The sequence below is a fragment of the Ixodes scapularis genome, unplaced genomic scaffold, assembly GCF_016920785.2.
Source record: "Ixodes scapularis isolate PalLabHiFi unplaced genomic scaffold, ASM1692078v2 PGA_scaffold0__279_contigs__length_252992795, whole genome shotgun sequence".
In the NCBI taxonomy this organism is placed as follows: domain Eukaryota; kingdom Metazoa; phylum Arthropoda; class Arachnida; order Ixodida; family Ixodidae; genus Ixodes; species Ixodes scapularis.
Window position 1 is genome coordinate 83,393,269 of NW_024609835.1, and position 144,179 is coordinate 83,537,447.

The following is a 144,179-nucleotide window of genomic DNA, read 5'->3' on the forward strand; positions in this document are numbered from 1 at the left end:
TGGCGATCAATACCGAAAACACAAATTTTCAGACAATGAAAATCTTTTTTCTTTTTTTTTTAAGTTTCCGTCACCTTTTATGTTACTTTATAGGATGTTTTAAAGTCCTGCGGCATACATAATTGGGGAAGGAGGTACATATATTCCGTGGTGCTTCTTTTCTGAGCCTGCACAGAGCCTTCCGCTGCGTGGTGCAGACGTTAATCGATTATCAGTGGCGTTACATACACCAGTGACTTCACCAGCGCGACGGCGCAACGCTGGTTCAGTGACAATATCTAGCTGTCCCGTTCTTCGTCCCATTTTATTTTATTTTTTTAGACGTAATTAACCTGCTATTGTCCCGCCATCGCCGCACCCGCCATCAGTTTGGGCATGAGATTCAGTAACGGCTCACGTTCATATGCTAAGATTTACCTTGCGATGGACCACAGATGACGCTACGAGCCATACAAGTCAATCCAATTTCTTGCGAGTTTCACCTGACATTTGAGAAAGCGCAGTGTCGGTGTTGTCACTCGAGCGGACGCTGCAACCCATCGTGATGAGAAACGGTCCACAATGATGTCTAGTTCAAAGAATCGAATAAATTTGTCAACAGGCTGCCCATATTAAAATACTATCCAGAAAAAGTAGCGCAATGCTCCGCAATCAACCATGCACACCAACCTAAAGACCGAATGTTCCGCAAAGTTTAGTTTTCATACGAAATATCAGCCATATCACTAATAAAAAAATAATTTTGAAAAATTTTTTTTATTATGATTTTTTATGGTGTGTGAGACATAATGCGGCCAACAACGGCCATTGTGGAAGCGGTGCTCGAGAGCCACTATAGTTAAGACAGAAAGTCTCAATCGGTAATTGACTGCGGCATAGACCTTGCTAACGTTAATTTTTTTTTATTTAAAACAGTATAATGCAACATGTATTTGCGTATTCTGAATTACCCGTTTCCTACGGCTTACTAAGAAAATTGAAAAAAAAGATCGAGGATTAATATATTTTTTTTTAATTTCCGCACAGACATTTTGAATTTTGACTTTTTCGATATTTTGTAAATTTCTGGGCGCAATGCAAAAAAAATTATTTACAAATGTTGAGCGCTCTCTGTTTTGTTTGAAGGTGAAAAAAGCATAAAGTACACTGTACAAAACGTTTCAGCGTAAAACTTTTTATAAGAGGTGTTTAAATAAACCCAAACAAATGCCTAAATATGAAAGAGTTGCGCAAAAGGCCAAATTTGTCATTTTATTTTAATTTGAATAAGAACTTATTTTAATTTAAGCTAACTGTACTAATTTAAGCTAGACAACTAGTCGGCGTACTTTATAAACAAAAGTATTAATGTTGTGAAAAATATTGTTTTATTCCGTGCCCCTCGATGTTGCGTCTACGTGCGATTGGAAAGATTATAGTTCACCTCCTCTCAGACGCAGTTTTTTTTTTCAAGAAAACTAGGTACAAGTAAGCACCATTACTTTCTAAAGAGATAGTTTGCCACCTAATAAAAAAATATAATTGAAAACAAAAAACTATGCATGACACCCCTATGACTACGCTTATCTGGACAAACCCTGTAGATTACGTAAAAATATTCACTCGATTAATTATTTGGTTTAATATGGTGACTAAGAAAACGTTTAAGGTATTGTGCAATTATAAAGATCCAGTGTTGGAATTGACAACGTTATGGGTAATTTTTTTTTCTGGTAACGTGTAAGGGCACAGGCGAGCTGGAGAATATTAAGCAGCATAATAAATCCGAAGTCGCGGAAACACGAAGGGCACACACAACACCCCCTACACCACCGTGTACTACATATAGTCGTTGGAATCGTAAATTGTTATTGGGGAATGTATTCTTAATATATTAAATTATCGCCAATGAAATCACATTTCTGATTATTTCTTATTTTTATTAAAATTAATTATTTAGTGCAATTAATGCAAAGGTGCTGGCGAGCTGGACAGAATAAACGATAATCATCCCTGGAGATGGGGAACAAAAGGGACAAAAGAGAAAAACAAGTCTCCAAACACAGCCGTCAAAGTGCTGAAAATAAAAACAAAAAAACTTCAGAAACCCGCGTTATTTTGTACACGGCGTCATTTAAAAAATAGTGTCGCTTTCATCATGCAAGATCTCCCCCGCTGCTACAAATTACTCACCTTGATTGCTTGCTTTTGTTACATTTCCTGACAACCAAAACTTCCTCCGTATTTTTTTTTTAATTATTATTTCGGTATTTACACGTTTACGTAAAAGCGCTCTCAGCGTCCCGATGTATTATGTTTTGCGACAAGTTTGGTATTTAAAACAGAATTTTTTTTTTTTTTTTTTTTTTTTTTTTGTGACACGTTTGATTTTTTTAGTCGCTAGTTCAGCCTGTACTCACCGTGTCGTTCATGACTCGACAGCACGAGGGTGCCATAGTATTTCTGCCCCAATAGACTTCCCGTTGTATGTTCATAAATTATTTATTATTCCGCGACGCGCTGTGATCGGAAAAGAATGTGCCTTCGAGCATCATATAATTGTAGTACGCTCGGGCGCCCTTCGGTTAAGACGCCTAAAAACACTTTAAACAAAGCCAAAAAAAAAAATAGATAGAGAAGCACGCAGTGGTCTACCGATAGCGGGCGGTAGCGAGCTTGTTTACAAACACACGATAATGAATATTATAAAATCATAATTAACATATACGAGGCAGTCATAGTGAGGGATACTATCGAGCACCCGGACCTGGCCAACACGCTGCATAACGCAGCTCTTCGCCTTCCATTTAATTTGGTATTTTGTTTGTCAGTTGACCGAATTGGCGTTGTTCGTCCGACCTACGTTGCGGAAGCTTCGGACTCGGCGTCCTCCATGAAGGCCCGTTCACACACTTGCAAGCGAGTAGGGCAGGCTGACACGAGACCTGTTTTAAGTCACTTGCGACGGCTTAGGTCCTGCACCGCAGCGGCGCATCCGGTCATAAGCCGTCGCAAGAGGCTTAAAAGCCGCTCTTGTATTAACCTGTCCTTGTAGGTTGCGAGTGTGTGAACTGGCCTTACCTTTTCCATCGATTCCAGTCATCGGGCGGCACCTGGAGTTGGCGTTCAAAACGCCCAGGTGTTCGTTTCTGTTTAGACAGATTTGCTTCGGACAAGTTTTTTTCGGCGGTATGCGGTCTTGACGAACTTTTAAAGATTACTGTTTAGAGCGTTTTATGGATACCGGAGACAAAAACTACAAGAGCCTGACTGCTTGTGAAAAGGGGTTTGAGATTATATATTTTACCCTATACTATTGAGCACAATCAAAAGAAAAACATAAGAGAGCGACAATGTGTTACAAAAGAGTTTAAAACATGGGAACCACTTTTCGCGTCTTCTCTTCTGTTGCAGATGGTTACCTAGTCTGCCAAGCCCCGAGGATCTGGACACAAACATTCAACGGAAACCGAAACGTGCCTTGCTCTTCAAATCTTGGTATTTCACAGCCAAGCCTCATTTGAACTTAGCAACCATGTCTTCAACAACAGAGATCAACAACTCGACCGACGGCTACGTGGGGCATAGCCATCAGGACATCTCTTGGGATGATGCCACCTGGATTATGACCAGTTCCTTCATTATCTTCACCATGCAGTCCGGTGAGAATGGAAAACTTTATGTAAGCTGTCTGCTTGTAAGTAGATTAATTATGATATCGACGTCGTGAAATCCCATGAATATAACAAGTTTATCTTCCATGCGTTTTAAATATACAGGGTGTTTGTGTCTAATTTAAACAGAATATATATATATATATATATATTTTTTTTTTTTTTGTAAAAGGCTTTCAGTATATTTTTTGCGCTATGGTTTTTGTCGGTATTTCAATCCTTTCAGGACTTAAATTTTTCATAATCCAAAAGCCGTTCACCTTGTTGTTGTCATTCATTCTGATATCCAGCAACATCTCATCATTTACTCTATCAACGCCCCTGCTGCAAATAACTAAATCAAATTTTACATAGAATTCGGCACCCCGTGGAAGAATTTCCTGAAAAACAATGTCAGCGTGAAGCAATGTTTTAGAAAATTGCTAAAAGCATATATCATCAATAATCTAGGCTTGTGAGGTATAATAACCTAGCTAGTAATAGTGTGCACGTTAAACTTTTTTATCGCAGAGTTTAATCACTGTGCTGTGTCGGTCGAACCTTCTGGTCGTTCGCACTCGCCTGACATGCTTCCCGATTCGTAATATTCGTTATGAAACTTCCTTTGCCGGAAACACCAAAATTATCAACACCAAAAGTAAGAAAGACATCAGCCTGGAACAAACGTTTTCTCAATCGCCGGAAAATGAAATAATATATTGCACTAATTTTGTCATCTTTTGCGATGAGTGCTGGGCCCTTTGAATGTTGCAGAAGCGATCAACAGCGCAAGACCCATGTGCTTTCCCGGTCACTCTCCACAAACAATAAAACCCCCTCTATAATTATTGCAAAAAAAAATGTAGTGCCAGAAAGATACCAGTTGCTGACATGTACTGCAAAAAAAAAAAAAGCTTCCGTCACGGTTTTTCTCACACCAAAATGATGATGATGGTGTGCCCAGCCAAGCACAAATTTGAACTTGTTTTCTAGGCATCGGCTGGTACCAAATGAGCTTTCAATGGTTTCCGAGTTTATTTTGTTTAGTTTGCCAATCGTTTCCTTTTTTTCCCCCTTTTTTTTTCTTGACCTATCGAGCTTCATTTCGCCAAATTAAAAATAATGTCGAGGGAGTCCGCGTTTTATATATCGTTTTAATTTATCTTCCAAAAGAAAAGAGCGCGCAATAATTGAAAGCAGAGCCTATCCAGGCATGCGCTAGCACCACGTAGCTGATATTTAAACTTCTTTTTTTTTTTTTAACAAAGATAAAAAGGTGGAAGGGTCTTTTACTCTATCGGATGCCAGCATAGCCGCTACTTTCGTTTCATTTGCTTTCAATAGAGAACAGTATTTCGAGCTCTAACAGGCAATAACGACCAAATTTACTTTCCAAACGACTTCAAATAACACCTGCTGGTGGAATGCATATATTTCTATGTTATTATTTTGAGTTATTTCAAAGTTTTCATTGATTAACAGTGCTTGGGATTGGAGTGGTCGGCTTATCACTGCTGGTTCAACAGCGCTTTTAAGAATTACCAGTCAATACACTGAGATGGGAACGACAAAGCGACACACAGAAATAAGCGCAAGCTAACAAGTATTTACTTTTCCTTACATGCTAAAGCGAAGAAAAAAAAAGATAAAATAGGAAGCAGGGGCACAGAAGGGAAAAAACACACACAAAAAAAAATGAACTTTTTTTATCTTCGCCGTCAAAAACGTCTAAACTTGTAGGGAAGGTTATGCGGCTGGTTTACCAAAACGGTGGTCTTTAGTTCATTGTAAAGCTCAGACAGTTAATTTTCGACCACAAATGTAACGAGATACTTAAATCTGTCAGAGTTTTGCGTTACAATCGATACATTGTAAATGTAGTGCAATACTGAGGTACTTATATATATATATATATATATATTTTTTTTTTTGCAAATGTATGTTGAAACGGTGATAGACATGCTCAAAATTATATCTAAGATACTATCGCCATACTGCCCAGTCCTGGGCCAAACAAAGAGATGATTGTTTATTGTATTCCTGGTTTAAGCAGAGACCCCAAATTTCAATAGATGATACAGTGATTGGGTCCCGTAGTTCGAATAAGAAGACCGGAGAAAACACGTCTAGCCATCCGCTGATTACATACTTCTGCCTTCGTGGTTAGATTGATTAGTAATGTGACCAAGTACAAAAAACGCAGTAACATGATATAAAACGACATTATTCGTTATAAGGTTTTTGGTAAGTATAACTATTAGAATAAGCCGTATCGCACTACCGAGTTGGAAAGTGTAAAATTCCATTTCATGACAATTTGCGTTATCCACACTGAAGCATGAAAAAAAATAAAAGAATGCACACCCTTACAAAAGAATTATATCTGGCCAGATCTGAAAATTTCAGATATCGCCACATCAAAAATGGGCCACATATAACCTGATATGGTATATCTGGCAGATATAGCCTCATAATGACAGATATAGCCTGATACCCCTGGCCAAGTATCGAAATCCCAGATCTGGCTAAGTTAGGAAACTCCAGATCCGGCCAGGCATTTCAAAGGGACACAAGCCTGAGATCAGCAATTTATATCTTTTTATTACCTACAATTCTCCCAAGTGCGCCGGCCCGCACTTGAGGAGTTATGGAAACGGTGATCCTTGAGCTTCCTAATAATGGCTAGTTTTGACCAATTCCATAGTTACACAGTTTCGAGTGTAATTCGTAGTCACCCTGAACAAGCCTCCCATACGGCTCAAGTACCTGTAATATCACTTTTAAATTTTCTCGTCAATGGCAGCGTCTATGATACTGCGCATTCTGTCCAAACTTCAAACAGGCTGAGCCGCCGAAATCTTTACCGTATTATCATTCTCGCGATGGTTGTTTTAGCAGGAATTACTTAAAAGCCGAGAAATCCCAACAACCAAAACCGGCATTTAGCTCGGATTCAAGTGAGCTGTTTATGACATTTTTAGCGTTTCTAACTTAATATCAGCGTCTTTGAAGCTGTACGAGAATGATAATAATGTAAGAGATATGTCTGCAGCTCATCCAGGTTGAAGGTTGGACGGAATGCACAGTACTGACATTGGCGGGACATTTTAAAAGTGGTATGGCAGGTATTTGGGTTCTGTATGGCACGTGTTCAGGGTGATTCCGAATTGCACTCAAATCTATGTAACCATAGAATTGCTCGAAAATTTCGATCACTAGGCAGCTGAAGAAACACCGTCCCCGTGATTCCTCGAGTACGGGCCGAGGCGCTTGGGGGATTTAGCAAATTGTCTATTCGGGCGTAATGTTAACACTTTGAAAAAATTAAGTTACATTGAAATCCTCGTGAAAACTAGCACAAATAATCTCAAACTTAAGCTTGTCAAAGCTGAAGTTTGGGATTATTTGTGCTAATATTTAGCTCGCAAACAATGAGTCGTTCAGAGTTTGCTAACAAAGTTTTTTTTTACATTTTTTTACTTTTTAATATATTGAAAACCGGCCGTCAGATAAGTCTGTATATACGCCAGATAAGTCTGTATGTACGCTATATCAGGCTATATATGTGCCAGATAAGTCTGTATATACGCCAGATAAGTCTGTATATACGCCATATCAGGCTGTCTTTACGCCAGATAAGTCTGTATATAGGTCGTATATAATCATATAATGTTTGATATGGCCAGATATGGCACAGATATCAGATTTCCATACGGGCATGATAGCTTGATATGTAAGTATTACTGAATGGATAAACAGAGCAATCAACAGGACGACAGAAATATGTCCGTCGTGTCAGTAACCGCATTTATTTCTAGTAACATATAATTCCATCAACGCGCTCAGCTTCTAAACGTGTTATGCATGATCTCCGAGTGTGTCGAAATCGCAACAAAAGGGGATGGCGTTCACGTCTTGTTATTGAGAAGTGTAAAGGCTGCACTAATTGATTCTTGTAATTAAATAAACTGAAATAAATATATATCTTCTTAAGAAATGCACCGTACAGGCAGTATATGAAGAAAAAAAAACATTGTAGCACAAAAGTCTAGGCTGGAATTTTATTGCCTTCAGTAACCCCAGATGACTTCTACAATAGTAAATGTTGCAGAAAGAACATAAAAATATAAATGTTTGCACTTTGTACACAGTTCTGTAATACGAGTTATTAAATAAATTGCCAGCATTTCATTTCCAGACAATATGTTTGCCTTTCCTTAACTTCGCAACAGGTCAGTTTAAGTCGTGTCCCATATATGAGTTTTGTAATAGGGAGGGATGACCTACACGCTAAAAGATGCATTCGCCTGCAGTACTTCAATCGCCCAAGGAGGGCTAATCACTGCAATCAATGGAGGTAGTTCGGCGACCGGTGAGGCCGGAAAAACGTTTTTACCGAAATGTCGAGGCCTACTGTGGGACACTGAGCACGATGTTTTGCATTATCATGTCATTCTTAGTGTCCTATCGCAAACTTCAATTTTAAGTGGCAAATAGTTTTGTTAGTGCTTATTCTTTATTAACCGAGCTCCGAGCTGCGTAGAATGCAGCTGAGTGGTGCTGCAGTGCTCTACCAAAAAATACAAAGACGTGCGTCTAACTGTGAACAATTTTCTTATTATTTATTGACAACGAAGGCTACATCGCCGGTAGCAATATTGCGTGAAGTGGGATTTAAAAACAGTTAGACGACATAATTGAATATTTACAAAAAATATTATCTCTGAACACTGGTAATATAAGAGAAGCGTTGCCTATAGAAACTGCTGTACAAAAGACGTACAAAAAACATTTTCCATTCAACTTGACTGGAAGACTAAGAAGACCTATTCCTCAAACACACGTCGAACTATATCAAGCAAACTTTTGAAAATGAGTCGAGGGCACATCCTTTGGCAACCTATTTAATACATTAATAGTTCTCTCTCAGAAAAAAAAAACGAAAAAGGGAACACATTAGTGTGAAATGAGTAGGTAGTATTTTGTGTGGGTGGTCCGCCCTTCCTGAGATATGTTGACAGCAATTACTGACAAAGCGTATGGAAATTAAAGGAAGTAGGTAAAGGCTTATTACTACATTTATAAATATATGGTGTTGATTTCTGAGTTGAGATATGTTACAAACCAAGCACTTCTGCAATCCGATGTCCAGTAGCACATAGTGCCGTTCATGCAACGCTTTTCCAAGGAAACCAGATACATCACAACGCTACTAATACGGCAAAGACAGCCCATAGGAACTAGCAGAAAGAAAAGAACATCAATTCTATACTTCCATATTCTCTTGTATCAAAAGACGGCATCTTTCGTCTCGCAAAGTTGTAGATCGGTCCAAATGGCAGACCGCTTTATCGCACTAGTGCAAAGTGTGTATATGGAACTCGAACGTCGGAAACAACGTCCGCAGGAAATCTGCAGAAGCATGTCGCGATAAAAGGCATCAAACGTTTATTCCCAATCATTGCTGAAGAAGAGCACTCAATATTCAACGAAGATGGCGTCGATGTTTTCATTATGTATACGCTCTGTAAACATCGCAATCAATGTCAAACACAAAACAAATTAATATTTGCTTCATCTTCCTAACTGTACATTATGCCATTCCATAGTATATCAACTAATTAAATAAGTCACAGTTTACGCATCACCGTAAGTAGTACCAATTGTGGCTCTGAGGAATTTCGAATTAAATTTTGCATCCAAAGTTACCAGTAAACGCAGCTCGCTTTCTGCAATTCTTAAAAAGTGCTTTAGCCTCTGATACCGAACAAACCCTCAAAGCTAAATTGTGGCATGATCAACACATCCAGTAATTTAAAACTATTTACCTTTTTTAGATTAATCGGTTATTTGATTGAGAGGGATATCCTACCATCGAAAGTTTGTCGAGCTCAATAAGTTCCCAAGTGCGGAAGTATCCGCGTACATTCACCTCATTTTTTTTTTTTTCATATGCATAGCGCATTCAAGCGAGTATTGGCAAGCTCCAAGGAACTACAGATGTCGGGGCGGTCGTACCCAGACGGCGGACGAGTCGGGAATAGATCCTCCAAGATTTCACGTGCGGCTGCTCGCTGACGCTGGTCGATGCGTAAATATAATTTATGCGACTACAAATATGAAGAGGTCAGAGCAGAAGCATAGCACACGTGAAAGAGGTGTTGACGTGAGTTTAAAAAAGTAGCCTGTTGATGGGGGGTTTCAACTTCCGAAGCGGAACACAATTGCAATCTTAACGCAATCGTTTTTTTCTTTGTCTTTTTTTTTTGCTTTTTTTTTTATAAATTTTATGATATGCGAGCATGCCAACCAGAACCATGCGATAACAGTAACTCCAAGGCGGATATAAGCATTCATAAGAAACAATACATAAAAGATCCAACTTATGTGTCGCCCCCGTACCGATCATCATCTAAAAAGTTCGAGAACTGTAAACGAATGGAATAGCTCACACTCCTCGCCAGTTTTGTCTTTTTTTTCTGTTCTGCAGAGGTTCTTGTATGGCTACGCGTCAAAAAAAAAAAAAAAAGCAAATTTGGTGGTTTTATGTGCCAAACCAACGACGGGCTTCTGGCACGCCCCAGCGGAGGACTGAGGTTTAATTAGGACCACCTGGGGATCTTTTGGCGTGCAACCGAAAGCTCGGTTAAACGGCGCCTCCTCCGCAATTAGCCTCCGTCAGAATCCGGGCACCTGGGCGGGGTTCGAACCCACCACATGAGGATCCGTAGGCCAGCGCTCTCGCCTCGGAGTCACCGAGGCTGCTTTTTTTTTTTTTTTATCTTTATTCCGGAGCCAACGAGGCGGCTTATGGCTAAGCGTCAATTTTTTAATTAGGTTGTTAATGCGTTTGCCAATTTGTTGTTTTTATTTTGTTGCAAATTTACTTTTAAGTCATTATTTTCATTTTCGATGTCATTGGAACATTTTCCGAATCGCAGACATATTTCCGATGCATAACTTTATATTTTTTATAGGTTTTTTTATTGTATTCCCCCTACAATGATGCCCTGGTAAGGGCGATGTAGGTATCGGAATAAATAAGGAAATTGCCTTACACTTCGTGTAACTACGGCTGCAGACAGTTTTAAAGCACGGCGTGTCTATAGATGGCCCTTCGCCGTAGAGTTTTCGAATAGTTTTAAAATGCCACCTCTAGACGGCGCTTCGAACGACGGGTGGCGGGCACGAGAGGGAGAGGGGAGTTTCACAAGTGAGTTGATCTAATGCGTGTAGAAACCGAGGGAGTTCAGGAGATGAGAACGCGTGTGGACGCCTGGGCGCCGAGCTCTGGTTGGAATGATAGGAGGATGGACGCAATGCCACCTAGGGGACTCTGTTTCTACTCGCTGTTCAAACGCGTTCGAGCAGTGAGTAGAAAAAGAGGCAGCTAGATTTGCGTCTACCCACTCATCATTCCAACGAGAGCTTGGCGCTTTGGCGTCTCTGTCTCCTCTCTCCCTCATTCTCTTCCCATTATCATTTTATGAATTTATAATGATAATGTTATCTCTTTCTCTATTGTCTAAAAGGAGGAGTGTTCGTGACTTAATTTTTCTGCACAAGGTTGCGAATGGTGCTGCTGATTCGGCTCAACTCCTTGCAAAAGTGAGCTTTCATATTCCATTCCGAGTAACTAGACACTTTGTTTCTTTTGATGTTCGCTCGCTGTGTAACACCTCACCTCTCTCACGGATTCAGTTATTATATAATACCTTCGCTCCACCCCACCTTGATATATCTGCATCAATTTCTATGTACCGTCGCGATTTAAATGATATTATTCTAGCCCCTTAGCATTATGTTTGTCTTGGACGTTTTATTTTTTTAGTAAATGTTTAGAGCCTATCTACTTGCTTGCTCATTTTGCTTGTGTTGGTGCACCAATAAGAAGACCAATGTGGTTGTTTTGGGCACCCCAAAATAAAGATTATTAAAGATTATAACGTTGACGGAAAGTCACGTAACGTCCCGGTGTCACGTGATTTTATGACGTCACTTCACGTCAAAGACCAGTCATTTAAATTATTATGACGTCACGTGATGCCCCAGAATCAGGTCACCCCATGAGGCGATGTGACTTTACAGTCATGTGACATCACAGAGTCCCATAACCGCATGACGTCACGAGGCGTCACGCACACAGCGTGTGCCCGGCTCATTCCAAACACATTTTGTGTTGCGAATAAACAAAAAACATGTTGTTTATACTGCGGGGATTTACTCGAGGAGATAAGCGACTTACGAGATCACACATGTTAAAATGTTAAGTTCCGTTACTACAAGAAGAAGGCAACCTAATACTGCGCAAATAAGATGAAAAAGAATTGAATGTTGCACAACGAAAAGATAAGGCCCCTCGTTCCAAAGTTGACCCTTCGGAATTTTCAACAAGTACGTTTATATTCATCGAAATTTACGTGGTAGGCATGGCTTGAAATAAAATATTCAAATGAAGTACAAGCGTCAAACCCTGATGATCTCTCTTGAGTGCCAGAAATAGCTTCTTTCGACGCACTGTTCGAAGTACGTCCCTACTTTCGTCGACTGGAATTGTTCCCATGTCCAAATCGATTTCCGCCAAGCAAAATGCTTAGGATAGAATAGCTTGGAATTAGGTTCGCTGTTATTAATATAACGAATAATATTAAGTAACAAAATTGTGTACAGTCAGGCCGTGCCTTTATTTCATAAACATAAATTCAACAAAATGGTGTTGAAATGTGCACCAAATTTAACTACTTCTGAAGAGCAAAGTCTGCTAAAAAGCCTAACTTCTATAGGGAGTATTCACTGGACGCCATATTTGTGGGTGCTGTTTAGAGCGCATGCTCAGAACGAGCTCACAGCAATAGGCTGCTAAGACCGGCACTCTTGATGGTGCGGAATGCACGTTGCAAAAGAACTGTGGAAGCTCGCCGTCAGCACGCGCTCAGCATTTGCGCACACAGATATGGACGCCAGTGAATACTCCCTCTACATACGGTGGTCGAATAAGCATCTCTCTGAGCTATGTGTTGTACTTTATTGCGAAGGAAACTTTGGGGCTCCACACGTATATAATCTGTTCCATTCTAACACCCTGTTGGGCCAAAGTAAACAACATTGACAAGTGTTTACTGCTGCTATTAGCCAAGACGCTCGTGTGTACAGGGTGTCACAAAAGAAAATTTACACGGTCTTTTTTGCCCCATAAATAAACTAGGCATCGCCGAACGCTCATTCTCCGCCCAAAGGTAGCGCTGGAGGTCACAGCCAGATGCCAAAGTTTCAGCACGATCCGATAACTTAACCAAAAGTTATAACTGATTTTCTGAAAATTTCGATGGGAAAATGGCGGCCGACGGAGTTTTCGAACACATGGAGCTCTATGGCACCAGAAACCGAAAACAGGCAAAAGTGGGCTCCATTTTCTCATTGAAATTTTCAGAAAATAACTTATAGCTTTTAATTAAGTTATTGGATCGGGCTGAAACTTTGGCATCTGGTTTTGACCTCTAGCTCTACCTTTGTGCGGAGAATGAGCGTTCGGCGATGCCTATCTTATTTTTGCGGTAAAAAAGACCGTGTAAATTTTTTTTTGTGACACCCTTTATATCTGTTTTATTGAACTGACCAGCTCCTGTGCGTCCGATTTGTTTAAATTATATTCTATCTTCGATAATCCTTCTTACTTCTCGCAATAAACCATGGAAGCCCAGCTTTCCCTGGCAAGTAAGCTCCGCTTCACGGTGGTGCAGCGGATTTTTAAACCGACAGGGCTTTTCATTCTTTTTTTGTATCGGTTTTGAAATGCGCAGAAAAGCTCACCGCACAACCATCAGATGTGGAAAAAGGCTGACCAGTTTTTTTAAAAGACTCGGAGAAAAGTTCATCTTGAATAAAACTGTTATGCACGGCGGTGGTCGTGATTTTCGAGCAGTAAGGCAACCAATGCAACGGTTGATTCCCATGCATGCTGCACACATATGAAAACAGGGCGCTTTGGGACAGCCTTCTTTCCCGTTTTATGACGACGATTTTCGCGTGTCAGTAGCTATTTTAAATCCTGACATTGCCGGGATGAAAAAAAAATATCAACTTTCGTTATTTGTCGATTTGGAGAACTTAAAAGTGGAAACGTACCTTATGAAATAAATGTCGAAATAGGAATATTCGGCACAGCCTACGCAGTGACATGAAAGTTAATTCATTATACAGTGTAGTCGAACGAAAAGAAAAATACTCTTTTTTTCCACCATTAAAGTAAACAACGCGTTAAAGAAAGCTCTTCCACCTAAATATAGCGCTAGAGGGAGGAATTAGATGCCAGAGATTTAGAACATAAATCTTTCTCTGATTAAAAAAAAAAGGTATAACTGATTTTAAAATATTTCTTAAAGGAGAAATGGGACCCCTTTTCTGGCAGCTGACGCCATAACTGTCGACGCATTCGCAGGCTCCGCTGGTCGCCATTCACTCATTGAAACTTTTCGAAAATTTGGCCGGAAACTGGGCTTTCCGTGATACATTCTTTACTTTTGCGGTGACAAAAGCACGATTTCCTTTTATCCTCAGACATCTGGTTATCAAATACCTCAACGTCCACCTAACAGCAAACTTATCATGGAACCTTTATATTAAACATGAACCCGCAAAGCATCCAGACCACTTGGTTTTCCTAAACGCTCTTTATTTCACGCTAACAAAGAAACTAAACTCCTCGCCTATACTACCATCGTCAGGACGCAGTTGGAATACGCATACATCATATGGCACCCTCATCAGCTCTACTGAACCAACCATATTGAGGCACTTCAAGATAAAGGAAGCCGCAAGATTTATAACCAACGACTTCTCCCGTACTTCCAGTGTGTCTAACGTAAAACGTAGCCTCAACCTAACCCAACTGCACTGCAGAAGATGTACAGCTCGCATGTCATGTTTCCACAAGCTCCATCATGAATCATCTCCCTTTAGGACATCATTCATTCAGACTGCTCATCGTATTTTGTCTCGCGTAGCTCATCACTTTAAAGTATCGCCCATCTTTGCCCGCGCTAACTTGTTGAAGAATTCCCCTCTGGTACTTGACATCTCCGAATGAAACAGCCTGCCCAGAGAAATCGCGTTAATCACTTCACCTGATATCTTCATTAGTTCTTCAAGTAATTTATATCAACTGATATAGTGCTGCTTGTGTTATGTTTTCATCCAGTGTTCCTGTTATTTTGTTTATTGCTTGTTTAACATTGTTTATGCCAACTATAAAGTTTTTTTTTTTCACTTAACTTAATTGTATCAAACTTTGTATCATCGCTCCCCCCCCCCTCCCCCCTCCCCCCCCCCCCCCCCATGTAATGCCCGTCAAGGCCCTTTAGGGTAAATAAATAAATAAATAGCGATTCGCCACGTATGCTCCAGTCTATTACACTGTTTTTTTTATGCTATATTTTAATACAACTCATATTATCTGCGAAATATCCCTAAACATTATCTGCCATTGAAGTGCAGAATAATTGTATGCATAGACTCAAGTGTCCAGTGACTTTAGCATACACTGCATCCAGACGTACAGTAGATGCAGTATAAACGGAAAGGTGAGTATGTTGAGTTAATTTATTTTAGTTGAGGTAACGACCGCTTTACACATTTTTAGGTGATATTTTTTTTTTTTAATTGGTTAAAAGGTTGTTGAGCTTTTCTCCCCTTCCGTCACTACCACGGTGAGGTTTCCTCCAGTGAGCTCTCCACTGGTGAGCTGTTCTTCGCCGGCCGGTAGTTTTCATTAAAATTTCCCCCAAACCCTCCTCCCCCCCCCCCTCCCCCTTCACTTTCGCCCAAAAACAACTTCAAAGCGACTTTTATCTTCAATGTCGTATTTATCCATTTCGCGGCTAACTATAGCTTGAAAATTGACCATGTGACGGCGTCACGCCAAATGGACTCAGTAAATACCGCGGGGAAAGTGAACTCACGTGACCTGGCGTCATGTGATAAAGTAGTCGTGTCAGGTACTACCAAACATCACGTGATGTCATCTCAGGCGAAGTCATCCTATCCGCCACATTTGTCGCAAAAATTTTGCATGACGTCGGTCACGTCACGGGATGTCAAATTCCAATTTTGATTAATTACCCGAGACTGGGGCGAGAAACCTGTAAACATCAACCTTGGAAAAGCAAGAAAAATTGACAGAAAAAAAGCAGTCAAACTCAGCTAAAGATGTATTCAGTAAACCTCTCCTATATACATCCTACGCCCAAGATCGCTACCCTTTGCACACAACAGGTCGATCCACCCTTTGCACCCTTTGTACCCTTTTCACTCGTCCCCTTGCACACAAAAGGTGAATCCATTCACTGAGTTAAAACTCGAACCTTGCAAGGAACCCAGAACACTTCGTTCCTGACGCCTATCCCTCCTTTTCAGAACAAAGGCAGTTTTCACAGGTCTAACTTGCATTCCCTATACACCAACTCAACTCTGTTACGTCAAACCTCGGTGGTGGTGCTTCCGGCGCACTTCCGTTAGGGGTGTGTGGGCGGAAGTCGCCATGCGGGACTAGCGTTCTTGTGTCGTTTTGCAGGAACCTGTCTTCTCGTCAAAACGCCGCCGCTGGAGCCGTAACAATGGAGACAGGAAAGGTGTGAACATCAGTTGTCATGTGTTTCCTGCCTTCCCGGTTCGACCGAGTACGTGGATAGGTGCTCTGAAAAGGAAAAATCAGACACCGTCGGATTACAACTGCATGTGCTGGAAGCACTTTGGATTGAATTCACGATACTTGTGGTCGATCGTCAGATTTATTTGTTTTGTTCCAACACGAACACGGGAAAACCGTCAAATTGTATGGACCATCCGGACAACTTGAACGTGAAGTGGTCCAGTTCACGTTCCAACGGCCGTCTTATCATTCAAACTGTCGTCTGCCCTTTCAAGTTAGTTCAAGCTGTCGTCGCTTTCTTCATACTCGTTCAAACGACAATGGACAGCAGACCAAACTTTGCGTAAAAAGTGAAGAGCTCAAAATACTTTCATGTTTGAAGGTTAGTTGGGGTAAGTAGGCTCGGTGTAAACAGTAGATGCAAGGATATGTTGATCAATGTTACCAGTGGCCATCACCGACTTTTTAAGCCTGATTCACCTGGTGTGATTCTACTTGCGATTTTTAGTATCGATATCGAGCACCGCAGCCACCGTTCACGCTTTGGCAACCCGAGCGACGTCGCGACTGAAAAGAGCGAATGGGGTCTCATTTTGTCAAAAAAGCTTTGGCGTGCATTCTGCGTCGTTCACGTGGAATGGATCGCTGCACGTCGCATTATCTAAGCGAAGTTTTGCGATGTAACGAGCCTCGTTAATTTTTCTCAGACCAGTAAAGTAGCAAGACATTGCTAGGAAGACATGCAATCAATAATTCTAACGCAATAAAGAGTACGGGATTCGCACTGACGCCGACAACATGTTATTTCAGTGGTTAGATCATGCGGAACGCGGCGCTCCTTACCATCACGCATGCACGACGCCGGTGGCGTGCAGCTAAGAGCGCTCCGGTTTCTTTGTCAAGGCTGTATAAACATAGAGAGCAAACCAATTTTTGTAAGCATGAGTTGGTGAATAGATGCAAACGAAGACAACCGGGACGCCATCCGCGAAACAGATGCATCATTGGCCTTCGCTTCAACTCTTCCCCAGAGAAAAAAAAAAACAATTGTAGGAAGGGTTTAGAAGTATTACTGAGCTGCAAAAACGCTTGCCTTATACTATTGCCTATTGTTTCTATTCTAAATGTTTCTCGTACCACTCTTTTCATGTCATGGCGTTTTTCGTACACGGCTTCAGTTCCTGCCCACTATATTGTACAAATAGAACATTTCTGGGCATGCTTCGCCATTTCAGAGTTGGGAGCTTTGCTTTTGACGTTTCGCCTATGCCCGGTTAATGTGTCATTTAGACATCTGGAAGTTTGGCCCGCGTATTTGAACTTGCAGGCCAAAGGGATCTCATACACTACCCCAATTTCAGAAGAAAATTACTTCTCTTTGTGCGCATTTAGGCACCGTTTCCTCTCCTCAAGTAATGGGGTGAGGTTCCCCAAAATGAAGTCAGTGCTCAACACAACGTCCACGGTTGATGTTTGCAGGTTTCTCGCCCCAGTCTCAGGTAATTCATTAGAACGTTTAATAATCACCAGCTCGCCTATACCCTCACTGTAATTCTATAATGTCAGCTTCTCTAATAAATTTAGCGGGAAAATTGACGTCATTGACCTCCTTTAAAATAGATAAGTGTCTGCGGCACTTCGATTACGCTTTAACAGCGTGTGGAGACCTGAGCACAACCACGCCTTCTGCGCCACCCCTTTCCCTTGACTCAAAATGTAGCATGGGAGGTTATCTGACTGGTCATGGGCTTGATGTGGCGCGCCTGGTAATGGTAACTTATCCAATGTCTAAAAAAAAATAAAGGAATGATAATATAATCTTTATTTTTGAGGAATTTCATGGTTACTCAACAAAAACAAACCTTAAAAACATACTATTACTACAAAAGAAAATAATACGATATATTGCTGACGTTTTCTACACCAGACCACACAGAACCTTCATTTTTTTAAGATATCAAATAACTACGGTTGAACGCATGTATGAACATCGTTTACTTTCTTCCATTCGTTTCTCATCCGCATACACATTGATTTGTTATTCACTATTTCTGAGCTTGCAATGTATAGCAGTGGTGTCAACATACGCGCCAGAGAAGCACGGGTCATCCCTTGTTCCCGCACGAACTACAATTTACAAACTTTACATTTTAATGTATTACTCATTTTAAATAAATGCCTCAGAAACAACATACACATATATGCGATTAGCAAACGAGACTTCTGCTCCTATATCGTCGTTGTTTCCTAACTTAGTAATAACATTTTAACAAAGTTTTCTTTTTATCTACATTTTTGTTTTATTAAATGTTAAGCTAGTAGAGTGTTACACCACCAAGCTGCTGCCAAGGTAATAAGGGTCCCAGACCCAGTCAAGCTGTCCTAACAGCTTTTCGACTGGGACTCCTACCAGTGCTTCTTGAAAATAAAGCTTTGATTTAATTTGATACCAAGTTCAAGCTGAATGCTTAAATTGCCGATGCACAGGAAAGCTAGTGAAGGATTTGGGGTAGCAGCTTTTAGCGTAACACCGATGGATTGGTGTCTTGTTTGGTTCACGTGTTAGACCCATATGTTTCCTGCCAGAGTTTACGTATACCCTTCAAGAGTGCACTTACCCCCCCCCCCCCCCCCCCCCTGCCGTGTTATTCGCTCTCTTTACCGTACCCCAGGCAGCGAGTACGGGGGCCGCGTATACTCCGTCGATTGGCACAGCCTCGTACACGCGACACTCAGGCTGTTAACGACTGGCCGCAAAACAAACTCCTACGGGAGTATTTGCGTGCCGCGATTCGATGTATAGGCATCGGTTTCTTCGAATAGCGACGAGGGCGTGATAATGGCGGCGTGCTCCGAGAAACTCTCATTTCCGGATGCTCTGACTGAAATTTGACGCAATGAAGTAATGTCCCGGATGTGACTTGAGAGCTGATGTTTTATTTTTAGGGAGCCATTAAACGATTTTCTGACTTTTTCCTGTTTAGCTTTCCTCCTCAACTCATAAATCGCGCATTGTACCAAACAGTTCAAGAAGACGGAAAGGAGGGGCTCCCCACTTGCTTGGACCCTCGTTTCTGTACCCGGAGACGGCCATTTACATCTTGGAAGGCTAGCCCGTCACTCAATATTCGGACAAAAGTTGCTTTCCCCCCCCCCCCCCCCCCCCCCCCCCCCGCGCACCCCGAGGCTGATAGTGCTGTGGACGCTACGTACTCGTTGGGCGACCTACACTTTTACCACATGATCACGCTCTCTCGCGCATACCCACGCGCAGAGAACTAGGTCAGGTGATGAAAGGGAGGCGGCTGATTGGTGCGGCAAGCTTGTAGCTTTCCCCGCAATGTCAGCTTAGGAGTGAGGGGAATAAGTGAGGTCCTGTGTCGGTGTGACGTCCTTTTGGACCCGGTGAACCGCTTTGGGGACCGCGGATGTATCACAGTGAAAAGGCAGAGAGCTTACGAAGGGACGGAGATACGAAATAGTCAATTATTTTCAAATTTTCGTACCGAAAGTCAGGCTTTTTACTTTCTTCCTTTCTTCTTTTGCCCCATTGAACGATGTGCTATTAGTAAAATCCCTAATGGAAATTTATTAACCCCAGCCCAACATTCGTTTAATAAAATCTGAATTCCACAAAACACGCGAAATAGCATGCAACGGGATACTACAAACACCAAAACGTCACTCATGCAGCAATATCTCGAACGGATGTCCGTATTTTTCAAAAAAAGGAGGCGCATTTGACAGAAATGTTTACATCATGTTTCTCCGAGAAAGAGAGGGAACGGTCTCGCGTCTTGTCCTCCTCGCCGCCTTGAGGGAGCGAGGCAAAGATAGGAGGAAACGAGATATCTCAACGGTCGCGCGCCTCGACGGCCTGGTTCTATCTCAACCTCTTTTTCCAAAAAACACGGCCGTCCATTCGAGGTAACAAATTACGAGTAGCGACATCTCTCGCATTTTTTAATTAAAACTTTAATTCACCATTCTTTAAGTACCAAACAAACGAAGGGCACCTGGCACGCCCCAGCGAAGGACTGAGGATTAACTTGGATCACCTGGGGATTTTGTAACGTGCTACCGAAAGTTCGGTTACATGGCGCCTTCTCCGCATTAAGACTCCGTCCAATTGCGGGCACCACGGCCAGGATTCGAACCCGCCACATGAGGATCGGTAGGCCGGCACTCTCGCCTCAGAGCCACCGAGGCGGCTATTTACCATCCCTTTAAAGCATCCCCTTGTCGGACGTTTGAGCGGCGAAGTTGTTTCTCGAAATTTCGCAGTCCGGTCGACGCATGGACAATGTTACGAATTCATGAATCCAATGTACAAAATAGTAGATTGTGACTCAAAACCAGAGCATGTTGTTCCATAAAATTCTTCAAGCCACACGTGCGAGCGGAAAACTGTCCAAATTTTTTTTTTTAAATACTACTGCTAATTTTTCTTTTTTTTGTTTTGTGCAACGACCGTGGGTTTTTGTAACATTGCGTACAACAGCCGTGCACAGATATATTTCCAGTAGCTGTTTTTGGTGTGGTGAACGTGCACCTTCAAAACGTAGGCGGCCATTCAAGGCTGAAATTTTTTCAGGGAAGAATTAGTAAAGGGGGAGCCGAATGCTCTTCACCTGTTCAGTCAGACGTGTCCACTATTTAGCCCCGTATTCACCGCCAACTTCTCCGCACATTAGATTGTGACCTCGTGGCGGTAACCCTCGTGCGCCTCGTGAGGGTACTCCTCATGACCCTCATGAGAGTAACTCACGTAACCCTCGTGAGGATAACCTTCTTAACCCTCACGAGGGTAACCCTCGTGACGTCACACGTTACGTCACGTGTTACCTCATTATGGAAAACGTCCCATAATGCGTCGCGCAATTACGCCGACGGTGGTGCCGATGCCGATGGCGTCGCCGCTCAAGCCGGAAACGGGTGCCTAAGAGCTGCGCTCTAAAATAGGAGCGGCTTGAACTTTCAACAACACGAAAAACAATATGCTACAATTTAATAAAGATTGATTGCAAACTGTACTGGTTTCTTTTTACAGCGCAGCTCTTATACCCTTTTTACACGGGCACACTAAACTGCAGCTACGCTAAGCCACAGTTGGCGCACAATACTGGCGGACAACATTCTGCGGCTATGCAGTCAAAGCTATGGGCGAACGTGCACTTGAGCATCTGGAGCACCCATCGAAGCAGTGCACGCGCGCTCTTCACTTCTTCTGAAATAGCTGTCCGAGAGCGTAGTGCGGCAACTGTGGTGCCACGTAACAGCAGTTAAAGCTGAAATAACCACGGTTAAGGGTGCCCGTGTAACAGGGGTATTAGGCGCCCACTTCCGGCTTGAACGGCGTCTCCGTCGCCGTCACCGTCGGCGTCGCCGTCACCGTCGGCGTCGCCGTCGGCGTCGCCGTCGGCGTCGCCGTCGGCGTACCAGCGCGCATTGTATTATGGGTCGTTTTCCCACTAAATATAGCGAGGAAATTTTCCCGATAAATTTAGCAGAAAATTTTACCTCTCAATTTAGCAAAAACTTTCCCCGTTAAAATTAACAAAAATATTTCCCCGGTGACAAAAAAAAAATTCCCCGCTATATTTAACGGGGAACAGTTTGCTAAATTTAGCGGGTAATTTAGCGAAAAATTCCCGCTGAATGGGAGGGGAGCAGAAGAGGAGGAAGAGGGGGGGTCGAGGGTGTACTCACTATACTTTTCCCTACGTACTCTCCCCTCTTCCTCCTCAAGAGATGCGCTTTAACTCGGCACTTCAAAGAATTGGGAACGTTTTTCTTCTTTTTTTTTTATGTTCATCGAACGAAACACGTTGAAGCAAGATTTTCTGCTCAAAACGAACATTCCGTCTTAGAGTTCCCTTTATGTTTGATTGTTGGTTTCATATAAAAAAATATAGTGAGGTCGAACGCCCTACCCAATTAAGTTAAATGCGTTTAAATACATCGTAGATGTGTTATGCATGTATAAATGTCTGTCATCAGCTCCTTCTGTCTCTAACCAAAAACGCTTACACGGGGGAAAAAGAACGAGTGCACCGGCCGTTCTTATCCGCGAAGGGGCAGCTATTCCTGTATGACCTCGACGGTGGATACTACGGGCGGAACTAGCGGATTAAAGTGTCACGCAATAAAACAGGCGATATGTGTGCACAGGTGGAGGTGAAACAGATTAGTCGGCACGTTTATGCTCTCGACGCCCCATGGCCACTTCTAACATGTTGTGCAGCGTTGACCTCGTTAGAATATTACGATCGCGCGTCATCGCGTCCGTCTCCTTCATCCCGTCTTCCATGAGCGCCGCAGTAGGGGCGGCATGTTTTATTTACCAACTCCTGCGTACAGTATAGCAAGATTGCGTTGCCTACGCGCAGAACACAATCAAGTTTACCTTCAAAATATGTTTGTTGAACGTTCAAACTGTAGAGCCAGTATCGGCACTCCATTCCCGTATTTTCTAGCGGGGTCCGCCATTTAGGTGCTTAGTGCCGAGCGGGCACAAATGGGAGCTCGTTGCGATTCGAAAATGCGACATCCTGAACATTCGCTAAGGTGTTAGAAAGCTCGGATAATATCGTTTTTCTCTGTCGCGGACTCTTTTAACGCTTCTTAAAGGCGAAAAATTGCTTCCTGTGATTTTAGAAAAAGATTCAATCAACTGGCAGCGATAGTTTCAGCACCAAAATGGCTGACGTGTTGTTACTTTGAAGCACTGCGTATTTAGTGACTTTAGTTATTAATAATAATAATAAAATTAACAATAACACTAATAAGAATAAGAATTATAGTAATAGTTAAAATAAATATAAGGATGATGATGACAATAATAAAATAATTGTAATAATAATGATAGCTTTACTTACCGTATTGAAAAAAAAACCTCTACGAACATCTTATGGGTCTTCACTAGCCGCACAGCAGATAAGGAGAAAAAAAGAAGAAAAAAAAAAAAGAAAATGCACACGAAGCTATTAAACCAAATGCTACACTAAACACGTACACACACACAAAGACACAAATACACACACAAAAAAAATCTCTGGAATAATCGATAGCATTATCAAATCGTTACTTTGATAAAAAAAAAATGCCCTAATTTCCCAAATGTTGCAAGATTATATATCAAAATGAAAGCGCATAAAAGGGTTCAATTCAAAATATGCCCCATGTCGCGTTCAGAATTATACATCCATAGACATCTCATTGTTACCAACAAACCGGAGCGCGTCTAGCGGCAGCCCACCGCCGCCGCGCATGCGCGATGGAGTGTGGGCAAGGAGCGCCGCATTCCGCGTCAGCAAACCACTGGAATGTCACGTTGTTGGCGTCGGTGTGAGTCCCTTTCCTAAACGGTAAATAAATTATGCAATAGGGAGTGATATGCGAGGAGGATGAAATGGGAAACAAGAGTTTGTAATGCCGTCACTAAAGAAAAAAAAAAACGAAAAAAAAACGATTGAAGTCGCATTTAACCCGTTATATCTGCTCGTTGCGAGCTAGAAGTTCGTTGCTCCGACGTGGTTCAACGTTATCCCGTTGCGCTCCTAAGTTGCATTACCGAACGAAATCTTCAGCATGAGAGGCCTCAAGTCCAACTCGGAAAATCGACGCGTCCTCGCGACCCGTTGAGAATATAACAAGGTTTTTTTTTATTTAAAAGTTATTCGCGATTTTCAGAAGTTTTCGATTATGAAAGGGCAATCAATGGAGCCAGCGAATGAATGGCAAACATCGCTGTTGTCCATCCTCGTCCTTTATGTTCTTCCCTTATTTATATTTTATCCCTACCAGCACGCTCGCTTCATTCCAAGCATTACTAGGAACGCGCCCCGTTTTCACATGAAAAGTTTCTGAGAATCGTTCATAACTTTTTAATCGGATAACGACCAGTTCTGAGACTGGCATGTGCTCTGGACCGCTAGCTCCATATCTGAGTTGAGGCTAAAAGTTCGGCCATTGTATTTTTGTTTTGTTTTTTCGCGCTGAGGAAACACGTTTTTTTTTTATTCTCCCAAACACCGTGCATATTTCTTTAAATAAAATACAATCTTTCAGACGAAATGACACAGTCTCTCGAATAATGTAGACCAACCGGTCATTTTACAAAGTAAAAAGCGTTGCTCTCTTGTTCGATGATAATATTCAATACACTGCAGAAAGTTGAATGTCCGATATTATGCGAAGCGAAGTAACACTACTGAAAAGAAAAGTGTATCCCTTTCTTCTAACCACCTATTTTTTGTTCTTTGTTGCGCGGGCATGGCAGCCGGATTTGTGAGGCTCCAGCATCATACTTGGCAAAAGTTTACTCCAATCAGCCTGACCGTCAAACGTAATAAAGTCAAAATTATGGTCATATCAGTTTCTAGTTTATTTCCTTGCCATATAGATTTAAACTTCAAATGGAAGCGCGTTAAGTTTTATTCTCGGCGTTTTGCATTATTGGAATGTCGCAAAGGCCCCTTCGATTTTAAATTTCGTGCCAATATGATTGCCGACACAAAACGGCCGCACGCCGCCACCGAAGCCGCCGCCGCCGGCCAAAAACAACCCCACGCCGCCGCCGATAAATATCCTGAGCTGCGCCGCCGACGCCGAGGCCGCCAACGCCGACCGAAAATGACCGCCAGGCCGCCGCCGGTCCAGCAGCGACCGGCGCAAGTGGTGGTGGTGGTGAATACGTTGATTAAAAGGAAAAAATATATATCTCCGGAGACTCGAAGTTTTCATGACGCGGTGGCCTTAAGGCTTGGCATGGTCTCCTAGGTTAAATGTGTTAGATGGAGTTTCCTAGGCCTCCCTCAGAAATATACTCTAAGAGAGATCTGAGGATCCTGGTCTTGCGTGAAGTGACGCCCGCTGGGTGCGTCCAGTCCGGCAGTTTTGAAGGTCTTTCATCATTCGCCATCTTACTGAAGATGAGTGTTCTGAGGGTGGAGAGGGCCTCACATTACCAGAATATGTATTTAAGTCTGAGAATGGATTCCTCGGCTTGACACCGCTGGCATCTGGGGTCGGGAGGGACAGCGTAGGGTTGTTGTTTCTTTAAGTCTTGCCAGGTCTATTTGGTATCTGAACCTCGGTGTAACTGCTCCTCCTGCGCGTATGCGGCGGAGGATCACTGATTCTTTTCTCTTGAATCCTTCCCTAGGGAGAGGATGTTGTTCTGGGGTCCATGATCTTGCCAGAAGATGTTCTCGTGTGTTCTGGGCTAACCTGAGTTCCTCCCTTGGATCGTATGGGGGAAGCTCACTGTCTTGTTGCTGTGGTGTTGAGCCTGCCGTAGAGGACTGAGACAACAGGGACGGTTGCGTGAGATTCCTCATCGCCTGCTGTGCAACCTCATGGGCTAGCTCGTTGCCCGAAATGCCTTCGTGCAAGGGAGTCCACCTGACATTAATTTGAATTTTCTTGGATCTGTATAGCGAGATCGCGAAGGCGAAGATAGCGTCAATGGTGGGACTAGAAGAGGACCTGTATTTCTTGAGTTCTCTTATGGTGTCTTGCGAGTCGGTATAGACGATTAGCTGTTGTTCGTCTTGTAGATGGGGTACTGCATGCCCCTCGGATGGCTTGCAACACCTCCTCCCGTTCGGCGAAGCCCGGCGTGTGGTGGCCTCGAGGATAGCCACTCTTCCACGTCAGGGTGTAATACCACTTGACATCGCGAATAAACGGTCCGCGACTCGATTTTGGAACGGCCCGGATGACCACCTGGATATGCGCGTAAAGACCATATGGGAAATGTAGAGCGCCATCTAGTAGCGCCCCGAGAAGTACGTCCGCAATCTCGGAAGCGGAGAAAAAAACGAAACCAGTGACCCGACCGGCAAAGACCCCATGTAAACAAGCGATCGCGCTTCATGCGAGATACGCGATGCCAACGCGTTGCTGCGTTTCACTGCGAATGCAGCGATAAAACTTCGATTTGTGTGTGACGTGAACGCAAACGTAAGCAGGGCTCGTAATTTTTTCTTATTTTTATTTGTTACTTGAGACGGAGCTTTTGACGAAAACAATCGGCGATCACGCGGTGTGAAGCCATTTACAACTATTGAACTGGGCCCTAATCTTTTCACGAAGTTCTGCCAAATTTGTTTGTGAACTTTTTTTTTAGGCACGCTGTGGTGTCGGCTTGCGTTTTCCTTGATACGCAAGCAGCTGAATGCATGCGGACGAGACCAAGGCTGTTAAGCGAGGCAAAAAGCAGTTTTAATAACTTACGACATCAACCATAATTGAAGATGCGTATGGTTCACAGTAAACAACAAAGGCTGAAAGCACCACAGAAACCTGATTTTAGTCATATATTAAAACAAAAATATCATCACTTTGGAAAGCCAGAATACAATCTCATTGCTTTGCAGTGGTTTCTTACACATGATCTTGTAAATGTAAAATGTTCTTGAATATTAAAGCGCTGTCATCTAGAGTAGAAAACACACCAGAGACGGACGACGTGTCCGTTTGCTCAACACTCACAGAGACGGAATTGTGCTGTCTTTCTTGTAGAACGCTTCGTTCGACGAACATGGCGTTCGACTTAGGTTCATCGGAGTGGCTAAAACTTTGATGTCGGCGGCGGCGAAAACTTACATTCCGGACGTCGAGTGGAGCAACACGGGCAGCGCTAACTTCATATCACAATCTCCTTTTTTTTTTTTTTTTGACGCAGCTGAGGTAAATATTTTGTTTAAGAGGAATTAACCTTGAGTCCCATCGCTAAACGGTAGGACTCCATGCGTTTTCGCACCGAAAATATAATTGAGAATGTCCTCAGAGATGAAAGGCATGACGGCCTAGTCCTCTGTCCTCGATCTGTGATCAGAACTCAGAAATCGCACTTGGGGGCAGAGGGTCCATGCCCTGGAAATGCTGAGAAACCGAAACTCAAGATACTTCATACTACCAATATGGTCGCGTGCATCGTGCTGCCAGACCACCAAGCAGTTTTCGATATCGTCTATTGGCTTCGTCTTGGGCTACGGCGAAAAGAAAACGTAGCAGCAAGGGCGGAAAATAGCGGACGATTTGTTTTGATCCTGGAGAAAGTGCTCGAAGAGACGATAATATCAACCGCCTTCAAAGTTTTTCTTTGAGAGTGTCGACGCGGTGTTTTCTGAGGTGGCTCCACCAGCTCCTTTTGCTCACCTTTCTTTTCGGCTGTATATTGAGATCAAATTTACTTACTCCTTTCAGTTAAACATCCAAAATTTGTTTTTATTAATGAGTGCGATCGTTGTAAGTCTAGTCCAGGTGCCCTAAACGCATATGTTGCACGCATCGTAATTTGCACCAATTACGTATTTTAGAAATTGCTTTTACACGGTGTAGCGGTACAGCGCAGGGGGCGTTCTCGACAGTGATGTATGTAACTTACGTTCGCTTTGAAGCAAATATGAATAAAAAACCAGAGAGAGAACGTCCAAACCGCTATAGGGTGATTTCAGATAAGATCGACCAAAGGATGGCTAGTCGACATTTTCAAATCAACTGATGTTTTTATATGTTATTGTCTAGTGTCTGGTATGAACGAATCCAAACTTAGTTTTGACTAGAAAAAATACTTGGGGACAGGAAAAATCGTAATGCATGAGGTGGTGGACAGTTGCATTAACGCGCACTGATGGAGGGGGCCCGTTTGAAAGTGAATAACTAAAGCGATAACATTAGGAGAACTCTAATACGTTTTAGGCGCAAACTATGGGTATAGCTTGCTTGTAATATAAAGTAATCATATTTATTTAAAATTTATTTATTTTTCTAAAAATTGACAAACATGCCTGCTCGAACGACAAATGGCAAACTTTGGAGGCCTGTATCTCATGAAATAATTTAATCATTATGATATAATTTGCAGACATTATTCTACTAATATATAGCTAACATTTAAAAAATAACTAAGGTATCTGTGTGATACAATAGTTAGGATATATTTAGTCAAACATGGAAAAAAAATCAAACGAAAAAAATTCCGATGCGAATAAAAACAAAACAACACCCTCGATTTTTTTTAAATTTAGGTAACCTGTTATACTCTATTTCGGCATTCATTCCCATTAAAAACATGTTGCATCATTTTATTGAGAAAGAAGATACAACTCCTCAAATTAGGGTCCTTTTTCAAAGCCTACACTTAGCAGTGTTTTATACAAGAACTGACTCTGAGTTCCAGTTTCATGAAACCAACACACATCTTTTATATATTTTTATTCAGATGAGGCCAATGATAACTAAAGAAATCGTTCACACACTTAAATTAAGGAGAAACTACTGTGTACAAAGAGGTATCATATTACGGACTAGTGATCCGAGAAAAGATCATGCAGCCATCGGCCACTAGGAACTTTGTTTACTTTATTCTCCTGCGACACTATATGCTATTCCCTCTTCCGCTCTACCTTTATCTCTCTCTCTCTCATATATATCCCTGATATATATCCAGAACAAAAACATGTTCAAGCATTCCCTTTCTGCGTGGTAGTGTTCTGTGGCTAGCAAAAATCATTTCCTCGCTAAGCTCACGATTATGGCAAAATAGTTGCCGGAAACCGCAGACGACACTCGTCGCTAGTTCTGGCAAAACGGCCGATACAATCTTTTTTTCGCATTTCCCCGCTCGCTGTCAAGGACAAGGGGGTTCGCTTCAACCAGCAAAAAAAAAGGCCGCCGACGCCTGTTTACTGAGCAGTCATGCCTGTCGCCATCTCACTCGCTGGCGTCACGGGCGATAATATCAGGCACAAAGGGGCACACCAACCGGCAGCATTATCCCCGAATACTCGAGCCTCGCGTAAATACATAGAGTGTAAACGCTGTCGCCATGTTATGGTAGTAAGACCGCCCCCCCCCCCCTCCCCCAACGGGGGACTGCAGTACGCGACGGCGTACTAACACAACGGCGACGATATCGACATCGCGGGCTCCGAATTTTCCCATAGTTCTACTCCACGGGCATTTCTCGAAACGCTTGATATTGTGTACGCCCGCCTGGAAGGATTTCAGGCGCGTAGTTAAGATAAGGCGGTTCTCCGCGGCAAAAGAAAGCAATTTCACAAAAAGCTTAAAAGCGGCGGCGACGCGTGCGCGGTGAACGCTTGTAGTTTTGGTGTAGACAGGGTGTGTGTGTGCTCGTTGTTGACACCAGCCGGCGATAAGGCACTGCAGGCGGTAGCTCAGTACAGCAAGGGCTAATCCGAGTGACCATCAACGTAACCCCACCGCCAACCCCTCGCGAACCGGTCGCCGACATGGCTCAGGCTGTGTCATGAACCACGTGGTAGAAGCTCGGGTGCTTTCATATGAGCGCGTGGAGGGACGACAGTGCGATTCCGGAAAGTCTTTTTCGAAGGCCGCTGACCACAATTTTTTGTCTGGAGACTTTCCCTCTTTCTTCCTTTGACGTGGATCAAGCTTTGCCGACAGCCTCAGTTGTGACCTCTCTTTTCAAATGTACGTTTGCAGTGAGTGAGCTCCTCAGCCTCGGACTTGTCACTTGTGCACCCAGTAGTTCTTTCACTTGGCAATTATATGCCATCAGTTGGGGTTTAATTTCTCTTATTTATGTATACATTATGAAGACGTCCTGGAGCTCCGAACGAGTGTTTTGTGCAGATTACTTTTGGAAGCACAAAAAGACTATATTAAAGCAGCGGAATTTTCGAAGTGTTGGCGAGTTGGACCTAAACTCGTTGAAGCAAATTCTTCCGCCTGACTGTTCCACCAAAGTGAGTGCGACGGACTACCTGTGCTACCATTGCTTCATGCACATCACTAAGGAGATCTCGATGCGAAGCTCAGAGCAGTGCCCTGACATATTTGTGCCAGCTGAAGAAGCAATTGAAGATCTAAATCGCAGCATACTACCTACAGATGTGTCGCCGCTGAGACAACCAAGCGTCGTAAGAAGTCGGGACAGGCCTGCCTATGTCAAGAGAAAGCAGACAGAACTGGAGCAGGTTGCTGTCAAGAATATACGCTCAAGGCTACGTATTGCGTACGACAGGGACGCACCACCGGGGTCGTCCGAACCAACATGCTCCACATGCACTGAGTGGGTGGACAACTTTCGGCAGGCCATTGAAACCGCCACCTCTCTCCGGGAACGTTGTCAACTGCTTACACTCCTGCCGTCAATACTGACGAAGAATGAGGTTCAAAAGATGATTCCACAGGCCTCAATGTACCTCATCAGTAAATCCCGAAAACACAAGGAAAAGCATGGCGTGTGGTATGAGCCGGATCCTTACACGAGGTGCAAGGTGAGCCCTGAGAACCTGTCTGCTGCCCTAGAGTACTTCACGAAAGACGAGCTACAATGTTCGCGCCAAAGTCCCAACCAGAAGGACGTCATCTCTGTCATGCTCAACGGAGAGAAAACGTTCGTGCCAAAGCGCTTCATGACACGCAAATTGTGTACGCCCGCCTGAAATCCTTCCAGGCGGGCGTACACAATATCAAGCGTTTCGAGAAATGCCCGTGGAGTAGAACTATGGGAAAATTCGGAGCCCGCGATGTCGATATCGTCGCCGTTGTGTTAGTACGCCGTCGCGTACTGCAGTCCCCCGTTGGGGGAGGGGGGGGGGCGGTCTTACTACGATAACATGGCGACAGCGTTTACACTCTATGTATTTACGCGAGGCTCGAGTATTTGGGGATAATGCCGCCGGTTGGTGTGCCCCTTTGTGCCTGATATTATCGCCCGTGACGCCAGCGAGTGAGATGGCGACAGGCATGACAGTTCAGTAAACAGGCGTCGGCGGCCATGTTTTGCTGGTTGAAGCAATTTCTGTCGGAGGGAGATGGGGTAGGGTTGTTGACATTAAAACTCCGAGGCCTTCACTGCTTTTCAAGCGTTATCCTCTCATTGCACGCACTCCGAAAAGAAAAACTTTTATTAAATCTATTGCGTTCAAACATTTTCAGCCTATCCTCCCAAGCCAAGGAGTTCCCTCCAAAGCGGAGGACGAAGATGCGGAGATCTTCCTGTTTATGCTCGCACTCTAATAATAGCAACCGGTATACCTTCCCGGGGAAGGCGCACGGTCTCTATGTGGTGCGCTGTTTATTTCTGCAATGAAAACACCAAATCGCAATAACCACTCATAAATGGCTGCACCTAATTCTTTGTCATTTTGAACCTTTGCCAACACAGCCAACAGAACAAACGAGATTTGACGGCTGTCGGCGCAAAAATCAGGCGACGAGCAGATGGCGAAGAGATCACATGACTTACTCGATTTGATCTTACGTTACCCACCGATCGAGGGGGGTAGCGTTAGCGATTCGCAGTAAAAAACTCGCTTTTGGAATGAGAGTTCTGACGTCATCGAGTAAGCGCCAGTAAGTTTTTAAACGCCACGGAACGGCCCCTTTACTCCGAATTCGGGCCGAGTAAATTTTGAAACACAGCCCTCTAATCCCAGGCAAGCGTCGACGGCGGCGACGGTGCTCACGTATTTTGATGTGGTGCCGATAGATGGAGCAACAACGACACGAGAGGATGCTGCGAAGCAGCGCCTAGCTTGGCGGTGACTCGACCAACCATTTCCGTACGATATGTGCCAACCGGACCCTTATGGCACGTTTAAATGCAAGGTGGCACGGAGCACGGGGAAAGAAACCTTGGCACATTGATAGTTTAGACCCATGTTGTAAAATAAAAAAAAAAAAAAACTATCTCCAAACTCCGGTTTAAAAACATGTTTTGTGTAAGTCTTGTCAAATTGTGAGGCGTTGAAGAAAATCAGCCTTAAGCGTTAAGTCTTTATTTCGAACTCTTTTTTTTCGCGTTCAGCTCATTGAAAAGGATGGAGGAAGCGCTTCAGCACGCGCCTCGTACCCCCCACAAAAAAAAAAAAAAAAATTGAATAAAAACGAGCGCGCCGACAGCTAACGTCGTCACAGCCCCCACAAGGCGAGCGGTGCAAGTCTGGGGAAAATTCCGTCCTCGCCGTGACGTCACCCCGGTTCGCCGTAAGGGGGCGCCACGCGAACTTCTCGGGGCTAATAGGGTCACCCAATTAAGTCACCAGGCTTGATCTAACATAGACCGTACCAATCGACGCCTGCACGTTGCAGTCTAAACTTCTAGTCAAAGGTGTATTTCACAGGTTTGTTTTTTTCTTGTAAAATTAGAAAGCTCAGCTCTCTTTCTGTAAAAATACGGCCAAGAAACTTGCCGGGGCGTACGCCCGGCGGCGACGCAGACGACCAAGTCCAGTGTTCGGCGTTCGTATTGATAGATGGCGCTACCTCCTTATCTCGACGGCTCGAGGCCACCATGGTTTATTAATAGCGAGTTCGTTTTACACGCACTGGCACCGCGGTAGTTTTGTCCCACAATGCAACGCACTCACCGAGTGCTGCACGGAAAACCGGTCTGAAACGAACTTGCCGAGTGGAGCGTGATGCTTTCGCCATCTATGTTATGTTAGGTGCACTATCTACTGCCGATTTCGAAACAAGCGTCCGGCCAGGCGGGAGAAAGCGACCGGCGGCACTTTACGTTTACGATGGCAAGTAACGTGAACAAATTGAGGGTCGTGGAGATTTTTACGCAGGGCAAGAGTTTCCGGCATGAACTGACTGCGGAGGAGCTCGAAGAGGTCACGAAAGGTAAGCAATCTTTCTGTTCTTATAGTACTTACGGTTCGAAAATATATCCGAGTGCAAAATATCAATCGATTCGTACCTCAGACGTGACACCCCAAAACTACGGCTTACAGCTATTTTATCCGTAGGAATCTGAAGCAATACGTTTCCGGATAAATTCTAGCATAACTGCTGTAACATACGCAAAGGTACCTACCTCCAAAGCTCGAGTGACTCCGTTCTCCGTTGTAGCCGTACACCCGAAACTGATGATAGATCGTTCCCGCTAACGATACACCGCATTGCAGATCCAAGCAAGCTTGCATCACTGGCAACAGCGCTGTGTGCTCGTCGCAAAAGTGCGGGAAATGACGGTAATTTGCACATATTAAATTATATAGTGCACGGCCCCCAGGAGTACCGATATTTCATAGTCTCTGCTCGACCATTAATTGGAAATAATGTTTCACTTTCAGAAAATGTAGCAATCTGCAACCTCCCAACTAAAGGCTGCAGAAGGTGGTGCTGGGAACTCAACAGGTAACTTCCCACTCTTGCAGCAGTACTTGACATAGTACATTGGGTGATCCAGATGTCGAGCCGAGAACTAAATGAATTGCAAAAAAAATTTGTAAGCCACGACAGTGTTACTGCATAAGTTCATATAAGTAATAAATTTATTTTGTTAATTTAAAAAAAATATACCTGCTTCAATCAAAAGTTACAAGGGAAAACAAAAAATACCTAATTTTATGTTCATTCTAATGAAACCAAAAAAGTGTCGTGGTCCATGTGCATGTTTGATTTAACAATAAAGTCCAGGGGAAAGAAGTTCTCACATGGGGGGTTATCATTCAGTTTTTGTCTATCAGACGTGGCAGTGGTCCGTAGGAATGTTATGAAGGTTTTCTTGTTTTTATTCGTAACTGTTGACTAGGGCAAGTTTAACCTTCTATATTTTTAATAATTAAATGCACCACCTAGCCAAAATGGTGTGGTAACTTGGTGTTATCGTTAACAAATCAGGTTTTGTTGTGATTTACGCAAGTCTTAGCCCGACATCTGGACCATCCAGTTATGTGAAATGTATGGCCTTTTCATGAATAAATATGCTTTCACGTTTCAGTAACGGAGTGGGGAGAGGGCGAGACACGGCTGCTGCTGGACCAGTACAAACAGTACTTGCCGCATGTGGGCCCCATGAAACGTTTTGCAAGGAAGAAGAACATGTGGGCACAGATATCAAGCAACATACACACCCAGCTAGGGTATGTAAAGACAGAGCTGCAATGGGAAAATCGGTACAAAACTCTTCTCAAAAGGCGTGGTGGAGCAGTGTAGCACAACAACACATCTGGTTCTGACCCTGTGCCTGTTCCATTCAAAGATGAACTTGCTCAGATCAGGAGTATAGATGACAGCATTTCACCTGAGGTTCTGAGAGGTGTTGGTAGGGTTGAGCAAAAGCCCATTGCCACCCCTGGTCCCTCATGTGCACAGAATTTGCAAGGCAGTGGGCTCCCCCCTGTTAAGAAGCGTCGAGAGAGCTCGCCTCTGGCAGAGGTGCTATGGCGCATCCACGAGGAGAAAGAGAAGCAGCGACAGCAAAGACACAAGGAGAAGATGGACATCCTCATGGCTCTTTTGCACGGTTCGCTGCAGCAAGTCGCTGCTACTGACTCCGATGATTGTTAAATTTGTTTTGGTCTTCAACGTAACCTCAATCTATGTAAGCAGAAGTATATATATAATCTCGAGCAAACATTAAAAAAAACATTTGTCATTTCGTGTTTGTTGAATAAAATTGTATTTGCAACATTCTGTATTTCTATAAAAATGTGTCCTGCATGCATATGGACTACAGCAATATATTCAAGGTGGTGAACACAATCACATTTAGGGGCACCTTTGGAGATGGCGGACCAAGTTGGCTCTCTTGCGTTCTCCGAGCTTCCTCAGAAGAGCTTCACTTTGCTCTTCGTCGTCTTCATCATCACCATCCTCTCTCTTCCTCGTCTTGTCGTTATCTTTCTCGGTAAGAAAATCATCGTCTCCGTTCAAGATACATAAATTGTGAAGGACACAACATGCCAGCATAAACTTTGTTGCTTTCTTTACCCTCCAGAACTCGAGGAGCAACAGCTGTCTGAGCCTCGCCTTCATCACGCCAAAGGCATTCCCGATCTTCACCCTTGTTTGGCTAAGCTTGAAGTTGAAATCTCTTTGAGCTTGAGTCATCTTCCCATAGTCCCTGAAGGGTGCAATAAGGTGCACCCTGACAGGGTAGGCCGCATCACCTAGAATGTGATATTTGCCGGTACAGCAGATCTCGGGCAGCTCATCGTTGATGAAGGATAACTTTTAAACCTTTGCGTCATGTGTTTTTCCGGGAGGTCCACAGAAAACATTGAGGAAATTTTTGTCTGCGTCGCAGATTGCTTGCAGGGTGAAGGCTGCCTTGTCATGCCTGTTCACATACGTTGAACGTATTTTGTGGACAGGGCACCTGGTTTCGACGTAGGATCCGTCGATGCACCCAATAACATTGGGGAATACAGAGATCTTTATTTGAGAGAAGACTATAAAAATGTTGCCTGTTCCAAACAACACAAGATTTTCATGCTGCTAGCCAGTCCTTGCTCGTGAATATGGACGAAATTTACAGCGACCGGTCTCTCGTCCATGCACTTCTGTCCTGTTAATATACAAACCCGTAGTCCCGATTATGGACAGTTATTCTGGAGACGAATTGGGTAAATACCTGCAGTTTCGTCTTAATATTAAAGACACCGGTCCTCAAGAAAAAGAAAAAAAAAGGTTTCGTGATTGGCACAGGCCTGAGTGTGTCTGGATTTTACTATTGTCTGTTATTTTGTGCTAGACTACTTGTATTCAAAGGATTCACAAACAGAAAAAAAAAAGAGTTAACTGCAGATGGCACTGCGCCTACCCGAAATTTCTGTGGTGCAGGGAACTCGTCAAGCTGTCCATGCAGCTTTTTTTCCCAGCCCCCGCCATTGTCAAAAAAAAGGTAAATAAACATTGAATTGAATTGAATTAAAAATTCACCTATGCTATTCTTGACACTCGAAGCAGCTTGTTCAGTTGAATAGCGCCTACTACTAAGGCTCAAGTAGTCTAATGATTCGGACCTAGATTCATGTAGTATGTGGGGCTTGCTCCCTGTTAAACTAGTTTTACGTTTTTCAATGTATTCGAAGTTGCAGTGAATCAACTTGAAAAACAAGGAGACATAAAAGAAACTTTCCGTTTCAAATTTCTCTGCACAGGCTGCCTTTTCCTCACTAGTGTTCGGAAACTGGATCACTTGGAGGCTAATTTCATCGAGTAAACTCGCCACGCGCTCTATGGCATAGTGCAGCGTGCTCTTGGCCATGTTGAACCTGGTCGACACATCCCGCAAGCAAGACTTGTTTCCGGCAAACCTGAAAAAATAAAGGTTATGGCACCTACTCGGGAAAACAAAATTCAGAATGTTCAGTTTTAGCATATATTAGCCCCGTATGGCTCCAATTTGCTCCAATCTTAAAACAACGTTAGAGAGTAACTTACCACAGGAATGCCAAAATATGTTCCTCTGCCGTCTTTTGCTTGCGTCCACCATGGTTTTGGCTCTTTGGGCAGTGTACAGATTTCTCGTAGTCTGCTATGAGCTTGTAGCAGACTGCTCTGTGCACCCGGAAATTCCTTCGAAACTGTGGGGTGATTAAAAAAGTCGTCACTGTAATATCACTTTGTTAATCGACAATCCATACACGTCTATTGGTGGAGGTGCAAATGTATGTTTACAATCTATGATGACCATATAGTCATCGAGCTTTGTGTATATTTACATAGAAGCATTATAGCGCTTAGGGTTTATTAGCATGGAACAAATAAATATATTTCCTACATTCACCACATTCGCTGCAGCCGCCGCAACCTGACCCCCACGTACCCCACCACCACCCCGATTTGCCCCACCATGGCAACATGCTGTCGACGCGCACGACGGAAAACCACACTTTATTTATTTTTTTCAATCAGCCAATAATATTTTGGAGTTCTGACATCATGGCAACCCCTGTGCAAGAAGCAGACGAACTTGCGCTCCACATTTCTTTCAGCCAAAAGTAATTAATTAAAATTACAAATTACCAAGAGAAGCAATTATAGTATAATAATTCAATTACTGTAATTGAATTACTACTCAAGCATGGCTGTCGGGCAAATAATATTGAAGTCAGCCAAGTATTCTCTAATGCAAAAAATCGCAAACAGACTCCTGCGTCTTCAGCTTGCGCTACCCCAATTCCGAATTTCAAAACGAGTCTCTTGACATGCTCCTGATCTGTATTACATGATTACATCTTGTGAATATTGCGATCACTTTTCTTCGCAAGCGCAGGCTCAAACGAGCGCGAACATTCACATACCTCCTCATCGTCGTAGTTGTGGACGACGTCGTTGATGAAATTAACAGCTTTTGGCCGTGTCACCCTTCTACGGCCCGTGAGCACCTCAAGGGGTTCTTCGTCTTCGCTGTCAGAAGAGCTGGAGTCGAGCAGATCGGCTACCAGTGCTAGATGCTGCAAAGAAATCATCCCGCTCTGCTCGGCCACTGATCTCTTGTTCGGCACTTACGATTTCGGTTTCTCCCGGGCGACGTCAACGACGCACCGATGCACGCCGGGATTGCATTCTAGCGCACGCCCGATTTTCTCGGTGCAAGGGAGTGCGGCACTCCGTGCGTGCGGGCGCTGAAACGAACTCAGAAAGTGCTGCCACCCGTTGAGTGCTGGTCGAAACGAACTCGTTTTCGGCCGCGAGTAGGCACGCGTAGGCACGCGTGCAGTGAAACGAACTCGCTATAAAATGAACATAATCTTTTTTTAAATGCATCTTTGGTTATAAAAAAAATGCGGACAATAAAAGCAAAACAAAACGCGGTTGCACAACGACGGTGCTTTTGCGGCCAACGGAATTTGTCTGCGTGTTGTCTGCTTTCTTTCGCTGGTCGGCTACACCTTCGGACGCTGCTCCTGACGTCATCTATCAATATGAACGCCAAACACACCCCGCTTCTAGACTTGGTCGTCCGCGTCGCCGCCCACCGTAGACCTTGGCAAGTTTCTAGGCCCCATTTTTTACAGAAAGAGAGCTACGCTTTGTAATTTTACAAGAAAAAAAATAAAGACGTTAACGACACCCTGTAACGCCGAGCTAGAGCGCAGCTCTTGAGGAGGAGGAGGGAAGGGTACTGAGGGAAGGGTATACCCTTCCTCCCTCCTCCCCACCTCCTCATCCTCCCTGGACTCCGCCTCCCCTTTTCCCTCCTGTTCCTCCTCCTCCTCCTCCTCGTCGTCGTCCTCCCCCTCCTCCTTCAAGCTCATCTCCACCTCCTCCCCCTCCCCTCCATTTCTTCCCCGCGCGTTGCATCCTGGGAAATGTCCCATAATGCGCCGTGCGGTTACACCGACGCTGACGCTGTTCAAGCCGGAAACGGGCGCCTAAGAGCTGCGCTCTAAAACCGACCTGTGATATACACCTTTGACGAAAAGCTTAGGTTACTGCGTGCAGGCGTGAATTTTTACGGTTCATTTTAGATCAAGCCTGGTGAATTGAGTCACCCAATAGTTTAACGCAAAATATTGATTGTCGTCGATTTTTATGAAGTTTCACCATGCACTGAATATCCGCCCCTGAGTACGTGTACCGAATACCTAACCAAAATATTAAATTCCTTTCGAGAAAATTAAATTTTAATTTTACGCGCTCACCTCCGAATCACTTGCTGCCGCTCTACTGGCCCCAACGAGCAGGGGCGCTCATGACGTAAAATATAGTATCTTGTAAGCGTTGCATCCGAGGAAAAAATGGTCCTGAAGTGGCAACAAATGACGTCACAGAAGTACGAGTGTCATGCAGCTGGATGTTGCGATCCTGGCGGTTGGTCGTAGAAATGATTGCGAAAGCACAAGCTTGCAGTTGCGAACGCGAGTGCCGCTGTCGTCAGGACTTCCCAACTTCGGGCTTCCTAAGCTTCCGTGGACTGTCCAACTGATAAGCGACCGGCAGCAGGACAGGCGTCTGTCACATCCACTACCGCTGCTGGGACACCGCCAAGATCGGGGCCAATGAGAGCATGACACCTCTATGACGTCATCGGGCGGAAATCGAGGGACCACTTTCTTGGACGCGGTAAACACACTAGTCGGCGACACGTTCAAGGTGCCATGGTGAATGAGCGGATGTGGGTTCGGGGCTTGTGTCTGGTTTAGGCTATTTTCGGCATGCGTGGGAGCGTGGAGGGATTGGTGATGTGTTGTGGAGTGCAATAACACTCCGAAGGAATGCGGCAATGTGACATCTCATCGGTTTCCGAGCGGGAAGTTTCTGCTCCGTTCTAGCAAACAAAACCTATGCGCCGAAAGACTGACGGAGAGGAGGAGACGTGCGCGCCCGGCAATGGCAAAGCACCGAGCTCTAGTTAAAAGGATTAGCGGGTAAACCTAAAGCTAGCTGCCTTTGTCTTTACTGCACTCACCAAACGCGTTAGAACGCGGAACGCCGGAGTACGGCGTCCGGCTCTCGCACTCGAACGCGTTTCACGAGTGCATTGGAGACAAAGGTGGCTAGCCTTAGGTCTACCCCCAATCATTCCAACCAAAGCTCGGCGTTCTGACGTGCCCGCGAGCTCTCGCCTCCTCGCTTCTGATGCGGCATCTGGATCCACATGTCGGCGGATTGCGAATGCAGTCACCACTGGTGTCCCCTCAGAGCAAATGCCAGTAGATCAAATGCGAACGGCGAATCGTCTGACATTTCATGCTGAAAATCTTGATACATCTGCTGGTCGTTGAATTCACTAGGCCAAGCTTAATGAATCGTAGTGCATTATTTCCCCCGGACGATCGCGATGGCCTCCTGACTGCTTCTGACGCTGAGCAAAAGTGGCTCAAGCCGCCCATGTGCAGATGTTGGTTGATATAGGGTGTTTCAAACAGCGGCCATGCTTTTTAAATCGACCAGAAACAGCGGTTTCTTAAGCTATCGCGCTACGATATTGCGCAGCGTTGCCCTCAGGTGGTGCATTTTTTGCTATAAAATTTGTAAAGAGCGAAATTACCCGAGGAAAAAGTAAAACAAAAAAAAGAAAATGGCTTAACTCATATGGAAACGCAGCGAAGCCACAGGTCTTCAAACAATAGGGCGCCCTACTGTTTCAAGACCGGTAGCTTCGCTGCGTTTCCATAAGGTTTAGGTATTTTTCTTTTTTTCTTCTTTTTTTTCTTTTTCCTCAACTAAATTTGCTCTTTGCAAATTTTATAGAAAAATGCACCACCTGTGGGCAACGCTGCACACAGTCGTACGCGATAGGTTAAGATACCTATTTTTACGGTCGATTTAAAGAGCCTGGCAGCTCTTTGAGACATCCTGTACATCTGACGTCACAAAAAGATGGCGGATCAGTAAAGTTGCAAGTTTGATTCGGTTTCGGGATTATCGTAATTTTACCATTAAAATTTATTTAAAAAGTTTCGTGGAACTTTTATTACTGCTCTAAGCTCAAATTCTTGTGCTCTTTCAGAAAATATCGTAAGTTGAAAACTTTCGAATAGACGATATAAGAGCTTGTAATTTTTAAAGGGACAATGAAATAATAACAGTTTAAATTGTCCAGATGGGCACACATTATTAGCAATCTTTCACGAAAAATAAATTTCAATATTACGTAGATTGACTACATTTAGGGGGGGGGGGGGGGGGGTAGCACTGGTCTAGGCCTCGCTCGGTGCCTAACTAGCTAAGCACCTTTTCTCGGCTTTCATCTATTGGAGGTATGATTGACGTGTAAAATGTTCATTGTAAAATTGTTTTTATGTGCTGTAATAGTTTTTTATCGGCAATATATTTTTTTTTTATGTTTGAGAAACAAATAACATAAATAGTCATCATTTTTTTTTTTTTTTTTTTTAATATCTTGAGATTGCCTTTCCGCTTCAGTTTCAAACGATAACAAACATGGCTTCCGGCGTTTGCGGCGTGCTGAAGGAGGATAGCACGTCGAGTTCGTTTATTTTTATGAGTGCAAGTTGTTCTGCGTTCACAGAGGTGTTTAGAGTAAGATCTTTTTAACTGACCTAGTTTGCAGCAAACTGTCACAAATAAGCGCATTCGGAAGCGCTGTGTGGGTTCTTGGGTTCATAGGGCCTTAGCCAAGCGTCCCACTTCAAATATGTGCTTGATCTGGCTTGAATTGTTTCTTTGCGCGTGTTGATGTTGAATAAATATGTTGGTTCCCGTAAAAGCAGCCCCGCTGCTTTGTGAATTTGGCAACCGTCGTGACTGCAACCATGGTTTCAATACCGAGAAAGTGCCTACACAAGTAAGAATCTCCGAGTGATTTGGCTGGAGACAATGGGGCGTTGGACTAGCATCAAGCTTGTCCAGATTTGTTCCCGCCATTTTGCATCGAAAGGAAAGTAGCTCTAAAGATTCGCAGTCGACCTGGCCGGCCAATGCGAATATTTTAGGTCACGTTATAATTGTGCGTCATGCGAAAAATATACGCACCTTGTACGTGAATGTCATGCGAGAAAAAAATAACAAGAAACGAAAAGCTGGAAGGATTGCATGTTTTTTTGTTGATTTTGTTTATTCCTCTCGGTCGTTTTTTACTGCATATTGACAGAGGCTGACAGACGCTTGTATTGATTGATTCATAGCTCGTTCATGATGGAACGCTGGGATGCCGCTTTCATGATAGCGTTTTGCGAGCCTTGCAGAAGTTTTTAAACGGAGGCGGTATAGCAGGCAGACGAAGGCGAAAACGGACGCCGACGCGCAGCTTTCATGTCGGCGTCTTACGGGCATTGTGGTGGAATGGCAGACAATGCCGGAAGCTGCTCTGCGCGTGCTCGCACGGCTAGCAGATGCTGCCAGACGCCAGACTTCGCGAAACGCAGACACTAGGCTTGGGAACGTGTTCGATCGAGCAGCCAAGCCAAGGTAATGGGCGAGGCTGCTAATTTGTGGGCGGGCCGTACAGCACGCCGTGACCTCCAACTAAAGGGTAAGGGTGACTAACGGCGCATATATGGCACAAAAAAAAAATTGTGGAAAAACACATAGGTCTCCCCGCCTATGCCTTTCAAAAAGATACATGCTTTGTTTTCATTTCAGTGCCCTTTTAAGCCGTTTTCAGCTGTATGGGCCAGGCGGCTCGAATATGTACTCGTGCAGATGCGCCCACGATACCTTCGCCAGATTTGAGATTTCTTTGAGGAAGAATTAAAGGAGCTACGCAACAATTTTTGTACTCTGCGCAAATACCGCTTAAAACGGATCCCTAACGTTAATGACCTATGAAACACGCGTTCGTTTTTCACCCCACGCAATAGAAGTCCCAGAAAAAAATTAAAGAAAAACGAGCAGCGTTCACCCCCTCAACTCGCAGCCAGAACAAGCGGCCACGTGATCTGGAGCCGATTATATGCCGCCAGTGTTGATCATAGCCACGCGCTGGGGTTGGCAAAGCGCAGGACACGCGCTGAGTTCCAGACATTGTTATGGCTCGGCTGTTGTCGTCGTTGCAGCGATTGGACACGGGTCACAACCCGAATGCTTCTCGAGCTAGCAATTGTCACGAGCCCAAGTCGAGTGCCCACGCAATGCTCGGGTCCAATCTATGAACCGCATTCAAATATCGTCACTTGGGTGTACTGCGATCCCCGAGTTACGTCATCAAATTTTGCAAAGGAGAGATTGAATGAAAATGATCGCTTTTGTCCTTGAAATTACACCGCAACAAAGGAGTTTCTTGGCCAATGGCGTTGCGTGTGAGTATCCTTGAGTCCCAGGTGTGCCAGTAAGCTCGTGTAGAGAGAAAAACATTCCAATTGAATATCGTTGCACAGCTGCTTTAAGCATAAACCACATGGAAGCGATTTGGCTAGCGCACACCAGCTCGGAGCACGTGGAGCGAAAGCTCGTGCTGCAGAACCGAGGACGCTGGGTTCAATCCCCACCCCTGCCTGTTTCGATCTGGATGAGCATCGTACCGGCATGTGGTCGCGTATCACTACTGCGTGATGCACGTTAAAGACCCCAGGCTAGCGGTTGTACTGAAGAGGCTAAATTTCACATCTACAGCTGGGAGACGTATCGCCCGTTTAAGCAGACCAAGTTCTAGGCTTTATAAGTATATACACAACCTATTTTTTGTGACCGTAGATGATAACAAGGGATCAGGACCTCATTATCTAATAACGCCAAGAAAGGCTGATTTACGCGGGTTGCCCCCTCTTTTTATTTATACTTATCACGGCCAATTGCCGCCGTTTAAGAGAGAATTTTTGGTTAACATTCATGGACGGATTTTTTTCCGGATCCTAGCACATAACAGCTTCGCCGTAAAAAAGTTAAAATAATGGCCCTTTAAAGGGACACTGACACCCCAAAAAAGATTTGTCTTATTTTTTTGCCAGGCGATTCATTATGGTGTCAGAAGACTGCTCAATTAATATTTTTCTAGAGGATCACGTATATTTTAAATAAAGTGAAAAAAAATGCACATGCTCGCAACCGATACCGAAACTGAATTAGGGAGGAAATAGAAATATAGAGGAGGAGAGAGTTGGCGGAAGCCACGTGGCTGTGTAGCTTTTTTTTTTTTTTTTTTTTTTTTTGTCTTCAATAAACAATTTTGCGGATTTTTAGCAAAAAAAATAAATGGGTATCAGATTTTGTTCTTATTTTTAATATTAAGTGTGTGCCTTCGATGATCTATGACTTTGATTATATCTGGTGGTTCTGTCTATACCTTGCACGTGCACGTGTTAACGGAGAAGAGAGTGAGCTCGACTCAAACCGGCCATTTCTCGATCGGCTGTTTTCGGGCGGAAATAAAATGGATTTCGATCCGCAAATTGCTTCGTTTTTTAGGATTTCAGCTTTTGATTATGTAAGGGTCTGGTTCAGATAGCACTGAAAAACGCAAGAGTTCTATATATACACGAGTGAAAATAAACAAACGCCACCTCCTTCATCGCCTTATTCAATCGCAATGTGCGCATCACCCCCGCAGGGTTTGGGCTGCTCGAATCCGGCTGCGTGACCCGCAAGAACGAAGTCAACATCATGGTGAAGAACGCGGTGGACGTTGTATTCGGTGGCCTTGGCTACTGGATGTTCGGCTACGGCTTCAGCTTCGGCCAGGACCGGGGCACCAACGGGTTCATCGCCTTCGGCAAGTTCTTCCTCGACAGTGACGAAGAAGAGATGGGAGTCGTTTTCGCCACGTACATCTTCCAGTTGTCATTCGCCACCACGGCTACCACCATCGTGTCCGGGGCCATGGCGGAAAGATGCAACTTCGTCGCCTACTGCATCTTCTCTTTCTTCAACACGGTGGTGTTCTGTTTGCCGGCCGGCTGGGTCTGGGGCAAACACGGTTTCCTCAATAGACTGCTCGTAGTGGACATCGCCGGGTGTGCGCCAGTGCACCTAGTGGGCGGTGCATCGTCCCTCATAGCGGCCCTCATGCTCAAGCCTCGTCAGGGCCGCTACGACAGGGGCACGGACCCTCCACCCATGGGCTCGCCGACAAACGCGCTTGTTGGAATGTTTATGCTTTGGTAAGTAAATGTCCCAGCTGAGGACTGCGGGTCGCCTTAGTCAAAGGGCATAAGGCTAATATCATTAAAACTTCTCCTGTCAGCCACCTGAATGAAAGCCCCAGGATAGCTTCATTAATTTCGTAGATACAAGTACACCGTTATAATTTCGAAAACTTTGCTAAACGTTACACTTATAATCCATACACAAAAGTAAAACACGTGTTTGTGCAAACAGACAGAAAGAAATAACTTTATTGTGCACAGGCAAATATTAAAGTAGAAGTTCATAGAACAACGGAACCCATAATTTAAAAAAAACGAGATGAGAATAATTAAGAAAACGGACAAGCACACACACCGTCAAAATTTGAGACTGTGTGTGCTTGTCGGTTTATCTATCTGTTCCTAGTTTCGTTTCTTTCTTTAATTATTATTACAAAACCCATTCACCAGCTTGCCGGCATTTTTTTTTTCACTTCCATGTTTAACTTAGAGACGTTTGTTTTTCCTGGCTGCTTGATATGCTAACTGAATAGTTCTTGGTCTCTTGTGGAGCACCACCTCAGCAAGGTGGCGCTTTTATTGATTGTGAAGTTGGAGGGTAAATGCCAGTTCCAAGACAGCACTCTTCCTATGTCGGCGTACATGCTTACCTGCAAGACTGTACTGATGAACGAATACGTTCAACTATACAATAAAAATACAAGAGATGTCTGAAAAGCAGTGAGCAGACCTGGAAATACGTTGTCTCGTTAGAATGAAACTTCGCCTGTGTGCACAACTCTCTTGCAGAAACTACGTGCTGCCATTACCAAGAAACGTCCCGGAAAACTTAAATGTGGCCTGATTTTCCTCAAAGTCAATGCACCCTGTCATACTGCCTGCCCCCCCCCCCCCCCTTGTAGAATATTGATAAGTGTAATTTTGAAGTGTCACCCCACTCACCCAACACATTGTATTTGTCAGCGTCAGATTTTCATTTGTTCCCTGCACCCAAATCACAACTGTAATGATAGCAACGACGCTGTCATAGACGGTGTTTCCAGTCAAGAAAAATATATACAAGAGGTAGTAAGCAATGAGAGGGGAGGCCGATGCCGGGAAGTTTGACCACTCTTTCTGTCCTTAGCAGGTCACTTAGGAAAAGGGGTAGAAAGAAAACCCAATAAAATAATAGGAAAAAGAGAGGAGAGGAAAGTTTAAAATAGCCATATGAGTTGATCGTTTCTGCGCCCTCAACGCAGATGTTGTCACCATCGCTCGGTAGCTGTTCAAGGCTCTGTTACAGTGATGAAGTAAATAGGACTCTTTTAAGAAATTATAAACTTTCACGAAGGGTCTAGCGGCTTCATCTGCAAACCTTGATGTGGGCGAGGACAAAAAAAAAAAAGAGGAAGGCGGGGGGACAAGGGAGTGCGTTATATGGTTGCAGGAATAGAGCACCTTCACCTCTAGCCCACCGAAGGGTGTTTAGACCGCTGAACTTCAACAGAACTATGTAAGATGGTTCAGATCCTTAAGCGCCCCACAGGTTGGACAGTTTACGTCCGTGGTTGGGGAGAAACGTAGTAATTGTGCGTCGAAGGGAGGGCACGAGCCCGGGATATCTTTACCTCTCTTCCGGATAGGGTCAAGAAACGGCCAACATATTTTGAACCTGTGCAAAACAGTGGATGGGTGTAATCTAATGCAAAACAACGTATTCAGACGTAGTTTGGAATCTGTGAAAAAGTGATATGTTTGGAGGAATGGGTATGAATGGTTTCGTAGCCAAAGCAAGCGAGTGAGGATATCGTCGTCTATTGCTGGGGGTATAGTAATCTGATCTTGTGAATTCTCGAAACAATGATTATGGTACGTTACAGTGGTTTGCTGCTGGAGCCAAGGAAAGCTGTCTCCGAGTATAGCTGCCATATTCACATGACCTGGTTGGCACGGCCAGTACTCAGTACTGTCTGGACACGTAGCGTTTCCTTTAGTGCGGTGGGGCGGAAACAGTGCAAAGGCCTCGTGTTCGCATGGTTTTGTTCAGACCTGCCCAAATAAAATCGGCGAATAAGCTCGAGATCCCAATTCTGCATGTCACTCGCCAATACTTTAAAGACCGTTGGTCTGAAGGCCATTGAAATAGCCGTGAAACAGAGGTTCAGAAAAGCCACGACACAAAGCACACTTAAAATTAAATTTTAAAAAAGCCATTACTCGTAAAAAGATAGGATCCTGCATTAAAGCGAAATTAAGTTCCGGGCTCTGAAGAGTTACTCGTGCGTGTTGAAGGAGCTTTGGTTTCCGGAAGGCCTAGCGATAATGTGTCTTCGATCCTTTCACTACACAGGTGGGGTTGGCTCGGTTTCAACTGTGGCAGTACCTTTGGAGTTTCCGGACACAAATGGAAGTACGCCGCAAGGTAAGTGAATAGGGCCGTAAAGGCAGTATGTTGATTAGGCCTCACGAACGCAAAACAGGGTCACGAGGTAAAAAAAAAAGTCTAGAATCGGTGGCACGCAATCTGAGAATCGGGCGTCATGCCACCACCGAACTGTTGAAAAGGAAGTTGTGCGTTGAAAATATCGCGCCCACTATTTATTCCTTTCCCAGTTTGTAAGAAAGTGTCAAGCCTTTCCCCGTGGTACAAGCGCCTGCTTGTCGCGCGTCTGAATACCGATGCGGTTATTGATCGCGAAAAACATCGATCACGTCTTTTTCTGTTTTTAGCCGCAAACACAAGGAGCTGCGCCAGCCCCTGACAGAAGAGAAAGGTCTTTTTGGAACAATAGGGGGCGGCGTGAATAAATCAGTTCTGGGCGTTCGGTATTCTGAGCGAACAAGCTTTCGTATCGGTTGGCGTGTTTGGTCAGGCTGATCGAAAAGATCGTTCAATGATGGCATATGAAGTTGCTCAGAAAAATAAGGGGGTTACGGTACTGTTACAGTTTTTATTGTGAATGAGTTTAACTGGGCCGATATTCGGGCGGTGCTAACCGGAGGTTGCGCCGGGTGGGGAGGTTCGTTGTTTATTGTCTGTACCTGTTGTGAAAGCGACATATTATTTTTTTTATTTTTTTTTTCTAGGAGGTTACGAAAAGCTGCGGGCACCAATGTCAAACGATGTTTCGTCTACAAAGCAGTCGCTTCGCGACGAGAACGACCTTGGGAACGATAGAAAGGACTGGCGCGTTGTTACAGTCTTTGGAGAAAGTGTGATGAAAGCTACACATTGAGAAAGGAACAGAATTTTATCTGAGATTGTAGAAGAGTAGAATTTTAGAAAGTATGTATATTAAAGCTCAACTCAGCACCTCTTTTTTAATTTGTAGTGCAAGTATTTTTTTGCGACTCAGGTTGCAAACTAAATTGTAATGATAGAGGCAGTCTAAAATACCCAAGAGGCATGGAGGCCTCCATAGAAATTACACGAATGTTTTTCTTTTAGACTTTACAGAATCTTCTTCTAAGCCGTGAAGCTACATTTATGCGGTTTCTTCAGAGGAGTTATGCGTCCAGGGGAGGCAATATGGGGAGTAAATCGTCACGAAAAGTCGACTAACTACAATCTGTTATTTAAATTTTAATTGCATGAAAATAAGTATAATGTTTCGACTAAAATTACTGGGCGTCATCGAAAACTACTGTCAGTGAATTTAAGAAACACTTCGATGCCGTGGGAAGCCGCGGTAGTGCGCTCATGTTCCCACTCGTGCAACAAACGCAATGCGGGCAGCCCGAAAACGGGGAGGATATGAGGGACGGAGAAATCGCACGGGCGCGGATTCGCACCCTCAGCATTGTTAAAAGTTTTTAATCAGACATTTTAGTTAATTAGTCTATCTTTCGTGACAATTAGCCCCCTTTTATATGTCCCTCTGGCCATATAACTCACCTCCTCAGACTGCATTATTGTAGCTTTCACTTTTTTTTTAGACAGTCAGTAACGCCTATAGAAAGAAAATAAACAATCACCGTTTATTTGTTTTTAATTCGAAGACGTTTCGCGCAAAAAGGACCGATAGTTATATAAGTGCCGTCTTCACCAAATGTTTATAGGTCTCAAGGTCATTAGATGAAGAGATAACCGCCACGACATGTTTTCTAAGAAGCCAAAACTGATTTAATAACTTTTAATTAACAATTCATTGAGTTTTTCTGCCATCGCAGCTTTAGAGGCCTCACCGCCCGATTTTGAGTAAAACCTTCTAGTTGTACGTTTCTACTGAAGCATTTTCATGAAGCTGGTCGAGAAGTTTTAAAACAAGCAATGGATCTATGTTAACTCAGTGAACTCAATGACAACAGTTTTGTCTCCGGTAGCTTAAGTATGCTAAAGCCATTTAGCGTTAAAGTTGTACTCCCCAAATTTTTTGAGCTACCTCAACTAACTATGTTTTTTGACACCCCGGTCTTTACCCTTTTTGGTATGCTATTTAGTATCGCGAAATTCATAATAGTTATTGTGAAATCGGCAAATGAAAATGATGCAAAAACCAACAATCAAATATACCCACATTTTTCAGTGACGTGATGTCAATGGCCGGCGAGCAAGCAGTCTAAAAAATGAAAGCCGTTTACAATTCCCTGTAACGCTGGATTAGAGCGCAGCTCTTGAGGAGGAAGATGGAAGCGTACTGAGGGATAGGTGACTCCTTGAGGTCACGTGACTTCAGGGGGTCACGTGACCTCAGGGGGTCACGTGACCTCAGGGGCTCACGTGACCTCAGGGGCTCACGTGACCTTTGGGGGTCACGTGACCTCGGGGTTCACGTGACCTGAAGGGGTCACGACCTTAGGGGGTTCATGTGACTTCAGGGGTCACGTGACTTCTGGGGGTCACGTGACCTGGGTGGGTCACGTGACCCCATTAGGTCACGTGACCCCCAGAAGTCACGTGACTTCAGGGGGTCACGTGACCTCAGGGGGTCACGTGACTTCTGGGGGTCACGTGACCTCGGGGGGTCACGTGACCTAGGGGTGCCACGTGACCTGGGTGGGTCACGTGACCTCGGAGGGTCACGTGACCTCGCGGTTACGCCGACGCCGCTCAAGCCGGAAACGGGCCCCTAAGAGCTGCGCTCTAAAAATAAAATATGCCAATCATTTGTTCCGCGCTGGAGCGCGGGTACTGTAGCGAGCTTCCAAATAATTTATTTGACACCACGAACTGCTTCGAAACACTTGGGAATAAATCTTAGAGTCCAAAGAGTGCATCTGCTTTCCACTGACTTCACTTTTTCGTTGTTGCCAGTTGGAATTTTCAGTTTGAAAAACACGGTGAGAACCAAAAACTGTAAATTCAATAACTTCGCGAAAAAAACTATTTTATCTAATATTTGGCATACTATTCAGCGATGTTTGTTGGTTAGTCTAGCAAAATTTCAAGCAAATCGGAAACAATGAAAAAACCTCTGGAGTACCCCTTTAAATATACAATGAATTTTTCAGAGACCTCACTTTGGCTATGATCACTGCATAACACTAATTACTACACTATAATCGCATTACACCAAAAGAGCTCTATGTTTTTACTGACTTGGTGGGCACGCTTACAGTGTGCAGGAAAATCAGCAGCCCCTGCAAGAGTGCAAAAGCCATCAAAAAGGTGCCCCCGCCTCCCCCAACTTTCTATGCAAGGTACAAAAGTCCGCCTGTCCTGGGCAACCGCCCACCCGCTCACCCAGGAATACCTGGGTGAGCGGGTGGGCACGCCCACTCTGCAGCTCGGGCGCTAAATGCCACACGCCGCGAGATGCAGAAGCAGCCCAGCTACCTTCATGATCATGACTACGCATCGTCCCCACCCGAAGATGGCGACTATGACCCCGACGAAGCTAAACAACAGATCAAACTTCCGTCTCGTAACGCACTGGAGGAGCATCTACCCATTTCCGACCCCCTGCCGCTCGGCGAACGAGGATGGTATTGACTCTTAAGGCCCGTTAGAACCAGTACCGCCTGCACGCCGAACAGAAGAGCAGCCCGGGAAAGGGCACGCACACAACCGACACGTTTCTAGTGCAAGGACACTTAACACGCGGGCGACCTAGTTCACCCGTTAGGGTGAACTAGGTCGCCCTAATGGGTGAACGTTAGGTCGCCCTAACGGGTGTGTTGCCTCAAGGCCTTCCTGCAAAGGCCTTGAGGCAACACAAAATAAGTACCTAGAGGACTGGATGGCATCCATTGAGAACGGGGTCTTCCCACAGGCCCTCCAGGAGAGTAATACTAAACACTGCGCACGCTTCTCGATTATATTCACAAAGTTGCCATAGGTGCCACATACAATCCCCTTCCCCCCATAACGCGAGTTCCAGGCCTTAATGCCACTGACACAAATGCTTTACACTACTGCATCCAGTACGGAAGGAGAGTCAGTATAATTCGTTTTTATTACTATGCGTTTTGGAACAAACAGGAGTATCTATTTTTCGCAAAGCACATAAAGAGATGCTGAACCAAAATCTGAATTCTGCAAAACACGGTGGCAGAAGCCTGCAACGGGACGCTACAAACATCAAAACATCACTCATACAGCGATATCTCAAACGGATGATCGTATTTTTCTAAATACAAAGAAAAAAGGAGGCGCATTTGACAGATATGTTGACGTCGTTTCTCTAAGAAGAGTCGAAAAGGAGAGGACACGGCCTCGCGTCTTCTCCGCCTCGCCGCCCTGAGGTGGCGAAGCGAAAAGAGGAGGAAACAAGATATGTTGACGTCACGCGTCTCGTCGGCCTTGTTTAACCTCGACCTCTTTTTCAGAAATAATACCGTCCATTCGAGATATTGTCTTACGAGTGGTGTTGTAGGGCTTGTAGCGTCCAGGCCTACGGCTCCTGCATTGTTTTCTGAAATCCAAATTTCGGTTCACCATCCCTTTAGGAGCTAGTGAGTGTGATGTACACGAGGGTTACAAATGACGAAATATAGGTAATATTTGAGCACGAAAATTCAAGTACACCTGCGTTGGGACACGGAGCACTTCCGTCATGAAATCCAGGCGCAGATAGTTTTTTTCTCTTTTTTAAGTGATAGCATTATATGTGATTAACAATGGCGGGCGTATCCAGGGAAAGAGCTTATAAGGCTTCACCCCCCCCCCCCTCCCCCGGAGTCCAGCCGACCCCATACAACTCAAGTGAATTTCGACCCCCACCCCCTCCCTCCCCCCATCCCCCCCCCCCCCCCCCCCCCCACTACCTTTGTAAAGATTCCTGGCTACGCTGCTGGTGTGTGGTTCTTCGTTGCTCTTCTTGCCCAAAAAGAGTCATTGTCTCTTAGCGGATACAGTAGATGCACGGGCTTTGTTCGAGGCTGAGTGCAGTGGTTGTCATACATACCATAGTATTAATATTTAGCACAATGCATATACTTATAGAACTATATGTTTTTTTTCATTCACCCAGATTTCAAATAAGTCGTACATAATTCGTAAAGTTGCACCTTTGTTGCGGCAAAATTTTGATAGCCACTGATTTGCCTCAAAATTGGTTCGACCCATTAATAGATACATCTCAAGTAGTAACCCAAAATGACAAGTCACAACATATTTCTTTGTCGCAAAGTTATTTCACCTTAGCATGTGGTGCTCATCGGTGTTATTTTTCTAGCCGAGAGGCTGTACTGACAAGACCAAAAACATGACAACATCTGTTGTAATTTGTGTCAGGTGTGGGCAGCTTATTTCCCGACGAGTTACAAGTTTGGTGGTGTAAAAAATGACCGCAAGTTTGGTGGTGAATGATATTGATTGGGGCGAAGCTCTGATGGTGCTCATGATACTGATTTTATTGTTCATAGGTAGTGCTGATGGTGCTGATTTTCTTTTTATTGCTCATAGGCAGTGCTGAGTTCCGGGTTGCGTTTCGTCTTCATTATTACTGCTTTATGGTCAGTGAAATGCAGAGCCAGTGGTTCTTCTAGCGGATCAGCTTGGATCCGCTAGAAGCCGTGGGAACGCATCTCCACCGCTTAAGTCAACGGCCCATGTCAGAAAGAGAATGTGTGGTATGAAACGTAGTTAAATACGCATTTGAGCATTTGACCGCAGCGCCCTCTTGTCTATAAACGTTGAGCCAAGACATGCAAAGTTTAACGCGGTTATATGTGCATTTGACCGCAGCGCCCTCTTCTGTATAGACGTTGAGCGGCTACATGCAACGTTTCATTCATGACACACACCCCAGCTCTTGAGTTACTACCTCATCTCAGAGCCCCCTACTCGTCCCGCAGTCGTGGCCGAGTGGTTAAATGGGCCCTGCAATGACTTTTTTACTCATTTTTAATTTCACCGAACCTGAGCGCACTGAACGTGGTCACTTAGTGAAACTTTTATTTTCTCGAAATTCCCTTTATTTTAAAAGTTATAGGCAAATTAATACTACAAAAAACAAACAAAAAATAACCTCCCTCATGACGTCCTTGGTTGCTTGAGAGTGGCCGTGAACTAGAGGAGAAGTAGTGAGCTCATCGAGCGCTCACGGCTGCCGCGCTCCAAGTTGACGGCGCAAGAGGGCGCCATTGAAGCGTGTTCTGGATAGGCTGTATGCAGCGGGCAGCCAGAGCGGCTCTCATTGCATTTGTTGCGCGATTAAACACTAATTCGGCATGACACTTCATTGGCCACAAACGACAGCAAACACGGGGTAAAGATCAGTTCAGAACGGGAGCCACTTCGCGCTGCCATGCCGCCAAAGGTCCAAATCGCCATCCAAGCCCGCGCCGAGAGCCTTGGGAACGCTCGGAACCGGTCGGATCCTCGAGCCGGTACACGGCCGCAACGCCGCCGCGTACATCCGGGACCTTTCCGTGTCGGCGCCTGATCCCACTATTCCTTTCTAGTATGCCCCGCTCTTTCCACCGCTTGGTGGCGGGTATGTCGACGGGTCATTTCTTGTTTCTGTACTTGATGAACTGCATTCGTTTCTTTTTTGATCTAAAATACTGAAGAAAAACTACTTTTATAAATAATTGAAACGGTTCACGCCACTTATATTTTGCATTTCGACTAAAAAGAAGCTTTTAGCGGCTCTGACTAGTAGTAAACCCAGGACCAAAGACGTCACATTTTGCGCGCTTTCGTTACCGCGGGTCGCCCTCGTCGGTGGAGGAGGTTTCCGCGTCGTCCGGTTAAATTATGACTTGGTGATATTTAGTTACTTTCTCCGTGCCCGCTGGCTTGCCCGAACCCCAAGAGACGTGGAAACCGCAAAAAAAGGTGGACGCATAAATATGATTGCAGGGCCCCTTTAAGGCGATGGACTAGAAATCGATTGGGTCTCCCCGCACAGGTTCCAATCCTGTCGACGGCGCAAACATTTTTTTTTTTTTTGTTTTTATGGGAGCACGGACGGACGGACGGAAGGACGGACAAGGCTAGACCCTAAGGAGCTTCGCCCTAAAATAAATACGGAGGAAGCTCACGCCAGAAAAGCGAGACGAAATTCGCGAAATATTTTGCTTCTAGACTAACTGCACGACTTGCGATAGTTATACAACATGCGACGTCACCCCACTCGAGAGCAAAGGAAAAATTGAGATGTTGATATGAACCTCCCATCCAACGTTACTAGATACTACATTTCAGCTTAAGTCCAGACGCTGCCGACGCTACCAGCTAATGAGAGCAATCAAGCAGCGTCACTGAGCGCAATCACTAAGCCTTTTCTGTTTATGATTCTTACAGCAATGATATAAGACGTACGTAAACATGACGAAAACCATGATGGTGCGCTTTTGACGCTGTCTGACTGGTCCCATCAGCTCGTAGCGTCGGCTGCGTCTGGACTTAAAGTGAAACGAACTATAGGGGGCGTTTACTGGACGCCATATTTGAGGGCGATGTATAAAGCGCATGCTCAGAACGAGTTCACATGATAGCCTGCTAAGACCGGCAATCTTGATGGTGTGTACGTGCAAAGGAACTGCGGAAGGTCGCCGTCAGCACGCGCTCAGCAGCCGCTCACACAGCTGTGGCCGCCAGTGAATTCCCTCTGTCGATAAAACTCGATTGACAAGCTTCCTAGAACACCTGACGCCTTTTCGTGGCGCGCGCGATCGGTGGCGCTCCATATGGCAGGCTTGCTATACAGTGCACTTGCTACACTGTCAGCCCGCCATATGGAAAGGCAGGGTACAACCGGTGGAAAACTGGATGCGCATTACCCGCTATTGTAAGTGATTCTATGGTGGTTTCAACAGTAAAAATAAAGTTTTGCGCAAACGTTGTCGCACAAGGAGCATCGATCGGAAATGGCCCTTTTTTGTTGCCTGTGGAGGCGTTGACGCTGGTGGCGCTAGGAAAGTTATCCTCCCCAACGCTACAATACTCCGTTTCACCTTAAAGGGTAACTGCAAAAGAAAAAAAAAAGTGTTTTTTTTTTTTTTAAACAGTTTAGTTCGGACAAGCATGTCACCGAAAAAAAATAATTTTTTTTTTAGCAATATTTACGTTACAGGACGTAGTTTAGTCGGAGTCAGAACATCTCTACATTTGAAACTCCCGCTCCTTCGACCGCCGCAGAGGAGAACTACGCCCCGCCCCTCACTCTTGGGTTTGCTCTTTTTTGTTGACTTGGCTGCTGAGTTGAACGACGCAGCGTCTCAACTTCCGGTAAGATCTGGCAACAACGCACGGTAAACAAAAAAAAAATGGGTTGTGCGTGTGTTTATACAGCGTAGAACTTGGTCTGCCTTACAGGGGCGACGAGACTCCCTGCTGTAGATGAGAAATTTAGCCAGTGCGGTACAGCCGCTAGCCTGGGGTCTTTAACGTGCATCACGCAGTAGTAATACACGACCGCACGGCGGTACGATGCTCATCCAGATCGAAACGGGCAGGGGTGGGGCTCGAACCCATGATCCCTGGGTTCTGCAGCGCGAGCTTTCGCTCCAAGTGCTCCGAGCTGGTGTGCGCTAGACCACAAGGCCACCGATCCCCCATCGCACGCTAAACATGTTTTGGTTTGTCGGTACACGAGAAGCTGCGAGGTTTGCGAGCACATAGCGAAGACGTGGCCGGAGAAGTGCCCTTCTGATGTTCCCGGAAGACGCAAAGTATCATTCGTAATCGTCGTGTGTGCTTTTAAAGCGAAGGGAGTCACAGGGTACACGAGTGTGCAGCCACAAGCCAACGTTCACGACAGCGCTGCAATGACTTCGGCGATCTCGTTCTATTTGGTGCAACACGGCGATGCGACAAAGAACTGAAATGTTCGTGGTGTGTGTGGTGCAGTGCTTGGAAGTAGACACCTAACACGGATCGCAAATTTGCTGTTGTGGGGTTGACGTTAAACGGGTTCAGTCCCGTCGTCGTCAGCTGATACAGTCAAACTGGTCCAGGAGGACGCGGCGAGCGTTTTTAACAGTAAATCTTCCTTCGTTCCCTTTCAAAATGTGGAAGATTGTCGACGCATACCGTGAGTAAAAAGCTGCGGCCGTTTCCAACAAAATTACGTTGTTTTAATTGAACAATGAACTGCGAAGTGTTGCCCTAAATCTGCCGTTTTTATGCTTCGTGTTCGACTGCGTTTCCACAGCGACGTGTTGCGCTCATCGTGCGGTGTGAATAAATGTGGGAAAGATTTCCTACCTGCCCAATGATGCATGAACTGAGACATGTTTTACGTAGTAAACATGGTGCTTTTATTTATTTATTGTTGTTATTTTGGGAAGAGGCGTTGTGCATTTATTACGGTACAATCACTTGAAAGTTCAAAAATTAGGGAGGGCGAGCAAGCATTCCGAACTTTGTCTCCTTGCCTCTCTGGCATGCACCTAGTTTCAAGTTTCAGTAGACATACCTACTAGCAGGTACAAACTGCTCTAAAGCAGGTAAAAGACTGGGAAATTGGGGCGGTGCGGACTTCGTGTTTCGCGCTTTTCGCAAGGTGACTGGGGAAGTGTTTTTGCAAGGTATGCGGAATATGCAACCGATCTTGTTATGCCCATCGTTTGCGTCTCTCCAGCAAAACGAATACGATAATCTACAAAGCCGCGGTCATAAACCGAGGTTTACGATAACAGTACATATTCATTCAAACAATTTACGTAAGATGGTTCGAAAGCCGAGAAAAAAAATCTGTCGGCTAACGCAGAATTCGAACGTCCGAGGGCTTCTGCGGACAACTATTACGTAATCACCTGGCTGTGCCAGGTTTTTTACGTAACAGCGGTGTCTGGTCGTGGACGTTCGATGCACCCGGGGCACCCGGTGTGAGTCTGGACGGCCTCCGGAGCGATATGACAAGAACGTAACTGGACACATTTGTCGCTACGCGAACGCTCGATTGCCTCCAACCAAGTAGCATTCCTTTCGAGGCGACATGGCTGCTGGAAGGCTCGCTGTCAGAATCACTCGTCTGACAACTCCGAAAAGTCAGCATTTGCAAGCGCAAAAAAAAAAAAAGAACAGAAAAAACAAAACACGCTAAACAAGCAAAAAGGAAAACGAAAGAACCGCGCTATGAAAGCCAAAACTCCACATCACTTCCTATCACTAACACCTGCGACAGCTGCTAAACACACACTACTTCACTTCAAAAAGTCTCACTCAAGCACCTGGGTCAGCACGAAACACTGATCACTTCGGCGAAACGATTAGTCGAGGTAGGCGAGACAGGCGGGAGCAGAGACTTCGGCGGCCATGAAAGAATGGCGAAGCTTTTGTTTGTTATGGTATGAATCTAAACGGATGTGCCCGTCTTGTAAACCTTTTGTAAAGAATAATAACTCTCATCACATGGGTTATTATTTAAACGTAAAAAAATATGCCGCTCAAAAGGAAACTGCAACATATAACAAAGGTTTAACATCAAAGATCTAAGCTGTCAATCAAACTCTTAGCCAATGAGAAGTATAGCTGCCGATTCGGATTCAACGTCACGGAATCCCAACTTCGTGGCGCGTGATTTAAAACGGGCGTAATTGCCGCAAACTAAAATCAGTCTCACGCAATAAATATTGCTGTAAAAAATGTTTTTTCTCGCGGAAAGTTTGTTTTTTGACGTGCTTGTCCCAATTAGGCTGTTTAGAAAAAAAACATATTTTTCTTTGCAGTTAGGTACTGCAAAGAAAAATATGTTTTTTTTTTTTTTACTTAAAGGGTTTAAGTACTACAGCCAAAGCTAAAAGCGCGAGCTCATAGCGTTGGCAGCCGACCTTAATGCACAAAAGCTGGTGGCGCTGGAATGTGCCCTAGACACGGTGTAAGATATCTTACACCGTGGCCCCACTCTTAGCAAGTCCCGTGTATTTGGCGAATATTTGGGGTGAAAAACACGCTATTTACACAAATTACCATAAATTTACACGATGAGTAACGGATAATTCGTTCAGAAATCATGCGAGGTTGTAAAAAACGTGTTTTGGTTCGGTCATACACGCATAACCGTGTAGCCGACCTCGATAACACGCATCGCCCCCGGCGACGACCGCGGCCTTGCCGGCTATCGAAGCACCGGAATGCTTGGGGACACACTTAGAAAGGACCGTCGAGACAAATGCCGCGGAAAGAAACATGTCTCGGAGACAGATATGCACCAAAAGCAATTGTGCCATGTCGCAGGACGTTGGCGAAACCCGCGCTTACCGTGCTCGCCGCCATCTTCTGGTCGATGGCAATGCGGCTTGCTTCATGTCGCCCATGTTTGTATTTAGTTTAGGGGTCCTGATAACAGTTTCTTAGACACCACAAATAAAGTTATGGGTCTAATTATTCGTTCCAAACAGTTAAAATGGATATAAAAAGCGTGTCCTCGATGTGAACACGTGACATTGCAGTTGGTTTCGTTTTTGCTTCAACCTTCAACTGCAAGCGATCTGGCGATCTGGCGATCTGGCCAAGGCGCAAGCGCAACGCCGATGTACGCTGGAAGCAAGCGCCGGTTCGCTTTCGTTGTTTTTGTTTGACCGGAGAAAATCTGGCAAGTACGCATGGCGCCGCTATTGTTTTGGTTTGACGGGACGCGAGAAGCTTCGCATAGAGCTTCGGAGTTTGCGAGCACATAGTGAAGACGTGACCGGAGAAGTGCCCCTGTGATGTTCCTGGAAGACGGAAAGTAGCATTCGTAATCGTCGTGTGTGCTTTGAAAGCGGAGGGAGTCACAGGGTCCACGAGTTCGCAACCACAAGCCAAGGTTCACGACATAGCGGCGTTGACTTCGGCGATCTCGTTCTGTTTGGTGCAACCCGGCGATGCGAAAAAGAGCAGAAACATTCATCGTGTGTGGTGCGGTGCTTTGTATTCCGGGTCTGTTTGAACCACGCTTTTAACACGGAGCGCAAATTGTTTGTTGCGAGGTGGAGGTTCAACGGGTACAGTCCCGTCGTCGTCAGCAGATCCGGTCCAGCTGGTCCGGGAGGACGCAGCGAGCGTTTTTAAAAGTAAATCTTCCCTCGTTCCGTTTCAAACTGTGGAAGTATCCCGACACATACCGTGAGTAAGAAGCAGCGGGCGTTTTCAACAAAATTACGTTGTTTTAATTGAATAATGAACTCCGGATTGTCGTCTTAAATCTGCCGTTTTTTATGCTTCGTGTTGGACTGCGTTTGCATAGTGACGCACACCGCTCGAGTATGGTTCGGTCCTGCAACGAGTTTGTTGCGGCAATCATGCGGCGTGAATAAATAAGGGCAAGGTTTCCTACCTGCCCACAGATGCATGTACTGAGACCATTTTTTTATGTTGTGAACGTGGTGCTCTTTCTTTATTTTGGAAGACGCGTTGGTGCATTTATTATGGTGCAATCACTTGATAGTTGAGAAATTAGAGAGCGAGCAAGCTTTCTCAACTTTGTCTCTTTCTTTCTGGCACTGCCCTGTTTCAGTTTCAGTAGGCATATCTACTAGCAGGTACAAACTGCTCTAAAGCAGGTAAAAAACAGGAAGCTTAGGACGGTGCGGACTCCGTGTTTCGCGCTTTTCGCAAGGTGACAGGGTAAATGCTTTTGTGAGATATGCGGAATATGCAAGCGATTTCGTTATGCCCGTCGTTTGCGTCTCTCCAGCAAAACGAATAAGATGATCTACTAGAAAGGCGCAATCACAAGCCAAGATTTAAGATAGCAGTCGTTTGCTTCGGTGATCCGTGTAGCTGTATTTTACCCTGCTCTCTGCAACACCGTGTCATGACGAAGAGCTGGAATGGTCACGGTTTGTGCTGGCCTCCCGGTTGACAGAAACCCGCGTCGCCCGCATCGGCACCGAGTGCGCTTGGGCTGTTGATGCTCCAGCCTTTCATCCGCGGCTTGTCGCCAGCTCATCCTGCTGCTCAACGGTGAGGAAGCGGCGAGAGTAACCTCGGAAGTGAATGTAAATCCTGGTTCATTCAGTTATCCGGTGTCAAAGTGTGGAAGATGTCCAACGTGTACTGAGGGCGGGAACTACGAGCGTTTTGCCTTGCTTTTATAACCGAAACCAGACCAACGAGATAACTGCCTTGCGTACTCTAAAATGACGGAAGCAATAAGTTTCAACAGGTCGAGTACGTCACCGGGGATGTAGGCGAGATGGTGCACACTGTTTAAACGCTTGCAGTATCCACGAGTGGTACCAGGAAAGCGACGTCAACAGAGAAGGAGCTCGCGATTCAGCATAATGCACTGCTACGGCCGGGCCCGTGTATCTTCAAAGTTCGGGGTGGTGGCAGTATAAAAAAAAGACGCATCAGCGCCCCACACCAGTGTTCACGAATAACACCGGTCACAAACTCCCAAGCCCCACCGCTCTTCTCGACACCGACACGACATACGACAACAAACTGCATCAAAACGCCCCAAAAGTGAAGGCGTCTGCTCCCGTACTGCAACTGCTGCAACTAGCGGAAGTGAAGTGTTGGGCGGATGTCCGGATGTCCTTCACAAAAATATATAAAAAATGCTTTGCGCAAGGATCATTTTCATTTATTATTGTATACGTAATGACAAAATCCCAATAATTTGTTTTTCTATCTGATTCATGCTAGTCGGACTGCTCATATCACTGGTCAAACAAGAAAATAACAAAAATTTGAACTTTTTCATGACCGGTTTAAGATTTATTGTTAACATATCATTATTTATTGCAACGGACTAACATTATAGATTTTGCCTCCATACTTTTTAAATGCAAACAGTTCTAACACACGGCTGTCCATTGCGCCGTGTTTTGTGTATTCTTCTATAAATCTGTAATGGTCAGTGACCAAGGAGCTCACCCGCACATGTCAAGCTTATATGCGCCGCGGGGAGAAATGGATATCGAGTAGGAAGTGTCGGGCGTAGTGTCGGTCGTTGTGTTTGTGTACATGTCGCTGCTGTGTAGTTGTGTGCTGTGTTGCCTGCGTTGTATGTAGGGTTGCTGTGTAGTCGTGGTCGTTCGCAGAGTTAACAGACTCGTCTTTTTTTTTAAATACAGGCTGCTAGAAATCTCGATAGGTGGCGCAAGTTACCGCCCGATTCTAAATAGTTTGCTCAAGTTATTTATCCATGCGAGTTCGGCATTCGTTTTTTTTTTTTTTTTTTTTTTTTTCTAGCGGTTTGTTGAAGCTACCGACGCCGCCGACCGCCGACAACGCACGTACTACGTACCTTTGGAAGTAGCTACGTCCGCCGCTTGGAGACTTTACTGTGTATAAAAGACATCGAACGAGAACTAACGCGCCCTGTGTGCTTTCAATTCGCCTGAAAGGCGCGCGGCTCGCTGGGCTCGTCTCTCGCCTGTTCTCGGCCGCTGGCCGCCATGTTTCATAAGGAACACGCTCGAAACGGTTTTGCGGAAGGCAGACACGGTGTAGCGTGTTAAGTTTACACAGCAACTCATGTGTAGACGAAAAACACAGATGGCCTCGTGTAAAACGAACACGTTTCGACGTGTCCGCTATGGGACAACGGTTTACACGTCTGGGCGTGTTATTTTTGCTAACAGTGCAGAGCAAGGAGTACGCACTTCTAGCTTTTCCTGCGGTACATCATAAGGCGATGCACATCACAAGCTTCCAAGAACGCTTGTGGCCGTCTCGCGGCGTGTGCGCTCGGTGACGCTTGCTACTCTATCAGCCCACCCAATAGACAGAAGTGGCGGAACGTGTGTAACGTGCACATTACCTGCGGTGGAAAGAGATTATATCGTTGGTCTTATTTTAAACATATAGTTTACGCAAACGTCGGCCCAAGCAGAGCGTCTTTAGAAAAATGTCTTTCTTTGTTGCCCGTAGAGGCGTTGACGCTGGTGGTGCCAAGAACGCTCGTAACGTGAAGCCCCGCTATGTTTTAAAAGTAGCGCAAGGTGCGTCGATCCGCAAGGCACGTGCAATGTGCAGCCCTTGGGCAGATCATGGCGGCACAGCGCAGCAGTGAGCTAGATTTCAGACGCAATGTTCTTCCCAGAAGTGGCGCGCGGCACTTGTCTCGAGCATTTCTACAACAATGAATAGCGTCATTTTCCCCAGGATATTGGGCAGGAGATCGAACTATAGGGAGCGCTTTGTCGAGCTCGTTGTCCACACAGCGCGGTGTTTACTAACACAGCAAAACAAAGAAATTGAACTTCGCCTAGCACGGTCTGGGCACGAGCGCTTCGCTTTGACCAGTGCTTTGGACGCACGAGGAGCGGCCTTCGAATCGTCATCTTCGATTTCTCTGATCAACAACAAACAATAAAATTAGGTTTGTTGTCCACACATCTGCAGCATGCCGCTAGTGGCGTGACCTTCCGATCTCCTTCCCATATTTTATAGACCTTTCCAATGTTTACAAAATCACAGTCCAACACGTGCGTGCTCGTCCATAGGCTCGTCGCTTCGGTAATTGAGCAAAGCACGCGCCATACGCACGAAGGCTCAAAATGGCACCTGCCACGCGCTCTTTTTTGGACAGGTCTATGAACGCTATACACTATTAGCTACTCACATGCAGGCTAAAGTCACAGAATGTTCCCAGAGTACCGAATTTCATTCAGTACGCTTACCAGAAGTCAAACCCCAATATAATTCAGTTCTGATCGGCAGGTGAAACCCGTGGCGGAAGTTATCAGTTTCCCATTTTGGAGATAGGACCAAAATAACAAAAAAAAAAAAAAACGCGTATTAAACGTTTTTGGGTTACCACGGCTACGGCGGGTACGCTCCAGTGGGAGCTCTGGACATTATTGAGTTAGGAACAAACGGAAGGTCCGCTGATTTTCTCTAGATTGCCGGCTTGATTGCTCGCTGCGGTTGCGCTGATGCTTCGTTTCAAACTCTACGGCGACGTCGCTGAGCTTCAGGCTCTACTTCGATGTGTTTCAAAGCGAGAGAGAGAGAGAGATGAGACAGCAAGGAGCAAGTCCCGCACCACTCAAAACAGAGCAAAAAACCTTGAAGTAGGAAAAAAAAAAACAGTGTCACCGCAGGCCAGAAACGTAGGTTGAAGAGCTCGTACGAGAACTAACGCTACACTGTACGCACTTCGCTTCGACCGCGCAGGGAAGCGCCATGTTGGGTATAGGAAAGCTCTAGTTAGGGTGGGCACAACTGCTAGATTGGCGATCACGAGATATGAACGCCATGTAATTGCTAAATTTTGCTGGAAGTCTACGGGGCAAAGGGTCGTTTTAATTCCTAATTCAGGTCTGAAGAGTCAATTAATGTGCTTAGATAATTTACGCGAAGTATAAATGATTACATTTCTATTGCCACCAATTTTGTTCCGACAAGTTAAGTACCTGTTTAACGCGAAAATTGGTAAATTCCGCCATCTTAGACGTTGCTGCTTATCTGGCAACCCTGCTTTCTCCTCTCGACGTTTGCGATTTCCGGAGCGAGAAGGAAGCGAGAAAGCCTACGGGACAACAGAGTGGGCGTCTGCTCTCGTGCAGGCAACATTGGTGCATATCCTTTCCCAATCCTCTCCCTCGGGCGCGGCCATTACATTACAAACGCTCTTCAGCATTTTAGTTGCGTCCACCCTAATTAGAGCCTCCTTAGATGGGGATCGCAACTGATGCACCGCAACTCGGTTCTGAATCGAAGCTTAGGGAGTTTCGGTTCACTAAGAGGGTATTCAGTGACTCAGGTGCAGGCAACAGAGAAGAACCGATTTCGAACGCCATAAGACCTTTTGACAAATTACCGAAGCATCAAGAAGAATCCTTGGAACGTCAGTTCACGCGCTGCTCTTTTCGCGTTATCTGTATATACCTTTGCAAAAAGGGCACCTGGGCGGTTGCGTTTTTATTGTTCGTGCGTATGGCACGTGTTTTGCTCGCCTTCCGAAGCGACGAGCATGCGCGTGCTGGGGTGAGGAGATCGCACGCTCTGCTGAGGATTTGTAAACATTAAGTGATGTATAAAATATTCCATGTAAAAAGAAGAAACTACAGAGACACTTAAATACGCTAACATGTCGGAATGCGAACGCGGTCGCCTACGTAGCGTATTCCTCCAAACGCGCGCCGCGCTGAACCGGGCCGGGCGACCGGTGCGGATGCTGTGTGGGCGGGCTCTGCAGCCGGACGCTCTGCAGAGCCCGGCCACTTTCTGCCTCTTACCGGCGGCCGGGCCACTGCGCCATGGTAGTGGGGTGGAGTTCCTCAGAACTATGCCACGACAGCCAATGGAAGTCTATCCATCAATTCGCTTCTACAGAATACGGGCTTCGCTCCATCGGACAGGGGAATTTAGGCGCCGTTTGGAGCAGCTTCAAATGCTGATAACGCCGGTTCGCTCCATGGGTCAGTTAATGCTTTCGCATTAATAACCAAAATAAGGCGCTGCTGGTCACGCTTGCCCAGCGCGATTTGTTTGGGGTTTTTGCTTTCGAGCAGTTATACTGCTGCAGAATACAGAACTTGCAGAGCGCTCCTTGGTGCTTGGGTAATTTCTAAAAGGTATACTGATAGATCTAAGAACGTTGATCCACTTGTAGCTGCTCCCATGCAGGAAAATAAGAAAAATCGTTTCTGAACGGCGTTTTTCCGTGGAACTTGTCAGCTGATGGATCTAAAATATGAACTCCATGGAGCGAATATGCGACGAATAACTGATGAACTTCGTCAAACGACACGCACCCGCTTCTTGCGCGATGCAGCAGTTACTGTTATAGCTTCCTCTATGCTCACAAAGCCTGGCAGTTCGACAACAGAGGCATAGACTGCCCGGGCACCGTTTTTGAGCGCGAGGATCTCGTAGGAGAGAGCATTTCTCTTTGCAGCGGCGGGGACCCGAAACATGGTTTTCAAACCCGACGAGAATAAAGCGGTAACGCGAGGAACACGAGGTGCACGAGAGGACATTCCATCGCTCGGGAGAAGCGTGTTTCGGCCTCTCGCCCCAGTGGGGCGCCCGTTACATGGCTCTCCTTTCATCCGTTGTCTGCCGCTCTACCTTTTCACTTTCGGCGGCCGCGTCTCATGGCGATCTGCCACGCTTTGTCAGTGTAGAGGAGGCTATGCCACTGTGCTGATGTTACGCGCAGAGCAATACGCCGGGCGAAATTCGTCGATTTTTGGCAGTATACTCGCCCCATGCTGCCCAGTCTTCAATGGGGACTGTGGCGATTCTTTAAGCCTCACCAACAAACTTTATTTTCGCAATCACCGGTTTTTACCCTTTCCGGTATGTTATTTAGGATCGCGAAATTCATACTAGTTATTGTCATAGGCATCTGAAAATAATGCCGAAACGAGCATTCAAATCTGCCTTTGCTTTCCAGCACCGTGACGTCAGGGGAAGGCAGGCTTGCAGATCGAGCGGACAGTCTAGAAGTGGAATATGCGGAGCATTTTCTGGGTGCTTTTGCGTGGGTGCTAAAGCAAACTTTCAAAACATACATTTTACATCACAAAACTGCTTGTAATCAATTGGGAACGAACTACAGAGTCGGAAAAGTTAACCTCTGCCTTCAGCTGACGTCAACTTTTTTATTGTAGCTCGCAGAGACTTTCCCTTTGAAAAACACAGTGGGGACCAAAATTGCGAATTCAATAACTTCGGAAAAAAATCCTTTTGGCCCAATATTTGAATTATTATTTCTGTATAATTTGTTTGTTAAAACATTTTTATGTATGCAAATTGGAACTATGAAGATAACGCCAGAGTACCCCTTTTAAGAACGTTGCATCCACCGCGCTCTGGCTGCGCGTGCGATAAAGTATAATGTCGAATGCAGAAAGCTCACGAGTCAGGCTATATACTCCGTTTACGTTTAAAGGGATACTGATTTGAAACTTGAAGTATACAGAAATCATCGAAAAATAAGTCGAATGAGATCATTTATACCTGAAATTGATAATCGCATGGTGGTATTTTAAGCGGATGGCTTTATTTTTTTGTTCTATAAGACGGGATTTCGGCGAGCGCTTCAAAATCAGCCGTCAAAGAGCGCGATGCATCTCGGGAGATCCGGTAGATCCGGCTCAGCCTTGACGTCACCATGCCCTCCAGGGTCAAGCGTACCGTAGTTGCAAGCTTTGCCATTTGGAGGCATCAACGCGTTACAATCTCGCTTAGTCAAAGTACCCGAGGGCATATCGGGGATCCGGCGGAGTGGCTGAGATGGCGGAACTTTTTTTAATCTACAGCTTGTTCATGGGGCACTATCATAGGGAGATGACTTCAGCGTTTACATACACAAATAGAGAATACCCATCAATGATTTGCTACACCAGCGAGGGACGCGAAATAAGCTACAAAAACATTCAATAACATTGCATCATCGAAACACGATACTCACAAAAACAAAAATCATGGTTTATCACTGTATTTTTGTCGTATACAAACGCATGAAAACTAAATACATAAGCCACTTAGAAAATCATCATAGCACGCTTTCATGAAAATACTGTTTCAGAGCACCTTCAAGGTTTTCAACGGCGTCCGGAAGTCTATTCAATTTATTAATTGTACGGGAAAAGAAGAATTATTTAAAAACGTATGTACAGCATATTATTCCGCGTGTCATTTTGGAGTGGTCTTGTCATATATATATGATTCGACGAATTTTTCGATAGTTTCGATAAATTTTTACCGATACCAACTCGTTCGTGTGATATTTGATCTAGAAACGAACACCTCGATAATCTTCGACGTAAATTAAGAGAGTCTTTTGAGATGTTCTTTTTTATTATAGCAACTCTGGCACAAAAATGATAAGAGTTAGTGACAAGCGAGCAGCTCGATTCTGAATGGAGTTCACTAAATTAGTGTTTTAGTGTCAGGATCCCATGCCACTGCAGCATACTCTAAAATAGAACACACATTAGACATTTATAGAAGTGATTTAACGTCCCTAGGAGCGTCTCTAAAATTTCTTCAGATAAATTAAGGAACAATTGGATTTTATAGTTACCATTTTAACATTCGACCTTAGGTTAGATCACGGTGTAAGATACACTCTTTAGGTGAGGACACGGCGGGGCTGAACGCGCGACGCGAGGAATCAAATAGTGTTCGTTCGTCGGGCATCCGAAAGGTTGCATTATTCCACGGCCACCGTGCCCGTAGAGTGCCTCAATGTTGCTGGCTCCCGCCGTACCAGAGTGGAGACAACTCTGTCGTCTGCTAGCGGAGTCGCCATATTGCCGCCTTCTTCGCCCGCCGAGTCTATGTGGAAGAGGGCTTATGCAGCCGTTTGTGAGCTCTCTACGCAGCTAGTGAGCATTCTCACCTGTGAAATAGCGTGTGACCACTTCAAGACACGTAACGTCACGCGTTTAGTCAGATATGCGTTTGATTTCCCATTTAAAATTACGATTTAGTCCGCATACAACGCAAATGTGCTCGCGAAAGTTCCAACGGCTGCTGCTGGCATTCTGGCCCAGTTCTTACAGATGGTCGATCTATGAAAGTACATTTGATACCGACTATATGCGCTATCATCTGCTGCAATACCTACCCGTGTTTGGCCTTGCATTGAATGAGGAAAATGAAAGCGATCAACGAGCGAGGTGCTGATATGAACATATACGTTCTGCTTTCTATCGCTTCTTATTCGACTATATTGTTATCGTGATAAGTTCTGGATTAGCATTCAGAGCTCCTGAAATAAGAGCTACTTAATAAGAGACATCCCATGAGGACCTGTTGAGGTTTTTGTGTTTGGTTTTTAATCGGAAGGAGCCAAATTTAGAAACCGAAACTAAGCTAATATCGCTGGAATTCTGAGTATACTTGGACGCGCTGTGCTTCCAAAAGCTATGAAAGTGAAATGGGCCATTTGATGCAAGAAAAACCACTGAATAGGCGGCCGCTGTGCAGGGTTGAGAGGTAATTTGACAAGTAAACATTTCTGTTTTTTTCCATGGCTCATTTAGAATTTAAAAGTTTCTCACTTGTTGGTGCAGGTGTTCTAAAAACCTTACAACTTACCTTTTCAAAACAAAAAAAAAAATTGCTTGCCTATTTTGTATGCACGCTGGTGCCCTGTAGGCACCAGCGCACACAAAAGTGCACGCACAAATCCAGAGAGATTTAAGTTTTTCTCCTATATTCCCCTAAACGGCCGCAGTAGGGTGTCTATAAATTTTGTTTGCTGGCCTGTATTCTCAAAAGACCTTCCGCAGACAGAAATCAGAATATTTTATTTGTTACTATTACATTTTTGCTCATCTGTTTCCTTAAAATGCACTGATGCAGACGTAAATCAATAGATGTACGTTCAGTTTACAAATATCTTTAGGTAAGTAACATGTTATATTAGACAAGTTTATAGCCTTGAGCACTAAAATAAGAAACAGCATTACAATTAAGATACACGCTCCCCTGTTTTCAAATAGAAAGTAATTCTCAACACAGAGTATCAGCACCTGCAACAGGGTTGTATTGAAGAACATTTTACAACATGCAAAAGTCTTACAAAGTAAGTTTAAAGTGGAGAGGATGGAGATCGTTATGGTGGTGCACTCAGTACAGGATTCATTACAACACGTGTTTACTCGACATTTTGAAGGCAGTAATTAAAATTTAGAGTATTGTTTAGACATGGGTCAGATTTAAGGATGAAGACCCGACACTAAGGAAATGGAAATAAAAAAAGGCAGAGAACGTAGAAATCTCAAACATGAGGATTTATTTGACACAGCAGCTTGATATATACAAAAAAAAAACAAAAAAAAAAAACAGGACTCACAGATGCCTGTAGAGGAAACCCCAGAAATAAAACACACTAAATCCAAAAGAATCAATTACACACAACCAAACACAGATTTCATGAAGTGATAACACAGCTAAACGAACCAACTTACCAAAATAAGTAATAGTAAAAAAAAAAAAAATATCTGGGATTGTACAACAATACAATACAAAAAAAAACAGGACACATAGATGCCTGGATAGGAATCCACAAATATAGAATCCACATAAAATATAAAAAAATAATCAAACACACATTTCCACAAGAATGGTGGCAACATACATTAACAAACCAACTTACTGAAACATGCAGTTGTGCAGAAAAATCTGTGACTGCACAACACAGATGTACAAAAAAAACAGGACTTGTAGGTGCGTGCCTGGATAGGAAAACAAAGATGTAGAACACACACACAAAATTCAAAAGGATCAATCTCACACAACCAAACAGATACATCCCACAAAAAAAAAAAAAATGACAACCTATCTAAATAAACCAACTTACAGGAACACGACCTGAAATACCACTTTCTAGCAATTAACTGTGCGGCAAAAGACCCGGCGATTTCAAGGAAACAAAGTTGGTACTCACGCCGCACACAGACGACGAACGGCTCGGCTCCCAGTCGTCCCGCTTTATTTGTACGAGCCGCAGACGACTCCGTTCGGCGTTTGTTGGGACGCCGTACAGCTTCCACCCATTCCTCGAGTGATTCGAACACTGCGGCACGCAGCAACCCGGCATTTGCAAAAGAACAAGCCAGTTCAGCGATCCCACATGTGCACCGGCGGCCGATCGGGGAGGCAAAATGGCGGCGGCGGCCGGGAGCGAGAGGGGGAAAACAAGAAAAAGCGGCACTTGCCCTCCCAAAGGATGTCCCCACTCTAGCAAGGCGCAGCCGGCAAGCAACATTGAGGCACTCTACGTGCCCGCGGCTGACAGTGCCGCCGGCGGCCAAACGGCGAAACTCTATGAGAGCGAAAAAAATTATCTCGTTGCCATGACACCCCGGTACGCCGTGGTCTTTCTGCGCGTGCGACAACCTCACTGGAGCTCTGCGCGTGTGGAGCATGAGGCGGCACGAGCCGTCTTTGCCATGCCCACGGGTCGACGAGTCATCTGCCGGCGCCGCTTGGAACCATATTGAGAGAGAGAAAGAGAGAGAGTTAAAAGCGAACTTTATCTGCACTGCGCGAGGAGCGCGCTGTCCTCACCTGAAGAGTATTACCTTACACCGTGGGTTAGATGAAGAGATAACACCCAAATGTTTCACATCAGTGATCAGAGCAATCTGTTCAGCATCTAAATAAAAGTTCATATGCATGTAGGCTGCTTCCTTCTAAAGCGAATACAATTGCACTTAGCAGCTTAAAGTGTCCTGGGTATTTGCAGTCCTATATAAAACACAGTCGTCTGCGTATAACCTGATACCCGTGCCACACGGGCAACTCGAATGCCATTTACAACGAATGACATTTGTGTGATCAACAAATCGGCTCGCGATCGGTCGCACGTGGAACGCCCCACGCTCGGTGTGTCGCGCGCTGATTGGCCAATCGTTCAAATGTCATTCGTTGTAAATGGCATTCGAGTTGCCCGTGTGACATAAGCATAAGATTATAAGCGATGTCAGAGCCTATTAGCGGCGTGTGCGAACTACACGGGGCACTTATCTAGCTATCATCATCATTGTTTTTGACGTCACGGGTAGGACTGACTGGAAGAAACCGCGCAGGTCTTGGATCCCTCGCCTCGTCAGGTCGCTTCATGCGTTGTTTGGGTGACGCGCGGCAAAGCCTGTTTCACGCGTCGTGCTTACTTTGTGAAGTGATATTTGTATTAGGACATTTTACCGTAGCTTAAAACCGTGGCTTGCATAGTTGTGAGAACAAACACATTTGGCGTTGAGGTGTCGAAGAGCTCAGATTGTTCGCTACCCGGTACAAAAACCTGAATGAAAATATAGAATATCCAGCGCTTTACCCCACTAGAACATCTACCATTGTGAACAGGGTGTATTTTTTATTGTGATTCAGACAAACTAAAACTGAAAAAGGAACACTTCATCAAATTAAAAATAGGAGAACGAAATTTGATAACCTCTCGCGTGTGTAGTAAACGCTTCAGTGAAGGCGACTCCGTGTATCTTGTTGGTCCCAACGTGTTTTGTGAGAGCTGGCCTCTTGTTAGTTCCGAGTTCATGCCTTTGTAAATTTTGTAAACCGGTGAAATAGTATTTTCTCAAAATAACTGGCAGGAAGGGGTAGCTGAATTCCGGAGCCGTTTCAACTAAATGCCTCCTCGTTCACCCGGTCGACGCGAAAGTGCGAGGTTCACTCGCGATAAAGGTCTTTTAAATCCAAAAAGTCGGTGACACTTTTCAGCGTCCCGAAAAACGAGGTATTCACCTGCTATGAATCATTTCTGCTGGTATGTTCAATATTGCGGAGCCAAATGCGGATAATGCGTGATGCCCCTTTCAGTGAGTGACCTTCATTTTGTAAGCATTCTTAGTAAAAAATAGATTGAACAAATTAATCAATCGGCTGAATTTGCTGGGCCATGTCCGACAATTTAAGAATTTAAGAAAATGTCTGATTTTCTTTCGAAGAGAAGTCGCGATTTGGCAAACTTTGCCACTTTTTTTTTATGCGGGAGGAGTTACGCATCAGTTGCTGAAGAAGATTTGCTCGTTAGCAAATGTCGAGTCATACTTGGATGGAAGCGGCGGTATCGGAGAGTTCAATGTAGCTAAAACAAATGTGCGACATTTTGCAGCGCCACTGTGCGCGCCGCACAGCTAAGGAAACAGTACGTCATTTACTCCGATGAATGCAAAACTTTTTTCTATAGTAGCCTCCACAGATCCGAAAAAAAAAAAGAAGAATTAGAGAGGCTGTGAATAGCCCTGACGCACGCCGCGCAAGGTGTAATGTGAAGCTCCAGGTTTGTTTTTGACCATTTTGAAGATTTTTTTTTTAATATAAAAAGTAACTTTGAGGCGTTGTTATTCATCAGAACGATCGCTAACAAAAACGTCACACATGTTTCTTTATTAAATGAACCGTTTTTATTCGGCATATATGAGAACTCACATAGCCACTCCATGCCCTGACATAGCGCGTCGTCTGCTCGCAACCTACTAACGCCGTCACAGGAAGGCACCCGAGAGGTGGCGTCACCAAAACATCTCGTCACCAATATCACTGATGTAGATTAAAAACAAAAGAGAACCTAAAACCAATCCCTGCGGAACTCCGAACGTTACTGAAGTAAAATGGGATTCAGAACCATTAATGACAACATTTTGTGAGCGACATGTCAGATCATCCCGTACCCACCCGAACCCACCCATTTTACTTTCAACTTAATTACTTTCCCTATTGTTCCTAACCTGGTTCATCTCTACCCTGATTCAAGTACCGACGAAAGAGGTGACATCTCTGATTCAGCAATCACTTAATCTCGTTAGTAAACCATGGTTTGCAGCGTCTTCTTCTGCCCGACACAATCTTCAATCGTATATGGCAGTCACTAAGTGTTAGCAGCTTGCTTTTAAATAGATGCCAAAGGTCGTCAACACTAGACGATGTACTCATGGCTAGAATTTCACCAAAGTAGTCCAAAATGTTTGTATAATCAAGTCGTAATTACCTCTCTCAAAAGAGTACGTTCCTTAACCACCACCGTCGCCAGCGAGCAGAGGACCTACTTCAAACAAGGGTGCAGGGCCCCAACGAAAGCGTGACCAGCTTTGTTGAGGATGTCCTGCGGCTAAGTGCCCGAGCCGATCCGGAGGCCGAAGAGGAAAAGAAACTTCGAGTCCTCATGCGTGGCGTCAAGGCAAAAATTTTCGGAGGCCTGGTCCGCAACCCCCCGACGACCGTCGATGCTTTTGTGAGTGAAGCCACCAACATCGAGCGCGCACTGACGGCCCGAGCAAGCCACTACCACCGAATCGCCGGCGCGCCTGCTGCTCCAACTGTCGCTGCTTCCCTTCTGGACCTGAATACCAGCCGTGCCGACAGCCTTCGAGAAATTGTTCGTGAAGTCGTCCGGAAAGAACTCCGCAAGATACTTCCCGCTGCGGATCGCCCGTCCTCAATGTTGCTCGCCGAGGTCGTCCGGGAGGAAGTTCACAGAGCCTTCCAACCTGAGGTTCCGATCAACACGATGACGCCAGAGGAGCCGACTTTGAGCTACGCCGCCATGGCCCGACGACAGCCGCAAGCTAACCGCCAGGCCACGGCGCCATCCCGAGGAGACCCTTCGATGCCACAGTATCCTCGACGCCAGAAAGGACAAGTCAAGGACGTCCGCCCGGAGCAACCCTCGTCGAGGAAGACCAACGTGTGGCGAACGGCCGACCGACGCCCGCTCTGCAACCACGGCGGGGAGGCCGACCATGTGTACCGCCGATGCCCATACTGACGACTCGGGCTGCGCAAATTCCACCCAAACGACCCGCGCATCCCGTAATGGTGAACGCCCTCGGGAGATCGACGAGTACCTACGACGACCTCAGTCACCCGAGCCTGCGTCCCGCCGAGAGTTCCGATCGCCGTCGCCACGACGTCCAGCTTCACCGATGCACCGACCCCGACGTGAAAGCTTGTCACCCCTCGCTCCTCGCCGGGGAAACTAGGCACGGCAACCCCTGGGGTTGGAGTTGCTAGAGACAACCGACGCCAAGATCCTCCACAAACGTCGGAGGGCCCCCACTCGAACGCTACCAGACACCAAAACGACGCTCCTGCAGCGGTGTCCAATAACCTAAACGTCGTCATCGACGGCCACGACGCATCAGCACTCGTGGACACCGGAGCAGACTACTCAGTCTTGAGTGGGAGGCTCTCCCGCCGCCTTTGAAAAGTCACGACGCCGTGCGATGGACCTCAAATACGAGCCGCCCGAGGGCACCTCATCACGCCGGTTGGGAGATGCACTGCTCGCGTCGAGATCCACGGTGAGACGTGCCCTGTCAAGTTCGTCAATCTGCAAGACTGTTCGAGGGACGTTATCCTCGGAATGAACTTTCTCTGCGTATATGGCGCCGTCATCGACCTCGGAGAAAACCGGCTGACGCTACGAAAACCTGCTCCACCACCGAGGAACCCAAAGCGACGTCATCCGCAGTACGAGTCCTCGCAAACCACGTGAACCTACCACCGCGGTCAAGTGTTTTCGTACCCGTCGGGGTTGATGAGACTTTCTGCGGCGACGTTTTGCTCGAAGGAAGCCTCCAGTTGCTTCTAGGAAGAGGGATCGGCATCGCAAGAGGCGTCGCGAAGCTCCAAGACGGACACACTGTCGCACTCGTAACAAATTTCCGAGAGGAGGCCCAGCACCTTACGAAAGGCACCGCCGTGGGTCACGCCGAGGAACTCCCGGCCTCGGCTGCAATCGCCGGAATATCAGAAGACCTCTCTTCGTGGCCACCCAAGACAACGCCGCCTTCGCAGTTTGACACCGACCCAACCCTGCCTACCCAACAACGACGACAGTTCGGTGACCTTCTCGCCGAGTTCAATGAGTGCTTCTCCACGTCGTCAAAGGTGAGCCAAACGACCGTTGCGAAACATTGAATTGTCACTGAAGACAACGCGCTTCCTGTTCATCGGTCGCCGTACCGTGTTTCTGTGAAAGAGAGAGGTCATCCAGAAGCAGGTCCAAGAAATGCTCGATGACGACATTGTCCAGCCCTCAAGCAGCCCGTGGGCTTCACCGGTAGTCCTTGTGAAAAAGTAAGACGGGACTCCGGTTCTGCGTCGACTATCGCTGACTGAACGCTGTAACAAAAAAGGACGTCTACCCGCTGCCACGCGTCGACGACACCCTGAACCGGCTGCGCCACGCCCGATGCTTTTCGTCGATGGACCTGGAGAGTAGGTACTGACAGATCGAGGTCGACGAACGAGATCGTAAAAAGACTGCCTTCGTCACGCCGGACGGGCTGTACGAATTTAAAGTGATGCCGCTCGGACTATTGACAGCACCGGCGACGTTCCAGCGCGTAATGGACACCGTTCTTTCCGCCTTGAAATGGCAAAGTTGTCTCGTCTACTTCGACGACGTCGTGGTATTCGCCAGCGACTTTGACGAGTACCTTAGACGTTTGCAAGCCGTTCTACGGGCTATCCAGAATGCCGGGCTGACACTGAAGCCGTCAAAATGTCGGTTCGCTTACGGTGAGCTCAAATTCCTGGGCCATGTCGTGAGTGCTCAAGGCGTAGGCCCTGCTCCTGCAAAGACATCCGCTGTTGTTGAATTCCCGAAGCCATCAGACAAGAAAGGCGTCAGAAGATTTCTTAGGCTGTGTGCTTACTACAGACGTTTCGTTCGCGATTTTGCCAAGATTTCTGCACCGCTCACGCGTCTGACGAAGGACTACGTGAACTTCCAGTGGGGGGAGGAGCAAGAACAAGCGTTCAACGAACTGAAGGAAAGACTTCAGTCGCCCCCTAACCTCAGACACTTCGATCCATCAGCAGAAACGGAAGTTCACACAGACGCCAGTAACGCCGGGCTAGGTGCGGTGCTCGTCCAAAGACAAGACGGAGCAGAGAGGGTGATCGCTTACGCAAGCCGGGCACTGTCCAAGGCAGAAAAAAATTACTCGACAACCGACAAGGAATGTCTCGCTGTCGTCTTGGCGTTAACCAAGTTCCGCCCGTACCTGTACGGGATCCCGTTCCGCGTTGTCACCGACCACCACGCTCTCTTTTGGCTCGCCAACCTCAAGGACCCGTCAGGACGCCTCGCTCGCTGGAGCCTTCGACTGTAAGAGTTCGACGTGACCATTGTGCACAAGTCTGGCCGCAAGCATAATGACGCCGATTGTTTGTCTGGGGCCCCAGTCGAATCTCCTCCCGACAGCACCGACGACGATGATGACGCCCGTTTTCTCTGAGCAATTACAGATACCGACATGTGAACACTTCAACGCGACGACCCCGAACTTCGCGCAGTGATCGACCACCTCGAAGGTCAAGGAAGCTCAGTTCCGCGAGTCATGGCCCGAGCCTTGGCAAGCTTCGTTCTGCGGCGAGGCGTGCTCTTCAAGAAGAACTTCGGAACGATCAACCCTGTCTGGCTGCTGGTTGTTCCGGCCAGCCTGCGAGACGAAATATTTCAAGCATGCCATGACGACCCTACGGCTGGACACCTTGGCTACAGCAGGACGCTCGTTCGGATTCGTGACAAGTACTACTGGCCGAGACTCCCGAAAACAGTCCACCTGTACACACGGTCGTGCCATAAGTGCCAACGACGTAAGAAACCTCCGACGATGCCAGCAGGACTCCTGCAGCCGATACCTGCACCGACTACGCCCTTCCAGCAGGTCGGAAGGGATTTACTTGGGCCGTTCCCAACATCGACGCAAGGAAATCGCTAAATTATCGTCGCGACCGATTATCTTACACGATACGCCGAGACGAAAGCCCTGCCATAGGGAACCGCGGTAGAAGTCGCCAAGTCTTTTGTCGGGTCTATTCTCCTTCGACACAGCGCACCTGAAGTGCTGATCACAGATCGCGGGTCATCCTTCATGGCTCAGCTGACTCAAAAAGTTCTTCGGCTCAGTCATACCAGCCATCGACGAACGACCGCTTATCATCCGCAGACCAACGGGCTGACGGAGCGGCTCAACAAGACGATCGCCGACATGATCTCCATGTACGTCGACGTAGAGTACAAAACATGAGACGGGGTGTTGCCGTGCGTCACGTTTGCGTACAACACAGTGGTGCAAGAAACCACGGGAATGACACCGTTCCAACTGGTACACGGCCGGACTACAGCCGGACGGTTGCCACAATGCTCGACGCCATGCTGCCTCACGTGCCGGCCGACGATGGCAACGACGATGCTCAACTGATCTCGCAACGCGCGGAAGAAGCTCGCCAACTGGCAAGAATCAAAATTCATAACCACCAACGAGCCGACGCACGCCGCTATAATGTTCGTCGCCGGGACGTCCACTTCCAACCCGGAGACCGGGTGTGAGTGTGGACACCAATCCGCCGCCGTGGTCTCAGCGAGAAACTACTGAAGCGCTACTTTGAACCCTACAAAGTGCTTTGTCGACTGGGGGATCTGAACTACGAGGTGATGCCCGACGGAGCACGGACTTCATCACGCCGCCCTTCACGACCAGAAGTCGTCCACGTCGTGCGCATGAAGCCGTACTACGCTCGATAGGACTGTGGACCTTATATGTTCCAAATGACTCTTTAGTTTATCGTTATTTCTGTTTGCTAGTATTGTTTTGTGCTGCATCGGGGCGATGCACTTTTTAAAGGGAGTAATGCCGCGCGCGCGGCCTAACAGTTATCGCGCCTGCCTCCCACGCGAAAAGCCAGGGTTCGATTCCTAAAGGCGACGTGTATTTTGTTTATTCCTGCAATTTCGTGTTCTGGAAAATTCGCAAATCCTTTTGCTTGTTGGAGGTTCGAATGTTCTACGCGTCGAACTTTCTACGCCGATTATTCCAGAAGCCCACGCGTGTACAGAAGGGGTTGCAAGTGGTGAGCCAAAGTCAGTCTCGCCCCAGCGCTCGATCCTGCGGTTTCGCCGACACCGACGACCGCGACGCTCTCCTGATTTCTTCTGTTTTCTTTTCCTTTTATTAATTTGGGCACAAGTTCGCCTATTAAACGTTTAGTTTACTTCAGTTTTCGTCGCCTCATCACTTGTCATTCGTGACAATATAAGAATGCCAGTTTGCTTTCCTGACCGTTCCCAAAACATTTCTAGTCTTTCTTCACGTGTCGTGCAAATGAGCGACACATTTTTTTTATGATTATGATCTCACACGCCTCCTGTACTAAGATGCCTGTCAGGTGGCTAAGCTCGCAGTGGCACTCACCTCCGACACTATTTTTTTTTTTTGGTTAGGCACGAGCATGGTTCGGAATCACCCGATTCGAAGGGAACAGCTACAACATTAGGTACACGTAGCAGAGCGCGTTGGATGGAGTACAGTTTACACGGAAAAGAATAAAACGGAAAGAATAAAAATGAAAGAACTGTGTGTCTGTCCCTCGTATATTTTCTGTTTTTATTTTTATTCTGTCCTTGTGAACTGAGCTACAATATCATTATCATCATCAACTCGCGCTGGGCGCTCGGCCATCTCGGCGCGGCCGGCCGCTCATGACTCAGCGCTAATTTTGTCTAATTTAACATAATCCTTCATTTTAGTTTTTGGTTTATGGTCTAGCATGCTATTGACCCCGTAAGTGTGACGTCATGGGTCCAAACAAACCGTTGCTAGGGTCGTTGTTATGGACAAATACATGTGGCTAGGTTTCACTACGAAAGCCCGACCGTTCAAAAATCAGGAGTAGGATTTAAACTTCTAAATCTCACAGATATAGAAACCTTGAATGTCATATATGTTTCGACAGAAGTGTGCCGGTAATCGCTTGTTTCTGAAATATTTACGACTGCAACTTCCGGTTCTCAAGATGCCTGCAGCAGACGACGAATGCAAGAAGTACGCCGTCTGCCACACGCCCGCCGGCCAAGCCGGCGCCGTCGTTTGAATCGTGTGAATAAAGACGATATTCTGATATAGCATTTCTTTGAAATATAATGAGTTTCAGACACTTATAAGAATTCATATTGGGGTGCGATGCAAAATATGGTTTATCGAAAGTCTGGCGTCGATCGAGATGATCGCCTGCTAAAAGGTCGCATTGCACTTGTGAAAAAAGCACTTCAGACGATCGGTTGAGATCCCAAATTTTGTTCGCGGACTCGCGCTATGGGAGAGTGCTTAGTACCTGGTTGTAACCATCGTGTGGAGAAATATTTTCGGAAGACCCCAAAACGGGAAAGAAATGGGTAAAAAACATAAGGTGAGTACATGTAGCACCGGCAGACAGTTGCCTTGATGTAAAAGAAGGGCCAAACCAACCGAGAGCACGTAAAACTCATATTCTGTTCGGTCATAATGTCCTAAAATATGGCCGCTATATTTATGTATCATTACTATAATATTGATAAAGTAGTTGCATGCAAGTAGTAGTCAGAGTAAAATCCAGCTCAAACTTGCAGTAGTCTTACACTGCTATGGTAAAACAGCATTGAGAAGTATGCCTGTGTCTATGCACTATCCGGTTATTTTGTTTATGCTTATTAGCGCCGAGATGTTTCGGTGGCGACCTCTATGGTTTCCCTCCGTGACGTCACGACTGGGATTTGCCTCGCCGTGACGTCACCAGTTGTTATTCTGGCTACTTACCATCGGGTGCAACGACGAGTTTGATGGTGTGTTTAAAAAGCACAGTAGAAGCTAGGAGCCATCGCAATCCGTAAAGGTGTATCCACACGACGGACCAAATTGCTCTTTTGGTCCGCGGGCCGCGCATCATGTGATCTTACGTCACCGGTTTTTGAGGTCCGCCGGCGGTCCGCGGCCCGCGCTTGTGAGAAATGCCAAGCGACTTCTCTCGCCCGGACCTTGGCGGCGGACCGCGGCGTTTTTAGTATAATTGAAGCGCTAAGTCTGGCAACAAGCTGACTTTTGTTGTTTGGATTGAAATCCAAATCCAAAGTCGTTTTCTTTTGGCTCCAACTGTGGAAGACGAAGAAGACGAATCTTTTGTTGTGCGACGATGCAACTTTTTACTTCATCGCGCTCATGGAGCAATTCCCCGCTCCGTGGGACAGTAGTCGCGACGACTACCCAAATGATCATCTAAAGATGTCCCCATGCCTTTTTCAGTTCACTTAAGTCGTCCTCGTCCTCAATATTCAACGCCAGGGCCACCGCGGCCAAACGTCTCTTTCGTTCAACCTCCATCTTGGCTCCTAACAAATAGCCTCAAAGCAGCTCGCTGCATGCGTTTGGCGGAGCTGTGAGGTCGAGGGTTAGACCGGCCCGTTCGCTCTGTCGTCTGCTCTTTTGGTCCGCCGTGTGGATGCTCATTGCAGCCGGGCGGCCCGCGGGCCGTGCATCACGTGATCAATCGGTCCGCGGCCCGGTCCGTCGTGTGGATACACCTTAAAGGGAAGATGGGGCACTTCTACATTTGAGAAAAAACGCTTGAATTGCGTTCATTCGGCATTTAGAATAACACATATCAAAATTATATTTCAATGCGACGCGTCGGAGAGCCACAAGAGCAATTTCAAAATAGGGCTGAAGCCCCGCCCCCCTAGCCTTGGGCAGCCAAAAGAGCCGTCGATGACGTCACGGACAGCGACAGTCTTTCGCGTTTTTCTCGCGTTTAACAATACTTACGCAGCAAATGGTTTGGGTGTTCGGGTTCACGGGGTAAAAATACACTAGAATTCACTTCTAACTCATTTTTTCCAAGAAGCTCCGTAGCTTCCCTTTAACTAACACCGTCAAAGTTGACAATCTGACAGTGCGCATATGCCCATGGTTTGGCCAATCGTGGAAAGCTGACCACAGCGACGCTTTTGGCCGCGCACATCGCTAATATATCTACCTTTGGTGATGTTTTTTCATTGTGCTCTTCATATGTTCTCCTGTTCGGACTAGCTTTTTAATTTAGTATTTAGTACAAGCCTCAAGAATAATAATAACAAATGACTTACCTCGACGGCGTACGATTTGTTTCTCATGCTGGCCTGCACTATACGCTGGTAATGCGCTTCAGGTCGTCGTCGTAACTGATCTGCTTGACGTGGTTTGATTTTGCGGCATTTTCGCTCCTCTGAACTAAGCTGGGCTCTTCACAGAAAAAAACAAAAATATTGCGGACCAGCAAATCTACCGTGTCGTCTGCTACCAAAGCAAAGCGGAGTGTAATACTTCAGAAATGGCTTGCATCGTTGCAATATGACACTGACACGACAAGAACATCTTCATAAGTAGATATCAAGAAGTTAGGTTTCTTACAAAAAAAATTATTTACTTACTTGTCAGCAAAAATCAAGTCTCATGCGGGGTCTCCATGCATTAATCCATAGCAGCGCCCCTAGCAACGCTTTGTTTGTACCCAGACGCCATGTTGTGACGTAGTCCCTTACGGCTCAATTGTAGAAAGGTACCAAGTTATTTTCCATGATCTTAGTCCATAATACCGAAAGAAGACGAAGAAAAAAATGTAAATATACCAAAGAGCTGATAGTCAGCGTTGCGTAAGTGTGTCTTTCTCTTGTGTGCGTGACTTGAGTAACTTTTGCGGGTGCGCTGTTCCTCCTGTACAGTACAACGTCATTCATAGCCTTTGCGGTGCAAAGGAAAACCGATGCAACCGGCTCTTTTTGCGCTGTTGATGCAAGGGATAACACTGCTCTATTCGATTTGAACCACTATTCGCACACCCCTGCTGGTATCACAATAGCCGGCGTGAAATTTCTCGCGCTGTCGCGGCCGCGATAGTGTCAGTTGGCGGCGCCCTTCGCGGTCGTTTTGGCGAAGGGGACGAGAAAAAAGGGAGATGGCACGGCAGGACACCCGCCGCTCTTATGACAGGCAGCTTAGTACAGGAGGCGTTGATGATCCCTATACTCGCATTTCATTTTCCTCTTCTTTGCAAAAAATTTACCGACAGTTTGGTGGCACGCGCTCCGGCGGCATCCGAGCGTTTACGTCACCAGCATTCATTCTATTTAGGTTTAGCGCAAAGCCCAAGCAGATCTCAGTCGCTGGAGGACCCGTCGCTGCCGTTATATTACCGTTTTGACCCAACGCCGCCGTTCCATTAAGTTGTACTTCCGAGCGGCGACAACCATAGCCGCAGCACACGATCGATACAACTAGCACCGTCATCACTGATTCGATGGCCGACCCCGCTTCCCAAGTGGACAACCCCAAGGAAACCGAGGACATCGGCGACCTCGCTTCATCCGCCAAGGACGAGAAGGGAGACGCGGTCGTCGGTCAAGATTCCACTGCCGCGATGCAGCACATGGAGGGCCTGTTGCAGAAGCGCGCTGCGAAACTCCTGAAAACCATGTCTGCGGGCAAGAACACGACCGCACGCGCCACGGAAGAGTCCAAGGAGTCCGACTGTCCCTCGGAACTGAAAGGTACTAAGGCCACTGCGGCGACGGTGGACACCGCCGGCGAGAGCGAGCAGTCGCTACACGACGCCTCGACCGAGGGCGACCTGGACGAAGGTAGCTCTGACTACTCTGAGGAACTCTCGGAGTCAGAGGACAGCGACGCGGAGGAAGCCGAAAGCCAAGAATCGAACGCGTGAGCGAAACGCCTTTCGTTTGGGACTCAGAGCGGCAGATGTGTTGACTATCGGACGAGGTCAAAATAATAAAGGTTATGGGTTCTTCGTGAGGATGTGTGGTGCTTTCTACGTTTATGGCGCATGGTTTCGGTGAGCGACTGTCGCATAATGACCACAAACTGTGGTTAGGAAAAATTTATATTCATATGAATCCGTAGAGTTAAAAATAAATATTCGAAGCTGACTTCCCCGAGGAACGAGATACCCCAGCCAGCTTAATTAAAATTCGGTAAATATTCGCAACTTTCACGACCTATACACCATTCTAACATTTACAAGTCCTCAGCCCAGTGGCGATGTCCTCAGCCAAGCACGCGCATGCATGTTCGTCGCTTCGCAAGGCGAGAAAATCACGCTCCATACGCACAAGCACTCAAAATTAAACCTGCCAGGAGCCCTTTTTTGAAGAGGTCTATTGGCGACGTGTGCGATCGAAAGCGTCGCTTCGGCCTGCTACGATTAGCTGAATGCTGACTATGACGTCAGCAAAGGATTTCTCATCGACGGAAATAAGAGGAATGTGAGAACTTGAATTTTGACGGTGTTGGCAGTGCTGCTTTGAGAACGCAATGATTTCAAGCTTCCGCCGTGCTAATTACAAACACCATCGAACTTGTTCTTCGCAAGGTAATGACGTCATGAGAGGGAACTAGAGAAGGCCGCCACCAAAACATCTCGCTGCGAGCGATATCTCACAAACATCTGCAGTGAAGACAAAGGAATGGGCAAGAGCGCGTTGCTAAAGAAAGGGCTTCTTATGCACGAGTCCTCCAACAAACAAAAGCATACTGCTAAGTTAGGCTCATGCGAGTATGCCTTTGTCTTTACTCCAGACATTTCTTGGATGGAGTAGAGTGTACAACGCTGTCAAAGCTGCTGGCGTGAGCATGGGGTTCGAACTCGAAAAATCATTTGCACGCGTCCTCACCCAAACGAAACCATAGATGAAGCCACGCGCTCGCGCCAGTAACTTTGACAACGTTGTATGCTAAGTACGAAACGTAGTACAGGGTGCTTGCACGAGACTATGATGCAACGCTACTACCGCTTCGTAAATCTCACGAGAGCACGCCGGAATTCATGTTGGAGGTCGTCGTCGCTGTTATGCTTTGTTTTGTGTGCTTTGGGGCCGTGTTCTCAGTGTAGTTTGTCCGCCCACTCGAGGTTTAAAATGGTCAGTTGAGCTGTAATTAATTGTTCCATCCGTAAATTTTTGGAACAAAACAAGGCTGCGGCCAGCGCTATTGGTTTTTTTCTAGAATTCCAGCAAATATTAGGAACCAGGACATGGCAACGCTTGAGCAATCGGTTTGGCGGCGTCATGAATGGCTCTGACGGATAAGCCGGCATTTTCGACCATCCAGTTAAAGACGGGAGCAGAACACCGCAAATCCTGGGTGCTGACATCTCCGGTCCCAAGAGAAAGAACGAGATAGAAAGCGACAAAAGAGGGCAACAAGAAAGCAGTAATACCCAATTCCCACCGGCAGCGTAAAGATACCTTTGACACAGGTACCTGTAGTAAAGGGAGCTGGAGGTCGTAATCACACGGCGCATAAAGGTCCCTTTCGTTGAGGGAGGTCCTGTGTTAAACGGAGCTCGCCAAGCTCCCTTTACAGCTGCAGGTAGTATCCTCGGACCCAGGAACTCAAAATAAAAATCAGCGTTATAAAAATATATCTCGTTTAATGCATTATAACAAATTGAATATATATAAGCAGCAAATATTGAAATGATTGGGAACACATAATACATAAACGAGGAACGCATACTCCAGCTAGCAGGTAGCAGCGGCGGCACGTGGAAAACTATGTCTGCTATGAACCCGAACGCGATGGACCATTGCGAGCTCTTTTTCGGGGTTGTACACGAGTCGTCCGACTCTCCCGCCCGTAACCTTTTATCCTCGTCGTCGTCCGTCCCTTTCGATGGCGTGACTGACGTAACCATGAGACTCCGACGTGGTTCGTTTCTGCCGGGCACTATTTTTGTAATTTGGTGAGACCTTCGCGGAAAAATGGAGCTGCTAAACAGAAAAAGGTCGCCCTCCTCGCAATGGAAACTCGTAAACGCAGATGGATCAGACGTTTCAAAGCAAGACTCATTTAGTTGAATAACAGGCTGAAGTTGAGCTAGTTGGTACTAGTTGCCCCGACCTTCTCTTCACTCATGAACTACCCGTGGGCAAGTATATTAAGTTCCTGGACCTCGCACTTGATGTATGCTGGAGGTATGAACCTCGTTCCAGTAAAGGTTTTCTTCCGTTTGCATCCTGCCATTCGAAAACCGTAAAACGGAGTGTTGCCAACACGGCACTCGTGACAGCGCTGCGCAAGTCATGCAACCATCAAGCTGACGCCAGCTTTCAGAAGCAGATGGCCCGGCTTCGTGACTCCGGGTACCCAGGTGTCCTCCTTGGAGCCGTATGTGAGGCAATTTGCAGAAAATTTTCAAGAGTATCACCCAGTACCGAGCGAGACAGACAGACTTCACGATCGAACTTCGCGGTAGTCCCCTACATCCACGGTGTCACCCACCGGCTCAAAAAGATCGCTGCACGACAAAACGTCAGGGTGGTGTGCTCGGCACCGAACAGAGGGAGCTCTATGTGCCGCCAAGTAAATCGGGCCACGAACCGCCAGCCAACCTGCAATACTGCACACAGGAATAAGTACACAATGTGCCAGACCGGCGTGGTGTACAAGATTCCTATAGGTCTGTTCACACGATGCATCTTTTAGGCGCGCAACAGTTTCGCGACATTCAAGTTTCGCGAAATATGCTCGTTCACACGTACCGCTTCACGTGCAACAACGATGACGTTTAGACTCGCGAAAATAGTTTGGGTGTTGACCATAAAGTGGCGCTTCAGTTGAAAGCCAACATCATCACCATCACCATTAGCCATTCAGCGTCGTGTTCTCCATCTCCCGCCACATTCTAAGAGTCAAAACGCAGGCGAGCTGGTAAACAATCGTAATTAAGAAATAAAACCTTAAGACAAGGAAACAAAAAGGGACATACACGCCACCGTCTTAAAACCAGCACAGCATATACAGCTGTCATTTACTTCCATTTGCTTAATTTACTCTTAAATTGTCATTTACTAGTTGTTGAATTGTCATTTACTGTCATTTACTTCATTTACTGTTGAATATGTATAATTTGGATGGAGGTTGACAAAGAAGAAGACTGTTGTGGAAGTAAATGAGAGCTGCACGCTGTGTTGGTTATGAGACGGTGCTGTGTACGTCCCTTTTTGTTTCCTTGTTTCAATGTTTTATTTCTTAATTATGACTAAAAATAGACTCGAATTATCATCATCACCAATTACGTCTTCGTCCATCGCTGGATTTTTTTCCGATATGCTACTCACTTTTCCTTCAGTGGTGCGTGACGTGCTTGCGGAAGTGCCGGCAGTATCCATCGTTCGTGGTTTCGGTTTTTTTTCGGATTTGGCTCGGCTACAACACCGGCAGTGAAGTGGTCTTCTCAAACAGCTCGCTCCCCCCTCAAAGGCCACGTGAGAGCGTTTCTGAGCGGCCATTTTCGGCGTCCTCAAAGTGATTGACAGGACTCGGCAAAGTTTCAGCAAAAGTTCGCTCCACAAGCGACGTGTGCGCGCAACTTTTTTTTAGATGCGCGCGTCCTTTTCGGACTCGTTCAGACGGCGCAATCATTTCGCGAAACTACGTTTCGCGACACTAGATGCACGAAAAAAATGCATCGTGTGAACGGGCCTTATGTCATGTGGGAGCTGCTACATTGGGCAGACGGGACGCTGCGTTAACGACAGAGTCAGGGAGCACGCGGCATCGGTGCAAGGCACAGGAGCTGGGCACCTTGCTGCCCATTGCCGCACGTGCGGGTGCAGGCCACGGTTTAGTAGCGTCTCCATTATTAACAGACACAGGAATGCTTTTGCGCGCGAGATCCTCGAGGCCCTGGCTATTGAGCAAACCAGCGACGACTGCGTGAGCATGCCCTCCATCACGGTCAGCAAGAAAGAAAGGCAGTTTTTGCAGTGTGGCACGGCGGCGTGAAAGGGACTAGGAGGGATATGTTTCGGCGGTGGTCTGTGGGTTGCACCAAAATTAATAATTAATAATTTAATGTAATTAATTAGTTTCAATTTTAATTTAATTTAATTTAATTTAATCAGCATTTTGATTTAGTAGTGTACTGTAAAGATTTGGGGTCATTCATTGGCATTACTTTAGGAGTGAATCTGTGGGTCACAGTGATGAAGAAGAAATATAAAGTCTTAGTTGATAGTCAGCGGTGTGTATGTCTCTGTCTCTCCCTGTCTGTGTTTGTCCCTCTCGTTCTAGCTGACCATTTACATAAATCATTTAGGTGCGCCGTTAGGCTTAGAGAAAAAAGATAAAGTGCCGCAAAAGCAAACACATATAATGATTAGGTTTTAAATGTGATCTTTCACACACAATAATCAAAAACTGCGCGTCAAACCGATTTCGAGGAATGATTGTTTTCCACGTGCTCCTCTCGCGGTTTAGCAGGAATGCAATCAACATCAGCTTAAAGTGGGTTGTTTATTTATCGTGTGATCAAGGGTGCTATGTTGCGCTTTTTGCACTCCCAGGAGACTTGGAAGAGGGAAGTGACGTCAACGACACAGCAAATGCAGATTGGATGTTGACAGAAGAAAACGAAATGAACACCCAATCTGCGTTTACTGTGTCGTCGACGTCACTTCCCTCTCCCTAGTCTCCTGGGAGTGCAAAAAGCGCAACATAGCCCCCCAAGAACGCCGTTTACTACCGGTACCTTCAGCTAGGAGACTTCAGCTAAAGGTATCTTTACGCTGCCGTGTGAATTGGGTAAGTCGTGTTCGTTTTGCCGCGACAAGTTGAAGTTGCTCGAGCGCTTGTCAACTTTATTTAATTTTGTCAATGCGCAATTCCAGTGATTTGCTGCAAAGTAAGAAAGACAATAACAAGGTACAGACCTTACAGTTGATGTCTTGCTGCTTCTTTGAGCATATTAAGGGGTCGCCAGCGATATGGACTCATCGGGACCGCCAACTGCGGCCGCCGATGTCTGCGTCTATGCCTCGCCGTTCAGAAGCGGCCAAATACATGGGACCTTTCGCTCGAGATTATTACATTAACCCTATGATCCGGTAAGAAAAGCTTCGTACCCCAACTAAGGGTTTGTGAACTGCACTTCGCATCACGTGAGAAACCCCTTTGCTGTTTACTAGGACAAGATAATATTCTGAAGTGTAGTTACAAAAAGACAGCTCTATGACTCAACGATGCCGCAATAATACGCTAAATGCCTGCTGAATGACATGGCGCCAAGGCACTGATAGCGGAAGGCAATGTTGGTTTCGATTTTGAATCTAAGCAGAAGTGACGTTAGGTGCAAGATAACTATTTACCTCCTTGAGGCCTATACACCAGCCAACGTGTACTAGATAAGCTCGGTTGTAGAACCCCAGTCTAGCGGAAGGAGGTAACCCACTCACTTACTTCAGTCTGCCTCCCGTCGTTTGAAACACCATCTAGACTTTTTTTAAATAACTGCGTGTTCCTAGAGTACGGTGGAAGGCCATCTAGACGCTGTGCATTGAAACGTACGTATTCCATAGAAAACACTGTAGCTACCATAGCCGCCGTCCGGCGCATCGAACGACGGGAGCGTCTATGAGCCGTTCCGTAATTGAGCTAATCTAATAACGGTGACACCAGCTCATGTTTACAAACAAACCGGAGCGCCCCTAGCGGCACCTTACCGGCGCCGCGCATGCGCCATGGAGTGTGGGCAAGAAGCGCCCCGTCTCGCGCCAACGAGCCATTGGAATGTCACGTTGTCGGCGTCAGTGTGAGAACCCGTGATTTTTTTCGCGTTGGACTTGTTGACTCTACGACCTCTTAGCAACGTCTTACATCTTTTGTGGCCTCAGCAAAATTAACAATGCTCGTTACAACACAAAACTTCGCGTAAATAATGTGACATGCGGCGATTCGTTCGCGTGAACGCCGCATAATGGACCCTAAAACCATAACGAGATTCTGCTCGATATTTTGATTCGCGACGTCGTTCGGGCCGTAAAGGCGTGGACGGTAGCTGCGATGCTCGACGTCGCTACTGAAAATCGCAAGCAGAATCGGACCAAGTCAATCAGGCATAACAAGTCGGTGATGGTCAGTGGTATACAAGGATCAACATATCCTCGCATCAACTGTTTGCACCGAGCCTACTTACCATAAACAACCTTCCAGCTTAAAATTCTTTTGAGGCCTGCGCCTCTTATTGCAATCACTGGGTCAACGTTTGGCCTACGGGCCGCTGTTCTTTAAATGAGCAGACGACACGTCGAACCATCAGGCGGCCGTTTAAGCTTGAAGACATACTGAATGTAGTCCGCGGGTGGTGCGGACTAATTGGCGTTCTTTTCGCGTTCATGTTGGAACAAAACAAATAAATTTGACGACCATAGGTAGTCATAAATTCAACACAAAGTTCTTCTGCACAAGTAATCGTGGTCAGACGGCGTCTGGTTTTTCCTTTTCACGTCACCTATTTACGTTCTCGGACGAACCGCGAACAGCAGGAAACACATGAAAACTGATCTCCAAACCTTTCACGACTATTTTGGTAAAGTCCCAGTTGTGGCGTTTTGACGACAAGGCAGGTTTTTCTTACGTTTCCTTCAAAACAACAAAGGGATGCACGTCATGCACGGGGACTTCCACCCACAGTGAGATCCACGAAATTACGTGACCGCGGAAACAGCTATTTACAGTACAACAAACGTTGAGGTTTCAGAGTGTTTATTCTGCGTTCTTCTCGAAGCAGAGAATGCGGGACTACTGCCTAAAAGAATACAGATGTCAGAGAAGGAGACTTTGGCGGGACATCCACTTAGAGTTTCAGGCTGAGGTTGGCACGACAGTGTTCGACCCTTTTTAAAAGCAAACGCTAAAAATGAAGATGATTCACTATGTGCCATGACGCCATGACCATGAAAGCTCTGCTAGCTGTGCCTCTCCGAGACACCTCGGTATCCTCACACAACTCCTTAATAGCGAGTTTCAGCAGACCGTGTTTCCCCCTCCGCTAAGCACCTCCGCTATCCGGAACTCTACAGCCAATGCCATCGGCGCGCAGGCGCAGTGGCGGTTTCTTCGTAGCGGAGGAATAGCGGAGGGGGAAACACGGTCTACTAAAACTTCCTAATAAGCGGAAAGACGGCTTACAGATAGGAAGTTTTCGTAGATCATTTTCGCAGTGCCGCAACGCTGTCCTCAACCCGCTATGATACTCGGAACTCTGGAGACAAGGCGATCGGCGCGCAAGCGCAGTAGTGTCTTCTTTGTTGCTGAGGGCTTAACGGAGGGGGAAACGCAGTCTACGAAAACTCCTTAATGTGGAGTTTTTGTAGATTGTTTCTGCTGTCCCGCAACGTTCTCCGAAACCCGCCACAAAATCCGGGAATTTACAGGTAAGGCTAGCGCCGCGCATGAGCAGTGGTGGCGCATTCGTTTCGGAGGGCGTAGCGAAGGCTGGGAAACAATCTACGAAAACTTTTAATAACATGTGACTGTGAGTCACCGTCACACCTTGGTGACATATGTTCGTTCTTGAACATACACCGGGCCGACAAAACTTGACTTAGCGCATAATAAGGAAAGGAAGTATACACACCGAGCAGCTCAACGCCGCAGGCCCTATAAAAAAGAGGAAAAATCTCCACTGGCCCTTCACCTGACAGCAGGGCCGTAACCAGGGGGGGGGGGGGGGATAGGGGGTTCTGACCCCCCCCCCCCCCCCGAAATTTTTTTCTGGGTACGGCCCTGGTCGGTGCACTTGCAGCCAGCCGATTTTAATCTCCACCTCTGCGCACGCGCAGTGGCACCGGTCGTCTACCGGGTACCAAACCGGGACCGGTTCTTCGGTTTGCTATAACTCTCCATTATATGCCACCGATGCACATGATTCATAGGCGAAAATAAGACAAAATGGCCGCCGTTGTTTCCGAAAACCCCCCCTGAAATTTTTTTCTGGGTACGGCCCTGCCTGACAGTGACGTGGGAGTGACGCGCTTGCCGGACCAATCAAACGCCTCCGTTCGTCCCCTGACCCCGCTTCCTACGCGTGTGTATAAACGGAAGCTTAATCAGATGGCTAAAGATATGCATAGAATTGGGCCAATGAGCGCGTAGCTTTCGCCGTACTGTCAGCTTAGGAATGAAAGGAGTATGGTCCTTCCCAAAAAGCAACTCGTGAGCCCATCACAGAATAGCCCGAAGAGCGATCCACGAATCCGAGTCAAACTACGGTTGTCAAGCGATAGCAACAGCCCTTTTGGTGCTTATTTCTTGCCAGTGTGACTAATCCCTGTTGTTTAGGTTTAGTGGGTTATAACTGTAGTATTACGTGGTGTCAGATAAATCCGAAAAACTTCGGAAAACACCAGGCGTTAAAATTTTGGTCAATTCCGATTTATCCGATTTATCCGATAAACTTCGAATTTTCATTTGCCAACGCACCCCCCCTCCCCCCCCCCCCCCCTCAAAAATTTTTTTTTTTTTTTGTAATGTGATATTTGCAGGGTTAATGGTCGTGAGAAAATGCCACCATAATTATCTTCCGATTCTCAGACCGTTTTCTAAAGGGGTCTTGCCGCTTCTCTCGTCAAGGTTGTTTCTGGGCAACAGGTCATTGTACATTCGGGTGACGACAAAAACCGCTTTTTTGGTTTCCAGTTTGGGCCATGCGATTTGTGATTTAGGAAAAGGAGAGGGTATGGTTTTTGTAAGAATGTAACATTGGCAATCTATGGACCATAAATTTTGTATAACGTAGAGAAGAGAGTCTAACAATCTATGGACCATACAGATTGTATAACGTAGTGAAGAGGGGCAGTAGAAACTTCTCTATTACATTTTTAACCACTCCACCTCGCGCGGCCGCGGGCTAGATAGATGGAATAGGTTGGGCCGACTACGAGCTTCCTAGTGACTACCTTCGGGAGTTTATTGATTTTAAGGTATCGACGTTTATCGAAGTAACACTTCTGTCCAACTTTTGTTGTGTGAGAAATTAGTAGGGTGATTCCACGTCAATTCATGCAATGATGGTCCGGGTCATAATTTAGATATTTTTGTTAAAAATATATGTGAAAGCCATGTTTTTGGGAGGAACATTCAGCTAGATATGAACGCCGTAACAATTTTTTTCGCTGAGATATAAAATAGAGAAGCTTGAGGTGTGGAAATTGAGAAGATTTCACAATGCTACTTTGCACAGTCGTCATTTCCTATCGAACCTCTCACGGCACCATAACTTTTTTAATAGGTTTTACAAAGGATATAAAACACATACATAAAAAATTAAAAATATCAATAAAATATTTCTATGCAAACAAAAATATCAAACATGGCATAAAAACGCGTTTTAGAGCATATTCACAATTTTTTTGCAAATAAACCATCTATCATAATACTTCACAAAACATATCAAAATGCTTGTATTTAAATATTCTTTACGAATATATAAAGATAATATGCCCACCCTTAAATATATTTTTGTTATCAACGCGGAAATGCGGCTGATTTCTCAAAATGTGGCAAGATTGGGCGTCGATATTTAAAAAACTCCATCTTTTATTTTCTTTAAACTCCTTTTGGCACTTTGCAGTGACTTGAACTAACCTGTGATGGCAAAAGATTGAGTAACATATGACCTCCAAGCGGGAAAAGCTACGACAAACCTTCACTCGGAGCGAGCCGACGTCTTCGTCAAGGCGGCTTGGCCGCACAGCACCAAACGTTTTGAGCGTTAGTTATGGCATGTATTTTATATTATTAAAATTCTTTTTTTCATCAGGGCTGAGTATTAGTGACGCGAAAATGGTCTTTGAGCTGGAATACCATTAATTAGCTTACAATTCACAGGAACAAAACGGCCCCACTGTGCGAATTCGCTAACTATGCATAGATAAGCTTAAAACTCACAGTTATGCGAATGGCCATGTATACATCCGGCCTCTCGGCATATGATGACTTCCACAGATGAGAAGCCTGGATTCCTCTCACAGGTTTTATAGTGGTCCACTCTGCTTGCTTTACCGCACGAAACTCTCGAACCCGTTCCACAGATAGGTGGAACATGCAGACATTAGTTACTTTTTTACGTAGCACTTCCACAAAGTCTTTATCGGTGGCAATCGTTGAGTTGAGCGAAGATCTCAACTTGGTGAGCGTTGGTTCTTCCACCTACTTCATCACAAGCGCTTTCTCCGTGTCCAGTGGCTGAAAAGATCCATCTTGGGGAAGAGTGCGGCTTCCGAGACAATTCGTGGAATTGGAAGCGATTCTTGAAATGCGCCGCCGCTCCGTCTGATACAAAAATTATTTTAAAAAAGACTGGGAAATGAAAATTAACATACTCTTTAATGGCCTATGTGGCTATACTTCGTTTCAGCTTCGGTCCGAGCGCGGCCGATGTTATGAGCCGAAGGGCCAATCAGACACCGCAAAAAGCGCAGCGTCATGGCGTGCTCTCTGCTCTTGATAGGACTAGCCGGCGGAGGAGCGCGCACAGAGACACGGCGAATACCGGCTGGTCCTATCAACTGCATAGAGTACGTCATGACGATTCGCTTTTTGCGCTGTATGATTGGCCCTTCCGCTCATAACATCGGCCGCGCTCGGACCGAAGTTGAAACGAAGTATAGAAGAGCGTGAGCTGTGTCATGTGTCGTGTACCATCGGTGACAACGGCAAAGCTTTGCGTGCCTTGCGTGGACGTAACCACACTTGTGGAGAGAGACACGAGTTTTTTTTCAATGAAAACTCTGCACTTCGGTTGGAAAGAGTACTGTCCATTTTTCCGCAAAATCGAAGTGGAACATCACTGCCTTGGGTGGTAAGGCGGTTCTTGTGTCATGTATCAGGCTTCGTTCAAGGTCAAGGATGTAAGAATGCCTCATACTCTTTTCACTCTCCTATTGCCGCAGGAAGGCAGAAGTGTCCATAACCTTTTTGACGAGTTCGCCAGCGTCCCATAACGCGAAAAAGATCTCTTCGTCTTCGTTGAGATGAAGCGACTGCAGCGAGATGCTCTGCGTTTTTGGGCACTTTTCGCAACGGCGCAGAAAGCAATCGTTCTGTGGAGCGCAGAAGAGGTAGATGCGCTTGAGGTCGTCTTTAGTAAATGTCTTCTTTGGGGCATTTGTTATTGCCGTTAAAAGCAACTAAAAATTGACGCAATATATGCATGCGCACACCTCGTGCTCGGGATTTTTTTTTTTACCCATTTTGGTCGTAGGGAATAAAATTTGGAGATGCCTAGTTCGGGATGGGGATGGTCCTTCCTAAACAGCTGGTAAGCTTCCTTAATAGAGCGGGTCATAAACCTTTTTACGACTTTGAACATGTCGTTGATCATGGCTTTGACGACGTCCTTTTTGTTGGGGCTTTGAACAGAGCATGCGAAGTCGTCGCGTGTGTAGTACTCAATTGCAACCCTCACGTCTTTGGCATTCGCCTTTTTCCCCATGTAGGGATCAGGGGTTGCCCAAACACCACCTTTGCGCTTCAGTTTTCATGTTTGATCAATCATGTAGGCAGTCGCTTCCGACACCAGACGCAATATTTTTTGCTTCAGGATGATTGGTGGCAGAAGCACGTACAATCGCTTGCGTTCCTGGTGGGAACTACATGCCTTCAGCACTTCGCAAAACGCGTCAAACCACTCTGCGCAGTGCTCACAACTGTCTTCGAGTTCGAGAGTTTCGTGCGGTGAAGCAAGCAAAGTGGACCACCGTAAAACCTGTCAAAGGAATCGAGGAAACTCATCCGTGAAAGTCATCATATGCCGAGAGGCCAGATGTATACATGGCCATTCGCGCAACTGAGAGTTTTAAGCTTATGTATGAAGCATAGGTAGCGAATTCGCAGAGTGGGGCCGTTTTATTCCTGTGAATCGTAAGCTAAAAATGGCATCCCAGCTCAAAGTTCCTTTTCACGTCACTAATACTCACCGCTTATAAAAAAAGAATTTTAATAATATAAAATACATGCCATAACTAACGCTCAAAACGTTTGGTGCTGTGCGGCAAAGCCGCTATGACGAAGACGTCGGCTCGCTCCGAGTGAAGGTTTGTCGTAGCTTTTCCCGCTTGGAGGTCATATGTTACTCAATCTTTTGCCATCACAGGTTAGTTCAAGTCACTGCAAAGTGCCAAGGGGAGTTTAAAGAAAATAAAAGATGGAGTTTTTTAAATATCGACGCCCAATCTTGCCACATTTTGACAAATCAGCCGCATTTCCGCGTTGATAACAAAAATATATTTAAGGGTGGGCATATTATCTTTATATATTCGTAAAGAATATTTAAATACGCGCATTTTGATATGTTTTGTGAAGTATTATAAAAGATGGTTTATTTGCAAAAAAATTGTGAATATGTCTCTAAAACGCGTTTTTGTGCCATGTTTGATATTTTTGTTTGCATTGAAATATTTTATGAATATTTTTAATTGTTTCTGTATGTGTTTTATAACCTTTGTAAAACCTATTAAAAAAAATATGGTGCCGTGAAAGGTTCGATAAGGAAATCACGACTCTGCAAAGTAGCATTGTGAAATCTTCTCAATTTCCACGCCTCAAGCTTCTCTATTTTATATCTCAGCGAAAAAAATTGTTACGGCGTTTATATCTAACTGAACGTTCCTCTCAAGAACATGGCTTTCATATATATTTTTAACAAAAATATCTAAATTATGACCCGGACCATCATTGCATGAACTGACGTGGAATCACCCAGTATTGCCAATGGCAGTGGCGCCAACGCCAAATTCAGCTGAAAAATTTTTAATTGATACAAGCGCGTTTTATTTTTTATTTAGCATACGTTTACATCCGGTTATTATATATTAATTATTTTATTAGAAAACACTGCGAAATTAAACTCAGAATTTTGGAAAATTGAGAATCAAACAAATATTAACTCTAATAAACTCCAATTCTTCGGCGAAAAATAAACTCCGTAAAACACCCTCCGAATTTCACGAAAAATAAACTCCGAAAACACGGAACCCTGGTTATAAATAGCTTAGACGCTCAGCATGCGAGAAGTGCGTAAAAAAATGATAAGAAAATAGGAAGAGAAAACGAAAGAAAGGAGAGAAATCTTCTGCCAGGGTTGCTAAACTCGTCAAACACAAAGTCGGGACCGAAGTTTGCAGAACGTGCTGATTGGACTCTCGTGACGATGGCGTCACGCGGGACGAGATGTCAATCATCCAAACTCTCTCGGTGCTCATATTCCAACAAATGTGAAACACGAAGTTGTTGCAAGCTTCATCAGAGCGCGCGCGAGCAACACCGTGGGGTAAGTCTGCTGAACGGCTGCACTGATGACATCTCGCCCGAGTGTCCCTACATCCCTACGCCTCGTTAGAATCAATGATGCCTAGACTGTACCTAGGCGGGCTGTAATTACTCTGAACTTCCTTGTCGCAAGATCGTTGTTTGTGAAAGTTATTGGTGACGACAAAGTGACGTTTCACAACTTTGGCAAGGAGTTATTTGAGGAAAAAACCTTCGCTTCGGAATCCACGCAAACATTGAACGTTGTGATTTTGTGGAGCCTTGCTCGGTATACGCGGCTTTAGAGCTCATCTTCCGCCACTATCAACAACGCCACCGGGTTCATACACAGGCGGTGTGTATAGAGACGTCGGTAATATCTTAGAGATAAAAGGGCGACCGGGGATGAGGCGAAAGAAAGCCAAGGAAAGGGAAATAAAAATATTTAAAGACGTTTACAAATCTCTGTAATGCGAAATTAGAGCGCAGCTCTTGAGGAGGAGGAGGGGAAGGTATGCCCATCTGCCTCTCCTCCTGTCCCCACCTTTTCCCATTCAGTTTCCCCGCTAAATTTAGCAATGAAAATGATATGGATGAAGAAAGAATAAAACAATTAAAACACGGACAACACAACCACATCTTTCAAAATGACATCACATGACAATCTAGCGGGGAAGTGAATTGGTGTTGACGTAGCGGGGAATTGAATTGTGAATTGTTGTTAACGTAGCGGAAAATTGCATTGCTGTTGACGTCCCGTGACGTCAATTTTCCCTCGAAATTTGGCGGGCCGGTTACGCCGACGCCGGGAAACCCGGAAATGGGGGCCGAGAAGCTGTGCTCTGAAGGAAGTTACGACCAACACGTACACACACACAATAAAGAGTCAGGAACGGCAATAGAAATTTTTCGGGAGAGAGAGAGAGAGAGAGAAGAGAGGAAGTGACGGTAGTGAAGAATGGGGATATCTTTTTACCCAAATATTTTAATTATAACTCTCTGAAGTGCTATGGTTCGGGGCTAGGGCGATACCCTCCCTACACCTTTAAGCCTCGTGCTCCCTCTTTCGTTGCCCCTGGGGGAGGGGGGTAAATCACACCCCTCCCCGTCCTCCTGTTTCGACTACCCTGCTTAGAGGCGTTCCAACTGAGCTGTGAACCGTACTTTGAAAATTGCACAGCGTGCAATTTTCAAAATAACGGTTCTAGACATTCTGGAATTAAAACGGTCAGCGTTCATGAACTCGCGAGCGGACATGACAAACTTTCAAGCGAGAGGTACGTGCCGGGGCTCGTAGTGTGCGGGCGTGTTCAGTGACGTCCTTTTATAACCATGTTGAAATTAAGCTGAGACTGGGGTAGAGAAGAAACATCAAAACGTAGAAGGGACAGAAGATAGACAGGACCACGTCTCAAAATTGTTCATACCTTTGACGTCAAGGACAGGATTATCAGTTGTTAACGACAAATGTGATAGTGCTTGTTTAAATCGACGGCGACAAGTTTGGTTGCTTACGATGGAAGCTTAGTGTCCTCGCGTTCTTGAAACATTACCGGAAATATTGACAACCTGACATTTATTTTCGTTGATTAACACCGAATTAATCGCTCCTTGGCTAATCTTCAAAAGTCGACCCTAAAATGATTTAATCCCACCGATGAGGGGACAACTGCCCGGAGGCGAAATCCACCCGAAAGTGGACAAAGCTACTCGGCTGGTTGTGACCTAGCCACGTCGGACTACACCGAGATAGATAAAATAGAACGGCAGGGACGCTTTTTAGTGAATTCTGCTTTATCGGCGGAAATAAGAACGATATCAGACTATCAATTTCGACGGTGTTGACTTTAAAATGCAATTCCCAAAGCTTTTTTGAGACCATCAAACATGTCGGTCACAGCTGATAATCTTTGTCGTGACGTAACACGTGAACCACAGTCGTCTCCGCGCGCTCTCTTGTGCTGCTCTTTTTCGGCGCCTAGGTAGTGCTAGGGAGTTTTCGCTTCTTTAATGAAAAACGTTACGACCATAAACGAACCTGCAGGTTTGTGAGAAGAGAAAACATCACAGCAATATTTCGGTTCTTACCCCCACTACGTCATAAGACAAAGAATATTTTAGCTTCACGAGTTTAGAGACCCAGGACGAATTCATTTTTGAGCGTGTGCCGGGCTGACACCCTGACCGCGGGGCGCGCGCTTGAGTCCTCTACGGGAGCCAGAGTTGCGCGTTCAACCCCGTAGAGCTGTCTTTCCTGCACGGCATGTTGATCCTGCTCCTCACGTGATTGAATTCGGCAAATAACGGCGCCGCGCGTTCGAGGCGCGCGGCGCGTTCAAAAGCAGGGGTATGTACGGCGGGGCGCGTGCAACGTCTACTTTCCTGCACGGCCCTTGATCCGGCTCCTCACATGATCGTATCTCGGCGAATAGCGGCGCGGCGGCACGTGGAAAACAGACGCAACCCTGGCTCCCGTAGGGAGCCTATACAGGAACTCTACTTTATACGGCAAAGTAGCGCCATCCTTTGAAGGATGCCGCCTGCTACCTTGGCCCGATCCAGGCGGCACTACAGTCGATGCGCGAGTGTAAAAAAGCAAACATGAAGATAAAAGGTGTGCGTGTCAGAGGAGGAGATAGAAGGAATGCCTATGCTGTCAGAGTGCAGTGCATGCTATGAGCTCATGCCGTCAATCAAATAACGCCGACAGTGCAACGTCACGGCTTTCATCGTCTTTCTTTGAGCCCTTCCTTTGAGGCTGGTAGGCCGTGAAAGTGCACTTTTAACCTGTGTGTGTGTATTTGCGCGGGCGTATCTTTCAGTCTTTGACTGCGCTCTGACTCAAGTGTAGGAAGGCCGTCTGCTATCTTGGCCCGATCCAGGCGGCACTACAGTCGATGCGCGGGTGTAAAAAAAAATGAAAGCCGCTTACAACTCCCTGTAACGCCGAATTAGAGCGCAGCTCTTGAGGAGGAGGAGGGAAGGGTACTGGGGGGGGGGGGGGTTAAACTAACCAGGGGGGGGTCACGTTACCTTGGGGGTCACGTGACCCCCAATGCCGATGATGTCATCACTGACGTCACTGATGACGTCATCAGTGACGATGACGATGCGGGTACCGATGACGTCATTAGTGACGTCACTGATGACTTCACCAGTGATGATGACGATGACGATGCGAATGTCGGTGACGTCATCAGTGACGTCGCTGATGACGTCATCAGTGATGATGACGATGACGATGCGGATGCCGGTGACGACATCAGTGACGTCACTGATGACGTCATCAGTGATGATGACGATGACAATGCGGATGTCGGTGACGTCATCAGTGATGATGACGATGACGATGTGGATGCCGGTGACGTCATCAGTGATGATGACGATGACGATGTGGATGCCGGTGACGTCATCAGTGATGATGACGATGACGATGTGGATGCCGGTGACGTCATCAGTGATGATGACGATGACGATGTGGATGCCGGTGACGTCATCAGTGATGATGACGATGACGATGTGGATGCCGGTGACGTCATCAGTGATGATGACGATGACGATGTGGATGCCGGTGACGTCATCAGTGATGATGACGATGACGATGCGGATGCCGGTGACGTCATCAGTGATGACGATGACGACGTGGATGCCGGTGACGTCATCAGTGGTGATGACGATGACGATGTGGATGCCGGTGACGTCATCGGTGATGATGACGATGGCGATGTGGATGCCGGTGACGTCATCAGTGATGATGACGATGACGATGTGGATGCCGGTGACGTCATCAGTGATGATGACGATGACGATGTGGATGCCGGTGACGTCATCAGTGATGATGACGATGACGATGCGGATGCCGGTGACGTCATCAGTGATGACGATGACGATGTGGATGCCGGTGACGTCATCAGTGATGATGACGATGACGATGTGGATGCCGGTGACGTCATCAGTGATGATGACGATGACGATGTGGATGCCGGTGACGTCATCAGTGACGATGACGTCATCGGGGGGTCACGCGACATCGGCGGGGGTCACGTGACCTCGAGGAGGGGGCCACGTGACCTCAGGGGAGTCACGTGACTTCGGGGGGTCACGTGACCCCCCACGAGGTCACGTGACCTTGGTGGGGGGCTCGCGCGGTGCATTATGGGACATTTCCCATGATGCACCACGCGGTTACGCCGACGCCGACGCCGACGGCGACGCCGCTCAAGCCGGAAACGGGCCCCTAAGAGCTGCGCTCTAAAAAGCAAAAGATAAAGATAAAAGGTGTGCGCGTCAGAGGAGGAGAGAGAAGATGTCGGCTGCCTTTCTTATTCAGGGTCGTTAATCACAACTAGAGTTCCTGTATAGGCTCCCTACGGGAGCCAGAGTTGCGCGTTCATCCCCGTAGCGCCGTCTTTCCTGCATGGCATGTTGATCCAGCTGCTCACGTGACTGAATTCGGCGAATAGTGGCGCCGCGCGTTCGAGGCGCCGCATCCACTATACTTTGTTTCAGCTTCGGTCTGAGCGCGGCCGATGTTATGAGCCAAGGGGCCAATCAAACAGCAAAAGAGGCACAACGTCAAGGTGTTCTCTCTGTAGTTGATAGGACCAGCCGGTACTCGCCGTCTCTCTGTGCACTGCTCCTCCGCCGGCTATAGACCATTCCATTTAGCGCTCTCTGGGCGGCACCATTTTGTTCGACAGCAGCGCCCTCTCCATACATCCGGGAAATTCAGCGGGTTCGGCGGGGTAAAACGAGAGGGAGGCCACGTGCCTGACTCCGCTAGCAGACGACAAACCGGGAGGTTGCCTTTCTCCATCTTTGGGCTGTATCGGCGGGCTCTACCGAACATCGAACTCTCGCTCGTGGCTGCCGTTGTGAAGTGGTTCGCGTTCTTAGAATAGTTGTGGCTACCGCAAAATCATCCGTAGATCTCTGTTGTTCTATTTCTGTAAATGATCAACTAGCATATCTTTTTTCCGTTACTTAAATAGCAGTTGAGTCAGCCGGCAGTACTACCCTCAACTACTGCGTGTATTGCGGCAGGAGAGCACGTTTTTATTTATATTTCCAACTTCCACTCATGGTCGCTAAAGGCCTACACCAGTACGAACTTTGTATAGTAAAAAAGGTCCAGCAACCGGATTTACTTTTCACCAGAGAGACCGACCAATCTGACACAGTTTTCCCCATTTTTTTTTTATTATTTGCACGCAGGTAACAGCGCAATTGGACCCTGTGTGTCTTTTTATCTAGCATAGTATTACACGACAACTGGCATACCAAAATCTGCGCATCTGCGCTTAAACGTTCCAAAATGACGCGATTTTAAACACAGTTTGCACGCCAGCCGGACGCTACCTACAGCCCACTCGGCGGAGCGGACGGCATGCGGGGTGAGAGGGGGAGTGCATTTTTTTTTCTCTTTTACCCTCTCTGCTATGACCCTAATGGACGGTCTATAGTCAAGCGCAGAGAGCACGCCATGACGCTGCGCATTTTGCGCTGTTTGGTTGGCCCTTTGGCTCATAACATCGGCCGCGCTCGGACCGAAGCTGATGCGAAGTATATTGGCCCTCTCTTCCCCCCCCCCCCTTATCTTTATTCACAACGCTTACGCACACACAAAAGCCGGGGAACCTACGGCAGGGCGCGCGCAACGTCTACTTCCTCGCACGGCACTTGATCCAGCTCCTCACGTGATCGGATCTCGGCGAATAGCGGCGCGGCGGCACGTGGAAAACAGACGCGCAACTCTGGCTCTATTAATCGAACGGGACGCCAGCGCCGCCTGTCGGAAGCGCGATAAAATGGAGCCCCCGCCTCCCGGGAGTTTCCTAACTGCCCTAACCTAAAAGCGTTGATCTTAGAACACAGAGATGGCGGAAGGAAAGCAAGCAGAGTATGTGATGACTTTTTTTGTTCGCTTAATTTTTGCGTGTGTTAACGATAAGAAAGAATGAATCATGCCGCTACCAGGATATATACGAAACGTTTGAGCCGGCGCGAGCGTACACCCGAACAGCCTCCCAATTCCCCTGGTTGCAAGGTCTCCTGGGATTTTCTGGAAATGTATATTGCAAGCATGGCACACTGACTCGTGCCTCATGAATTCAAGCACGTGGAACGTGCGCGCGGCGGACGTATAGCTTTGTCAAGCTTGCAAATGGACGGGCTTGTCGCTACGAGTAAAGACGTGGCGGCGGCAATAGACGCTTTACACATGCGCCAAATTACAGCCGCCGTTGCTGACCTTCTCTTGTCTTACCGAGATGCCAAGCAACTGAAACGGTAGTTGACGATTCTCTACATAGACCGATGCTTTAGAAAAGGACACAGTTGAATCTAATATGACAATAACCTGGCCTGATATGGTAATGATTAAGTGAAATAAACGGAATAAGAGGAAACAAAAACTGAAGGTCAGTTATGGCGGCGTCCATGCACAGCTGCTGCAAAGCGTCTATAGCTGTGATCTGGATGATCGCCGTAGAACAGCAGTACGAGGTTGACTCTACGATAGGTAATTAATATTAATTTTGTTAAATACATGCGATAAAAGAGCCTCATATTATACTTCCACGAAAAAAAGCTGAAAGTAAGCACCTTGATTTTGAAGCCGATCGTCCAGGGGCTAGGGAGCGCAATTCTCACACCCCGGTACCACCATCGATGTAAGTTGCCAAATCCTCTTCGTGTGTTTTCTCGCATTAATGAAAGAGCAATATAGTAAGTGAATGAATGACTACTAGTCCTTATATGTATTTTTTTGTCTTTTCAGGTCGGCTATAGTTACAATAAATTCTTCTGTTGGGGGTGGCATCACCGCTCTAATTTTCAGGTAGGCACCGCCAATTATGTGGTTGTCTCTGGTTGTCCCCGTCTCCCACGCCTAAATGCTGATTCAGATGGTGAGATTTTTCTCGCGATTTCAAGATTGCGACGTCACTCGGGCAGCAAAAAATGTCTCGTGGAGGCTGCGGGGCTCAACGCTACAGCTACGAAATCGCGCGAGGATAGCACCATGCTAAAACAGGCTTTAGGCTATCTTCATCACGGAGATGGATGTGCTTATGGCTTGCACGTGAGGTCACTGCACCATGCTGGGGGATCATTCCTACTCCCTGCCGAGAAAAACAAATCTGGCAGTGCGACGAAACACGTGCTATAGAAGGTACAGTACGCGCTCAACAGCAAGGCCGCCGATACGACCACTGATGGGACGTCATTGCAAAGCAAACATGACTTGCCCTGACGTCGCATCAGCGACCTTTCCGCCTAGAGCGTAGCTTCTGTATCGTACATTTCGCACCCCGAGTTTGTATTTTTAAAGCAAGGATAAGTCAGAACATAGCCTCCTCTATACTGACAAAGCCTGGCAGATCGCCAGGAGACGCGGCCGCCTAAAGTGAAGGGTTTCGTTTCGACCCCATTCCCAATTCGAACTTTCATTTTGTACCTTCCCGTTTCGACCCGGCTCAAAACGACCTTCTCGTTTCATCCTTTCCCATTTCGCCCTATCCCGAAGCAACCTTCCCGCTTCAGCCATCGTACGTTATAAGTTGGGTCGGTTCGTTTGTAATGTTCGTTATCACTTCATTAGGTTCAAGTGTCCAATGTGTGTCCTCATTGTAGACCTCACTTCTCCCTCTCCCGAGACAACCTTGGAGACATGGCACCGTAAGATAAACGCTCACCCGAGCATTTACAGCTTCATAGATTTGATCAAACGGGTTGAGGCTTTAAAAAGTGTATCTTTGCAGCAGCGTGCAAGTAGTGGTGCCGTGGGGGCTAGGGAGCACAAGTGGGTCAGCAAGGATTGCGAACTATCAGCACTGGTGTGTCGCCTTTCTGATGGCACGATTTCCCTATTCGACTTTCTCAACAAGGCGGAGACATTTTCTAGTCTATGGTGTTTTCCTGTGTGCGCGAGTGTTTAGTGTTTGAAATTGTGAAAGAAAATATGGTCGCAATCACCTGTCACCCTGTCTGACTTATCGCTCTCCAAAATATCAAGAAAACTAATTTGAGGTTTTAGAATAGCGTACGCAAGCACTTTGAGTATACTAAAAATAGCGTCGCGATGGCGACGCTAATTGTAGCTTACCCAATGTGCTTGTGTACGCAAGAAGTCATTATTGTACGTAGCGCGAACAAGCCATTGGCGGTGTTGCTGTATACCTCATAGAATTAAAAGGCTGCCATAAAAACTATTTTGGTCTTTGGAAGTGCTTATCTGAGCCAGAACACGCCCTAAAAATTGGTGCCTGCAAATACCATTTGGAAGTGAAATTTAAAAAAAAGCGACAAGGTCGTCTTTGCAGTAACAGTGTCCCACCGTGTACAAAAACCGTTTCGCGGTTGCACGTTATGGGGATCCATCTTGAAATGAAAAAATAAACAAAAATACTTTAATTTGTTTAAGTAAGAATAATATATTACTTTGACGCTTTCCTGAAAGGGGTGCATATTTTTAAAATGCATTGGCATGAAATAATATTTCAGAACATATATTCTTAAGCAGATGAGGTGCGCAGACCAGGACTAGAACGATTAGACTTTTCGCGAAGAGGTTGTGATGCACAGGGTCTTACACAAATGGGTTGAAAATAGACGGGTTCAAACGCAAAATGTCTTCCTGGTATCGGTTGAAACGGAACGGGATAAAATGAGAAGGGGGTTTCGGGAATGGGACGAAACGGGGAGGGTTCAGACGGGAATGTCCTTTCGAGAATGGGTCGAAACAGGGACAGGTTCAAACGAGAAGGTCGACTCGGGAATGGGTCGAAATGGAACGGGTTCAAACGGGAATGGCCCTTTAGGGATACAACCGAAGTGAAAAAGTAGAGCGGCAGAGAAGAGACACGTAACGGGCGCCCCGCTGCGGCTAGACGCCGAAACAAGCTTTCACAAGTCCCGAGCGATGGAATGTCCGCTCGTGCTTCTCGCGTTCCTCGGGCTACCGCTTCTTTTCTTGTCAGGTTCGAAAACCATGTTTTATGTCCTCGCCACTGCAAAAGCTGTGCGCTGAATACCATGACTCCCCAAGAAATGTGCTGTGCTACCAGATCCTCGTTCTCGAAATCTGCGACCGGGCACTCTATGGCTCCGTTGTCGAACTGCCAGGCTTTGTGAGTATAGTGGGAGGCTATGGTCAGAAGGAGCACCATAATATCGCGATGAAGTCCCATGCAAGTCATGTGTAAAGCGCGAAACTCTCATGAATATCACCACGGAAAAATATTCGCTTTAATTCACTGAGAAAAATAGATTTCGTTCGAAATACAACCGCTTTTGCGCGGGAGGAGGGAGGAGCTTGTCCATGCTTTTCTTAACCTGCAATGGGGTATAGACCTTTTCACCCCCGTCGGATGGGCGTTGACATCTTGGAATCACGTGACACGGTCGCCAAAAGGTCGCTTCACACCGTCACCCTTCTCTAACTTCCGCGCCTTGGCGAAGGCATTGTGTTCGTGTTTTTCGTCGCGTTTTATCGAGCTTTCTTGCCTTGCCTTGTAAACTGTAGTCTAACAGTTTTTTTTTACTACCTTACTGCATGCCATCATTATGTGCAAAACATCTGTACTTGATTTTATAAATGTTGCTAAAGTTGAAGCCCGGGCGAGTTGGTATGACATACTTTAAAGGTTAAAACAGCTAAAAAAACGAAGTAATCACAAAACCAAGCGAAAACGACATAACACACCAACACAGCCGCGAGCCCGCTGAATCTGATCCCAACCAAATTGAACCCAACTTATGGCGCCACGTGTGTCAGCGTCCTCTCTCCAGCGGTCAGGTAACTACGGAGATGAAAAAAGTATATCACTGGGCAAGGATTCCACATATAAAAACCTAAGTTATTAAAGATTTCCGCTGTAGCGCAGGCGATTTCTACTTTAGATGCCCACTTAACGCCTGCAAAATGCCCGCGCAGCCTACGCCATCTCAACAGAGAATTCTTAGGGGAAAGATTCGAACTCACTGAAAAAAGGCATATCGGGATGATCTCAAATCTAAACGATCTTTCACGGTCATTCAAAAATAAGACATTCAATTTTTACTGAGAGTGTGATCAAGGTCCAGCCACTGGCCGCTTCTCCAACAAAAGTCGGTTTACCTGCAAGTTCGGTTACTCGGAGCCAACTAAAAAACGCATGGTGGGCTCTTGCTCTCACCTGTGCTTTGACGGGATGTAGAAAGTCTGGGACCATGGCCTCTTCAAATCTTGCTCGTGCATAACATTCAAGAGAGGCTCTTTGTCTTCCTACTCTGGCGCGGTACAGAGGCGCGTGTTCTAATCTTTCGCGTCCCGTCATTTCGAACAGTTAGGATCTTGTGCGCCTTAACGCTTCAATCATATTAAGCCGCTTTGTCGTCTAATTAAATAAACCTTTAAAAGGACACTCGAGTGGACTTTGAAATCATTTATTTATGGTAATGAAGTAGTCTACGGGCTCCAATCATCCTAAAAAAACAAAAATTACACCCATGCGCGGCCGATTGCCCTATTCAAAATATAGTGAAAGATCGCCACACGCCCCTCTCTCTGCACCACAGAGCAGACACCTAAAGACGCCGTCAGACGGCGTTTTAAAATAATATTCGCTGTATTATGCCTTCTACACCCCAAAAATATGACTTTTTTCTAAAAATATATTGCAACGCGGCCCAAAACAGAGAAATATTAGTAATGTTTTAAATCTCCAGGCAAATAACAATTTTATTGTTCAAATTGTATGAACGTAATAAGGACCCAACAATGCACCCCCCCCCGCCCCCCCCCCCCCCCCCTATTTCTAAGAGAAAATAGTACCCTTGTATTTCTGCTGCCGTGGGTTTACTAGGACTTCTTTCCATCTAGGACTGCTCATTTTTAATTACTAAAACCCAGCAAACAACATGCCATCAAACACAGCTCTGTGAAAAAGCAGTTGAGGGCCCCTTTAAGTCTGTGACGTAGAAAGTAACGTTTTTAGTCTCTTCACCTCATAAACTGGTCCTCCTGTGTCCCACAGCGCATGTGCAGCAAATAAAGCCCCAACCAAATATTGTTTCATGTTTTCCTTAGCTCAAAACAAAAAGAGACGAATTTTCTAGAGGCGCCACTTTATATGTTGATATCTCAAGTACTAAATATACGGCAGCAGTGTCGAAGAGAAACCAGGGAGGTCCAAAAAAGAGCACATGTTATAGGGTAACGGTTTGCAGACTACGTGCGTACTGTGCCGCTGTAACAGAAGTGAGGTCGACTCATACTAGTATGGTAATCATTGCGAGACGTTACCTTGGAGAAACCAATTCCATATTTATTACTGCTATAAAATTGTGTTGGATTCGACTTTTGCGCATCATGGTTTTAAAAGCGCACAAAAGACGAGGACAGAGCAAGAAACACAAACGACGGACGTCGTCTGTGTTTCTTACCCTGTCCTCGTCTTTTGTGCGCTTTTAAAACCATGATGAATAACTACCAGCTAGCCCAACTTTCCACCCCACTGGAGTTTTGCGCACTTCACCCACACACCTGTAAAGCTGCTATATTAACACGTGAGCCAGAAGCACATTTGACCTTGGCTAATTCCAAATTAGAAGAGGCCTTTTTTGTGTTAGGCAAGGCTTTTAACGTATTTTTATAAATCAGGGTGTTTACGTAATAATAATTGGGGTTGTGTGGATATTCATACAGCGTGTAGTTGGTCAAAGGTGTTCACGTAGTCGTGGCTGCTACCTACTTTCGCCGAATGCAGCTCATTGATTGGGTACGAGTAATGTTGCTTCGCTTGGTTTGGGCTCGGGTACTATCCATGCCTGGAAGGATATTTGTATTTGCGGCCTCTAAGAAAGCCCGGAGCGCAACTAGTAGCATCCGCATAGACTGATCGCACTAAGCGTTCGGCCATAGCCTCCTCTATACTGGTAAAGCCTGGCAGGTTGCCACGAGACGCGGCCGCCGAAATTGAAAAGGTAGAGCGGCAGGCAACAGATGAGAGGAGAGCAATGTGACGGGCACCCCGCTGCGGCGAGACGCCGAAACGCATTTCTCCCGAGCGATAGGATGTCCGCTCGTGGTCCTCGCGTTCTTCGCTCTACCGCATCTTTTCTCGACGGATTTGAAAACCATGTTTAGGGTCCTCGCCGCTGCAAAAGCTGCGCGCTGGCGACCAGGTTACCCTAGAGTTCCTGTATCGGCTCCCTACGGGAGCCAGAGTTGCGCGTTCATCTCCGTAGCGCCGTCTTTTCTGCACGGCATGTTGATCCCGCTCGTCACGTGTCTGAATTCGGCGAATAGCAGTACCGCGCGTTCAAGGCGCGCGGCGCGCTCAAAAGCCGGGCAACGTACGCCGGGGCCCGTACAACGTCTACTTTCCTGCACGGCAGTTGATCCGGCTCCTCAAGTGATCGGATCCCGGCGAATAGCGGCGCGGCGGCACGTGAAAAACAGACGCAACTCTGGCCCCCGTTGGGAGCCTATACAGGAACTCTAGGTTCCCCGAGAAATGCTCTGTCTTACCAGGTTCTCGCGCTCCAAATCTGCCACCGGACACACTATGGCTCCGTTGTCGAACCGCCAGGCTTTGTGAGTGTAGAGGAGGCTATGGTTCGGCGCATGCATGACGCCGCAATAAGTTTAGTTCACAGCAGGCAGACGGCAGTGAACGAGATCGCTCGTGCGATCTCGTGCTCTACACGCGCAGTGCTCCAGCAAGGTTGTCGCACGTACTGAAAGAGCGGTGGCGTAGTCCGACTGGCTGGTGAAATCGGCCTATTAAAATCCCAGCTCGGGGATACACTGACCGGTACCACTTTCAGCGCTCATTATTGGAACATGGTTATTCAGGGTGAGGAAGACTCGAAGGCTAAACATGGCTCGCCTTGTTACAATTTCTTCTGCAGCTGGTAGTGCATGACGAGAAGAAATTTCGCTCGTTCGACGCACCCTAGGTAAGAAGTCCTTGATACCGGATTTTACTACATCAGCTACCGAAGGCCAACTTGGGACAGAAATATGACACAGTGTTGCATCAACGTTTGGTTGAAACTTGTGCTTAATCAGTGAGGACATGATTTCCAGTTGAGCAATGATGTAGTATTAGTGTCCAATAAATTTCAGCGACACGCTCCTCCGTTACATAAAGTGAGTTACAAGAAACTGCCAAGACTCTTTCATATATAATATATTCTGTGTTACAAAACGTTTAATGGCGTTTAGGAAACGCCTGGACATCGTTCCATGTCGCCTTTAAAGTGCTGTCTTCGCATGAGATTTTTACAATAACAAACGATGCGTTGCGCAGTAACGAAAGACACCTACAAGATAAAATTTGCAAACTTGCGCGGTGTAACGCGAGCTGAGCAAAAATATGTATAATCTCAAACTAGATAATCCTTATAATATTCCTTCGATTTCAGTTACGCCGTTCACCATCGGAAGTTCTCCGTAATTAAGCTCATCAACGGGATCCTGGCATCCTTGGTGGCCATCACGGGTGAGTCGAGATTGCAGCAGCGAGGCGAGTCTTGGTTTACACACGACGTCGTACGTTCGCCACAAAACGGATCAAAGAGGAGCTGCAGAGTCCAATAAAGAACTGCCTGGAGTAGCAATTTCCTCAAGTCTCAACAGTGAAAGGGAACAAACTAAAAATGGTTCGATGGCGCTAAGGAAAACAAGGCTGAGTAGGAGACCCTTCGCCCCTCTCCCGTTTTCTGCTTTATATGGTGTAATCTGGCGGAATATAATATAGATTCGAAGCAGCCTTACCAGCTCCCAAATAACTTTTCTGCGAGTCAGGTTCTCGCAAAAAACAAGCTTTCGTTGGAACAAGCTATTTTTAAGTTTATAATAAAATCAATAGAAACAAAATTCTTAGACAAAATCGTATGGATCGGTTTAATTCTTGCTAAAAATCTTGTATCATTGTCGCTATTTGTGTCACGCAACATCGGTCAGGAACAATGCAGCCATTATACTAGTAACCTTTCTTCAGATAAGATAGCAACATACAAAATGCTCCTTGTTCGTCTGTGAGGCGATATGTGGCGTCCGGCTATGCCTTCAATTTCGCACCGATTGTGCAGTGCGCAAGAGAGAACAAGTCGTCACCAGTTTTATTTTTGTTTAAAAACTACAAGTACTTAAATGCGTTCAGGGGGATGCTAAAAAAGGCCCTAAGATTTAGTTTTCAGGACTGTCATGGTTGAACATTAAGACAGAAAAAGGCCGATGTTGTGTTTACGCTAACTGTGGATCGCAGGGCACAGTCGGATATAGTTCATAAAGTCTACAAGCGCCTGAAATCACCTTATATAACTCTGCAAAGTTAATTACAAAAGATACGTATGTCCAAAGTTACCAAAGTATACCATAAGTTCTCGTGACAAAGTATTGCCCCGAACCGTTTCGCCTATCACGCCCTCAATTCGAGGGGCTCAGCGTCACGTCACAACCGCCACCAGCTGGCGTCACAAAACGATGTTGGCCTCCTTTCCTTGTATATGTCTTGTTTACGTGCACTTTAACCGTAGTGAGACCTTCGGGGCCGACTATACTTTGTTTCATCCGAAGTACAGACGCAGCCGACGCTACGAGCTGTTTATAGATCAGTGGGCAAACGCGGACTTGTCTCTAAAGGGCACGTTGGTGTATTTCACAAGAGAATATACTCGAAAACCCACTATGTGGCCTTTCTTTCTTTGAAGCTGGATGTGCCTTGTACCACCCCTGGGAAGCTGTCGTGGTGGGTTCGGTGGGCTCGCTGCTCGCCAACGTGGCCATGCCCCTCCTGGACAGACTACGGGTCGACGACCCCGTGGGGGCCATCGCTGTGCACGGGGTCAGCTCGGTCTGGGGTATGCTGGCCGTCGGACTCTTCGTCGAGATGGACACGCTGCTCCGACTGAGCAGAGGTGGCACGGGGCTGTTCCGCGGGGGAGGCTGGTACCTCCTAGGAGTTCAGGCCCTCGCCGTGCTCATCATATCCATCTGGAGCTGCGTAGCCACCTTCATCATCCTCTGGGTGGGTGATGAAACTACCGTCGAGCGTGCCTACGTAGACAAGCTATAGAATATGACTTTTAGCACGAACCAGTGATGGCAGTGTTTATATATATATATATATATATATATATATATATATATATATATATATATATATATATATATATAGCCACTTCAAAAACTTAACTCCTTTACTTAGACGTTTCGACCCGAGACGGGGAAGACCCGTGTCAGGTCGAAACGTCTAAGTAAAGAGTTAGGTTTTTGAAGTGGCTCTTTATTCTATATATCAGTGTGTCGAACCGAAAAAATACGTGTTCGGTTACGGTTCAGGTTCAGGTAAATTTATTTTGTTCCGGTTCAGTTCCGGTTCGATTAATTCGATCCGCGAACCGGTTCGGGGCGCTGAACCAGTTCCCGAACCGGTTCGGAAATTATAAATGACAAATTGCAACATCAAAATAAATTACAAATAAAACATCTGAAATCAGCACATACGAAACGGGATACATCGTAGTGTAAGGCTCAGGGATTTCTACCAGGAATGGTTTCTTTATGTGCACTCAAAGGTTACATCACCAACGTTTACGCATTCGGACTTCATCTAATTGGGTCCGACGCAGTAGCTGTAAAATCTGCGACATCCTTACAAACCCACTTACAAGTAGAACTCGCTAACTATCCCGCCACCTCGGCGTGTATGCAATTGAAGGAACAGTGGGGTGAAAATACAGCTTTCTTTATTTGAACTAGCCTTCGGTAACTCAAATTAGACTCTTAAAGAAGTTTTCATTAAACAAGATACGGAATATGAAAAACACTTCACGGAACGCAACGCCAGAAGGACGTAATAGGATAAATATTAAAATAGAAGAGTTCGCTGTCTCACAAATATGTTAGCTTCTAGGTGCCTATACGAAACCGGATGCATTATTATCAAACTCCACAGCCTTTTCTTTTCTCATTCCGATGGAAGCAAGCTTCAAGAACTCGCGCGTTCTAGAAACGTGTTATGCAATGAGCACACAGCAGCATTTAGGATTTACGAGATTGTAGGAAAATGAAATCCCGTTACGCGATTTTTTTTTTTTTTGCACAGCCTTTTAATTTTCTTTTTTCCGTGCAAGCCGCGACCAGCGCAATACTGGTTTCTATGTCAAGATTCATGGATGCAGCGTTTGTCAAGATTCATGGATGCAGCGTTTATATTCCCAAGACTGAGTGGAGAAGAAAAATATGTAAGCGAGGTGTGTGTCAGTTGACGGCGCTTAGAAAACAAATGGCATTGTTAGCACATTCATTGTCAACAGCGCGTGGCCGAACCGTTTTGACATGAGCCTGTAACCGTTATTTTTTTTCCGGTTCAGTTCCGGTTCGGGTTCATCGCGATAACAATATAACGGTTCGGGTTCGGGTTCAGTTCCGGAAAAAATACCTGTTCGGTTCCGGTGTTCGGTTCGGTTCGGTTCCGGTTCGACACCCTGCTATATATATATATATATTTTGTCTCAGAATTAGAGGGCTGCTATCAAACTTGTGTCTCAAGGCTGGAAGAGCTTGGTTGGGGCACCAATCTAAGCAGAAAACTTTGGTGCCTGTCAATATACTGTCAGAGTAAAATAAAAGACGAGTGTCGATGTCAGGTTCGTGCTAGTAGTGTAGAGCAGGGGTCTCCAAATTTTGAGGCTAAGGGGAAGGATTATGTGTCTGCCGCGGCGTCGGGAACCAGAAAATAAGCAAGTAAATATAATTTATAAATCAAAATCCCGCAATAAATATACCTAGAAATGAATATAACTACAGAAAGTCGAAGTGAAGTAAAAGAATATAATAATCCAAGGTGTCTAATAAAAAGTCTTGATGCACTTAACAAGATTTATGAGTAATACAAATGAACACACTGCGCATATATATATAGAAAGAAAAAGTATAATTTATTATTTAGCTAATGACGACATCGTACAATAACTGTAGCCTAGAAAATTCTCCAGGTATGAGTCAAAGCGAATATGAACGTTGGCATATTCGCACAGAGGAGAGTGCGAATGAGAATGCTAGGGCTGGTGTTGGCAATACGCGATACGCATGACACAGGGCACTAAGCGGTGTTGTACACGTTCCTCAAAAAAAGGAACGTGAGCTCGTTCCTTGTTCCTTCTGATTTCGGAACGCGTTCCCGTTACAAGTTTCATACGTAAAAAAGGAACTCGTTTCCACTGCAATTCAAAAATTGGAGCCTATCGTTACATATACGTTACATTTGTATTTTGCTAAGTAATGTTTAGTTAGATCGAGCAAAGCTTTTTTTTTTATCTACCCCATCAAAGTAAGCAGTCATCACGTTGTTCTTCATTTTGTACATGTATCACTGTATTACTTGATTACTGTTATGTAACTTGTATTACCGCTTTTCAAATTTAGCATTTATATTGTGTTCTTTTAAGTATTATATAATTTCGTGTATATGTATTATTTACAACTGCTGTGTGACTGTAGGAGGCTGAGGACGCTTTTTTATTGATGTAGCAAAGGCGTTCGATACAGTGAGCCACAGCATTTTACTAACGAAATTGCAAAACATTGGATTCCGCGGCACATTCTTTTCTCTTCTCCGGAACCTTTTAACTGGGAGGACACAACTAGTTTCTATAGGTAATAGTCGAAGCTCCCTAGTTAGTTTAAAGGCTGGGGTTCCCCAAGGTTCTGTTTTGTCACCTCTTCTTTTTAACATATTTGTAAATGATGTGTCCAACTCAGTTTCAACATGTAAATTGTTCCAATATGTGGATGACACAGTGTTGCTTTCGAAACATCTTAATTATCCTGTAGCAATCGCTTTACTCCAACAGCACACTTGTCAACTTCATGACTGGTTTAAGACAGATTGTTTTACGATAAATACATCTAAAACTTAGCTTGTCTGCTTTCGTAATCCTCTTAAGATGTTAACGCCCAATCATCCTACATATATGCATACCTCTCTCTGTACATCTTGTAACTGTTGTCCCATATGTTATGTAGATCAAGTTAAATATTTAGGAATTCAATTTGAAAGTGATTTGTCGTGAAATTCCCATCTGTCGAAACTTTGTAAACGAGTGAGAAGTGTATCTTGTTTACTGTATAATATCAGGTCTTTAATTCCTTATACAACGAGAAAGACAATAGCTCACGCTTTGGCATACAGTGTTTTGTGTTACGGAATAACTATTTTTGGTCACAGCCCAGGACGAGAGGGACAAAAAATTGACTCAGTCTTAAAAGGAATATTTAAAAGCATTGTTTATGGTTCCATATCGCAAGCTAAAGAAGAGATCATAGCAGTCTTGGGCTTGCCATTGTTCCACTCTTTATTGGTTCAAATCGTTGTATTGAAACACTTCTGGTGTGACAATTTCGAAGTACCCCATGTCGAAACCTAGCTAGATTGCTTCGGCACACCGAGCGCTATGAAATGCCTTTTGTTGTGACAAAATACGGAAGAAAAATTTGGAATTTCTATGTTTCCTATATATTTAGAGCCTAAAGGACGATGTTTACACTGTGGACTCACTAAAAAAACTGAAGCAAGTGCTCCGAAGTAATAGTGCAACTCTTTGACTGTGCTGTGTATGTGTATGTATTTGTATTGTGATGTATGCATCGTTTATATTGTGATGTATGTTGTGCATGTGCATGTGTTTGCATTGTGATCTGCATCGTTTATATTGCGATGTATGTTGAGCTTGGAACTTTACGTGTGTGTGTGGGGGGGGGGGGGGGGGGGCGCTTTTATCACGAACTGTAGGGTCTATTCCAACAAGCCTCTTGTGTTGCTTTGACAGACCCGCCTCGATATCAAGTGAACTGCACGCGTAAATAAACATTTATTATTGTTATTATTATTATTATTATTATTATTATTATTATTATTATTATTATTATCATTATTATTATTATTATTATTATTACTATTATTATTATTATTAAATGGCATCATTCCAATTTGAATGCCGTGATGGAAGAGCACCAGGGGAAGAAAACAAGCGGAAGCAGGGTTTCATTTGTTGATATATTCACTTTTAAAAGTCTAAGCTTTTAACCATATTGGTGTTTGTGGTGGCCGATTCAGACGAGCCAAATCTGCTGTTACCCTACATTGCACGAGCGTTTTGCAACAACCTCACACGTTTGAATCTAACAAAGTTCTTTGTTCGAACATAACAACTGTTGCTTCTCGGTGTTTCTGTCCACCAAACCAGCAAGCGAAGAAGAGGGTAGGGCTTTTTGGAAGGTCAGTCTTGAAAACTACAAGTCCTTTACAAAAATTGGGTTCCTTGTCTAGTTTGAAGGTGGGGGACAAGGGAAAATGAATAAAGGTTAATTTTCTGTATCTTCTATGTGACCAATGCTCGGGGGACAAGGTAGCGGTCGACGTCTGGTAGCCTGTTTTTTTGTTGTAACTTAGGTTTTTTCGTGGAAGTTCAGTGATGGCTGTAGTCGGCTCTACATTACTAGGTGTATGAGGATTCGTGAAAGCAAAGAAAGTAGCCGAGTTTAAAACGTCCCCATTTTTTTGCCTTTTCCTTCTATTAAAAGTTTTGCTTTTTCCGAAGGTTCTGGACACTGAAAAAAGAATCAATGCCCACTAGCTCCCCTGCACCCGACTGTTACCAAGCGAGAACCACACAAAATAAACCCTAAGATAAGCAACCAAAAAGTTAAGGTAATCCAGCTCTTCGTAAAGATATTGTTATTATACTTTCATAATTCGGCCACTCGAAAATTAAGTAAAAATTACCCCACTGGATGAAAAAAGGAACGCCGTTCCTTTTTCCGTTCCAGTAAAGATGTAACGAGCTCCCGTTCCAGTTCCACCGGGGCAGAGTGGAACGGTGGTGTTCCTTCGTTCCCCCTAAAAGGAACGTGTTCTATACTTCGTTTCAGCTTCGATCCAGACGCAGCCGATGCTACAGGCGCGAGCATGTGGCCCAGAACAGTGCTTGCACTGCACGAGCGCGCGTGCTTGGCAGGGATGCTGAAAGCCCGGAGCTCGCGCTTGTAGCTTTGGCTGCGTCTGGACCGAAGCTGAAACGAAGTATAGGAACGCCGTTCCGTACAACACTTGCACCAAGCCCAATATACATAAGAACACAAATTACTTTTAACGCATACAGACATGAAAAAAACAGGGGACGAAGAATGGAGGTGGTGGCAATGTGCAATAATGATGGCACATAACTGTCAGCGGGACAAGAATCAGCACGCGTAGAAAGCGTTGGGTGAGAGTTGACACGCCGCTCCCTAACATGCATCTATTTTCGCGTCGTTAGCAGCAGGCCTGCTGGAAATCTGCCGCGGCCGGTTTCCAGCAGGGAAGGCCTCCTGGGCCGAATCTGGCCTCGGGCCGGGGTTTAGAGACGTCTGGTGTAGATTAGTGTATACCCCTTTGTGGAAAAAGAAGTGTGTATCGCTAATGGTGGAACAGCATAAAGGCGCAAATGCTGAACTTTTGTTTATAGATCAGTGTTAGCTGACACAAAAATGTAGGTGGTACGTTTTTAGTTCATCCATTTGTAATCCTATGTTGCAATCCATATACATCCTCAGATCATATATGGGACTGATCCTGCATGCAAGAGAAAGCTTAGGAACTACCATCACTGAAATGATGGCATGGTGATGATATTCCTCAAATGCACATTTGACTAAACGCGCTCTCTAGATATAGACTAGCGCCCATTTATCAGGTTCATTGTACAAAGGTCGAAATGTTGACATGGTACCCTGCCCGCAGGTGATTAACCACATCGTACCAATCCGAATGTCCCCGGATGAGGAGCGAGTTGGCGCCGACTTCGTAGAGCATGGCATCCAGTACTTCCAGAACCCGGAACCTGTTATGCCTTCCACCGGGGTGGCTACCATCGACAATGGCAAGATGGCCATCAGGATGAGGCGCACTCTCGTGGCACCGAGTCAAGCCCGTGATGACGCACTGCCGCAACCAAGAGCTTCTAGCTCGACCCAGACTGAAGTTATGCCCAACGGACACGTTCTCTTAGCGCGATCTTTAATCACAGGCCGGCAAATGGAAAGGCCGGCTCCCAGGGCGGCCTGGTCTGGAACAGATGCAACATAGGCCTAGAAGACACAGTGGCATACAAATGTGCGAAGTAACCTGAAGAAAGCAATCGGAACTCGGAACAGCCACAACGAGAGGCTGAAATGATGAACGAAAAACTCGCCCTGTAGTAATACGAGCTTTAAACTAAAAACGTGGCTCGTTGTGATCTCGCGAAAGGATAGACGAGAGACGGATGGAAAAGTGAGTGATATTTCAGACTTAATGTATACTGTGGTCGTACCCAAAGAGTGTGCGGGTGATCATCTGAGTTCAACTGTGAGTGTGTGGGTGATCATGCACAACATGGTGTCTACACTGCAGTGAGGAGTCAGTTCCGCACATCCTCTCTCCACTCCGCCTGCACACGGTCCCCCAGTACCGGTTCTCCACCGGAGTCGTCTCACGATTGATGCGCTATAGTGTTATTTGTTATGGCCAGCTTCCCCTACAGAAAGCCCTACGGTCATGGGCTCCAGTTACTTGAGTCTGTGTATGGGGATTATCGAATTCACATAAGTCTAGCTAGGATGAACACTTAATTTTGGCTGGCAAAGATGTTCTTTTCGTTTGATATTTTTTTAGTTTAGAGGCATGGCAATTATTAAGTAATCATTGGAATTATGGTCAATGACACGTTAAGAACCGAGAAGATGCTACGCCTCTAGCGCAAGCTTTCTGCCTTTGGTAACACCTCGTCGCACGCGCAGCCAAAGTCAGACGTAAAGCAACAAACACGTGCTGGAGGCAGAGCTTTTACTAGGTTCTTAAACTGTCACCGGCTATAGTATACTTCCAAATATGCACATCAGTTTATGAGGTACACACAAGAGTTACGTGACCAGCTCGATTGTCTCCATCCAGCATTCATTCTTTCCCCTGTCTTCGTAGCCTAATCTCATATACCTCATTTCACCTTATGTCTGAGTGTGGCCATACTTGCGAATCAGCAGTCAGTCCAGGGTCTGTTGCGCCGCAGTACTCCGTCCGTCAATTGTGTGCTTGTTTAAACTAGATCACTCAGGCTCTCTGAAAGTGTATGACGTGGTGCCTTCCTTCAGGGTGCATGTGTTGTTATTGTACCTCTAGCCTTTGATTACAGTGTGACTGAAGGAAGTTACTGCCTAAGCTACACTCAGTCTTTAAAAATTTTGACAGAGTAGGTAGAGGGTGATCTGGAGAAAGAGTCAATTAAGTGCCAGTTTTTCCGTGTATAAAGAGTACCAATCAAGCTTAAGCACCGAAGGAACGATGCAATAGGTGGATCATTTGGAATTTCGCATGGTGTTTACTGACGATAAGTGTTCTTTAAGCTATGAAAGAAGGTTTCGATAACGCTAAGAATCAACAAAGAATAATCAAACTCTGCTATTTCACAAAATAAACATGCAGATTCAAACACATCTGTGTTATCTCTTCACTTACCATTTGCAACTAATTAAATGCTGAGACACGAAGAAACACAAAAAAATAGGAGAGGTCAACAATTTGAAAACATTGCAGTTGTGTGAGTTACATGAAAATGGAATAAGTGGGATGATGACATAACCGAGAAAGAGAAAGTTCATTGGCCGAAAGGGAAAGTTCATTGGTAAAACGCGAAGATGTTACCTTGCGTATATTTGCGGGCTGCTTACTTTGCATAATAAAAGGAAGAGGATTGAATATATGTAAAAAAAATAAAAAAATTAACTGAAAAAAAAAGAAAATAATGGAGTTTAGCAGCATGTCCCGAGTACCTTTGACGGGTTCTTTTTATAGGACCAGTGACCTAGTTGGTCTGCCTCCTTTAAATACTGTTGTTTATATTCGAAGTAAAAGAAGAAAAACGAGTGATGTTTATAGGAAACTCAATGTATCTTGTTTTAAGTAGAGTGTGTAGTGGAAAAAGATATTCTCGGTTGCTTCTACTGCACATTTCAGCTTTTGAAGCGAGGCGACTCTAGCGGATCTATGTTATCCTTGCTATCTAGGTAGTATTGTAACAGATGACGAGTGATGAAGCAATGAACAATTGAGAAAGCTAGAGGTTTTATGTGTTGAGCCTGTGTCAAAACAAACTATAATTTGTGTCGTAGTAATCGATGTTGGCGTAACGGCAGGATCTAGCGCTATATTCAGTTGCAGGGTAAACAAGCAGGACAAGGTTCTTCCGCAAGGCTCTTTCCACTTTAGCAGAGCGAGAGCTGTAGACGAGATCATTGGAGTCAAATTTTCTCTCGCCTTCTCTCCAGCGCTCGCTTTGCTAATGTGAGAAGAGTGGAGGGTTTCGCGGCAGGAGCTTGTCCTGTCTTTCTTAACCTGTAAGAGAGATGCCTTGATGCATCGCGCTAAGGCTGGTTTTATGCACATTCTTATGCTTACAGAGGTTTTAAACAGGAACATATATTAACTTACGAGAAAGCACTGGAAACCTTCAGAAACGCAACGAATGGTGAAATGAAAAACATGTGCGTGGTGTACGTCTTTTCTAGTTTTCTTTTATTATTTATTTATTTTTTTATTATCCAAGAGTGAAGGGACGTCAGGGGCGGGAAGCAATGCGGACGACTGGCAACCAAGTACGTTCTTATCTAGCAGCAAGGTGAACTTGTAAACAAGCGCATCCGTGCTATCTAAAGTTTTTAATAGCGTCAATGCTTAAAGAGAAACTATTTTTATAGCTTTCCTTAACCCTTTGCAGTGTCTTAATCTAAGTTGTGATCGTACTTGTAAGGTAATCCGTTACAGTTTTCTTTTAGCATATAAAAAAAAAACTCTGACATTGTTATTAAGATAGACACGAACATTGAACGTAATATAAAGCATTATGCGTCCCGCGTTGCCTTAAAAACACACACACACACACACACACACACACACACACGCACACACACACACACACGCACACGCACGCACGCACGCACACACACACACACACACACACACACACACGCGCGCGCGCGCGCGCGCGCGCTTTGTTGTCATATTTGGATTCGTTAATCGTTTTTTGAAGTAAGAACAGCATTTCTTAATTTATACATGATGTGAACATATTCTAAACTCGCCTGATTAAAGAGAGGAGTAGTTTACTTATTTTATTAAAAAAAAAACACTAACAAGTCCAAAGTACATTAATATCAATGAACAATTACGGCAAGAAATATGCCAATACAGAATGAACAAAGTAAAAAAAAAAAGGAGAAGAATGCTAAAGCAATTATTTATCTAAATGTCTAAAAACGTATTAAAGGGCCCGCAGTTCATCATCTGACGTGACAATTCTCTGAGTGACAGAAATAACACACAAATTTCAGCGCTGACTTTTTTTTTAACAAACACAACATTCTATGTTACCTGAAGTCTCCAAAATATTTCGAAGTGCCTGGATCAAACACGTATGTCACAAAAAAAAAAAATAAAGAGGAAGACGTTTACAAATATTTGTAATGCGAATTTAGAGCGCAGCTCTTGAGGTGTTTTGATTTCGCAATAAACCATGCTAAAGAATTTGAGGAAGGAATATCTATATGTACAAGTATAGACCTCGTACTGCTGCGTGCATAGTATAACATATATACAGGGTGTTTCACAGAACTCAGGTCAAACCGCTCCTGCAAAAACTACTTATCACAACGAAAAAAGGCTTGTGGCGTTTTGGTCCTGGGCCAGGGGCCCATATAATAAAATATTAAAGTCTCGGATAATTAACTTATTAATTATTTTCGCGTAATTTTTTTAATATTGTGTTTAAGGGCATGGTTTAAATTAGAAAATTGCTCAGCATCATCGAAAAGCACTAAACCAACAAACTGCAGAACGATAGAAAGCACGCTAAGCATTTTACGGCTTTCTGAAAAACCGCACAAATTCGATGGGTTTTTAAGTTTCGGTTTTTTATCGGAACGCATCTCCGCCCCGACGGCACCGCGTCCCGCCGAAGAGATAGTGCAACCAACCTCTGCTGCGCTGCAATAATTTGTGAATTTGACTCTAAAACGTGTTTACTTGACGTGTTTCGAACCATTTTCTGAAAAAAACATGTTAGTGTTTCAAATATGTTCATTACATTTTGTAAATGTTTCATAGGACATATTTAAAAAAAATCTTTACTACATGGATGCTTTCGTTGTGAAATCGACTGCTGTGCAAAGACCATGGTAATACCTTCGCAATCTCCACGCCGCTAGTTTCGAAATTTATTGTCCTCTGAAGGGAAATTACGCACAACACTCACACATGGCTGAATGTTCTTAAAAACATAGCTTTCAGGTATATTTATGATCTGACACGGAAACACCCAATACGAGTTCAGCAGCGCTTGAAACGTACGGAGAAAGGATGAGCCACTATCTAGCAAACCTAATTTGAAAACAAAAAGGATCTCGTTAAAGGGAAACTAAAGTGGTTCTGTATATGTGGAAAAACAGTTCAATCGTCTTTGTTTGGCTTCCGAAATCACAAATGTCTTTTTTTTTTAATTTGGTGCAGGGGAAGTTACGGAAAATTATTTTCAAAGTATTGCTGAAGCCCCTCCTTCTCGAAGCGTGACATTATATCTAGAGTTTTCAGAATCTCTGCTTTCGCGCCTCTTTGAGCGCCTTTCAAAGCTGTGGACGCGCACTCTTGCTATTTTAAAAAGGGTAAGAAAAAGACGTCACGCTGGTGTTAGTGCGGGGAAATAATCGCGACTTCAGCGACCTATAGGAGATGTCACTATTGGGCAAATATGGCAGCCTAAAACATGTCGTGCCGTGCCATGTGCCAGCTCAACGCACAGCGCTGAGGCATCAACAGGCAAGTATTGGGCTCAAAATAGTTTGCCCCGATATTTTACCTCCACGTTTCGAACCTGCGGCGATCTGTTGGGGTAAGCAAGCTTCCAGAGGCTTGACTTCCTTCGAGGAAGTGATGAAAGAACTGCCTATTGTCCTTTTACGGTGCTGATGAACGTTGATAAACACAGGATGTCAGGTTCACGCGGTTACGTAGGTTGCGTTCAGAGCAACCTTGATAACAAGCTGATACGACAGTTACGACAGAGTCACCGGGACAACTGTTGGATCGCGCAAACAACCGACAGCATGTAATCACGGAAGCTACAAGAGACAGATTTGGATGGCGGGGCTCCATATAAAAGACTGTAAAATAACTGTCCCCTGCGTACGCTCCCGCCGTCAGGCGCCGCAGACTGAAAGCCAATTTAATAAAAAGTTAATTAGATCATAAGATCAAGTGTTAATTTTCAGGAAAAGGCCAATTATAGGAACTAACTATTGGAAAAATAAAGCTGGGCGCCGGCCAAGCGAACGACCCTGGAAGGACCCGCTGGGAAGAGGACCCCGAGACTCTGGCCCCCGTCCGACCCCATCACGGTACGGAGAGGGCATGAATGTGTAGCACAGTGGGTTCGACGAGACCGCGAGGTAACCATAACTGAACCAGGCGGTGCCGCTGCAGTGATCTTTTATGTCCCCACGGTATATATTGGGAGAGCTGGCTATGCCACTTCCCCTCGTGGGAGCACCACCATAATGTCAGCATTCCCACCATAATGTCAGCATGTCAGCACCATAATGTCAGCCCTCATTCTGATTGCTAGGGGACGCTACTCCCCTCTATGTCCCTTCCCCCCCCCCCCCCCCGTTCCTGAGAGGAGCCCCATAGCTAGGGCTCCTCCCCCCAGGTTGGGGGGGGGAGGGGGGGGGGATTTCGCCAGAACGTCCGTTGCAGCTATAGAGCTGGCAGGGCGCACCACGAGCAGGTGGAGGTTGACAATCCACGCGGCGACAACCACGGGGGCTTGCGCCCCAGCCACAAGAGACAAGCAGAAATCGCGAAAGGACCTGTTCCGGCCAGTACAGCGCTTCCGCGCTGCGTGCCGCCCGTCTTGTGGATGGCAACCTGCAGGCGAATGCACGGCAAGCTTGCAAGTGCACGCTCTGCCCACACGAGCGACACGCGCTTGGCAGAAGAAAGATCTGGGTATAACGCAACGACCAGTCGGAGGTATTGCGTGTTGTCTCGCGTTTAGCTACACGCTCGGGGAAAACAAACGTGATATTCAGTATATATATTTGACAGCTTGAACCAGGGGAAGATGTAGAGAAATTGAGACAGGAGAGAATAGACAGCTTGGTTCAAGCTGTCAAATATATATACAAGTATGTACCAACAAGCTCCACTATCAACCGTGATATTCAGATTCACGGGATAAAAGTACCAAGAATTCACCTCCAACTCGCTTTTTTCAAGAACCTCTTCAGCTTCTCTTCAAGCTCGCCGCGTGGCCGACAAAATTACTTTAAAGGGTGATTTTTTTACAGCGGAGCTGTTAAGGAGCAACCCCACCCTTGGTTAGTGTGATTCTGAACCAACAGATGGCGGTGAGATCGCCTTCCAAGCCTGTTCATCAATCCGAGAAATTGTGTGTGGTGGCGCTTCGATACAGTGTGGTATTTTTCTATATCCTGAATTTGACATCCCTGGTCCTTTGCTTGTTTTTCTCTGCACGAGCTTTCTTTGGAACGCGCACAACTGCGCCAGTTCTCGTGCAAGGGGGCCAGTTGCCTACGCTCCGAGCTCACGTCTCTAGCAAATATGGGCAGAACAAAACGCGGAAATCGTCCTGAGCTAAATGGCGAGACACATACACAACCAAACTAGGGTGCCTCAATGACCTTCCGTTTAGAGTGATGCCACCCTTTGTAGTACCCGATGCCGACAGCACGCGGTCACGGGGAAAATACAAAGAAATCGACGAAAACAAAAGGTCGCCATAGCACAGTCAGCGCCACAGACGCGTGCAGGGGCACGCTCTTTCACGCGCTTCTGAACAAAAAATAAATGTAAAAGTGGGAACAAAATGGCCAGATGTCTCCACCCTAAGCAAAGCGCACATGAAGGCACCCTAAACCAAACCACCGACGTGTTGAAATATATAAAATTGCCTGTGCGTCGTTACCGGAGATTGCAGAGGCCAATTACACATATTTCAATATGATCAGATTTATGTTGACACGAATGAAGGTGACAATTGGACGAATAGTGAACTGAAGGCGAACTTGTGCCAAACAAAAAAAAAAGTAAGGAAAGAGCGTCGAGGTAGCAGAAAAGCAGGCGGCAATTCGGCAGCGTGACAGAGAGCGAGAGCGAGAGTGACTCGACGAGGTCACCAGCAGCTGCTTATCTACAGTGCGTCACCATCTCGAAAGTTCGGGAAAGAAGGTTCGAGCGTCGCGCGCTCGGGGCGAGGATGAACTGGCACTTTCGAGAAGAAGAAAACAGGGCGAAAGTTACGCCTGGTGAAAGAATGAACGCAAATCTTCTAGAAGTCCGTGACTGAGCGTTGCTTTCTCGGCTCGGCGGGCGGCAATATGACGGGCCGGTGCTTTTGTCGTGCATGTGTTTGGCTCTTTGTGGATTTCCAGGAAAACGAGCTGACGGAATAGACTTGGGTGTCCAAAATTCTAGCCTAAGGAATTAACCACCTAAAAAAAAACTATTTTTGGGTGGTTAGGTGCCTCATTTAGGTAACTGGGTGTCCATTTTGACCAAAACCACGAGACTGGAAAACACAAACAAATGACACTTAGGTTTAGATGTTGAGTTTGGTAAACCCAAAGTAGGGCTGGTGCGGGAGTCATAATAAAAAAAAATACCGAAGTTAAAAATTAACTCACAGCTATAAATGATAATACTTAATTATCATTAATTCGTTATTATAATAATTAACGAATTCAGTGATAAATGCAATAACTAGCCAGGCAAAGATTCTTGGTCTGTGGATAGCGTTTCCACAGTTTAAGCATAGTACAGGATGTTACAAAAAAAATTACAGGGTCTGTTTTTTTACCGCAAGAATAAACTAGGCATCGCCGAACGCTCATTTTCCGCCCGAAGGCAGCGCTAGAGGTCACAACCAGATGTCAAAGTTCAGCCCGATCCGATACTTTATTCAAAATTTAAGTTATTTTCTGAAACGTTCATTGGGAAAATGGCAGCCGACGGAGCTTTCGAATACATGGGGCTCTATGGCACCAGAAACCGAAAACGGGCAAAATGGGCTTCATTCTCCCATTGAAATTGTCAGAAAATCACTTATAACTTTTGAATAAGGTGTCCGTTCGGGATGAAACTTTGGCATCTGGTTGTAACCTAGCGCTACCTTTTGGCGGTAGATGAGCGTTAAACGACGCGTAGTTTATTTTTAAGGTAAAAAAAAAACTGCATTTTTTTTTGTGGCATTCTGTACCAGTCTTAATTTGATGATTTGGTGGTTTATGCGCACAAGCAGTGGTGTGCAAAAATGAAAAAAAGATGCAAACGGGTACAGTTTGACATTGTATAAAATATGGTGTAAGCACTCACATACTTAATAATGAAACAGCCCTACATTTTGCACTAGCGTTGAGTGTATCGAAAGTTAAGGATGCATCAAAGGCTAAAGCTTGTACACATCTACTGCTCAGGCCATTATGTTTGAAAGCTCATAGTACTTTATTACCCTCAGATTTGGTGTAAGTCCTCTCCTCATTGCTTACAAGAAAAAAAAAAGGAAACATTCTAAGCTTCTGTTGATAGAAAAACTCCACTTGCTGACAGCTACCAATCATCTCGGCGCCGAATATGAGTATTCACTGCATGCCGACGGTCGCGTGCTTAGAACGAGTTTTTTCCTACGTGATTTCATACAATCACAATTGTTCTTGACAAAAAACAGTGTTTACTCAGGCAAGCGGGCATATGTGAAGCTTATAATATTTTGTATTGATTGTGGCACACGTGGCAAGTTGCATAGGCTTTTTTACAATCCGCGAAATAGAATGCTTCTGGGTTACCTTGGTCTCTAATGCATGTAGCACACAAAAGAACACGAACTGAATTGCAGTGGGAAACGAAAATAAATGATGATAAACAAGCGTGTAGTCACGCGAAAACTGAGGGCATTGCACATATACAGAAGATAAGCTTTGTTTCACTAAATACATTACCAGTAAATTGTTTGATTTTACCCTGCGAGCGAAGCGGAACATACAAGTGCGAGCATACTGCCCTGAACTATACTTCCAGTGAACAAACGCAACATCCAAAGCATCGAGTTCCTTTTTATAGCTCTTGGTACGCTCAAACCTTTAGAAACTCAATTATAATCTATTCTATTATTTTAATTATTTTTATTAAGTGCGCCTACGTGTTCTTTTTTTTTTTTTTTTTTTTTTTGTCTGTTGCGTTCACGTGCCATTTTCTTTGATATTTAATATTTTCCCAGAAGTCTGACACCTATAGTCTGGTTCATCATAAGTAAGGGCCGAATAATCAAAGATGTAGACAAAAAAAAACAAAGAACGTGAACAAGCGAACACACATTAAAAATGCAATGTAACGGCACATTCAAAACTAGTCGTTAGTTTTTTAGAGAGCAGGATCGCTAGGTTGGACATTTGAGAAAAGGTACATGGAAGTGACGTAATGCAAAGGAGGAGCGTATCCTAGCAACACTCACGTGGCGGCTCTGCCCACTTTGACGCCGCTACGTCATCGCAAACTTGACACCCGTCACCCGTTTCAGCGACGTCCGGAGCCAACCACCGACGAGCGGAAGTAGCTACGCATTCCCTGAGGCGTCCCTACGCGTGGGATACGGGGAAGGATTTACTACGACGCGGGGAGCAGTTCCTGCGTTTAGCGAAGGAACGGCAACCAATCCTGTGCGTCGCTGGCCGTCGCATCTGTTCTAGTACAGGTAAAAGTATTGAAAAACAATCAAAACCTTTTGGGTGTTGTTAAAACAAACCGCTTTTTTTACCCTTTTGCAATACATTTAAGAATTAATTGGAGAGAAAGTTGTTCCAATATTATGCGGGATGTGCGCCACGCGCCTTCTTCAAACCAAAATGTCGAACCACGAGGAGCCGGGTGTGCCGGGGGCAGCGGAGGGGTCGGCGGAACCAACGGGGGGCGCGCGAGTGACGGCTGCTTTAGTCAGAAACAATTTTTTTATCTTTCGAGAACTTGCTATTGCTGTGCTCAAATAAGAATGTTTGGCGCAACATCTGTGATAATTCTTTCAAAGTGGTCCAGTGTTTATATGGTGGTATGCTAGTCAGAGAATATATATATTTCTTTTTTCCTTTCGAAATTTAACTATTGTGCTCAAATAAGACCAGAGTGTTCAACAATATATCTGTGATATATACTTAAGATTGCCCAATTGCTTACATGATTCCAGTCGATGCTCAGTTTTACTTTCAAGAATGAAATATTACATTCCATGTTATCACACTTTTATTCATAAAGTCGCAGGTTTTTCTTTAAGAAATAAAGCAATTTTCTAAACAAACTACATGTGCACTGTCTTGAGATAACACAATCACCTAACTTTGATGAAGTACCATAAAAGAGATAATAAAATGGAGCAGAAGGCAAGACGCTTTGAAGCATTTGTAAAATGAAACAATGTCCATGACAACAATATCCCTGGTTTAATCAGCAACTAAGAAAGCAATCTCTGCAAAAGCAAGCATTTCTTTCTAGAGGTAGTCTAAATTACTTCTGAGTTCTTTGCAGGGGCAATCCAGATGACCTGTTGGTCTGGCAACTAAACCTCCGAACCGTTTCTGTCACTGTCGACTGCGTCTCGTGCCTTCTGCTCATAAAAATAAAAAAAAAGCTGTATCGATTTCACCGCGATGCACTCGACACCTATCCGGAGGCAGCACGCCGGCTGTGCGACGAACTTCACAAGGTGTAGGAGCTGAAGAGAGTATGTAGCTTGTGGACGGCCATGACTGTGGAGCAGGAAGCGAAGTGTGCACTTTACGGCTTCCACGGGGAGGGCTTCACTGAGGGCAAGGATGTGACGGGGTCCTTGGTGGTCAGGACCTCAGTCCTGGGGGCGAGAGGTTCCCTGTCGCTGGCGGCGTCCGGGCTGGGCACCACCGCAGCGAGGGCGCTGAGAGGCTTCCCGACGGTGTCCCTGGTGGTCGGGACTACCGTCGTGGCGGCGGACCCCTTGCGTGTGGCGCTCCGCACGGGCACGTCTGCGGCGGGTTCCGAACCGAGCGACAAGGCGCTGCCTCAGAGCCTTCCCCCTGTTCGAGAGGCCGACCGAAAGGCCGACCGGAGGGCCGGCAGGAGCCAGCCTCTCGGGAGCCGGCGCTGACCTCTCCGAGCTCGGCTCAGAACCGTCCGAGCTCGGCTCAGACTCCAACTCTGACTCTTCAGGGTCGGAGTCTGACTCCGGTTCTGGCTCGCTCGATGCAAGGCAGATGTTGTGGAGCACTGCACATGCCGAAATAATGGCGGTGGCTGTTGAAGGGTGGTAATACAGAGCCCGGTGCCTTTGCAGACACCGGAATCTGTTTTTCAACAGCCCGATGCAGCGCTCCAAGACAGACCTGATCGAGGAATGCGCCTTATTAAACCGGCCGCAAGCGGTGGAGGTCGCGTGGTTCCCGGGGACAGGGGTGATGAGCCAAGGCTCCAAGGGGTAGCGGCTGTCACCTGCACATGTAGAGGATGGAACATATTACATTCTTTACTGTTTAAAATAAAAGGCAAGAAAACAGCTGTGTGCAACTATGTCAATTATAATGTAACTTAAGTGTGACTTAAAAGTGTGTTAATATTTCTGCACTACAGTATCAGTTTACATTATGATTAATTAGCACCATTTTGCCTGCAAACTCCCTGTTATTTCATGTAACTATGTGTTTTCCTGGTGGGCTGTATGGGATGTGTGCACGATTCCTTAGGGGTGCTGTGTTGTATGCAAGTGCATTATTAGGCCCTTGCATCCGACAGATAAAAGCTATGTTGCTTTTGGGAGTGTGGCCGTGACCTTAGGCACGGGCAGAGCAGAACACGCTGGCCTTGTCTTTGGCAAGCAAGGGGATAAGGCGCCAGTTCGACGAACCTCTTTCCTAATCCTCGGTGGAGTTGGAGATGGGGAAAAGAGAGGGGGTGGTTAGATTGGAAAGGAGTCAGGTCCTGTTGGGACACGGAGGGTCTAATAGGAGGAGCTATATAGGCAGACCGAAGAAGAAGGGTCAGGGAAAAGAATCCCGTGTGTGGGACAGAGACGACCCGAGGACAGATTTGGCGAGCCCGAAGTGGCCAAGGAGGAATTGATCCCATTCCGTACAAACTGACGACCGTCAAAGCGACCAGGCGAGCCCCCAGGTATCAGTGAAAGAGCTCCAACTTCATGCAAAAACCAACCAGCAAGAGGGTACAGGCAGACAGTAACAGTGAGTGGGCCGAACCGGACAGCGACTCGCACTGCGGTCGCATGCCTTGCATGGTCTATCACTGTTGTGAGATTGGTGTAGTGTGGCTTTCGTAGCCTGCAGGGTGTGAGAGTTATGTGGACATAAACAGAGATTAATGGCCAAACTTTGGGTGTTGTCTCACTTCAAGGAGTTCCAGCCACTTTTTCTGTGTGCCTCACAACAAGCACAGTACGTGTGGTACTGTGGCTTTCAAGCAGTGGGAGCCACCGTGTGCGTAAGGAATGAATTTAATATGCTCACCAAGCCGGAACTGGCCGTCGCGTGGCAGCTGCCCTTGCTCGAGTTGGTTTCGGAGCCAGGGAAATTGCCACACGAAGGAGTCGTGCACCGACCCGGGATACCGTGGGTCGATGCACATTATCCGGCAGTCGGCGTCACACACCTGAAAGTGAGAGAGATATTGACATGTAATTACCTGAATCCACAAGTCGTAGACCGTACTTATGGTTCACAAAGCAGTCGCAATTTCAGAACCTTTTAAGTTATTTTGTCTGACACATGCATGTCAACACACCTTCCTGGATGCAAGGTACAACTAACTACCTTGAAACAAAAATAATGTGTTTTTTTTTTGTTTTTTGTTTTTTTACGGAAGCTTGCACGTTTTAACAGACAAGTATTATTTTTGGGAGAAGAGTCTCACGGCTCACATGCTACGTAGAGCACACGCTCGCGCAGTCGTGAGACCCCACAGCCCGCAGTCATAAAACGGCATACTTAAACCGTATCGGCAATACGTTTTTTTTTTTTTTCTACAGATTTGGGGCGCGTTTTGACAACGTAACATGAGTGTACTTACCACCATCACGTTGAGGGCGTAGAAGTACTTACGGCACCAGTACGCCGCCTTCGTGACGGTGGGGTCGTTCTTGGACGGGCCGACGATGGAGACCATGGTCCCGTCCACGCAACCGATGACGCCGGGTATCCTGCCGAGCAGCCTGAAGCCCTTCTCCGCGTCGAACCTCTCGCTCGGCGTCTCGGGGAAGTGGATCCAGCCATGCTGGACCCCGAGACGACGCACGATAGCGACGGACACGGCGCGGACCGCAACGCTGACTGTCTTTTGGTCCCGCGCTACGTGTTCGTCGCTCGCCACCATGCCTTGGAAGCTCCCCGTGCCGTAGAAGCGCAGTGCACACAACATTTGAAGCTCCACAGTCATGACCGTCCAAGAGGTACGCACTCTCCTCACCTCCGGTTCCTCGCGAAGTTCGTCGCACAACCACCGCACCAGGATCTTGGGCAAGCGGTATTGCTTCCGAAAGATCTCCTCCGGGAGCTCGAATGCATCGCAGTGTTCCCGATACAGCCTTTCGGGCGAAAAAAAAAAGCTCCATTAAAGAAAAAGTCGAATTGACGAGACGGCGACGCCTCGCCGCCGAAAACATGCTGCCAATGACACCTAGTTCCGAGCAAGTACCTTTTGAAACGTACTCGGTACAAAACGAAACGTCATTTTGTTGTCACGTCCGGTAGCCGACTCCATTCAGTTTTGCCGACTCCGCCCACATTTTTCTAGGGAAATTACGTCACTTTTGTTTCCAACCAATCAGACGTGATGACGTCACTTCCGTGTACTAAAAAAAGGTACATGTACAATGTCGAACCTAGCTATCCAGCAGTTTCGTAGGGCGACATTGCTACCCGTTGAAGGTTATAAAACGTGCAGTACAACTGTTAGCTCAGGGTCTTTAACGTGCATTACGCAGTATATGTGGTACACGATCGCACGACGGTAGGATGCAGATGGGCGACTGAACCCAGGGTCTCTGCTAAAGCCCCTTGATAAAGGCGTTTTTTACAAGTACCGCCAACCATTGTTGGGGAAACGCGCCAGACACGTGCCACGAGCCGGTGCTCCGCCGCCATTCGCTTTCAAGGGCCAGTCATTTTAGTGCTGCGCCGCCATTTGCCTCCAAGGGCCACTTGAGACACGGGCCTCGTGCACTGGCACCTTTGAGGTTATTTGAAAGACCAACGCAAACACATCGAGGGGATTTAGTCCCTACAAGTTCCGCCAACGTTGGGTTCCGAAGCGTGAGCTCCGTGCTTTGAACGGAACTCGCGCTCGAGCATTTCTCCACGTGCTCTGATCTGCGGTGCCCAGTGGCGGTGCCACACCACACTCGGCCAACGGTTCCCCGCCGCACTTGGTTTAGCCTGTGAGCTAAACCAAATGAGCTATGCTTAGAGTATCGGCACTTTTTCCCCAAAAATGATTGTGGGTGCCGGCATCTTGGTGGTTAGTAACCAATCAAACGCAACTGCCGATCGTCATGATTCAAAAGTTTTGGTGTCAGGCAGCTCGCGTAATATTGCTTTGCTTTGTCACGAACTGTTTAAACATTTGTGGAGGACGGAAAGGCGTTTCCTGTGATTTCAAAAGCTTCAGGTAACTGACAACCATTATTTTAAGCACCAAGACGTCTATGAAGCGTAACTTACTCAGTTGTTCTAGTTTAGCCCGACCGCATAGGCATAGAAAGAGAACAAACAGCTTGACCTTGCGCTCTTTGCGCTGCTTCAGTGGCTTTATCAGCCCGTAGCGTTGGCTGCGTTCCGAACTAAGGTAAAGCAAAGCAAATATTCAGATCTTAGGGTTTCACAAGACAAACCGACAAAAAATTACCTAACACACCCCAATAAAAAAAAAATGCGGGTTGGAGATCTTTTGACGTGCAACCGAAATCTCAGATTGTCCTCCGTCGGATTGCGGGCACCTCGGCCGATATTTAAACCCAACAAATATAGATTTATGGGCCAGCGCGTTGGCTCAGAGACACTGAGACGATTTAATGTTTTGTGTCTTGTTTCAGTATCATTGCCAGTTAAGAGCCACCGAGGTGGTTTTTGAAACAAAATATCCCGACAAGCATAGTTTGATTGCGAAAATAGTGTCTCCATGTGATAAAAACATTAAAATATTTTTGCATACGTGGCGGAATCTGAAATGGCAGAATGCATTTCATGGCGCCCATTTCATTTGGATCGCGTCGGGAATGCGTACCGACGCACAGTAGAACGCGCGCAAAAGTAGCTGTGGTGCACCCGCTGCCTCGCGCTTGTGTTTCTGACATCTCTGGCTCGCTCACTGCGGGCATCCAGGCATCTGACACCGTGACATCTGGCGATTTTTCTGTCTTTCACGTGGCGTTCCAAGCGGCACACGACGGAAGATGCACATCAAGCTGTTCTTGAACTCGTGTCGCCATCTGTACTTTATATTAAGAAACTACAATTTGCCGTAACTGAATGGGAAAAGTTTGAGGTCTTATAACATTTTAACGTGTAATATGTCAATATGGAAGTTCTAGAAAATGTAATATTGAAGGATGCTTCATAATTTAATGTCTCGTTATTTTGATTAGTTAACGTGATTCCGTTTTTATAGCGCCTTAAAGTGATGTCATTTTAAACTTTATTTTTTTATTTTAAAATATACACTATCTGTACAGCTCGTGGCTTACTTTTTTAATTTATTACATGCAACCAAACTCTCACGTAAATTATCGCGCACAATGGGACGTTATAACTCGAGAAATAATTTTTTCAACATCAGAGACTGCGGTCTAATAAAAGATAAATTGTTAACTAACAACTAAAAGTAATCGTAATTTTGAGACATTAAAGGATTGTCGAAAAATAGCTCTTTAATTTGACATTAACTTTATAATTGGAAATTACATAGAACGAAAGTTATAAGCCGTCAAAAAAGCACCAAAACGTTCTGCATGGTGGGGTTGCACCTTAAGAGGGCGCGGTACCTCTATTTATTCGTCCGTTTCAGCCACCAGATGGCGCGCGGCTCGAAACGTGGTTGAACGCGCAACTTCTAGATGGCGCCAGTATCGAGGTGTGAAAAGGCCCGCGTTATCCGCTGCGTGAAATAGATCCCGAAATCTGCCGTGTTCTCCCGGCGGAGGAAGTTTCTGCATCCCTCGCGCGCGCTTGGTATGTACGCGCGGTGACCGAGTCCGGCCTCTGCGCTGTGTGATGCAGTGGGTGGCGCTCGTTTCTGTTCGGAGGTAGGAATAAAAATGCCGGTCCCCTTTTTTACGACGCTCGTTTCTATAGCTTGTTTTTCTTTTTTTTATATCTCAAGTGACCTACAGTACCGCCTGTTCGAAATCGTCCTTTGCGGTGAGCGATTGAGAGTCAGGTTAGCATTTTATTTGGGTCAGCACTACACGTTTAATGGAGACCTCGGGCGGCGATGTAAATATGCATTGCTTCCCAAAGTGTGTCCAAGGTGCGCAATGACAATTGGAAAGGGTATTGAAGGCGCGCGACCGTCGGTTGGTAAAATACGTGCGTTAGATTGACTTATTCAGTCTAATCATTTTTGCCAACGTCTTTTATCTGTTTCGACAAATGACATGGTCGAGTCTATTGATAACCTTAGCTAGATTGGACGTACAGAGTGTCCGGGCTTTAAATAAATTTGCTTCGTTTATGTGAATGAATAACTGTTTTCTCTTTTCCGTGCTCGGTGCTATGCAAAAATCGCTGAGATGTTATGGTAGCTCAGTGTGGCGGCGTTTTGCACGCTGACTCGCTATTGCATTCGCTGTGCACAATATGTGTTCAGATGGAATGTGCCAAATCGTATTTCCGATCGATATGATAGATTTACTTTGCTACAGTGTTAATTATATTTTCCTGATTTAAACTGGTTCGTCCCTGATCTGAGCCTAAGTTTAAATTCGAAGGGCAGACAGACTTAGCGTCGTAACAGCCGTAATGCGCAGAAAGAAATTAGTACCATGAAAGAAAAACAAAAGGATACGAGGTGGCTCAGTGTTATAGAAGTAGTGAGTGTGCAAAGGATGGGATACGGTCCATTCGTCACATGCACACTCGTCACAGGACGATTGGTCACAGGACGATTCGTCACACAGGAACATTCGTCATAGGATGACTCGTCACGCGGCCAACCGGTCTCACAATAGTTCGTCCCCCCAAAAATGTATTGTTCAATTTGGTTCGGGCGGACAAAGGCGAAGAATTTGTAAGGAACGTTTTAGCTTCTGATTCGGTCCCGAACATTGAATGTTGGTTGGGCCTCAGAAAGTCGGTCAGCTCTTATCTTAGCATGTCTTTCGCTTCTCGAGGTCAAAGAATTTGTAACAGACGTTCTAGCTATCTGGGTCCGTCCTGAACGGTGAATGCGGAGGCCATAGAAGAGCGACTATTTTTGAACTACATTCAAAAGGATGGAGGTGATCGCAACAGAGAGAGCCATGATGCTGCACGAGGGGTACTCGTACACATTCGGCAGAAGGAATTCCGATACTTGTTGGTTTTGTCGAATAGGTGTATGCAAGGCAAAACTAAAAACTAATTTGGCTGCCAGTCGGATTATTGCTCGTTCAAGCCTGCAACTGAGATCAACCTGCTGAAGACCCGTAATATAATGAAAGGAAAAGCGGATGAGTATTGTAATATTAGTTTATATAACCATTGGTTTACGTGACAGTGGAAAATTGTGAAACTCCTCATCAGGGTATGTAGGCAGATGTTGAAATTTACAATTTACTATCGTCCCCTGCTCGATCAATGAGACCAGTTGCCCGCATGACGAGTCATCCTGTGACAAATGTTCCTATGTGACGAATCATCCTGTGACCAATCGTCCTGTGACGAATGCGCATGTGACGAATCGTCCTCATCCCGCAAAGGATGCCATCGTACGTTTTTTTTTTTCTTTTTTTGTTTTTTTAACTCTCCGCATTGCTGGGAAACGCTCAAGGTACCAGCAAAGACAGCGAGCTGGCGTGAAATTTCCATCGAGCGGAAAACGAGTGTGACTTTTATTTCATCGTGCGCTTTCATTTTGATATGGCTCAAAATGGGCGCGAAATAGTAACAGGTAAGGCAACAAAATTTAGATGTTAGGTCTGGAGCACCGCCATACTCAGCCGTGTTGGGGGCATCTCTCGCGAGTCAATACGGCAAAGGTATTGCGCGTCGAACTGTACGTGAGAGTTATCCATTTCAGCGAAACCTTGATTTCGCAAAACTATTGTGGCTCGAGTCGTGGCTTCCAGTACTTGAAAGCCACGAGCGAGAAATAAATGACAGTTGATTTTGAAGGACAATCGCGACGTGGAAACCCATAAAAGAGAGTTCCAATAAGACGAGAGCTTCCCCTTCTCTTCAATTGCGTGGGTTACGCTCTCAATCCTGCACCTGTGGTAACACCGCAGGCTCCTAAAATGGCTTTGAAAACGTTCCTGATCGCAACAACTTTTTTTTTTTTTTTTTTTTTTTTTTTTGTTGAGGCGCTATTTTATTTTTTTTACTTTTTGTCTACCTGGATACCCCATCAGCGCAAAAACTACCATAAACTAAAAAAAAAATAGTGGGCATACAACGACAACGCACCCACTGGGACCCGAGTCAAGGCAAGAACAACTAACTACTAAAAGGGGAAAAAAATCATGTTCGCATACACGGACAGAACGCCTCCATCGAAAGAAATGAATCATGCGCTTGTTCTGCCAGTCTCGTTGTGCGTCTGTCAAAAGCCACAAAGGAGGAAGACAATCAGCGCCTACACCACTCCCCTCCACTCCCCCCCCCCCCCCCCCCCCACCACCCCTAAAAAGAAGAAAAGAAAGGTTTCTTGGGCGCGCGCGCGGTCGCCCAAGCGATGACCTTGGAAGGGTATGCGATTGTAGCACGTTTGTCCCCCGGTTGTGCCCCTGTCTCAAATGCCACGGTCCGTTTCTCCCAAGTGCCCGTCTTATCTTCCCGAGTATCAACTCCGCAGTGATTCTGAATCATTCCGATCAGGGACCCCGGAACCGGGGGCGCAACGGGGGCTTGAGCACCCGCTGACATTTTCCAGGGGGTGCTGGGCAATATGTTGAGCCCCCGTGCGTTTGGCTTGAGGCGTACTGAACAATGGCTGCACCCCTCCCCCCTCCCCTCCGTGTCCCCCTTGCTGCTCAGCTCCGCCAAGCCACGTATTGGCTAAGGGCAAGCACGTGGCTCTCTGTTTCTGTTACGGCTCGTTCCCACCCAACACGCAACCCCCGCCCACGAACTTCCAGAAAAAAAAATTACTAAGTAAAGCAAAGTGCCAGTAAACCGCGGACGACGCGGCAGCCTAAAAAAGAAAAAAAATGGAAAAAAAAAAAAAAAAGCCGGCGCCTGCGGCCTGCATAGCACCAGTCAGGGACTGGGGCCCCCCATACTCCACTGGCGGGTTGGCCATACGGGGGAACGCATAACGCACTGTTTTTGTCCAGCCAGCCAGCCGGCTTCCTCGTTCGGCCTCTATCTGCAGCAATGACGTTTCCCAAAAAATACAAAAATTTCTTCTGACATTTTTTTTTTTTTCAACGGCGTTTTTGTTGTTGTTTTGGGGATCTGAGTAACCATGAGCTTCTTATAATTGCTTTCGTGTGGAGCCGATCGCGAGGCGGGGAGACGGTCTGCGGGAAAAGAAAGCCCTTCTTGAGCGGGGGACTGCCTACAGATGTAGCGAGTTGAGGGGAAAACGTTTCCCAACTCCCAAGGCAAGAGGAGGCCTTAGCAGGCGACAGAGGTTGTAAGGGGAGACATCGCACCGCAGTCTGTGTTGAAGCGCCGCTGTCACGGTGGTCGTCGGAGACATCAGAGGAACGCGGCATTCTCGCCTGTATTCCTGTGTCTCGTTGTCGAAACACCATTTGGTTCTTGGCGAGCCAGCCTGCTATCTTCAGGCGGGCGCCCTATTATGCACCTAGACGGTTTCAGCCTATTTTCAAACACGACCATCAAATACAGGAAACATGCTGAAATAAAAAAGGGCATCGCCAGTGAAGGTGCTTGAGCGAGAGGGATGTGTTTTCCTCGTCTCCAGCAGTCCGTCTGCTTCCTCCTCCCCAGCCCTCTTTCTCCTCGCCCTGTCACTCCACTGAAACTGCAGTAGTAGATATGTCACTGTGAAATCCGCGGACGGTTTCTTTGAACATCTCATCATCAGAGGATGTACGGTTGTTTTTTTCAACGAGTACAACGCTAAAAAAATACAGTATGTAAAGTTTTAAACTTTTAATCATTATGGCGACCAAAAGGACGCTCCTCGATGCGTGGTTGCGAGGATCCAAGAAATTGGCAGTTTGTCAGGGTGAGCAGCCACCGGAAATATCCAAAAACGTCGACACGGCAGCAGCGGACCGTATCGTACCAAGAGGCACCCAGAATTTACAAAAATCTGGTAGGTTCTCTTTAATTTTTCTTTTTGTGTGTGTGCATGCGTAGCAAAGCAAGAGAGCGAAAGTCGAATCTTAAATCGCATGAACGGCATTGTAGGGAGTTCACAATGTTTCGTGGGTCCTATGAAATAACCGCATAAAACAGTTTTGTAATAGATTGCGAAAATATTTAGCACACATACGTAGATAGTGGAAGTAATTCAGTAAAATTTTACTAAAGTTAATTTACGTAAGCAAAAAAAATTGTTTTTTGTTTTATTTTGCGTGATATTATGACCCACAGTGGCCCAAGATATTAAATAATATCTTGGGCCACTGTGGCATTAATTCTGTCGAAATGAAGGCCATGTTATGTAATATTTTATGTTTATTCCACCCATTTTTTTCAGTCCTAATAAACGCCTCAGTTGCCCAGAAAAAGATTTCATAGTTTCGCAAAAAAGAGATTCCGCGGATATATACCCATAGAAAAAGGCTTCTTTATTTTTCACTTAAAATGTTTATCTTCATTCTTACAAATAATGAATCCATTACCTTCGATCAGCTCTGTAGCAAATCGTAGCACGCTACGTTAACAAGCAAATTTTCGCAGTCACTTCAAAGGTATAACGAGACATCGTAAGTGAACTCCCTCCCGGTAAAGAATGTCAGATTCGCTGACCGCCTTTGGCGGGCATTTGGTTTTAAAAGCCATATTGGGGGTTTTACCTGTCAAACCAACGACAGGCATCTGGCACGCCCCAGCGGAGGACTGGGGATTAATTTTTACCACCCGGAGTTCTTTTGACGTGCAACCGAAAGCTCGGGCGCCTTCTCCGCCAAAAACCCTCCGTCAGATTGCGGCCACCGCGACCGGGATTCGAACCCGCCACACGGGGACTCGCAGGCCGGCGCTTTGCCTCGCAGCCACCGAGGCGGCTGTCTTTTGCATTTAATTTTCAAAAGCATTGCATTGTGGTGACGTGTTCTAGTTGCATTTCTCTTAACGTAGAAACATAATTTTGCGTTTGCCTCGGTGTGTCGTATTTTTATCCCGCCTTAGTGAAAAAATATATAAACCTCAATCACTTCTTTAAGAGAAAAGAATGTTCTCGACTTATACCCGTGCCAAACGGGCAGCTCGAATGCCATTTACAACGAATGACATTTGTGTGATCGGCAAATCAGCTCGCAATCTGTCGCGCGTGGAATGCGCTACACCCGGAGTGTCGCGCGCTGGTTGGCCATCCGCTTAAGTGTCATTCGTTGTTAATGGCATTCGAGTTGCCCGTTTGGCACGGGTATTAGCGCGCGCCACATTCGCATTGTTCTAATGTAGATTTTTCAACGTGATAACAATAATCACAAGCGCTGTTGCCCAATAATGAGACCAATGGCGACTTTTGTCGAAAGTTTTTTTTAGTTACCGATATGGCCCAAATCGATTAAGAGAACAAATTTATGGTTCAATGTTGTTTATCCTGTGCAATTTATTGAGCACAGCCTGTAAAATTAATAATGCTTTAAACGACTTAATTTTTGCGGGCTCAAAATTTCGCGAATCGAGAGTAGCTTCCCCAGCGTTCACATATTGCCCGAATTGTTCGCGGCACGTATTTTTCGTGAATTGTAGGCAATTAGGTCCTCGCGAAAATTTAGTCGTTTATAGTAACTATAACAGGCAAAGTTTTTCTTCCGTTGAACCTCCTCGGTGTGGTACACATTTTTATGTCTTGTCAAAACACATCTTGAAGCTAGCGAATCAACTAAAGCGCAAAGATGGTATCGAGTTCGTTAAAAGGTTTAAAAGCGCAAAAAACACACGGACTAAGAAACAACACGTAAAACACAGACGGCCGCTGATTTTCAATTTCTTTGGCAGTGTGTTTTTTGCGCTTTCAGATCTTTTAATGAACATGAACTTATTATTATTAGCCCAATCCAAAATATTAATTCATGTTATCGAGTTTTTTTTTTCTTTTTTTTTCCTTGGTGTCGTTTTTACATTTAAACCCACCCAAGTGTACGTCAGGGGTTGCTCTTTGAAAGATATCAGGCGTACGTGCACGAAATTAGTCGTGTAGACCAGGGGTTCTCAAACTGAGTTCCGCGGGCTGGTCTTCTAGGTTCTGCGAGCTCCCAAATGTAGGTTTTGCCTTTTTTTACATATTTGTACCACAATACTAGTTAGTATACGGGGGTACTGCGAATATTTAAAACCTTCGAATATCGAAGCAAATAGCCCCATATTGGCTTCGTACTTCGAATTGAATAGGACTATTCGAAAAAAATAGATATATCTAGCAAGCATTGCCAAGTTTGAAACTAGATCAGCCGAATTTCTGAGCCCCGAGAAAGCCAAGCTGCTCCGTCGCAATGCCCCGGTTTAAAGTGGCGCAGCTTAACACCAGCATGCTGGGCGAAGCGGTGATGCTTTCCCCAGGCGCGCTGGTGCAAAGCGCAGTATCGCCCACACAGTGATGCTGTAAAATTTTGGCTATTTGTTTTCGACATCTTGTAGACCCTGAGATGGGAAGCAATAAAAAGCGGACGAAAACAACAGTCTCAAAATATGGTCCCCATCTCAGCGTCTACAAGAAGTGCATTACTTACCAGCTCGCCTGCACAGTAGCACTGCTTACAATTTTTTTTAATAGTCTACGTATTCAACTTACAATTCTTTTGTTTTTCTTCTAACTTCTTCAGCGCTCGATGATGGTGGAAGCACGGTCGGATTGTCTCCTCATTGCGGAGCGGATTGCCACAACAAAGGTGAAGCGGGCCACCAGCCTCTGCCTGGATTCCACCCAGCGAAGAACTACGAATTCCCGAAGAACAACACCGACAGATCATGCCAATACTCGTGGTTCGAAAGGTTTTCCTGGCTTCAATACAACGAAGACCGCGATGTTTGTTGTTTGCCAGAAATGCATCCAGGCATTTAGAGAGAAGGGAGACGACTCTGCAGTCATTGGACCCAGTTTCATAAAAACTGGATTTTCAAACTGGAGGAAGGCGCTCGAAAGATTCCGCGGCCACGAAAAAAGTCGCTACCAGGTCGAATCCGTTGCGTATCTCGAGACGAAAAAGAAAGGCTTGGTCGTTATTGGACTCCTCACCAAGCACGCAAGCAGGCAGCAAGAGGAAGCACGAGCTGCGCTGCGCGTGATCATCAGTTCGGTGCGATACCTTTGCACCACTGGCCAGGCTTTGCAAGGGCGCGCCAAACAAGAAGGTAACTTGATCGAGCTCCTGGAAGAACGATCAGACAATATACCTGCGCTAAGGAAGTGGCTGACTCGAAGAGACAAATGGCTAAGTGGGGAAATCCAAAATGAGATGATTGAAATCATGGCGCAAATGCTCCAGCATGACCTCAGCACTGCGATAAAGGCGAGTCTCTTTTTCGGAATCATTGCTGATGGAACGACCGACGTGACGGGAGACGAGCAGTTCACGCTATGTTTGCGTTGGGTGGAAAGAGGGTCAATGAAAGTGCACGGAGATTTCATCGGCGTATACAATCCACCCGACACAAAGTCAGAAACACTTTTCAGTGCCGTGAAAGACATGATTGTACGTCTGGGCTTTAGCTTTGACAAACTGCGAGGAATGTGCTTTGATGGAGCTGCAAACATGTCAGGTCGATTTTCTGGAGTGCAAAAAAGGATTGCTGATGTCCAGCCAAAGTCAGTGTACATTCATTGCAGCAACCACTCCCTCGATCTGGCCCTACAAGAAGTCGGCCGTGGCAATGAATTGGTTGCCGATGCCCTAACAACTGTGAAAGACGTTTCAAATATCATCCTGGATTCAGCAAAGAGGAAAAGTGCTTACAGCAACATCGTTCTTCCTTCCGTGGGGGAAAATTCGGATCGTGGTCCACCGCCAGCCACCCTGCTTTCTTTGTGTCCGACACGATGGGTGGTTCGGGGGAAATCTGTGCAAAGATTCCTCGAAAATTACGAACGAGTTCGAGCAACACTTTGGGAAATCCTCCAAACTCCAGGTTCAGTTCGAGATGACCGCAAAGCGGCTATGAGAGGATATGAGAAGATTCTGGGTAAGCTAGAAACAGTCTTTGGATCAAACGTGGCGATCGCAGTTTTCGGGCCATGTGAAGAACTCATAAGGAGACTGCAAAGCGTTCATTACAGCGCCACTGGGGCCAGACAAGCTGCGAAGATCCTTACACAGACCTTAACACAGCTAAGATCGGATGTCAGTGTCGAAAGCATCTGGTAGGAGTCGAAGGACGCGGCGGAGAAGTTGGGCTTGAAACAACCGTCTGCCAAACCACCGAGGCCTGCAAAACCACCGGCACGATTCGAACAAACCAGCACCCCAGCAAGACCTGCAGTTCTTGATGCGAAGACAAGGTTGAGAAAGGAGTATTTTGCGGCGATCGACTGCGTCACAAGCGAAATCAGCAGAAGGTTTGACCAGCTCGGCATGGAGAGACTAGCGACGCTTGAGAACGTTCTGATCCACGCAGCAGCTGGACAGCATTTCAGCGCGGAGCGTCTGAGAGACGAACTCGGCTCTCACGCCCCTGACTTTGAGCTAGGAAGGCTTGGTGCACAGCTCATGCTCCTTCCGACCATCCCAGCTGCACCAATGAAAAAAGTTGAAGATGTGGTACAAGCCCTAAATGAAAATTCTCAGACGGTGCGCAACCTCCTTGACCAGGTAGCAGCCCTGGTAGAACTTTATTGACCGTGCCTGCGTCGGCGGCTACAGGAGAACGCTCTTTCAGTGCCCTGAAGAGAGTCCAAACGTGCCTGCGAAATCGGATGACTCAGAAACGTCTCGGCCAGCTGCTTCTGCTTCATGTCCATAAGGAGGAGACCAGGCAGCTTGACTTGAACGCTGTGATGGGAGAATTCGTCTCCAGAACCGCTGAGCGGTCGGCTACTTTCGGCGTGATTGCGCAACTTGCGTCATGAACTATTTTCAAAAAGATCGTGTGCACTGGTTCTTGCTCCAAGTAAATATGGGCGACTAAATAAACCCCGCTTTTTTTGGCAACGTAGTATTTCTTCAATTTCTGTAAAAAGGTTACTACTGCATTCTAATATACGTTATATAGGAATTAATATATTTACCAATGATGGTAAGTAAATTATCAAAACTGCGAGACAAAAGAATGACGAAAAACTCTTCTGCGACTCAATAGGATGCTGCAGAAAGCCGTTAAATTTATAGAACGGACGCGAGGCATGGTTAATGGCGGAACACGTCTATGCGAATACTAGCAAGCTTCACTGCTATTCAACGCAATATATTGTATTGTTCTACGGTGTCGATGTAAAATGCACCGGGAAGATCGGCGTCTGCACGGAGACGGAGCTCATATTTTCATCGAAGGTATATTTTAGTCGTGCACGCATTCTTGCAAAATTTCTCGGCGTAACTCTGCGTCTGTGAATGTTAGGCATAGCTCGGTTTCATTGGAATTTAATGCTGACGACCGCGTCCACCGGTGGTAAACTCGGTCTATATGGCGGACGCATTTTTGAAATTTTCAAGAATGTCACAACTTTTCACAAGAACAAAGCTACGCCGAGAAATTTCAGAGGAATCCGGTCAGGATTAAAATGCACCTTCGTTGAAAATGTGAGCTCTCCACGTGCAGGCGCCCGATTTCGGTGCATTCTACATCGACACCGTAGATCGATGCCACCGTGCAGCTACTACTATTGGATCAGATCGTGTCAATATTTCATTGCTTCGTGACAAGAATTTTGAATTAATGTAGGGGCATACGGTATAGGAAATGATAATTAACCTTGTATTAACAGTGAAATCTTGGTAATGGGTGCTTTTTTTTAGATTTTACTCCCCCCCCCCCCCCCTTTCACCTTTTATTTCGACCGCCAGCCCCCCCACGTAAAATACACTTCCGGGGTCGCTGATTCCGATGCTTTCCAACGTTGCAAAACTGTTAGACGAATATTTGCACAGAAGTATACTCTGTTCGCAGAACTATCTACGGCGCTAAAATTCAAAAGCGCCGAGTTGGATTGGGGAACTCGTGTAGGTTTAGCTCATCGTTGGAACATTCTTATTCGCTCGATGAACTCCACAAAACGTGTAAATATTAGAATGAACTTTCCAGAGAACGAGAGTTGTTGTCGGGGTTCCAGGCGACCGGACAGGTCGCAATTATTGGCTGATTAAAAATTTTATTTCATAATCACAATCGTATCATCAAGGGCACGCCATTTCCTCATCACTTCTTCTACGAAAAGAGTTGCTGTATTCGTAGCACACACAAACGGAAACGGTTGAGACTGCCCAAATAATATCTTCTTTTGGCAGGTACTGCGCAGCGATTACACACAACGCCTCTAAGATAAACATGCTGCTCCACACGTCTATTCACAAGATGCAATACATCGTTCTCCCAACTTTGTTGAAATGGGCATGAAAGCGCGTAACCGTCACTTTTTTGAAGTTCTACTTAGAGGTGAAGTGTTTACCGTAAAAAGTCGTTAATTATTTATTTTTTTCCGTTTACTACAAAGCTCGATTCCCTTAAATTTTTGTTTTTATATCGTCTCTACAGCGCTTTTACGTCGGTACTTTCGTGTTAGAGGACATCACATAATGTGCGAAAAAAACAACAAAAAAACGGTAGGATCGATGCTGCATAGCCTTTTTTTTTTTTTTGTGGACATCAAGAAAAAAAAAAAAAAGATAGTAGTTGTCTTCACTTCGCACTGCATGTTTTGGCACGGAAGTTCCTATTTGGTTATGATGTCTTTACTTTCTTAAAAATTATATACAGTAATTTAAATTACCGAATTACAAAAACGTCGAAATTGTATAATTGCTTTTCGTTGGGACGCCATGACGACAGCGACACTCGTGTTCCCTCGTGGTTTTCGCCAGCATTTCTACGATGAATTGCCAGGATCGCGAGATGCAACAGCGTGACACTCCGTCTTCTGTGACGTCATTTGTTGCACTTCGGGACAACTTTTGATGTATGGCCAGCATAAGACGCTAACCACACCAGTCGGAGACGCGCTGCAGGTGCCATAGTACTGCTCGTAAAAGTAGCTGTCACGTGCTTTGCTCCGCGACTGAGGGTTGCCAAATTACGGTGAAACGGAGTATAGACAAAACAGACTGGACGACATTTACCGGGCATCTTTAGAGCTGCGAAGCTCAAAATCACGCGTACTCATAAGATTTTTTTTTTCTCGCGTGTTTGTGATTTTTATGATGTCCTGCAAGCAAGAAAAAAATATATATGGTGAAGTCACTCCGAGGGGGTAGCGATAACTGCGAGCCACGAACATGAAGGACTCGCTAACATCCGTCAGGAGTGTGAACGGTAAATCGTCACGCAAACATATTCTCACAAGCTGCAAATATTTATTTGGCTTAGCAAGTAGAATACTAGTATACTAACGACATGTGATTATTGTACACAAGATACCATTTCTCGGTTCTTCAAAACCA

At 45.8% G+C, this 144,179-nt stretch overlaps 2 protein-coding genes across 2 annotated transcripts; both read left to right on the forward strand.

The window, feature by feature from the left end:
• Nucleotides 1-3,514: 3,514 nt before the first annotated feature.
• On the forward strand, nucleotides 3,515-116,269 carry LOC8042709 (putative ammonium transporter 3). Its single transcript, XM_029983094.3, has 7 exons — nucleotides 3,515-3,641; nucleotides 43,976-44,525; nucleotides 46,843-46,914; nucleotides 101,929-101,988; nucleotides 108,561-108,637; nucleotides 109,851-110,167; nucleotides 115,925-116,269. The coding sequence occupies exons 1-7, from the start codon at nucleotides 3,515-3,517 to the stop codon at nucleotides 116,267-116,269; spliced, it is 1,548 nt and encodes a 515-aa protein (XP_029838954.3).
• A 23,347-nt stretch (nucleotides 116,270-139,616) lies between these two features.
• LOC121837033 (zinc finger MYM-type protein 1-like) lies at nucleotides 139,617-140,954 on the forward strand. Its single transcript, XM_042292321.1, has one exon. The coding sequence runs from the start codon at nucleotides 139,617-139,619 to the stop codon at nucleotides 140,952-140,954; it is 1,338 nt and encodes a 445-aa protein (XP_042148255.1).
• The last annotated feature ends 3,225 nt before the right edge of the window (nucleotides 140,955-144,179 follow it).

Bases quoted from the DNA above. Each gene is read 5' to 3' on its own strand.
- LOC121837033 (XM_042292321.1), top strand. From the start codon at position 139,617: ATGTTTGTTGTTTGCCAGAAATGCATCCAGGCATTTAGAGAGAAGGGA.
- LOC8042709 (XM_029983094.3), top strand. From the start codon at position 3,515: ATGTCTTCAACAACAGAGATCAACAACTCGACCGACGGCTACGTGGGG. The intron at 44,526-46,842 runs GTAAGTAAATGT...TTCACTACACAG, and splicing joins GTTGGAATGTTTATGCTTTG to GTGGGGTTGGCTCGGTTTCA. The intron at 101,989-108,560 runs GTAGGCACCGCC...CTTCGATTTCAG, and splicing joins ATCACCGCTCTAATTTTCAG to TTACGCCGTTCACCATCGGA.